The sequence below is a fragment of the Phoca vitulina genome, unplaced genomic scaffold (assembly GCF_004348235.1).
Source record: "Phoca vitulina isolate PV1807 unplaced genomic scaffold, GSC_HSeal_1.0 scaffold1, whole genome shotgun sequence".
NCBI lineage: Eukaryota > Metazoa > Chordata > Mammalia > Carnivora > Phocidae > Phoca > Phoca vitulina.
Genome location: NW_022589704.1, coordinates 4,383,544 through 4,527,722, shown reverse-complemented (window position 1 = coordinate 4,527,722; position 144,179 = coordinate 4,383,544).

Sequence of the window (144,179 nt, the reverse complement as noted above, 5' to 3'; positions counted from 1 at the left end):
CTCCTCTACTGGGATTAAAAGACCTTCTGTGCATGACCTGTGGGCGCTAGCTACCACGTGTGAACAGAGGGACCCCAATATCACTCCATGAATAAGGCCAGTTCTGTGCTGCTAGTGGAACGATGCTTAGCCCCGTCACTGGCTTGGCGTCGCCCCAGCGTAAGAGAAGCTGGATGGGAGGCTGTTCTGGCACGTTCCAGCTGGATAAGAAGCCTGCGCCAGCCCAGCCCTCTGTGCCTCTTATAAGATACCAGAAGCCTGCCTGCATTGGCCATAGGAGACCTAGTTCCAGAAACTTCTGAGGGTGGAAGATTTCTGAGTCTAAGTCAGAGCCCTACCTGGAATGCTCATGGCATAAGGAGAAGGTCCTTTCGTTCTGCCATCACTTGGTCTCTTCCCTGGGGATGCACCTGGCCAGCCTGGCCATCCTCCAGGGGCCCCGTGTGAGAGAACCTGGCCTCCACCTGCAGCGTCCCCCCTACGTCCAGAGTGCAGAAGAAGCCAGCCTCCTGTTAGCGCACCTCTTCCCGGCCTTGCTCATGCTCTGAGCTTATCCCAGACCGAGATCCTAGGCTTGGAATTCCCTGCATGTGGACGTCTGGCATCTTCCTCCTCCTTCTTGCTCCATGCAAGTCCCAGGACAGGGGCCGTTTGCTGTGGCTTCCTGACCACGTTCCCCTGCCGGCTTCCTCAGCCCCCCGCCCACTCAGCTGCTCAGTTAGAGTCTCAAAACCTGTGACCTCTCTGTCCCTCCCGCCCTGCCTCCCCTCCCAAATGCATCTAGCATGCTTCTGCCCCTCTACTTTTCTCCACGTGCTGGGGATCCTGGCGAGAAGCTGTGCTACCCGCTCCCAAGCTGACCCACGATGTCCTGTCTCCACGCAACAGCCAGGGTAATGCGTTATAAAAAATCCTATCCCCTCCCTCTTTAAAGCCCTGTAAAATGTTAACATTGCATTCAGAATAAAATAGAATAAATCCTAACTCCTCATCATGGTCAGTTCTGGCCCCATCTGGTCTCCCCCCTCTCATCGGAACACTGTTGGGTCCCTCTTCCCATACTTTCTGAGTTTCTTTTCATCACTACTCATGGCAAGCTCTTTCCTGCCCCAGGACCTTTGCACATGTGGCAGGTGCTCTGCCTGACTCTCCACTCCCCACTGCATGAGCAGGGCTCCCTCCTTCTCATCCCTCACCTCTGGGCTTCCGTGTCACCCCTCAGCTGTTGCTGATCAAACTATCCACTGGGTTTCCCTGCCTCTTCGGTGTTCTACCACGTTACTCCCACCTGTGTACACAGCAAGTAGCAGATTTAGTCACAGCCTCTGAGGAGGGCAACCCTCCCTACTCAGCACCGCTGTGTCCCCTGGGGCCTGTCAGCAGGTGGGCGTGGGTGGGTCCTTGCAGACACTGGACTTTGCCACTGTTACCCTTCTCACCACAAAGCCCGTTCCCACGCCTCACCCCGAGCCTCTCTCAGTCCCAGTCCTCCTTCTATAATCGTCCAGAACTGCATGCCAAGTGTTCGCCCAGCTCAGGCGGAAACATACCGGGCCCGTGGAAGCCAGGCATCCACTTCCACGCCTGGCTTCCTGAGTGTGTGTGCGTTGCACGTGTGTGCGTGTGCATCACTCTGCCACTAGCTCCCCGAGCGATGTCCACGTTGAAACGACCTATGGCGAGCCAGAGCTTCTTGCATTGGACCCACAAAGCAGGCCCCGGGGCCAGAATGCTGGCGCCGTAGGGAAGGCTGACTCGTTGGTAGCGGTGGCCATGGGCTGAGATGGGAGTCTGCGTTCGTCCGGTGAGCTCCCCCCGGCCCCAGGCCCCGGGCCCCGGGCCCACAGCAGCTCCTGCTCCAAGCGGGCCTTTTCTTAACCTGCAATGGAAGCTTCCTCACTCCCTCCAGGCACAGCTGTGATATCGTTTCCAGACAGAAAGTGGAGAAGGGGACGTCTCTGGGGTCACGCAGGCCCTTCTGGGTGTGTGGGGTTTTGCCCGCACTTGGACAGGGGCCCTGGCAGCTGGGGGGCCCTCATCAGGAACTGATGTCACCGGCTGCTGGCTGGAGCTGGACGTCGGGGTGGAGGGCGAATGGTGCAGAGCCCAGGCCAGAGCCAGGGCCCTCTCCACAGCGGTGGGTCACAGCGGGTCTCACCCGGACGTGCGTGGAGAAGGAAGGGAGGAAGGCCGGCTTCAGATGTAGGGCCTCCGGGCTGAAGGCAGAGAGCACAGAGGACTCAGATGGAAGACTCTGCAACGGAGGGCTGGGTGTCAAGGGTCAGGGGACGTGTCGGGATCACGGGTGTGGGCATCACATCTTCTGCAGCCACTCCTCTAGGGGTCCGGAGAGCTGACCCTCTGGTGACAAGGACGCCTCCTGGTGGGGTCACCCACATACCTGGGAGCTTGTCCCAGAATAGGACGCCCTCCCTTTGGGGCTTTACGTTGCATGTGGAATAAATAAGAAATGGGGTGCGGAGTGGTTTTGTTTCTCATTGCCGCTATGCTGGGGAACCATGGGTGTATCTGAGACTCCGGGGCCCTCCCTCCTGCCCAGGGGCCGGTATCGGGCCTGAACCTCTGTCTGCTGCCTCCCGCCCTCTCCTTATCTAGCCTGCTGTCCAGGACACAGGCCCAGGGGCCGTGGGTGTGTTCCCGTCCCTGGAGGGCCGTGCTTTGCCTTTGCACGGGCTCCCGGAAAGCCATCATCCGTTGAGGTGAAGCCGCTGGTGGTTCCTTCCCCAGAATGATCAATATGCCTCTCATTTGTTCTGAGAATTTGGGTTTTCACTCTTCGGGTTTTTTTTTTTTTTTGAGAGAGCCGCCACTGCAATGCGGCTCGTTATGGAGACTGCTGCAGAGGATGTGCTCGCTCTGGCTTCCAGCTCCTTCATCTGTAAAAAGAATCCCAAGGCCCCCACCTATCTCCACAGAGAGTTCCTGAATGCCGTGGGAATAGGATGATGTTTGGGGAATCATCCCGGTTTCCAGGGCAATGTTTGGGCTGGGAGGGGCCGTGAAGTGTGACCGGGGTAGGGTGCTGTAGGGAGGACCTGGAGGCGATCCAGTTTCTCAGGCGGGCCTCAGCTGTGACGTCATCAGGAGGAAGCAGCTGCACCTGATAAAGGGTCTTATTGCTTTTCTTCTGATGCCACAAGGTACCTCTCCGTCCCGAGGCTCGTAGGCTTGGGCACAGCTCCCTCCCCTCTGGCCAGGCTCCAGGGGATCTAGGAGACCTGGGGTGGACACCAGCCTGGAGACGGGGCCCTGCACTGCCCACGGAACTGTGGGTGCTAAGGACATGCCTCTAGGGGGCTCCCGGGCGGGGTCTGTGGGGGGAAGCAGGTCATGTTCCCAACTGAGGGAGCCCAGGAATGCTGATGTGGGGTTGAGCATGTTGAAGTGGTTTGAATCCAAATGAAGGCATATCCAAAGTATGACAGGCATTCTTCTTATAGAAACACACACGGGGGAAGCCAAGTAGCTCTGGGACCACCCGGCAGACGACGGACAATAGACAATAGACGCTCCGCTCACTTCCCAGATCACTACTCCAACCCTGGGAACTGGGGAGCTGTTGAGAATATTCTGCTTGAAAGTGAGTTATTCTTCATAAGCAGCAAGCAACCACGTGGCCCTTTATAACCCACCCGTCGGGGCCCCGGCTACCAGTGGCCGTGCGCTCGCCCACCCTGGCTGGGCACCTGCAGGCTCCTCTCAGGGGCCGCTTCCACTCCCGCCGGGTCAGACGGTCCCCATTTCCCTTGCTCTTCTGCACTTAGTTCAGAATCTGAGATCTTGCTGGGGCACCCGCTGCTTTGGCCAAAACTTGCAAGGTAACCTTTTTATGCCTGAACTCTAAGCAATTCCTAGGGGCTAAAGCGGGGCTTAGGGAAGTCTTGGAATCAGGGCATTTGGGGCAGGGACAGCTCTGGCACTGAGGAGCTCGAGCAGGTCCTGCCCCTCGTGTGGGGAACGGTTCCCCCACGGCTCGACCATCAGGCTGCAGTAGGGTCATTTCCCAGGCGGCTCTCAGGGGCAGAATGACCACAGCCTCTGAGGTCCCTGCTGCGGTGGGGGCACTGGCCATCATCCCTGGAAGCGGAGACACCCTCTGCCTCTCTGAAATGTGGCTCCAACTAAAGCAAGACGTTTCCCCGAGGTCAGGTGCGTGTAGGGGGTGCTTGCAGACAGCCTGACCATACATTCATTCCCTGGAGGTGGGGCCAAATTACAATTTGGAAGGTAGTTACCGAGTGGTTAATTATGTGAGTCTTGTGTGTGTTTTTTTTAAACTAACATTTATGGATGGTTGCTCCATGTTCAAAAATATCACATATATGTAATATTTATATACATAAAATGAGACTTAGATAAAGTAGCAGGTCCAGGGCTGTGGAACTCACAAACGCCGGGGACACTGTGTTGAGCACAGGGCGAGTCTGAGCCCAGAGCCCTTGTCCATGACAATCCTGCTGTATTTAGGTCACTGGGTTGAGAGTTCCCAACAATCCATGCCCATGGTGGGTCCTGGGACTTGTCTTGTTCCTGAGAGGGACATGCTCTCCCTCGGCCATAACCCTCACTTTCCCTGGTGGCTCTCTGTCCCGCGTCCTGTGTCTCTGTGCTTTCTGTCCTCAGATGGAAGGACAGTGGGCTTTGCGGGCAAGGGAGCAGGGCCCCTCTCCCACAAAAAGAGTTCTGCACAACACTTAGGGGTGTCCTTTTATGTATAAATCGTACAGTCTAGCTCTTAGGAGACCATTTGTTTTTCTTTTCTTTTCCAAATTTTGGTGAAATGTTCAGCCTCCTTCATTGGCTGTGTGGTTGGAAAAGGTGGTCCTTACGTTTTCCTTCAAACTTTTGAGTCCACTCAGCTATGAACTGCTGTAAGATAGATCCTATAGGATTTTCGGGTAGAATAAGATTAATACCGCACTGAACTGTGGAGAATCTCAACTTTATATTTTTAGCTTTAGATTGCATTAAGGAAGCGTAGAGATTTCCTTTGGTCAGACTGCAAGCGTGCCGCCCATACATTCCTTTCTGCAGAGTCTCCCCCAGGAGAAGGAGCCGTGGGGCCGAAGCGCTCGCTGCTACCAGACGCAGTTAGCAGGGGATGGACTTCTCCGCTCTTAAGGCCTGGGTTTTGGAATGCCTCGCTCTGACATTTCTGCATTCCACACAGGAAGAGGGAACCCTGCAGAACCTGTCAGTCATGATGGTGATTGAAAAGGAAGAATGTTTTCTCTTATCTCGGATTTGAGCCAAGACACGGGAATCCAGCCGTGCCGACCGCCTCCACACGCGGCCTCTTGTGGGACTGGCCCTCCCCTCCGACCGCATACCCCCAAGCCCGTGCATTCACGTGCGCAGTTAGAGTCCCAGAATGTCAGCAGGAAGGGACCTCAAACACTCCTCGCCAGATAGCCTCCGTTTCCAGAAAAGACAACGTGGCCCAGGAGGGACGGGAGGGGCATTGGCAGGCAGTGGACCCCTACGCTGGGTCGAGCTCTCCCTCCTTCTCATAACCAGTGGAATTATTATTTGCATTCTGCAGATAAACAAACAAACAAATACTGGTGAGCTGGAGTGACTTGCCCAAGTTGAAAGGTGGTTATTTTTGGCCTTGGATTCAAAAGCAGCTGTCAAGTGCACGCACGGTCCATGCGTGTGTGCGTTCATTCATTCACTTGTGTGTATACGTGAGGATATGCGGACAGTGAGGCTGGGGGCATTTCTTCTCCATGAAGACACGGACAGAGAGCTGTCCTCTTCTGCACCCCTCCGTATGAGGTTTCCTGCAGCTCGAAACTTCATCTATTTTTCCCTTCTTGCTCAACACCCTCTCTCCTGGGGGGGAAAGGTCATGTTCTCTGACGAATCGGCTCTCAGCACAGCACAAGATGATTTCTAAATCCCTATCTTCCTGCATGTGTGTCTGATACTCTACTAACTCCTGGGGTGTCCAGTAGGTGCCCCCCCAACTCCCAGGATGCCGAAGCTGAACTTGCTGGCTTCCCTCCACACTATCAGAAGCATTTGGTGCCGAGCATCAAGCATGCTCCTTCCTCTTTACCTTCCAGCTCTGCTCCGGGCTTACAGGCCAGATGGTGGCACAGTGCACCCGCCTCCCTCACCTGGGGTCAGGATTCACCCCATGTCCTTCAGCCTCTACAGTTAAGCCCCCTGATTCTCGATCAGAAACATCCCTGGCCAGCAGCTACCGCAGCCCATCTGCCCTCTGAGGGGAAGAGGACCTAGCCAGCCCGGACACCTGAGGTACGTCCCAGCCAGGCGAGGCCTCATGGCCAGGAGGATCATTCTCCCTTCTCTCATCCTGGCCTTGCAAAAAACGGAGTTGTTCTCTTTTATTGCATTTGCACGTAGGGGAGTTCTGAGGACTTGGATTGGGGCCTCCTTCCCTGGAGTCCACCCTTCCGGGCCTCTGGGGAGGCCCCTGTTCTAATCAGATGGCCAAGAACGTGGTGTGTGACATGTCTACAGCAACCTTCCCGAGGTGGCCAGGGGGTGAGGTGACCCACTTGGTCAGAGAGAAAAGGTGGGCAACTGTCACTGTGACCGAGCCTCTGGCCCTACCCATGGAGATGGGCCCCTCCAGGTGCCTATAACCCCCTCCCTGGGCACCCTTGTCACCCTGCAGGCCGGGGAGGGGCTAGCAGCATGGGAGGCATGGCATAAAATCTCTTGCAGGTGTCAAAGTCCCTGCTGGGCAGGAAGGAGGCTGAGGAGAGGAACTTGCTAGAAGGAAGGCAGCATCCCTCACATGGACCGGGCTGTCCCACAGGGGCTCAGAGCAGGGCTCTGCGGTGGCTAGTTAGCTCTCACTTGTGGGCAGGCAGCCTCCGACATACTTGGCCATGTGCTCCGGACACCCAACAGTCTATAGTCTGGAGTGGCCAGTGGCTCAGGGCCTCCAGGGCTCACCCCTTCGTTGGCCCCAGTGTGGACTTTCCTGCCCACAAGTGTCGTGCTCCAGGTCCCTCTAGCGAGGTGTTTTTAGGTGGAGAAACTTGGTCCTCCTGACTCGGGGTTCTTGGCTGAGGCAAGGAAAGAGGAAGGGAAGTGTCTGAACGTCAAAATTGTCCTAGCAGAGTTTTTCTTGGGAGGCTCCAAGGAAATCCAGCTCCCTGGCATGGAAGCCCCGTGCAGCGCTCAGAGTCTAGGGGCTCAGAAGACCCAGAACTGCAGGGTCTGTGGAAAGGCCCCGGGAAGCAGGATTCAGTAGACACAGAGAGAAAGCTCGCCTTGTTCTGTCTGCTCTGACCAGCAGGATCTCATCTGCTGCTTCCTCTCTGCGTCCTTCCTCTTTGAGTCTGTGCACCGTCCTGTTGTTCCTTAGCAGAGGACAGAGTGGACTTGAACCTGGATCCCACACGCCGTGGCAATGAGATCTTGTGCAGTTTAGTTCTGTTTTGTTCATCTGTACAAAGACATGGCCAGTGTGAGAAACGCAGGAGATGAAGATGCAGATGGAAGTTGCAGGGCACTGGGGGGGAGGGGGTGCCCAATGCACCAATGCATGGTGGTCCCCGCTCTTGCAGCCCTCTCTTTGCTCCCCTCCCTTGCGCTTCATGGCTATATGCCTCTTCTCATCCTCTAAACCAGGGATCTTCAAACTATGGCTCGTGCGCCAAATCTAACCCTGGCCTGTTTTTGTTAATAAAGTTTTATTGGACCACAAACATTTGCTTATACATTGTCTGTGGCTGTTTTGCCCCTACAGTGACAGTGCTGAGTGTTTGTGACAGAGGTATACGGCGTTCAAGGCCTAAAATAAGTACTATATGACTCTTTACAGAAACAAATTTACTGATCCCTGCTCTAAACTCGTAACATTTGGGATACCTCCAAATTTGCCTTCCTGGCCTTTTTACATTCTTTCTCTATCCTCTCCCTTGGTGGTCTCTTTAATATGATAACATTATTTTTCACCCTGTTAATTTGCTTCCAGATCTAAACTTCAGCCTTTCTCTCAAAGTCCAGACATACAAGGACTCATTGACTAAATTCAACATGTCTAAACTGAAACTCCTTATCATTTCCCCCAAATCTGCTTCTCTTCTAGATACCCTATTTTAGTTAATAGCAGTTCCAATCCACAGAGCTCAAACCCTGTGGTCAGTGGCCTTTGCTGAGTCTCTCATACTTTTTGTGTTTTATCTCTCTAATCTGGTAAAGTGCTTGTCACCTGAGGAGAGGAGAAATGTCCTCTTTACAGGGTTGGGAAGCAGGTACAGAATGGTTTAGTGCTTGTAAAACACTCAACACAAGGCCGACACAGAGAAAAGGCTCCTAATCCGTCTGGATGGATGGATGGATGGTGGCTGGGTGGGAGGGAGGGTAGGTAGATGAGTGGATGGATGGGACAGGCTCCAGCAGCTACATGAAGTTAAATATGGGTTAAATATGATGTCATGAGAACTCTGCTTCAGGAAACCAATTTATGGCAACAGTGTACAAAATGGCATGGACGGAGGAGGGCTTGGAAGAGCATGTCCTCATCCCAGGTTACTAATGGTCTAGGCACTACCCAGGATGGCAAAAGTGGGTGAGAATGAGCCAGGAAGATGCTGCTGGAGGACTGGACAGTGACCAGGGCTACTCAGGCAGAGGCGGGAGACAGAGCTGGGAGAATGTGAGGGACTCAGTAGAGGTGACCTCAGGGTTTGAGCTCTGGGGACTGGAGCGACTGTTAACCAAAATAGGGTAATCCAGAAGAGAAGAAGATTTGGAGAAAATGGTAAGGAGTTTGAGTTCAGACATGCTGAATTTAGTAAATATGTTCTTGTAAAGGTATCATATGTTCTAGAAAGTGATTTAAGGCGGCTTATCAAAATACATGCTAAGCAAAGGAAGTTAGGAATCCAGGGCTATGGGAACAGGATGAAGCTTGGAAGTTTGCTCAAAGTGAGCCAAGGAGACTGAAGAGGGGACTGAAGAGGAGAGCCATCCACCTCCCAGGGCTTGTGGGAGGGGGCCCGAACGGGCTCATGTTTGCCAAACACTCAACCCTGGGTGGGCACAGAGAAAGGCTCCATGAATGCTCACGATTCCTGTTATCTTGATTTTATTCATTTATTTATTTTTATGCTTTACCAGCCTGATAGAGTGTAAGATCCCTGAGGGTAGGAGCTGTGAGCTGTGTCATACTGCAATCTCCCTTCCCCTTCTCCCTACCCCCCCACCCCCAGCTCCTAATACACAAGCACTTTGGAGTAGTAGTCATCCAGTTAGGCTGAATGACTGAATGAGTGACCTGGACCCCCTTACGTTGGCTCCTACCTACACATCTGATCCTTCTGGTGTGTGAGCGCAGTTCCTGCCATGATGGGACCGCGGCAACAGTTCAGCCCCGGAGCAGGTCCAACCCCGTGTGCATGTGCAAGGCAGGCACGGGCTGCTGGAAACAGGACTGAATGGGCACTCTGGGGGCAGAGGAAAGGGTCTGTAAAGTTTGTTGAATGTTTTATTTAGTGTGAAATTATTTCTCACTTTATTTATTTGAGTTTTTTTCCTTAGCAGTAAGCATCCAGAACCATGCTTAATTTAATAATGTATTTGTTTATTACATGCTGTGATTTGCAATCATAAAATCTCCTAGAATTGTACTGAAAGTTGGCAGAGGTAAACACACCATATGTAATCCCTTCAAAACTGGGAATTTGGGACGTCAAGTAATGGATTGTTACGTTAAATTTTATTATCATTACTTTTGTTTTCCCCTTGGGCATTTTATAATTGAAAATTAGTATAATTTTTTATTTAAAAAAGATTTTTCAGGTCCTTAAAAATACACCCACTTCTATTTTTAGGTTACTTGAAAATTTGATTTTTGCGAAGTGAGTACCTACAATAATTCCTTCCACTTTTCCAAAATTTGGGGAGCAACTTTTGCTCAGGAGTCAGGGGAGATCTATTCAACCAGGTCTTCATTTGTGTGCCTAGACGGAGAGATTTATCTGCCACCATAGGAATGAGGCCTGCGTATTATTACTTGCTCTGTAACGTCCAATTTGGTCTTGATCTTTGGGCCATTGTTAATTTTATGGTTTACACAATTCCAAGTGTCAGACAACTGCGAAGTGTTTGCTCAGGAAAGAAAACCAGAACAGGACACCTCTGCTGCTAGCCGCCCTCTCTAACACGCAAGTCTAGGGAGACTCCAAGCAAATATTTGCATAGCAAATTGCATATTCTAAGGTTAGGTACTCAAGTGCAATTCTCTTTCCAAGGGCCCCAGAGACTCAGGCATCCTGCTACCTGCCTGGGAAGGTAGAGGTGGGTGATGGGTCCTCTTCGATTGTCCTTGAGTGCTCTGGACACACAAAGCAAACACACAAACGTGTCCTGCCTGCTGTGGGAAGCACGTGGATCTGTGTTCCTCATGGGACAATTTGGAGACACTCCCTAGGCTTCCTTGTATAGGATTGGTGGTGGGCAGCTCAGGGAGCAGTGCAGTGGAGACTTGATTTTGGACTGGGAATTATGGGGAAGAGGACGAACATTTGGTGAGTACCACTATGTACATCACTGAATTTAACTTCTCATTTAATTTCCACAGAAGTCTGTTAAGGGCTAGAGTTTCCCATTATGTGGCATAAAGGTGGGCACCCTGCCCAAGGTCACATGACTGGTAAGGAGCAGAGCTGTGAGCTGTATTCAGGAGTGTGTGGGTTCCAAGTCCCTGTGTTTTGCACAGTATCATGGTCTGGCTGTGACTTCCCCTGGTCATCAGATGAGTCCCTCACTCCAGGGGCAGGCTGCCTGGCCCTGCAGCTTGAGGATGGTTCCCATCGTGCCTAGTTCTCATCTCTCTCATAAGGGCAGGGGGCGGGATCCCACAGACACATGATCTGGACACTCATTCTTCACCAGAAAACAGAGGGGGTCATTGCAGCAAGCTGGCTACTCTGGGCTGACCCAGGGATGGATTTGGGAGCTCTACAGGAGTTCTAAAGACAAATCAAGGGTGGCCATTGATCTAGGCGGTCCTCGTACAACTCTCCTTGGGGTAACTCCTGCTGAGAGTGAAGTGAGTGATTTGGTCAGGGGTAGAAAAAGATATGGGGGTGCATTGCATAAAACTTTCATGCTTTTGATAAGACCATGAATCTGTGCTGAGGCCTCATGATCTGTGTTATAAGGCAGGTGCGGCCAGCAAGCAGGGCCACGGCCCACAGAATTTTATGGATCTATGAGGGAAAGGCATCCTTTAACGCCACAGAGTTAAGAACCACATGTGTTTTTCAGGCCTCCAGTTCCTCTGGTGGCCAGAATGGAACTCATGGGTATTTGGGGTTCGGGAGGCACAGAGGAGCATGGGGACCTGGAGGGGAGTGCAGCGTGCAGAGGAGGAGAGGACATGCAAGGACAGAGTGGGCATGCAGCCACGAAGGCCTGGGGCACTCCCCGGGGGCTCTTACACTGCTGGGCTGATGCAGTGAGTCTGGGGGGTTGTCCAAGGTAGAGCATCAGTAAAGTGCTTCAAGGCCAGGGGCATCCAGGCTCCCGCAGCTCAGCATCCAGGAAGACACAACCACACAACCAACCACACAACCACACAACCACCCGGCCACTGAGACTGTGTTCTCTTGCATAATAGCAAGGGGTTTGGATGTTCTTTGGGTCTATTTTAAGAACCTAGTCCTCTTTCTTTGGAACTCTGAAGAATCCACATTGTTACATGATGTTTCTTTAGGATATCAGTCTTCAGAGGGTAGATAATGGAATATAGTTTGAATTATCTGTTTTTTTTGGCTTTTTGGCTAATATCAGATGTGTATTTCTTACTTGAAGCTGAAAGGAGCATGGCTTTATATGGACATTTTTAACTGACATTTCACTGAACACCTTCAGGTGTCAAAATGAGCAGAATTAACCTTTCTGTCCTGTTCACACATTATAATTACTACCACATTCCAATATTTATATACACTGCTGGGTTGCCATTTCTAGAAGGTCTTAATCAAATGGTTGAAAAAATACATTCTGCCTCAGGTCTGTCAACTGGCCAGTATTTTCCTATTACGCACAGTAATGACACGTACCATTATTAAAGCAAACCTGACCTTTTAAAGGAAGGCCCAATCAAATGTCATATTCAGTATTCCAAAATGGCCTTGTAAAAACGCATGAAAGCAATCTTGGGAGAAGCCATTTTCCAAGAAAAGCCAAGTCAGGATCCTGTGAAACCTTGCTGGGTTTTAGTTTTCTCTATCAGATTACATCTTGGGTTTCCAAGGGGATTACAGATTACAAACCAGAAGGAAGGCCTTTTTTGAGTTGGAAGAAAAGCAAATAAAATATTCAAGATGTTTATATTTCCAACACCTCAAGTGTATATACACATACACACACACACACATCCCCACATGCCACTAAGAACATAAACTTTTTAACAAGTGCCTGCAGTCCTATCATTTTCTGTGCACGAGTCTTTAGCATAAAAATCAGATTGCATCTGGAACAGCTCAACAGTGGAGAGGGGCTAAAGGCCCCAAAATCTCTCTGCTTGCCTGAAACCTGTCCCAGCTCCTTGAAAGTGACCATGACCTCTTTCCGTGCCTGGCTACCCCACCTACTTAGGAGACCTCTCTGGCTCTCGCTCACTTACCTGCCCCAGGAATGCATTTCCCTCCTGGTGTTTATGCCACATGGATGCAGGTGAGTCTGTAGGAAAATGGAGCAAGCAGACATTTTCCAAAGTGATGACCTCTGCAATCCTCAAAAGACAACAGCACCCATGAACATTGCATCGCTCTTTCCGTTTCGCAGGGTAAGCTCAGGTGCCCCATTGTACTTCTCAGTCTTCGTTGAACTCTGAACTCTCAAGAATACTTGAGACTGGTTGTCCTCTGAGTTGGATGTTAAGGAAAATGTGACTTCCATGATTAAGACCAGGGCAGATGAGGATGAAGGACTTACCTATTTCATAAAAATACTTACCTATGGATTTGAGAGTTGCCTCCCATCCACCCACTGGCCACCATCTTCCTCTGGGATTCCGGGCCACATTGCACTGCTGCCCACATGTCTCCTGAAAATGGTCTCCTTTTGTAGGGCTGACCCTCCCTCCTGCCCTCCCACCCCTATGCTTATTCTGTTCTGCTAATGTCCTTGCTATTTGAACCTATTTTGACTGGTTCTCCAGTCAAAACTGACCTTACCCAGATGAGGATTGCTATCCTACACCCCCTTCCCTCCCTGCCCTAACCACCCTGTCCTGGTAGAATACCCCACTCCCCCAGGGGACCTTCTACTTTGAGTCAAAAGAATATAGATGACTTGAATGCACTTAAATGTTACCCACCCATCTTCCCAAATGAAACTGTGAACATCTTGAGGGCATTTAACTTTTTTTAATATTTTGTATCTTGCCTAGCATGTGATTGTAATACTTGCTTGATCGTTATTTGTTGAATAAATAAAGGAATGCATCAAGTATGCATGAATGTATGAGTCCTGTTCCCAACTCTTAAAAACATAGGTCAATTTCCATTTTATCTGTTGTGGATGGAATAACGCTCATCCCATAGATTCTTCTGATAATGGAATGAAATACCAGGGACACAGACTTGCATTAGGCACTCAGGAAACAGCAGCTCCCTTTCCGGGCTGCTTTCAGCACCTTGGTGTCTTTATATACAGCATTTTACTATTGGCTAGGTAAGAGTCTGTATCTTACCCCCAGGAGAGGGAATATGTCCTATGTGTGTTGGCATCTCCTTTCTCCCCAGAGGGAGTTCCAAGCGTAATTTCAGCTGCTTGAGGAAGCAGGTGTTTTTTTCTGAGCCAGCTCCACTCATTTCCTCAGGGGCAGTGAGGGCGGGGGTAAGGCTCTCCCCTTGTCACTCCCGAGACTCACCTTCCATGGTCCTGCATCATGGCCTTACCCAGGGCCTGGACCACGAGAGGACCCCCACCCAATCTGCCTGGAGGCTGAGCTTCGTCCACAGGTCTGACCCTCCCATCCCATGGGCTGAGCTGTGGCCATGACCGTGGCCAGAACCTACAGTGTTGATGTCCAGTAGGTCATTATCATCCCCCAGAAACTGGCTGCTGAGAGCACGAGTCCCCACAGGGGAGGAAAAGCACACAAAAAACCCTGATGCACACAAAATACGGACCTGCCAGACTCAGCATCTAAGCCATCGTGTGCTTGGAGGCAGGTTGGGATGGGATGGGGACTGGCAAGGTGCAGACCAGCAGGCCAGGAGGAGCAGGTCTGTCCTAGGCCATGATAAGAAACACAGTTTACATCTAGCACACACACACACACACACACCCCTGAAGCAAGCATCTTATGAAAAGCACATAAGATGTATTCTGATAGGGGCGCCTGGGTGGCTCAGTCGGTTAAGCGGCTGCCTTCGGCTCAGGTCATGGTCCCAGGGTCCTGGGATCGAGCCCCGCATCGGGCTCCCTGCTCAGCAGGGAGCCTGCTTCTCCCTCTCGCTCCGCCTGCCTCTCTGCCTACTTGTTCTCTCTCTCTCTATCTCTCTGTCAAATAAATAAATAAAATCTTTAAAAAAAAAAAAAAAAAAGATGTATTCTGATATTCTGTTATTTTTATTCCACTCCAGGCAAGTCTAGTCTATGTCAATTTTTTAAATGCTGGCCATGGCTCTCTACATTGATTTCACATCAATTTACATTAGTGGCTTGAGACCCTCCGTTGGTGAAACAATGTCTTAGGCAATTACCTGGAAGACCAGAGGGGGGTTTTCAGCCCAGGTTTATGGGCATGAGGTGAGGGTATGCAGGTGTTTAGACTTCATGCAGTTGTGGCCACAAGCAGGACCAGGACTAAGGTGAGGCAAGAAAGCCGTCTAATTTAAAGGCACAAAATTTAAGGAAGTGCTCAGTCTCCAGACCTGCAAATCTGAGGGTAGGTCCTTACATTTTGTACCCTACGCACCAAGCTTATTGCAACCAGCCCAGCCTTGGCCCCTACATATAATCATTCTGTTTTACGGATGAGAACCGTGTCACTGAGGGGCCAAGCCGTGGCCTCGGCCGTGGTGGCAGAGGCAGGATTCGAGCCCGGATCTGGCTGACTTCCCAGGCCTTGTGAGCTTCCTGCCCAGCCCTGTGGGGGTCCTTGGGTGCAGCTACACTGACAGCAATGGAACAGTCTACCTGCGGGGACACTCAGCTTACGTGAAGCAGCAACCACATCCGGAACCAGGCAGTGGGGCCAAGTGAAGATGAATGGGTCAAGTTTCTGCAGACAGGGTTGGGCATCTTGGTTTGGCAGTTTCTTAAAACACACATCGTATTCCACAGCCTTGGGGCTGGACTGGCTTAGCCCTCCGTGCTTATCGATGAGTCATTTCCCACCCACCACGACCTGGAGTGTGGTTGACAGAGGAGAGAATCACAGGGACAGCTGAAGCAAATGCCCGGCAGGAGGCTCCCGAATGAGCAGGCCTGTGGCCCCAGGCTCAGCTGTCACACAATTTAGCGTGTCCTAGGTTAGAGGCCACAGGTGGTGTGGGAAGAGCACTGAGCCCGCCGTCGGCGTCTCTCGGGCAGGCGCCCCTGCTCCCCTGAGGTCTCCTCGCCGTCCACTCATCCTCTTACTCATCCCTCCTCCTTTCATCCTGCTTCCCTTCCTGCACGCTGCCCTTCCCACCAGCCGGGAAGCTGTGGCTCTTCTCAAGTCAAGGTGGAGCCTGACTGCCCGGCATAGGCGGTTGGGGCCGGTTGGGGCCAGTTGTGGCTAAAATAGCCTGAGCTTGCATCTGACCTGTGGGCTGCCAGCCCCTTGCGAGCTCAGGCAGGAATCATGATTTAATGACGACCTCCAGACACTGCTCTCTGCATCTGGTCCAGCAGCCCCCCGGGCAAGGACTGGGAGCTGTGATGTGTACTGAACACCTTCTAAAACCCCCAGCCTCGCCGGGTGTCACAGGGAACGCAGGCTTGCAACAAATATTTGATGAAGGACTGAAGACCCCGCATAAGGACAAATCCAGTCAAGAGAATCCAGGCGGTAATTGAGGAAGTTGGTACTGAGTCCCGCAAAGGAGTGGAGGCTTCAGGTCAAGGGGAGAGGGTCTGTTTGCCTCTGCCTAGTGGCCGAAAGTTTCAGTGGGGATGGAACCTAGATCCAACTCCTGGTTATTTTACTGTAACTTGCTGACCTTTAGTTTCCTCATCTGTAAAATGGGACCAATATAGCCCTGACCTCCTTGGTGGGTTTTGAGGGTTTAGTGAGGTGGTGAGTGTAAGAGCCAACCATAACGACGAATATCAGCTGGTAGTTTTGCAGCTTGGGCTTAGCTGTGTCCTTGGCAGAAGGCAGCCGCTCTCTCCCACACCCCTTTACAGGTAGCTAGGAACAGAGCAGTTCAAGGCTCCCTGTTGGCAGCCTGCCCTTCCCTGCAGGGTGGCTCTCGGAGAACAGGCTGTGGGTTGGGGACCGATGCCCTCACCTGTGCCTGGCAGCCCCGTGTGAAATCCGCCAGTGGCTGTGGCTGGACCTTTCACAACCTGAAGTCGAATTTTGTTTTCTCTGACACCAGAATTTTTAACACTTTCAAGTCTAAAGTAGTCTTCAAAGACTGGGAAGATATGCGCCTCCATATGATTTCTGTCCAGGGAACCATAAATGAAAGTCAGACAAACTCTCTTTTGATCACCAATGTCATACTTGCTTTGAAAATTTGGAGAATACAGAAAAGTGAATACATATATATATACATACACACACACACACACACACACACACACACCAGCCACAGTGTCGCTAACCAGAGGGGAGACATTGTTAATATTTTGTTTTACTGCAATCTGTCTTCTTGAATATGTTTTCTTTATGTAAATGAGGTCCCTATATAGGTAATTTTAAATCTTTTTTGGTTATTGTTTTTTTTTTTTTTTTTTAAAGATTTTTTATTTATTTATTTGAGAGAGACAGAATGAGAGAGAGCAAGCACATGAGAGGGGGGAGGGTCAGAGGGAGAAGCAGACTCCCTGCCGAGCAGGGAGCCCGATGCGGGACTCGATCCAGGGACTCCAGGATCATGACCTGAGCCGAAGGCAGTCGCTTAACCAACTGAGCCACCCAGGCGCCCTTTTTTGGTTATTGTTGTCTAACATTATAATATAAACATTTCTTGGTCTTAAAGACACTTGGTAAACTGAAGTCTGCATTGCACAGCGTTGACTGTATGCGTCATGATCTATTCACCCTGCCCCGTAATGTTGGACACAGATTGTTCCAGAATTTTCTTTGTGATAAGTAGTGGTGTGATAGGCATTAGGAATGTATTTTATATCAAATTCTCCCTACACGTTCCCTGGAAAACATTTTACTTAGGTCTGATGCTGCTCATAAGGGAGATATGGGATGTTTACATTCTTCCCAGAGGAAATACGTGTTCACATGTCGGCCTTTGTCATCTGAGGGTGTGGGTGCCTTCCTGGGCTCTCCAGTGCCTGCAGTAGGTTTTCCATGCAGAGGGGAAATGTCGATGTTCTAAATCATGGGAAGTAGCACACTTATAACAACAACAATGACCAGGCACTGCAGGTCACCGCCTTCATCCTCACCATGGCCCCGTAAGGTGAGTGTGGTGATGGCTTTTACAGATGAGCAAATGGAAGGTCAGAGATGCTCAATAACTCACCCTGAGCCTTGGAGCTGGTGAGTGGAAGGTAAACTTGGAAAGAGCCATGCACACACTCCCTGGGGAAATCACATCCTAAGGAAAGAAAACAAAGCCAGTTGCATTGACCCAACAGCCTTGCCTGGGGAGGGGAGCTGAGTAGATAAAAGTGAGGATGTAACCATTTTTCATTTGTGAAGCCTGGTAATCAAGAATGCAAATTTTCCTAGCTTTCATGCATATACTTATTCTTCTGGTCAAGAACTCATTTAGCTATTAATCTGATGACAGATATTAATTGAGCCTCTACCAGGTGCCAGGCTGGGAATGTAGTGGTGAGCAAAGCAGGCTGTCCCTGGTGACTCGTGGGGAGGCAGATGCTGGATCATCTCACACACATGTGCACACGCACCCACACTTTAACTACAACTGTGATAACTGCCCTAAAAGACACAAGTTTTTCTGAGGAGTCAGGGAAGAGTTCCCTGGGCAAGGAATATTTACTGAGACCTAGGGAAGAACAAGAATTAGCCAGGCAAGAAGGAAGAGGCCACAGCAGCAGCAGCAGGAGCGTGCACCAGCCCCGAGTCAGAAGAGCAGGGTCAGCAGACTATGTCAGCTGGCGGACCAAATCTGGCCCACCACCTGTTTTGTCAATAAAGCTTTATTGGAATGCAGCCACACCCATATGCTTACGCATTGTCTGTGGCTGTTTGTGTGCTACAACAGAGACCTTGTGGGCGACTGATCCTAAAATATTTACTATCTGGCCCTTTATAGAAAAGGTCTGACAATCCCACCTCTGGAGAAATGGGACAGCGTCTGTGGGGCATGGTGAGTGAAGGGCCGCTAGCCCAGCAACAGAGGAAGGGTGATCCAATAGGCCTTACGGGAGGCCATAGGCAGGAGTCTGATCCTTACCTGAGCAACAAGAGGGAGACATTGAAGGTTTTGAGCAGACCAGTGAGAGGATTAGATTTGTCATTTTGAAAGATTACACTTTTCACCTAATGGTCCCTAATGCTCAGCTTTTAGGCTTCCTTTCCTTGGTTTATAAATAATAAGTGGTCACTTAATAAATATTTGCTAAATACAAGAACAAATAATTGCAAAAGGTTTCAGTGGTAATCAGATTTAATAGGAATACAATAATTTAGTGAGATCTTTCATTATTTTATATGTGTATTTCATGCTATTTTCTTTTTTAGAAAGCACTCATCCTGTAAATAAATCTTAAGTCTTTTTATTAACGCTATTCACAATGCTGTCCTTCTTTGTGGTGATTCTGTATTTCAATATTTTAGCTCAAAGCAAATTAAGTCTATGGAGGGAAGAGAGCTATAATGACAGTTACAGCCCATACTTATGTTTTTTATTTTGACATGCCAGGTTTCTTTTGGCAAGAAGGCCGGTTACCTAGCTGAATTGGGTGTGAGTCAGAAAGGTAGATCTTTAGGAGGAAGTTTGGTCTAATGGGTCCACCTATCTAGTGGGAGTAAGGTAATATTTATAGGTCAGAACAAAAGTGTTAGTTACTTTCTTGAACCAGGTTGTCCTGCTAGATGTTTATGAACATCTCAGTCTGACCATCTGGGCAACCTGAAAATTAACTATTCTTGCCAGAGTGAGCCCCAGGGGCCAAGGAGCTGCTCCCTACATGTGCACATGCACACAAACACACACGCACACGTGCACGCATGTTCTGACACACCAGATTGTATTGGGCAACGTGATAGTTAATTTTATGGGTCAACTTGACTGGGCCACCGGGTGCCCAGACATTTGGTCAAACATTATTCTTGAAGTGTCTGTGAGTATTCCTGGATGAGACTGACATTTGAATAGGAGGCTGAGGAAAGCAGATTGCCCTCCACGGTGTGGATGGGCCTCAGCCAATCTGTTGAAGACCTGAAAGAAACGAATAGGCTAAGTCAGAGGTCACTCCTACTTCCTGACTGCCTTGAAACAAACATCAGTCTTTTCCTGATTTTCAACTCAAAGTGAAAACTCAGCTCCTCTTAGGTCTCCAGGCTGCTGGCTTTTGAACTGGAATTACCCAGCGGCCCTCCTGGGTCTCTGGCTTGTCCACTGAAGATCTTGGGACTTTTTAGCCTCTGTAATCATGTGAGCCAATTCCTTATAATAATCTCTTTATACTATGTCTCTCTGTGTGTACGTGTGTGCACATATGCAAATATATGTATCTACATGTGTATGTGTGTGTGTGTCTGTGTGTGTGTATATGTATTCGGTTCCATTTCTCTGGAGAATCCTGGCTAATAAGTATTTTCTCCATTGCCACCTTCCTCAGCTTACCCTTTGCATTATTGTTTTCTTAATGTTTTCCTTTAAATTGACTTACTTATTTTTGTAGTAGGTTATAAAGGGAACTTGGTATCTGTACTTGAAACTGAAAAGCATGATCCCCATGAACAGAAGCCTAAGAATGTTGTGCCCTGTGGGTTGTCACTGTGGTCAGTGTAGGCTCAGCCTCGGAGGCCTGCTCTCTTTCTCTGCTAAGTAGGGAGATTAGCATGTGCTGGGTGTTAAAGACAGACTAGCAACAAAGAGAGATGCAACATCAGTAAAGTTCTCACCATGTGATTTACAATCTCATGCCTTATGCTTGTCCCCCATGGGCAGGAGCAGTGGCTGATCCCGGCCGCTGTGAGCTGACCTATAGCCTCGGCTTCCCTCAAAGGTGGAGGTCAGGAGAAGGTCGGGCAGTGGTTCTCTCTCTCTCTCTTTTTTTTTTAAGATTTATTTATTTATTTGAGAAAGAGAAAGAGAGAGCAAGGGGAAGGGAGAGGCAGCGGGAGCGGGAGAATCTCAAGCAAATTCCACACAGAGCTCAGAGCCCGACACAGGGCTCGATCTCATGACCCTGAGATCACGACCTGAGCCGAGATCAAGAGCCAGATGGTCAACCAACTGAGCCACCCAGGTGCCCTCAGACAGTGGTTCTTAAAACTCTTTTAATACAGATCACCAGAGGAGTTTATTAGAAATGCAGTTCCTGGGACTCCCATCGCCAGGGGTTCTGATTCGGGGGCAGGGTGGGAGCTGACCCAGTTCGCACGTGCCGGGGCGTTCTCGCGCGTGTGGTGGAGCCTGCTCTGAGAAATACAGCTGAGGCCTGACCCGTGAAGGGCCTGGGACAAGCACAGTCCCGGGTGAAGGGCCTCCAAGCAAACAGCTGTAAGTAGCTCCCAACCAACCAGCAGGAATGTTCTGGCTTCATTCTTGGAAGGATGGTTTGGAAAAGTAATCTGTATGCTATAAATGTGCACATAATTCCACCTATTTCTAAGAGTGATTTTTGGCTTGAGACACTTTATTGCTGAATTCCTGGAATGAGAAATTGTTAGATCTTTACTTAAAGCAAATAAGAATTAAGCAAAATACAGAATGCATTAAGAATTACCTGAAGGTAAGGGGGCGTATGCTCTCTGATTTCTGGGATACCAAATCAACTCAGGCAATGAGAAATTAGCAGTTCTCTTCTCCTCAGGGATCCCAACCAGTGGTTCATTTTCACTCCCTGTAATGGGCTTAATGGTGGCGCGAGAGGGTCTGTCCACGTCCTAATTCCTGGAACCTGCGAATATTACCATATATGGCAAAAGATGTGATTAAGTCAAGGATCCTGAGAGGAGGAGCTTGTCCTAGACTATCCAGATGGGCCCTTAGTCCCAACCACTGGTGTCATTAGGACAGTGAAGCAGAGGGAGACCACACAGACAGAAGAGGAGGGGGACCCAGGCACCCACAAGCCAACGGACACCTGGAACCACCAGAATCCGGAAGGGGCAAGGGAGGATTCTCTCCTGGGCTTCTCGGAGGAAGCACGACCCCGACGACACCTTGACTTTGGACTTCTGGCTTCCAGAACTATGAAGGAATAAATTTCCATTGTTTAAAGCCACCAAGTCTGTGGTAATTTATTGCAGTAGCCTCAGAAAACTAATACACAACCCAGAGAAGGATCTAGAAATGAGACTCAAGGGGCTGTTGATACGACTTTCTATAAACAAGGCAAAGCTCGTGGTTCCCTGGGAGGACAGCCAGACTGAATTACTTTGTTATCCATAGAATACACACACGCACACGCACGCACACACACACGCACACGGCTGTGTTACACAGATGTGGCTCTTCTATGCTCTTCCCTGGGCAGGTTTGGCTGACCTAGCAACCCTGCTCTCTGGCTTGGCCGTGGCCAGTCAGCCAAGCACCACTCTCCTCCACCCCGGAGGACGCACAAACCTGTGGGCAGCGTTCTTACCTGATGCTGAGAGGCACTGGGGACAGAAGATGGGCTCTCAGGGAAGGCGCAGAGCAGCCCAGCCCGATAGAAACACTTGTGCTTCTATTTAAGGTTTCTATATAAGGTTACACACGTAACCTTAAACTGTCTGGAATCTCTATTTAAAATATTTTTTAGAAGGTGAAATTCACATTAATAATATATTTTATTTAACTCAGTATATCCCAAATATTATCATTTCAACATGTACTCTGTATAAAAATTACCAGTGAAATATTTTACATTCTTTCTTTTTTTCTGTTTTTAAGTCTTTGAATTCAGCATACATTTTGCACATAGAGCGCACCTCGAGTTGCACCTGACACATTGCAAGTGCTCGCTAACCACACGATGAGAGGCTTCGTGCTGGACGGTACAAGGTTAGGGCTCCCGCGGCTGCAGAACAGTGGACCCCGGGGGCTGCTTTGATCACTGGATCCCTCAACTCCGGTATTTGATCCACGTGGCCCTGACAGCGATCCCTTGGAAGTATTTCCAAGTAAGCCAGCTTGCGTGGTTGTGGTTTGGGGCTGGGGCCATGCGAAAGCACTTGAAGGAAGATGCTCTTGAGAGCAAAGCAGACACTAGACTGACAATGACAGCCGTGGTCCACAGATCCGCCAATCTTTCTACCAGTTCTGAACGAATTCCTGGGCTCTCCGGGATTCGATGTGCTTGAACAAATTCCTGGGCTCTCCGGGATTCGATGTGCTTGAGGGCCCGAGTTCTTAGATCGTGAGAACTTCTAGAGCAAAATTCCCTCACGTGGCATCAGTTTGTGAACGTGCTGGATGCACCAGACTTGAAGTGTCTTTAGAGAGAGGAGGGGAGGAGAAATTGGTTTACCTCACTTTGAAAGGAAAGTTAATTGCTTTTTGGAAAGTTGTTTTTCAGCCAGATGAGGACCACACAGGGAAAAAAGAAGCATTGCCCTCCAACGGGAGCTGAGCCAAGAGGGACAATAGCCGTAGGCCTTTCTGAGTGTGATGGACATTGAGGGCAACCCAAGGCGGGACCATTGTTCATACTGACAGCTTAACAGCAGGCTTGAGGAAGAAGAGGCCGTGACGGCAGTGGGGAGGCATAAACACTTAATCCGTCACAGAAACTTCGAGGGAATCAGGCGCCATGGAGGCCAGACCCAACCCTTAATTATTGGGGAATTCGCCATCTGGGGCTGCATGTCTGCACCCGTCCGATGCCCGCGCGGGAGCCAGGGCGGTGCACGGAGGGTGTGGTGGCATCCGTGCCCGGGAGACGTGGGAAGTGTGATGGACACCCACCTGTCCATGGCGCTCGTCTCCTTTATTCAAATTAACTGGTGCCCAGAGCTGGAAAAGGAACTGATCTGGACTCAGACAAAGATGAATTGCAGCAGAAATGGAAGCTACAAGCCAGAAAATGAACACCATCAGGCCGCTGGGATTTTATTAGCTAATCACAGCTGTGATCTTGGACTTCTGGAAATGTTGCCGTGGTTGAATGGGCACCTTGTACCCATACGGACTTGTCGGGATACGTGCTTAGTGATGCGGCAGGGAGTAACACAGACTGTAATGGGCGTGTCACACCCTTCTCATTTTCTGGCATGTTCCTTTTGTTGCTCCAGTACCATCGCGTGTTTTGCTGTTGATGATGATGCTTCAAGTCATAAGATTAGATCTAAGTGGCAAGCCGCTGCCCAAGACCAGGGGCCAGAGTTATTAAATCGCTCAGGGATGGCCAAGCATCTCATACCAGCTATGAGGTGCTGGTGCTCTTTGGATGCCCGCAGTGAGTGCCCAGCCTGGGAAAGGAACCAGCGTGGTCATGACCCTGGGGTGCTCTGGTGGCCATCAGCACCTTTGCTTGTGCATGTTCTGGGGTCCTGGTATGTGACTTTTTTCCCTTGGCTACATCTTTAGCACCTTGACTCAGGGCATCCACTATAAGCTCTGATCATTTTATTCTCGACACCCCTGCAGTCTCAGAACCGATCCTAGCCCCTAGCCCCCCGGGGCCTTGACCCTGGCCTCCAAGCCTGCACTGTGCTACTCACATCCTCCTGGCCCCCTGTGTGACATCCGCCTGCAGGTGTCCTTACCTGATGGTCTCCAGCACACGGAGTGTCTTTCATGTCCTGCCTGAGGCTTCCCCAGCAGGCAGGCTTTGCCAGGATTGGCTGGTACTGTGGGATTCAGTGCCCCAGGCAGCGACTCTCAACCAGCAGGGGAAGGAGTCAGTGGATGAATCCTTTGCCTGAATCCCTGGAGGGACAATTCTTGAGACATTCCACACTCTTCTCAGAGGCTCCCACGCAGGATCCCCATGTTTCTTTTGGAGCGGACACCTTAGTAACACAGCTTATGCGGCTTATCTTCCCTGGCTTCACTCCAGCTCTGCCCACCGTGCCCATGATAGTCTTGCTGCTCAGGGGCACTTTTCTAGGGCCTCTGCTTTTTGGGGGATGGGGAGGATGGGGAGCACTCTGAGTCCCGGCTCCTACCAAGGGCTACCCCTCCTAGTGACTGCACATGCCCAGGGCACCGGGCACCGTGTGGAATGCTTTGGGATTGCTTCATTTGGTGGGGACTATTTTGATCCCCAATTTACAGATGAGGATGCTGAATCACAAGGTGAAAGAGCCTGCCCAGGCAAATTATACAGCTCGGGCTGGGATTTTAATCCAAGCGGTCGGGGTCTGGTTCTGTGACGCAAAATACTGCCTCCACAATTAATCAATTTTTAAAAATAAATGAATTTGCTTTGTGCTCTTTGAGCCTAGGAGTGTGCTTTGCTGAAAACTCTGAAACACAGAGTCTCAGCGACTCTGCAATCCAACTTCCGCCTGGAGTCAGTGAGAACAGAAAACAAGGAGACCGTGGTGGCTCTAAATTAATATGGAGGAAGGATCGGCCCGCTCGGTGCCCTTAGACTGGTAATTTTTTAGGATAATTAAAAATGGATTGAAACCCAGAGATCCCAGACTCCCTGCAGGATGTGTGCTTCCTCCGAAGGCAGCCTATTAAGGGCCCTCCTGGATTCTTTCTGTGCAATTTGATGATGCTGATAAAACCATTTATCATCCTGTGAGCTGCCCTGACTATCTTATTTGAGGATATGACTGGAGGCCCCAAATTTGGCTGATCCTGACATGCCTTCATTAGGGCATCCCAAATCTGGGCCCGGGCTTCTGCCCTGTGGGATGGGACTCCATGAGCACCTAACTTCCCCCCACCCTGCCTCCACCGTCCCCCAGATAAAGCATCAGAGCAATACAGAAAAAGGAGAAATCCTGTGTCTTCCTGGAAAACAAAAGGCCGCCATCAGCAGGCTGGAATGAGGATGAATTTCTGCAGGCTGGAGGCACTGAGATGTGTACAACTTCATGAAGCGGAATTCCTACCAGACGTCCCCTGGACCCTGGGACTACTGCCTTTACTTTCCAGGCTGTGTTGACAGGGTAGTGTTTCTCCAAGGGTAGCCTGAGGACCAGCATAATCACCTGATTATAATTGTGACGAATCTTGGGAGTATTGCATCGAATGCCAGACTCCTTGGGACAGGTGCGGGGGTGCCAGGCATCTGCATTTTCCTTAGGCTCCCAGGGATCCTCTGCACACACGGGACAGCCTAAGCAAAGTGGGTGCACGGATTTTCTGATCCCATGGTGATGGAAACCGTGGAGGATCGCGGCTGCAGGAGGCCAGGGCTGAGCATTTTGAGCTTCTCTATTTCCCCCAGCTAGCAGGGCGCTACGGTGACTTACAATGTTGCTGGGCTTCTCCTTGTGAGCTCATGTCTCCCCTGGTACTTCAGCCCCCAGGAATCAGCAGGGCCCGTGTAGCTGGGGTGCCCTGCGGCTGGCATTCACCGCCGGCAGCCTCTGTTGATTTTCAAGCCCCATACTGGTTTCCAAGCAGGCTGGGGCTGCGCGCGCCAGGTCGACGTCTGTGTCTGGTGCTGCTCAGCTGTGGAGCGGAGCTCGTACAAATATTCCCGGGAGGTAAAGGTTTCATTAAAACAGCTTTGCTTATTGGCATTAATAAGCAAAACTGCATGTGTTTCCAAAAGGAACTGTGCATTTTACCAGGCCCTCTTGTGCCCCAGTTCCCAACAAACCTGAACGTTTGAGCTTAATGTAGGAGGCGGATGTCTCACTTGATATAAAAGAGTCCCTCAGCGGGTCAGGGGCAGGTCAGAGTCAAGGCCATCAGGGCCCAATTTACAACCCACAAGGTAAAGGATGGGGAGCAGGAGGGGGAACCAGGGGCCAGGAATGTCCCTCAGGAAGTTGCAGGGCGCTGTGCAGTGGGGGAGGAATCCACCTGCTGCTCAGACCCCAGTGGAATGCTTTATCCCACCCCCCAAAAAGCTGTAATGCGCTGTGGCCTTCACCACGCACAGAGAGGAGGTTTATCCCCCAGAGATGATGCAACAGTCCTGTCCCTCGGTCACTAGCAGTTCCTAGATTATTCTCATTTTGGTAATTAAAAGATCTCAAGCAGTGTCCAGGCAAAACTCCCTTGATGAGCCTGCCCACCTGGGCGAGTGGCCTCCATGCGCCCCGTAGCGCTCACCCTATTGTGATTGCTGCCTCTCCCACACTGAACCATAGCAGATTTGCAGGCCCCTGCAGGGCACCCAATCGTAACAGATACCCCCAAAATAGTGGTGGGGTGAAGGAATGGGTGAGATTCAAGATTCTGCATCCCTGAGCAGCCAGTACCAGGCGGACTAGCAGCTGTGCAGCCCTGTCCGTGGGCCCGTGTCTGGCGCACCTGCAGGAGTTTGCGGCCAGGGCTGGTGACTCGCAGATTTGTCTTCCCAAAAGTCAGCAAGCTCTTTGGAAAGGGCTTATGCCCTGTTAATCTTAATACAGACAGCCCTTGGGCTAGTGGCCTGGGGTCTCTAAGCATTCGCTGAAAGAATGGATGGATATTGGATGCAAAGATGGATGGATGATAGAAGTGTACATAGAAATCAGATTCGGAAACATTCAGCCTGTTTGTTGGTGTTAGAACTCAAGGTCTGCTTTGGGCAGAAGGTTATGTATTTTTTATGATGTTTTATGTGAGTTTCTTTTGTATTAACCCTCATTTCAAATATAAAGATGGATAAGATTTTTCTTAACCATTGATTCATGCCTTCATTCAGCCTTCATTCATGCCTTCATTCATTTGTTGAGATATACGTCTAGCGCTTCTATTATTTAACTGAGGAACCTGAGCACTAACCATTAAGCAAGCTTGGTCCTGGTTTAACTTTGTGTTAGGCTTTCTCTACAGGATAAAATTCAGGATAAGAGTGACTCATGGTGTCTTAGAGATTTTCAATAAAGCCGTGCTTTTTGAAAGAAAGTGACTATCACCCTAATAGAATGAGGTAGATAATAGAACACGTTTCATTGTTTTAATTTTTAGAAAGCATAATGCACCTGTCTCTTTGTAGTTTATTTTTCCTATTTGTTTGTATCTATCTATCTACCTACCTACCTACCTATCTATCTATCTGTCTGTCTGTCTATCCATCCATCCATCTGTCCAGACTGTTGGTTCTCACATTTATAGACACATAAGTCTTATTCTTTCATATGCTGCATAAAATATTCAAACACATACATAATTGTTCTCTAAATATACAGTGATATTTAAATAAATAAAATGTATGTGTAAAGCATACCACATATGTACTTTGCATTTTTAAGAGTGAATACTGAACGTTATCAATGAACCAGTTCTGGCGACTTTAGATACACGTCTTCTGTTTGGGTGCTTTTACTCTGAGCTCACATTTAAGTTTTCAGGTGCATGGGAATGTGCTCTGGGCTCGCGTGAAGAGTCATCAGATGCCCCATCAGTTTGGGTCTGGTCCCAGAGCGGCAGAAAGCACCCCAGCCTGGCAGCCCCTCTGCTGTGACTCGTGATGATGTATGGCTGTGCCACGGTTTGTTATATCACGTCCGTTGATAACTCTGTATAATTAATTTGATGCCATCTGATGCAGCAGCAGGTTAGACATTTAAGAAATAAAAAGTTGTCCATGCCCCACAGAGCACATCTGTTTAATGGCATAATTCAAATTAATATCCAACAATTCTGTAAAAGCTCCTGGAGCCGTTCTGCATTTCTGCCTGGCGTCCTCCCAATTGCTGTGAATGAGGCTCCTGTCGAGCCCCTCAGCTTGGCAGTTCCTGAGTCTATTCACATGAAGCACATGTTTAAAACCTGTGTTTGTTTTTTAAAAATTTTAGAATGACAAAATGGTAAAAATAATACACAGAGTTCCTAAATGCTGTTCCCCACCTCCTCGATGTTAAGGCCTTACAAAATCATATTGCAGTTACCAAAATTAGGAACTTACTGTTGATACAACCCTATTAACTAATATGCAAAGCTTATTCAAATTTTACTAATTGTCACCTGAGATCCTTTCTCTGGTTCAGGATTTATTGCCGTGTTCCTTAGTCATTTCCAATCTGGGACATTTCTTTCAGTCTTCCTTTGTCTTTTATGACATTTTTTATGACGATATTATTTCTAAGAGTATTGGCTTATTCTTTTGTTTTTTGTTGAGGGTTCCTCAATTTGAGTTTTTCTGTTTCCTCATTGTAGGATTGAGGTTATGCACTTTTGGCGAGAATACCGCAAGAATGCTAATGGTCCTTCTCAATGAATCAGAGCAGAAGGCACACGGTGGTGATATGTCTCATTACCGCAGTGGTTAATCAGGATCATTTAGCTAAGGTGGTATCTGCCAGGTTTCTCCACCATCAGGTTATTGGAGTGTGTGCATTTAGTACGTATTTTGTGTGGGATAATTCAAGACTACTCAAAATCCTATTTCTCATTATCCTTTGGCCCACTAATATTCGTATCCATCAATGATTTGTGTGTGCAACAACTATTTCTGTGTTGTTGCAAAATGGCAATTTTCTGTTTTTATCTTCTATTCCTTCTGCATTCATTGATTCAAACTCTAGCATAAGGAAGAGCTGTTCTTCTCCCACTTACTTATTTATGCAATTATTTCTTTAAATCAGTATGAGATGACAGATATTGGTTTTATTCTGTGGGTTATTCCAGATTTGGCTATTGGCTATTGGAAGTGTCTTCAAGATGGCGGCCCTGTTTTCCTGTGTTTCTTTTTCAACGAAAGTCTATCATATTTTTTAGCACTTGTGTGAAGCATATTTTAAAATTCCAAGATCTGTGACTGGTGCTATTATAGGTTGAAAATAAATTAAGATGAGAGACAATACGGCATTTTGCTTAAGTTTAAACTAAGTTAGATAATGGTGTCTCCAAATAGAATGTCATTATACTTTCTTAGGTAATTACTTTTTCATAGCTGAGAGGATTTTCTGTTGTTGCCTCACTTTGAGTAAAATGGATTCTGGGCCAAAGGCTTTTATCCACATTACTTGTGTTCCCAGAATCCAGCGGAACATCTCACACGTGGTGGGCACTCAATACCATGTACTGAGGGAGAAGGAATGACTGAGGGACTTGGGTGTGGATGAGTGTGTAGGAGATGGAGCCCAGTGTGGGGGTGGCTCAGAGGGTGGCTTCTGGAGTCTGATTCTTGGGGCAGCTTCTCCCTCTGCAGTGTGCACACAAATCACCTGGCATCTTATCAAAAAGCAGATCCCGATTCATTGGGTCTGGATGGGGCCCAAGACTCTGCATTTCCAACAAACTCCCATAAAACATGGGTTCTATTTGTTGAGGACTGGACTTGGAGAGGCAAAGTGCTCAAATATGACCATGTCTACTCCCTGCTACATAGGCAACCTCATGTGGGTCATTTGACCTCTTTTGACCTTGGTTTCATCATAAAGTGGGAATAACCATGATAGCACCTCCCTCAGAAGACCATGGCAAGAATTAAGAATGATGGAGAACGTGCCTGGCATTATAGTAAAAGATGATCGATAATCATATATTGATACCTTCTCGTAGTGACAATAAACAATAGTTATTCCTGTTATTGCTTACTTCTCTAAACAGCAGCTCTCATCAGCCTTTTCCCCCTCTCCTGCCTTCAGATTTTCTCCTGTCCCTGGAATCCGGGGGCTCACCACTGAGTCCTGGAAGCAACTGATGGGCAGAGAACCGGTTTGAGCACGAGGATCCTCGGCCCTGCCAGGTGAGCACGCTTGGAGCCATCTATCCATATCATTGGGCAGAGGTGACAGGCTGCAGAGGCGAGGCAGAGCCTGGACTCACGGGGGGGGGGGGACATGGGGCAGAAGTCAGCACAGAAAGCAAACACACTGGTCATGTTTGCTTCCCCTCTTAGTGGCTTGAGGGACAGTCTGGAGATCCCGGACGTTGCAAATCAGCCCGATTCTCTCTGCTCCTTTCCTAGGCACTGGACACCTTGGCTGTGTGAGGGGGTGGTTCTCTCCGCTGGGGACTCCTCTCTGCTGGGGACTCAGCAGGGAAAGGGCAGTCACTTGACTGTCACTCTGCGTGGGCATTTGGACCCCTTTTCTTTTTCTAACAGAGCACAAGTTTGCTTACTCTGAAGACCAGAGAGCAAATGTGGTTGTGTGAAGACCTGCCCATACCTGGCTTTTCCGCAGATGCTTCACACATGGGGAGTGGATTAGGGTTGAGTGCGTCTGTCGTGGACACCTGGCCCTGGGTGGGATGATCTTCACCACACATTTCTGAGGGAGGAATTCTATCACCCACTCAGCAGAAGAGTGCGTTCCTGCTCTCAGAAGGCGAGGAGAGTGTCTGTGAGTGGCACCTCCCGTGAGTGGCAGAGTCAAGATACACCTGGTTTCATCGGGTCCCCGAAGCGAGCTCTTTCTGCCACACCAGTGGCCGTAGGAAGCGAGCCGGTCACACCGGTCCTTGTCCTGCGGATGCCAGGAGACAGCATGGTACAGACATGGGTCTGGCAGTTAGGGCCTAACCCCCCGGAGATGTTTCGTCCGCACGACCCACGGAAAACCCTGCCCTCAGGATGCCCACAAGCACTAACCTGAACGTGGGTGTTTTGGAGACTGGGAACCACCCCATCCGGGCTGCTTGGCACACGTTGCCTGCACACAAGTGGGGCTTAATTACAAACACTCGTGTGCTGCTGATGGGGAGCTAAGGCATTGTTCTCGGCTAGGAGGAGATGCGTGTCTGCATGGGAGCAGCCTCTCCCTCCCTCTGATTCAATCTGACATGACCAGAAGCAGGGTTTCACTCACATCCTGGCACAGGTGTTCACTGCCAGCTTGTCACTCCGCGTGTGCCCCCTTCCAAGGGCGAGAAAAACAGAGTGCCCGGAATGCTGGACCCAGACCCACGTGGAGAGGGAGGCATGGCCTGAATTAGCGTTGCCTCAACTAGAGGGGCCCAAAGGCCGCCAGGAGTGGTGTCTATAGGGGTACCCCCAAAGCTTCACACATAGAGTGTATAGCGGGGGAGAGACCAACGTGACTCCCATTTGGGTTCCAGAGGTTTAACAATGAGCAAAACTGACCTCATGGAGTTTATGTTTTAGAATGGGTCGGGCGATTATTAAGTAGAGATACAGTTTTGATGAAGAGAATAATCAGGGTGACATGAAGGAGAAGAAGGCTGGCACCCAGGATGGCAGCCCTCAGGATGTGCCATTTAGACTTGCCAGCATGATGAGAGGCAGCTGACCATGCAGGGGCGCGGGAGAGGAGTTCCCACAGAGACGGAGTTCAAAGGCAGAAGAGCGTGCACCAGCGTGGCGTATTTCCCGGGAGTCTAAAGTCCCACCTGCCGTCCATCCGATCTACTGACTGTCATGCAGGGGCGATGTGACACAGTGGAGAAGGTATGGGCCGTGGGTCACACGGATGGGCTTCACTTACTACGTCTATCACCAGCTTTTTGCGTGACCTTGGGCAAGCTAATTCTTAGAGTCTCATTGGTCTCATCTCTAAAATGGGAACAATATCCTCTTCCTTGCAGAGTGGGGAGGAATGTGAGACACATAATCGAGCCCCATGCCTCGTACATAAAATATGCCAAATACATGAAGTTTGTCCACAGAACTGCATGATACCCATGTATGCTCGTTGTATATGCATTCATAGGGACTAGGCGTGCGCGTGTGCCTGAGTCTTCTGCGTAGATATGCTCACACATCCTTGCAGCTGACTCTCTCTTGAACCACAGATTCAACTAGGATTTATGAAGGAAACAAGGCAAAGGAAACAAACATTCATTAAAATCTGATCATTTCTTGTTTTCTGCTTAATGCTGTTTTCCTGAGCCATCTGGGAACAATTTATTGAAAACCATAATTGTGCATTAAATATTGCGATTTGTTCCAGACTCCGTGTATGGAGCAAACCATGCAGAGATTGATTGTGTAGTCAGCATGTCAGGCGGCCCTGCAGCTTTTGTTACTGAGACATGTTTCATGGTCTCCACGGTCCCCTCCCGTCTTTCAGGATCCCATCAGAAAAATAAATGCTGGTTTCAATAAACACTGTGCTGGAGAAAACAAACAGCTCCAGTGAGGGCATCTCTGTGTTCTGTGACAATGAAGGCAGCTCGGGATGAGGTCTGCTGAGAAAGGCATTTCCCCCTGATTTGGGTTGAGGGTCGCGGGGACCCCCAAGAATGCTGCAGCTCCTTCCTGGGGAGGGAGAAGCATTGTCTATATGGCACGGGCATTTAGCCCCGAATTGCAACCTGCCATGAGGACGGGCCCTACCTAGGATGGCTCGGCTTCTGCAGCGCTGGTGACTGTCCCGCCTGCTCTGAGCAGCCCCCCAGCAGGGGTCCGCGGAAGAGAAGGTGGGATGGAGGCTGGCGGGGCTGTGGGAGTGTGGGTTTCTGGCCTGGGTGGAGGGACCGGATTGCTGTCGGCCACGTGGCCGGGGTTCAGCAGAAGAAAACTATTTTCTCAGCCCTGAACTAGGATTCAAGTATAAACAAAAATAAGTAGCCGCTGTTGAGAACCTGGATAAAAACGGGCCGGGGGGTGGGAAGTAGGTGAAACTCTGGGGAGATGCGAACACGCGAAGGAAACGAATAGGAGCTGTGAATTATATCGTGATTTAATGCAACTTGAGAGAGTTTCATAACCCCGTTTTCCACGCGGGGATGCCAGCGTCTTGAGGGTTTGAGGAACTTGCTCAGTTCCCACCGACAAGTCTCAGGGTGGGACTCAAGCCCGAGTGCCTGGTTCCGCGCTGGGGCATCTCAGACACTGCGGGGTGCACAGGGTCTCTGGGCCCCCTGCTCTCTCTTGCACCCCACCTGCCCTTCTGTGCTGCTGCCCCCTGTGTGAGGGGCTCCTGGCGATGTCACCAGAGCCTCCCTGAGGGCAGCTCAGCCCAGAGCCCTGGACACGGGCAGAGCGCGTGAGTGCGGAGCGGCCCGGACCAGAGCAAACGGAGCAACGAGCCCAGCGCCAGCAGCCCTTCCTGTGTTTCTGTCTTGCGTCACTTGGCCCAGGCAAGCCCTTCCCATGAAGCAGCTCTATCCCCCCAGAACGGCTGAGCATTTCCTTTCTTCTTTGTTTTCTTTCCTCCCCTCTCCCATCCCACCCCCACCCCCACCCTGTTTGTCGTGGGACCTACTCCCAGCGAGCGGGACCGCGGGAAGAGTAGGTGCAGAAGAACAGCCATGGGAATTGGCGCTTCTCCGGGTTCCTGTCCACCGCCTGCCACTGTTGTCAGCGTGACGTCCGGCCCACAAGCCCCAGGACAAGGCAAAGCAGCATTGCAGTGTCTGTGACCTTCCTATAGGGAGGACGGGAGCATCAGGGGACCGCGTGGGCAGCACGGTCGGCCCCGGCCTGTGCTTGGCAGGCGTTGGCGAGGGCAGTCAGAGGTGGCACCTGCTTCTCATTGTCAAGGTCCGAGAAGGCCTCAGCGATGAGGGAACACAGACCCTGGGGACAGAGGAAACCGGCCCAGAAAGGAGCTGCCAGCTGGCTGGGCGGGAGCGGACAGTGGGACGAGGAAGACGGGGTGGCAGCATTGTTCCTGCTGCACACGCTGGCCCAGGGCACCGACCATCCGGTGAGGGATCAGAGAGGGATCAGCCGTCTGGATGACCGAGGCAGGCCCAGGGCGATCACGGTCCCTGGGGCCCTGCCTGCCGGACGCGCCTCGGGGCTTGCGGGATTGCACGCGGGCCAGGTGGGCAGACGGATTTCTGCCCCACTGAACCTCAAACAGGTGGAAATACTGCTCCACGGCAGGACCTGGTCCGTCTCGGGCTCATGGAGCTGTGTGTTCCTAGAGGGATCTTCGGATTGCATATCAAAAAGTAAGAGTACGTGTCTCACTTTTGTTAAATACATATGTTTACCACGGATTTAACTATTTATATGGACACATATGGGCACAGAAGGCACTCCAGAATGTAATAAAAGTAATAAAGTAATAAACCACAAAGTTAAAAAATTATATTTGGTGGTAGTTTTTTTCCCTTTATGTTTCAAACATTTTCTGTAATCATCCCAAGAAGCAAATGCCACAGTTAAAACAAACTATCAGGAACAGGATACTACATTGAAAAATATTGTAAGTGTGCCGAGACAACTTTTTGAGGGTGTAGCGTGCTGGTGAACCCCGTGAGTTTCAGGCCTGCCCCCCTCCCCCTGCTGACTGTGTCCACCTGCGCATGACCTTTAAATTACCCCATGCCTCAGTTTCCCCAACTGGAAAGTGGAAATCATAATAGCGTCTCCCTGACAAGGTTGCTGTAACACTGAAGAAGTCAGTTTTGATACCGATGAAATGTATTGTTAATGCTTTCAATCTACTCACTGGCATATTTATAATTCATTACATTTTAAACATCACATTTTTCAACCACATACCCAGCACGTTTAAATAATTAGGTCCACACTAATGGAGAAGAAGAAGGAGAGGTGGTAAGAGGGTTCGTGACACTTCTGTTACTCACAAACAGAGCACGTGGCCCAGCTGTGACACAGACGAGAACCTCGAAGTCAGAAGCTGCTGCTGGACGGTGGAGCTGGCCAGGGAATGGACCCTGCCCATCTGGGGAGGGAAGCCGGTGGCACGGCAGGCCCGTGGGGGCTGCTGGGGTCATTCGAGGCTGCGAGCTTGGCTGGCTGGCCTGGCTCACATCCCCAGGCTGATGTCCCATGAAGTCACAGGGGCTGGAGGCTGAGCCCTGCCCTCCCAGGCTGACATTCCATCTCCTCCCCCATTTTTAGCCCAGCTAGATCCGTGGTGAGGCTCTGTGGGAGAGAGCAAGTCCCAGGGGTCATCAGGAGAAAGCTTTTCTGCAGCTTTGCTCAGGCTGATTGTGTGCTCCTTCCCAAGCCAAAGTATGGGCACCTAGGGATGGTTGATTTAGCAAATAAAAAAGAGGGTGCCCAGGTGAAATTGAATGTCAGATGCACAACAAATTCTTTCTTAGTCTAAGTACAGCACATGCGGTATGTGGGCTGTGTGTATCCTAAGATTATCAGTTGCTTCTCTGAAATTCAATTTTACCTGGGTGTCCTATATTTGAGCTGGCAGCCGTGGCATACCACAGGGCTATGGGGTTAGAAGGGGAAGGGAAAAAAATATCACTTAGAGAGATAATTGAAGGCAAGTGTCAGCAAATTATAGCCTGTGGGCCAAATCCAGCCCATTCCTTGTTTTTATTTATTTTTTATTTTTTTTAAGATTTTTATTTAGTTATTTGACAGAGAAAGACACAGTGAGAGAGGGAACACAAGTAGGGGGAGCCAGAGAGGGAGAAGCAGGCTTCCCGCTGAGCAGGGAGCTCAATGCGGGGCTCGATCCCAGGAGCCTGGGATCATGACCTGAGCTGAAGGCAGAAGCTTAACCACTGAGCCACCCAGGCGCCCCTCCTTGTTTTTATAAATAAAGTTTTATTGGGATGCAGCCACTCCCATTTGTTTACAAGTTGTCTATGGCCGCTTTCTCGCTGCAATGACAGCATTGATTAACTGCTTCCAGAAAGCCAAAAATATGTACCGTCTGCCTTCAACAGAAAATGTGTGCTGAACCCAGATTTAGGGCATCGGTGGGAGGAAGTGAGGACAGCCACAGAGAGCCAGGCCTGTTCCAGACACTGTGTCAGGCCTGCAATTATCCCACCCACTTCTCAACCTCATCCTTTCCAAAACAGAAGGACCAAGGCTCAGGTCAGTGTTCTAGGACTCAAGGTCTTTAGGACTCAAGACACAGGGCAATTTTAAAGGCAAAATCTCAGAGAACTAGCTTCTGGATGCGTCCAGCTGAGGACATCAGAAGGCCCTCCCTCTGCCTCTGGACAGCATGACCTCAGGTCTCTGGTCACCACGAGACCAGGCTTTATTCTTCGAAGCTCCTTTCTGGATTGCTTGTGACCTCCCATGGCAGCCTCAGCCCGAGAGTAAGGACATTCAGGACCAGTGTGACATATTTCACCTCTCTGTCTGTCCTGTGCATTGACCCTGAGAGAGAAGGAGAATATAAAGCAGGCATCCAGGACTCCCAGGCCAGGGGCCACGGGCAGGACAGCTGACGCCAGCAAGTGGGGTGGGTGCATTGGGCAGACTGGCTCACTGTCCAAGGCAATCATGTGGCCTGTGAGTGAGCAGGATTGTCTTCAGGGCCCAGATCCCAAGCATTTACCTCCTCCCCAAGGTGAGGGCCAAATAATGAACAGCCCCTGGAGTGAACGTTGTGGGGAAGAAAGCTTAAGTGTAAGACAGGGTCTTGGCAATCTGGCCTCTGAATCCAGTTCTGGAGAAATAGCCACCAGTTATAGTAGACAGACTGCCTCCAAGTGCCCACGTCCCGGGAGGTTCCTCGAGGTTGGCGTGCAAGAGCCAGATTACTGAGACAAAGGGCGTCAGATGCATCGCCTGCCCAGAGACCTGTGTTCATTTAGGGCACCACCCCCAGCAAGGTCTGGGTCTGTTTCTCTTCACCCTAAGGGTCATGAATATTATCGTTCCTCCTTCTCTGACTGAAAGGCAATGTAAATATGACCTGGGGGAAGCAAAGTGGATCTGCGCATCTCGTATCCCCAGGAGGCCTTCTGTAGCTGGTTCTTCCGCCAAGGCTCACTGTCCATCTGGTGGAGATGCTTTGGCCTCAAAGGGATGCATGGAGGTAAAGGGACAGATAGTTTAAAAAGGCAGAGAGAAGAGTAAGCAAATGACAACAAAAAGCAGGGGAGCCCATGAATGTAGATTCCCTGCCTTAAATACACGAAATCCCACCCACGACACCTTATTTGAGACAGAGTGACTAAAAATGGCCAGCCAGCTTCCTGTTTGTTACCTGTCCGTCCTTCCCTGCATGTCTGGTGTCCTAGCCAGAGGTCACCTGAGGGGATTTGTTAGCTCTGGGTGGCCACGGGCTGGTCCTACATGAGCCCAGAGACTCAGCCTCTGCCTCTTCTCTTCAGTTTAATGCTTCCACGTCTGCCATTTATAACCTGTGGAGGGAGGGATTCACTCACTCACTCTCTCGTTCCTTCATTTCCTTTGATCATGTATGTAGTTCCTTACGATGTCTGATGTCTCATACTGTTGGATTTAGTCCATTTCTCTAGGACTAAATGGCTTTTAAAACCTTTTCAGAATCCCAGTACGTTGAACAGATAAGAGCTAGGTGATAACATTCAGGCAGAACCAACTTATGATTTATGCATTTATGTATGTATGTCCATCTTTGGGAATCTCTGTAGCTTCCAGAACTCTTGAACTCCTGGCAATCTGTGAAGGCACAGCTGGAAATCCCCCCACCTCCTACATCTCTCCCCTGATCCCCTATCCTCACCCCCTCTTAACTACTCTCTCAGGGTGGTGGGAGCGTGTCCTGATTATTTCAGGAGAATATCTAGACCTAAGCCTGGGGATACAGCCCCTAGGGACATTTGGTTGGTTTTAACAAAATTCAGCTGAATTTCCCAGCATCCACAGGTATAAAATGTGGACTGTTGGGTTATCAATCCCCACCCTCACCTTCATTTTCATTGATGAAAGACTTGAATAAATAGGAGACTTTGCTGTCTAGCTGAATTACACTCGCTCCTCCTGGACCCTGGGACCTTCAGACTGGCGTCCACGGTAGTTCTCTGGGGGAGAGCCCAGCAGCGTGGGAGACTAGTACCAGGAGCCCCTATGGGCAAAGCTGGTAAACATCCCAGCTCCATAGATGTTTTATTCTTTCCTGAAACCAAGAATGGTGATAGGATCTTAGAGATGAAGGTCCTCTTTCTCACGAATCTCATGAGGGCTCACCCACCTTCCCCCTGAATGCTTGTTTATGTCAACAGCCCCAAATTGGGTTGTATTGAACCCATATCCACCTCCCTGTTACCACAGAGCCTAAATCTGTAGGTGTAGGAACTTAGCCCAAAGTCTGCCCCACCTGTCTGCCCATCAAGTATTTGAAGATGGCTCTCTTGTTCTCCTGAAGTCTCTTTTCCCCCACATTTTCACCTGCTCTTTCTATTGTTTCTCATGAATCATGGGTTTGGGGCCTTTCCTGGAGATGCCCTTTGTATACCCTCCAGCCTGCCAGTGTCCTTCTTAAGGTTTGGTGTTCTTAGCTATTCCTGGCTCTTAGAATTTGCACTTTCTGGGGTGGAACTGGGGTGACCATGCCCTTTGACCTGGACGCTGTGCTCACGTCATGATGGAATTTTTAACAAGTACAATGTAGACCTAACTCAGGAACTTTGCAGTCAACCCAAATCACAGAAAAATCTAAGACTTTTCACATACATGTTTCTTCAAGTCATATCTTTCTTATTATATACATGTTTAGATGTATTTCTGAACCTATAATTACTTTTAAATGATCACTATTAAATTTCTTCCTGTATATTTAGTCTTGCTCTAGTTATCATTTATTTATAGACCTTATCTTGGCCACAGCTGTAAGTTGAATTATGTCCCCCCAAAACATATCTTCAAGTCCTAACCTCTTGTTTCAGTGAATGTGACTTTATTCAGAAATAGAATCTTTGGAGATATAATTAAATTAAGATGAGGTGGCATTGGAATATTGTAGGCTTCAATCTAATCACTGGTACTCTTCAAGGAAGAAGAAAACTTGACACAGAGACATAGACACAGGGAAATGCTATACATTGATGGAGGCAGAGATTGATGTGATATAATTGCAAGCCAAGGATAATGGCAACCACCAGAAGCTAAGCAGAGGCAAGGAAAGATCCTCCTCACAGTCTTCAGAATTAGTGTGGCCCTTCCAACAGCTTTGATTTTGGATTTTTGGCCTCCAGAACTGTGAGACAACACACTTCTGTTTTAAGGCCCCCAGTTCCCAGCACACTGTTACGGCAGCCCCAGGAGACTCTACGGCATCCAGCTCCCTCCTGGCTTTGTGCCCTCTACCAACTTCACAAAATTCCATGTTTCTTCACACGGACTTCTCTGGGTTGATCAACATGGAAGCTCTTCTTGACAGGCTGGAGCCCACTGGAGCTGGTCTGACACTGCCACACTGGCAGTTAGCATGGGGACCAGCAGCTTGGCCTTCTGTCCTCCACTAAGAAGAGTGAAGCTCCTCATGTGTGTTGACAGTTACTCATTCATGCCTTCCAGGTAATGACATGTGAAGGCCACAGCGGCCAGGTGACGGACGCACGGAGTTCAATGTCACCTTCCAATGTTCCAACTCTGTGAGTGGCCCTGTAGAGATCCCAGGGGCGGGAAGATTACTCTGAGATGCGTTGTGGAAAGGACCAAAAACAAAACCACGTTTCTTGACACAACAGGTATTCGAAACACAACAACAAAAGACAATACATCAGTACGAATCATGCCATGTGAGGTTTACAAACTCAGTGAAGCAGTACCCTCCAAACGATGGAATGATAGATAGGTATTCTCCAGTCATATTCTGGAGGCAGAGTGGAGGGGTGGGCTGAGCTACACACACAGGGAGTACCCGTCCTCTGTCCTTTCACTTAGAAAGTGTCATGAACTTGAACTATGCGTAGTTTCTGTGCACTGGTGTGTAACATGGAGTGAAGGTGTGCTCTGTGGAAACGGTCCCCCCCAGATGTGCCTTAAAATGCAGTTTCCGTGAGTTTGGGAAATATCACGTATTATATTCTCCTCCTGGAGATTCATAATTCACACTGCGGCATTAAGAGCTACAAAAAATGCTGCAGTAAATAAACCTATTTAAACTGTGTTTAATCTGTGATTTATAAGCTTGTTTGCACACAGGGCTCTTTTGTTATTTAATACCTATTGCCGTCCTATAGAATTACCACTCTAACGGGTATTTCTTGGGAAATTCGGTGGCAGAATTTTCTCATGCATTAAGACCGTCTTCTTTGTTTCCAGAGTGCTCACTTTCTGGAGGGCAGCTAAGGTTGCAGGCGGCCTTGATCACTGTGGGACCATGTATGAGAGTGCCAGCCAACGTTCCTTTGTAATTTTGTTAGTACAAAGAGATTAATAGAACCAGAGATCAGTTATAAAACTATCATTAAAAAATTTATCAGCCTTAATGGTTTTTAAAGAAAGAAACATGAGTTTGAGTTGATATTAAAATCCCGGAAGTTTGAATTCCTTTCGCAAAATAATTCATTCAGCAATCTCTGCTGAATTTCTTCACGGTGGGCTACAGTGGAGTGCAGGATTCTGAGAGCGCCCACCTGCCCCACCGCCCTCTGCCACATGCTGACTTCGTGGGCAGATGGAGACGCTCACTACGCTTGTCTGTGGATACCTGTAACCTCTACTTCTCGTTCTTCCTGGATCTGCTCAGACCTCATCCTGGTATGGAGCTGTTGGTCATCGCCTGCTCAGAGGGAGACAGGTGCTGATTTTTCAGTATTGCTCGTTCTTCCTCCACTAGAGGGTGTGTATATGGCAGGGGGGGCTGGCGTGGTCTGGGTCTGATGGGGAGGCCCACCTTGCTGATTTATCAGGTACAGCTGTGTGTGTCTTTGTCTGTGCTCTCAGTGGGTCAGTCAAGGGAATGTCAGGGCTGCCCCAGGCTTGCATGCACAAAAGGGAGTTTCAAAAGCAGGAAGCCTTGAATTATGAACTGAGGTCCAAGGAAAGAAGAGAAAAGGAGGGGCTCCAGAAATAGGGGATGGTGAAACTGAGCAAAGTCTGGCAAGATCTTGAGATGGGAACCAATGCACAGTGGAAATCTGGTGGGCTGTCCCTCTCACCCAGCCACGCTGGAGACACAGGGAAGGCTGACGATGGTGGGAATGATGCCCACCTTAGAGTCTCAACCCACTTCTTCTTATATCCTGTGGGAGTCTCTCAACCTTAGTCATCCCTGGCCTATCACCCAAGACATAGCTACGTATCAGACAATAACCCGTGTTGGTGAGGATGTGGGGAAACCAGCGCCTCCACATACAGGTGGTGGGAAGTAAAATGGTGCAGCCAGTTTGAAAACAGTCTGGCGGTTCCTCAAATGAGTAAACTCAGAGTTACCGTACAAAACCACCAATTCCACTCTTGAGTATTTACCCAAAGGACATGAAAACAAATGTCCATACAGATATTTGTGCATTTGTTCTATAGCAAGATTACCCATACTGGTCAAAAGGTAGAAAAAAACAAACGTCCATTACGTGATAATGCATAAACAAAATGTGGTCTCTCTGTATAAGGGTATATTATTCATCCATGAAAAGGAATGAAGTGTTGACACCCGTTAAGCTCAGATGAGCCCTGAAAACATGTGAATTGAAGTAGTCAATGACAAAACCCCACATATTACATGAGTCCGTTTGTACGAAATGTCCAGAATAGGCAAATCTATCTAGAAAGAAAGTAAATTGGTGGTTGTTTAGGGCTGGGGGCAAAAGAGGATAGGGTATTGATAGCTGAAGGCTACACGATTTCTTTTTGAGGTGAAGGAATTGTTCTAAAATTAACTGTGGTGATGTTTGCACATACCTGTGTGACTATGCTAAAAAAAAACCCCACTGAATTGTACACTTTAAATGGGTGGATCGTATGGTATGTGACTCTCAGTAAAGCTGTTTTCCTAAACAAACAAAAACACACCTGTCCACAGAATGCCCTGGAAGGGCCAGAATACGTCAGGCGCAGGGGCTGCAAGAGGAGGACTTCAAGACACCAGCCCTTAATGGAATCTAAGTCTGAGCTGTAGGGCAAATATCTTACCACATACTTTAATCACATTCCTTGACTCTGAAATAATAAAAAATGTCTGCATGAAAGTAGGTGAGGGTGTTATTTTGAACTCCAGTGTGTTCTTTTGGCAGGATGTAATGGTCACTTGGGGAAGGGTTGGAAAACAAGTGAAATCGAATCCCAGCAAATGCACACAAAGCCCAGGGCTCGGAGTGGACCCTGGACTCTGGCATGAGCAACAGGACCCCTGGTGCAGGGCAGCTCCTGGGACATCCCCAAGTCAGGGCTCAGCTTCATCAGACGGGGATGCAGTGGGCACCTCTGCTTTCATGCCCCTGGCCTTGAGGGTTGAATGTGTGGTGACACGGAGTTTTCTGGGGGGACAGTTCTCCAGGCTGCTGAGCCTGCTACTGTAGAAAAGGATGAGGCTGGCAGGGATGACACCCAGGCAGGGCTTGACCATCAGCCCCTTGGGGAGCCAGGCTTTCCTTTCTGAGGGGTCAAGTAGAGATTCCTCTCTTCTGTAATAGACCCAACACTGCCACCCCCAACCTTCCTGACATGTAAACTTCTCCACCCTTGATGTCTCTACCACACATTTGCACCCTTCCCCACCATCTTTTCATGCCAAAGAACATGTTTTATCTCCTTCCAAGAAATGTAGACTCTTCAAGGGTATGGCTTTTACTTTTTTGGGGTTCCCCAGAGCATGCAGTATGGGATAGAGAGAAGAGCATGTGCTTGTAACTATCTATAATAAATATTTGCAGAGGATGCTAATGGCTTTTATTTGTCCTTTCAAACTACATTTTGTGTTTTTACTAATCTTTAATTAAAAAGAAATTCAGACATGGAATATATTTGAAGGCATGGCCAGTTCCCAAACTGTCTGTACTTGAAAATGTTACAATTCCTCTCTGCTTCCCCTGAACCAAATGTTAGCTCTTGTGTTTCTTGCCTGGTTGGATTTTATGTTTGTTTGTTTTTCTTTCCAGTTTTATGTCATCTTATATTCCACGTTATTGGTATAGCTAATGGAGTCATCGAATGCTGTTCTTTTGAGTACCAAAATGTCACCAGTAACTGACTGCCAGTAAAACATGCACTATGCATGGTTTCTCTGACTGGAAGGATATATTTTACTAAGTCATCACTAAGTAAGGTTCCTCAGGTCAACAGGTGAGAGAAGGAATGGTTGAATGGATGGGCAGATGGGTGGGTGGATATTAGATGGATGGATGAGTGGATGGATGAACAGATACATGGACAGGTGGGTGGGTGGATGGATAGATGAATGGATGGGTATGGGGGTGGATGGATGGGTAGGTGGGTGGGTGGATGAATGGGCGGGTGGATAGATGAATTGGTAGATGGATTGGTGGGCAGAGGGAAAGTCTTACAGCTACAGGGGATATTAGCTTACATGCCTCTTTCCAAGGGAAATCATGTTATCTAGTAACAATTGTGTGGACTGTGGAGTATGACTGTCTTGGTTTAAACCCCAGCTTTGCTACAGCTTTGCTATGGCTCTTTGGTAAAGGACTTACTGTCTCTGAGAATTCATTTATCTTATCTGTAAGTTCGGCATAATAGCAGCATTTACCTCCTGTCCTTCCCACAGGAACCTCAGGAGGTAATCTGCACAGTGTCTGATACATTAGCAAGTGCTCAAACGTGATAGCTGTTACTGTTTCTATAATTGTTATTTGCAGTTGAGTGAGGATTTGTCCAAGGAAGTTTGAGGGGATTACCTGAGTCTCACACAGTCAGTGAGATCATGAGAAACGAGGTCTCTCTGATTCTCAGGCAGTGCCTTTCCATTCTAAAATGGTGGCTTTCCGGGCAAGAATATTCAATGGCCAAGAACCAAGGAAAAAAACCAGAGCTCCATGTGGCTAGCCAAGATGATGATAAGGATGCACCCATATATCTAAGGCCTATAATAATTGTCTTCATTTGTTTAACAAATATTTATCAAGTGTTACCATGTTCTAAGCATTGTTCCAGGTGTTAGGAATTCAACAGTGCAGAAAAAATGAAAATAAAACCATACAAAATCCCTTTCTTCACGGAGCTTATGTCCCAGTGGGGTTGGGGATATAAAATAAACAAAATAAGCAAGTAAGATATGTAAAGTGTTGAATCATGCTAAAAGCTAAGGAGAAAAACAGAGGTAAGAAGGAAGTGTGTGTGTGTGTGTGTGTGTGTGTGTGTGTGTGTGATTTTAGACATGGCGGCCATAGAAGAGGAAGTGATGGAGCGAGCCATGGGAAGATCTCTAGGAAGAGCATTTCAGGGAGAAGGAAGAGCAAATTCAAGTGCCTAGAAAGTGGGGTTGAGAGCAGAAATCAGTGTGGCTGGAGAAAAGTGGGAGGAGAGCAGTAGGAAAGGGTGAGGGGCTGACAGAGGAGTTGATGATTTCTGGAAAAAGTTTGGCTTTTTCTTGGAGTGAGGTGGGGAGCCATTGGAGGGATTTAGGTTTTAGCAGGAGATTTGACCTCTATTATTGTTACTATGAATTTAATCTTTTGTTGTGTGTTAGCATTCTTTCCTCTCTCCCTTCCTTTTGAAATCCCTTTGAGGTAAGGGAGTATTTGGAAACCGAAGACCATAAAAGGGACTTGATCCAAGTCACCCTGGCCTGTAGGAAAGATGTCAAATCCATTCAGTTTGATTGTGACAAGAATCCGCCTAGTGCTGACTCCTGAGCCTGCCCACCCAGCCCCGCACCCCACCCCAGCCCAGGCTGCTAAGCAGAGGGAGGTGTTACCCGAGGCCCTACTTCCCTCCCCATCAGGCCTGGGAGCTCCCCCTGAGGCGCTGTTCAGTGATCACCTGGACAGGTGAGTGAGGGGACAGAGGGGTGGACACAGCTGGGAGGACGGTTGGGCTGGGGTGACCCCAGGTAGTCTAACTGTCCAGAGCTTTCACTCTTCTCCTACAGAACGGTAATTCCATTTGCAAAGCTGCCCGCCGCTCAGTACAGAACGTGTGCCCACCGGCACAACCTCCGACGGGGTGAAGCTGCTGGAAGCTGGCCCCCTCGAGGTACCCCTCAAGCCTCTTGCCACCGAGAGGGGGCTTCACCCTCCACGTGATTTTATAGTGCATTTCTCTTGCCTTGCAGCTGTGCAGACAGAGGGTTGGGCTCACCCGCACCAGCTAGTGTTCGAACAGCTCTGGGCCGTGTCGTGAGCAAGGACGCTGCACGGCTGGTGGCCTCGGCCCGGACTGCACACTTCATCCGCATAAAATGGCCAAGCAGTGGCTCCCCTATGTTGATATTGCCCCTCCTTTCCCTCTGCTTCAATGACTGATACATACTTTTGCTTTTCCCCTTTTCTGAGTCATCTTGTTTAATGAGTTTTGGAGGCAGCATTTGGTTGGATTTATTGTACAACCAAAAATATGTTCTCTGACCTCCTCCTACAAACACACTGGCTCTCTCAGAGGTGAGGGGAGCCTGAGCCGTGGAGGGCGGTTTATGGTCCCTCAATGCGTTGTTTTGTTTTTCGGCTAATAATATGTTTGCTTTTTTTCCTGCCCCGCCCCCGGCCCTGCCCTCCTAGGACCTTCAAACCTGGTTTTCTGGAATGTTCGTAGAGGTTGTATCAGAGACTGACTGCATTTTCCTCCTGAATTTTCTTGAAAAAGACTTTGTGATTACACACTTACCTCTGAGACATTCCATAATCTGCTGAGGATGCCATCATTGTGATGCCGTTTGCCAATAGCAGTATTTTAAGGGTAAGGCGTTTCGGTGTCTTACAGAAGAATATCAGTGTGTCTCCACAGACTGCTCTCATACTGCGGGCAAGGATCGGTCATTGCACCCAAGTAAGTGCTTTTGTCAGGAAGCCCCAAAAAAGCCCGCTCTTCCATCTGGATGTCTGCACCCCCCTGGGGTGCAAGGCACAACCAGCCTGGGGAGACACACAGGAGCAGCTGCTGGGGCGGAGCAGTCTGGGCCACTGACTTAGGACACTCTGGAAGCAAACGCGCACTCATGTTCTCCAGCATGAATTTAGCTCAAGGAATAAAAATGACCTTGGCGATGCTTTGGGGATCAGTGATGAAAAGGTGGACTGATAGGGCAGGAGGACCTGGGATTGGCAGAGCGGGCCTCTCTGGTGGGCAGAGGACAAATGTGCTCCAGGAAGAGGGGGTTCCTCCCCCTTATATGCCTCTTTCTCCCCACTGGGTACATGAATCTAAGTTACTGTTAATCTACTTTTTCTTTCTTTTTTCTTTTTTTTTTTTAGACAGAGAGTACATGTGCGAGCAGGGACAGGGAGGGGCAGACAGAGAGAAAGAATCTCAAGCAGACTCCCTGTTGAGCGCAGAGCCCAACTCGGGGCTCGATCTCACGACCCTGAGATCATGGCCTGAGCCGAAACCAAGAGTCTGATGCTCAACTGACTGAGTCACCCACGCGCCCCTGTTAATGACTACTTTTAAAAACACAGTATCTATTTTTAAAAACAGATGGTCTGTGATGGAGGGTCTCTATCTCCCAAAGTTAACAACACAGCAAAATAAATTAGAAAGAGGAAGAAGAAAACACGTGCAGGAGAATGGGTAATACTTGTGGAATGAGCAATAAATTTGGTTCTGAGCGTTTCAGAAGATAGAGGAAAAAATGGGCGACAATTACGTCATGGTCTCCATTATCAGAAAATAGGAAGTATTTCAGTACTTTGGGATTGACCAAATGCTTTCTGGCAGTTAATTATTAAAATAAAATCGTGGACTTCAAGTGTGGGAGAATGTTTGTAACCGTGTTTTTACAAGAAACTCCAGGGCTATTTTTTAATGACTATTTCATTTTTTAAATTATTATTCAGTTTTTTAAATTTTAATTCCAGTATAGTTAACATACAGTGTAATATTAGTTTCAGGCGTACAACATAGTGATTCAGCACTTGCATACATCACCTGGTGCTCATCACAACAGGTGCACTCCTTCAACCCCATCACCTGGTTCCCCCCTCCCCCCACCCCTCTCCCCTCTGGTAACCATCCGCATGTTCCCTATAGTTAAAAGTCTGTTTCTTGGTTTGCCTCACTTGCTCTCTCTTTTTTTTTCCTTTGCTCATTTGTTTTGTTTCTTAAATTCCACATATGAGTGAAATCATATGGTATTTGTCTTTCTCTGACTTATTTTGCTTAGCATTATACTCTCTAGTTCCATCCATGTCATTGCAAATAGCAAGATTTCATTCTTCTTTATGTTTGGATAATATTCCATTTTACGTTATGTATTACATATACCGTACCTTCTTTATTCATTCGTTAGTCGATGGACACTTGACTGCTCCCATAGCTTGGCTATTATAAATAATGTTGAAATAAATAACAGGGTGTGCATGTATACCTTTAAATTGGTGTTTAAATTGGTAAATACCCAGTAGTGCAGTTACTGGATCGTAGGGTAGTTCTATTTTTAACTTTCTGAGGACCCTCCATACTGTTTTCTACAGTGGCTGCACCAGCTTGCATTCCTACCAACAGTGCAAGAGGTTTCCTTTTTCTCCACGTCCTTACCAAGACTTGTTGTTTATGTGCTGTTGATTTTAGCCATTCTGACAGGTGTGAGGTGGTATCTCATTGTAGCTTTGTTTTGCATTTCCCTGATAATGAGGATGCTGAGCATCTTTTCATGTGTCTGTTGACCATCTGGATGTCTTCTTTGGAGAAATATTTGTTCATGTCTTCTGCCCATTTTTTAATTGGATTATTTGTTTTGTGGGTTCTTATGACTGTTTCTTACAGTAAACCTTGATAAAAGGACAAAGCATGGCCTTAAGGTATAACTGAGCAGTGAGGACTCTGGATGAAGTTAAACTCATGTCATTCAGGTATGTAGCCTGATATTCTGACACAAAGATTAAAGGTAAGAGGAGCAAGAGGAAGGAGGAGGCAGCCTACGTCTAAAAGGAGTCCTCAGTTCCCCCTGGTGGGGGCTTGTCTGTGCTCCAGAGAAGTGTCTGAGCTCTGCAATTAATTAATAATTAACTCCATGCAGCTGACAGAGAGGAAGCCCATGCACTTGGGAGTCCAGAGACTGGGGCAGCGGGACCAATTCTGCCTCTCAAGGTGGAGGAGGGGGAGGCTGCTGTCTTCAACGTGGGGAGGCCTTTGCAGAAAAAAATCTAAGATTTTCCTTAGGAAGTATCTTTGGAACTGGTCTAACTTTAAATCTGGTCTTTAATGAGAGCCCAAGTTTCACACTATAGAGTCTGCCAGATAGTTTAGGCCTGAAGTGTCTTCACAGAAAGTCTTACCGCTTGCTGTCACTGGAGAGGTCCAAGAAGACATTGAAGAACCCTCCTTTTATGTGGTTGGAGCAGCTAAGGACCCCAAGGAACTCACCAGGATGGCTGAGCTTTACATGTTGACTTGTTCAGGAACTTACTGAGCAACAACCCATTGAGTTTTGGAGAGTGTCTGCTAAGACAATGACTTCAGGTCTGGGGTAATTTGACTTGAGTCATTCTTCCTGGTTGTGGTTAAATCCTTCGAGGTCATTCTTGGTTCATGGCAGTAAAACTGTGTCATCAGCAGAAAGAAGGAGATTTATCTTCCTCTGTATTACGCTGGGGACACACATCCAGTTCTTTAGAAGCTATGTTAGACTAATAAGACACAAGTTCATGAGTGAGGATAAGAGGAGAAAACTGAACCTCAGCCTGGTCTCACACTGCTTGCAACACTGACCCTCTCTGTTGGGTCACCATTCCTGCTTTTTCTTATCTGTGTCATGGTTTTTAAAAAACAGAGTTTGCCAAAGCCCTCAGGACTGATGAATTCTATAATTGTTTTGTTGCACTTGTTAAACAATAAAATTTCAGCTGAGTAAACCTAAAGAACAAATTGGCTTTATTCAGTGACTTATGAATCAGGCAGCATCCCATCTTGCAGTAGAAGGGAACCCTGCCAAGCTGTAGGAAAGGAAAGGTTTTTAGAGGTAGAAAGGGGGAGGAAAAAGGAGATTATTAGCAAAGAATGCGTTGTTTCAGGCAAGGTCACCCTACTGAAGGGAGTGGAAGGGCTTGCAGGGTCGATTACCTCACTGGTGCTGACCAGGTAATTCCAGGTCTACGGGTTAAAGGTCACATTCCTGGCGAGGCTGGAACTGCAGTTAGATTAGGTATTAAGTCTTGGTTGCTGACTTAGCACAAGTGACTCCATTTTGGACCTATTGTCTCCTTTTTAACAATTCCTCTTTTTTGATCAGACTCTAAGCTTAACTGAGAGACGTGATCAAAATTTAAGGCATTAGCACCACTCTCAGCCATGCCCTATAGTTCTCATAGGTTCTGTCCATCCTCTGCATGGCAACCACAGGTTCTGAGATGTTTTGCTTTATCTTTGTGATCTTCACAGACCACAACTTCAGGGTCACAGTTTTTAAGTTGGCCATCCTCTTTTTTCTTTTTCTGATGTTCCAGTCCTCAGGGAGATCATTGCTTAGTGGTTAGTGGGGTGAACACATATTTAAACCTTTTGAGAGAATACAACACACAAGGAGATGACTATGATTATTATGAGGAGGATAATTCCCAATGTTTGGAGTACACTTCAGAGCCATGGTTCCCAAGACCTAAACCAATCAAAATCAAATAAGTCAAAGAAAGACCTTGCTGGTGGAGTCACTTTTTTTTTTTTAACCAAGTGTCTTGGAGCAGCTAAAGTGCTCTTATGTCACTGAGAGTCAACTTCCCCAGAAGTGTTAATCCAGGTACAGCAGGTGGTATTGGCCACAGACAGATACATCCTTGCTCAGCTAAAAGATAATTGAGGGCTATGCTATAGTTAAGAATAACTTTGGCTAGGGAGTCTAAGGATCTTTGTTGGGCAGCTATTGTCTTAGCAACAAATTTTGCAATATTTTCCAGACTTAAGAGACATATTTGATCACATTCTCATTTATATTTAGTCCTAACCAGAGGAGTATGGCCCTGCCAAAGGAAGTGAATCTGAGTCATGAATGACTCTTGGGGATTCCTTTTTAACTCGATAATGTAAATCCAGGGGAGTTGGCCAGCAAGGTGACTCAGATCATTTGTGCAAAGTTGGGGGCACAGGTAGAAAACCGAAGAACCAGCTATCCAGACATTCGTAGGCTCAAGGAGCAATGTAACCACCACGGATAGAGACAAATCCGATCAGGGCACTAGCCATCCCAGCTAAGGTACTGCCATTAATGTCATTACCAGAAGTCAAGCCAGGGGTCAGATAGGTTTGCAGCACATAGGGGGAGAAAATCCCCAAGCTTGAAATAAAGAGTCATTCTAAATACTTCATGGAGATGGGGGCTTCTGGTGAGATCTTTCAGTGAAAAGGAGCTCATCCAAACTAGGTAATCAGGAGAATGTGAGGAGCAGAATGCAGAATGCTACAGTTTGCATAGGTGTTTGTGTCTGATTGGGCACATTCAGTTATAAGTGGAGAATGGTAAAAACAAGTCCCAGGGCATTCTGGTTCTAAGAGTTGAACTTGGTAAGAAACTTCCAAGGGGCGTCAATCATGGTGCACAGTGACATTGGGCATGGAAGAGAAATTGGTCCCAGGGAAAACCAGGGGTCTCCAGCATCATGGACAGATCAGAATCTTTGATGACAAATCCAGCAGTCGGAGACTTACTCCCCTTAGGGCCTGGGAGATGTGTATGAGGGTGTTATCTCTCCAAGCCAGTGCCAGAGGAAAGGAGAGGAAGAGGACAAAACAAAGTTTCATGTTCAGTTCAAGTATGAGGTCTTGAACCGCTGTCTTTGGTAGAAGCCGTGGACCTAGATGTCAGCTATTTCTCTTCCTTGTCAATTTGCCTCAAGGCCTCCAGGGTCTGCCCTGGGCCAGGAGTCAGGGGAAGCCTTCTTTGGCCATGAGATGTGTACCCAGGCTTCTCTGGTTCTGCAGCTGTGTCAGTGGTCCAGAGAACTTGGTAAGGTCCCTTCTACGAGAGCTGCTTTCCTCCGATGATGTTTCCAGAATACCCACTCACCACGCTCACCACACTTCTGATTGTGACCCAAAGGATCCTTTGATTGGGATCTGGGAGGCTTCTTTAGCCTGTGGATGATAGGCTTTAGCATAAGACATTACAGACTTAGAGCAGCGGGTCATCCTAGTGTGAGACAACAGGGATCCACAGAAGGTTGTATAACAATGCCAGTGGTCTGCCTGTGACTATCTAGTGTGGAGTGAGTTTGTTTCCCAAAGGGGGTACTGTGAATATTTCTGCAAGGTCAGAGATGATGTGTTAGGCCAGGGAGTTCAGAGTCTGGTAGTTTCTGCAAGTTTAGAGATTTTAAGTTAAAGGATTCCATCAGTTCTCTTAACCTTGCCTGATGATGGAGGGTGAAGGGGACAGTGATAATTCAAAGAAGTTTGCAAGGTTTTTGTTAAGGCTTGTGTGATTTGCCCAGGTGAGTGGGTGCCTCAATGGCTGGAGATTGAGGAAGGCATACCATGTGTGGGGAATGCACTTTCTAACCATTTATTTGCTGCTGTGAGGACACCAGCCTCATGGCAGAGAAGGTTTCAACTCCTCCAGAAAACACTCCTACAATAACAAGAGCTACTGATAATCCACAGGAGGTGGCAACTGAATGAGGTACAGTTGCAGGGGCTCAAAGGGTCCAGAGGGAGGAGGACTGAGGCCTCTGGGGACAAAAATAGTTTTTACAGGATGATGGACCTGACAGGTCAGACATTGATGGTAAACTGTTTTTTTTTTTTTTTGCAATTTTATAGAAGTCTCCCCACCAATGTTTATTTATAGTCTGAGTTGTCTTCAATGCACCATGCTGGGTGAAGGAATGCAGAAACCAAAAAGCGGGGTTTGCCAGGGAACCAGAAAGAACCAAGCAGCTGTCTTGGATTTTCCCATAACCCCGACTGTTCCCTGAATTGGCAACCCTTGTGTGCCTATTGTGACTCCTCTGACTTGGGAGCAGATTGTTGACATGTTGCAAGGACAGCAGGACGGCAACAGTCTGGTGATGAGAGACCATTTTTGCAGAAGCAGAGTTGACTTCGTCCACTTGTGCCACAACCTTCAGAGTCTGTCACCGCTGCCTCTGCATGAACATCAGCTGGGGCGTTTCCCTGATGCTCAGGTTCAGTCTTTTTAGCGTGAGCCTCATTTTATGATATCAATTTCAGAAAGTAAAAGAATGGCAGTAATAATGGTTCTTTACTTGACATACATTTTTGATTGGGATCCCAGTGGACAGAGGAAATCCCTTTGTTTCCATAACATTGCCGAATTATGGACAGCCCCAAAGGCATACCAATAGTCAGCATAAATACTAACAATTCCTTCTTCTGATCACTGGCACCCTCTGGGAAGGGCACAGAGCTTGCTTGTTGGGTTGATTCAGCCTGTGGGAGACTTCCTCTCTCAAGCAGCTCATACTGGGTGGTAACAGCATAACCAGCTTGGAAATTCCCTTTCTTATTTTGTACAATAAAACCCCTCAACAAACCAAATGAGATCAGGATTAGTCAAAGGAGTGTCTGGTAACTCAGGCTCTGGTGTCACGAAACAGGAGGTCATTAGCTCATAATCATGGGGCTCGCCTTCATCAGGCAAGGGTAGTAATGGGCAAGATTTAGAACATTGCACCATATAGAGTGCAGATTATGTGGTGAGAGCAGAAGGATTTCCTAGGGGGTTAGTCTCCTGGTAGAGATGTGCTGAGTCAGTTCAGAATTAGGAAGCCTTTGAACTGTGTGAGGACTTTGTGAATAAAGTCATTTCCTGAGGTTAAATCCACCAAGGTGTCTACCACCTTTGCGGCTGTGACGTAGCCCTAAGGCAGTTGGGATAGGCGTGCACAACTGAGTCCAGTTGTGTGCTGTAATAGGCAATAGGCCTGTGTTCACTGCCACATTCTTGTGTGGACATCCCCAAGACAAGGTTCTCTCTTTCACGCACAAATAAGTTAAAGGGTTTGAAGAGTTAGGTAGCCCTAAGGCAGACTGCTCCTGCAGCACTCCCTGAGTCTTAAAAGGGCTGCTCCTGTTTGTCTGCCCATGGAAGGGGTTCTGGGACTGGAATTTTAGTCAGTTCATAGGGTGAGGAAGCTCATAGAGGAAAATCAGGAGCCCATAGTCTACAATAGCCAGCCAGGTCTAGAAATTCTTGAAGCTGCCACTTAGTCGTGGGCCTAGGACATTCTTGGATTAGCTTAATCCTTTCTGGGGACAGCTGGATTCCTTCAGCACTTAGATTATGACCTAGGTAATGAGCAGTGTCTAGAGATCATTGCAATTTCTCTTTAGAGACTTAATGTCCCCTTTTAGTTGAATGTTGCAGCAAGTACATGAAATCCTTCATGGACGTGTCTTCGGGAACTGAGCATAGCAGGAGGCTGTCCCCATACTGTAGAGGGTTGACTTCCCGGGGAACAGGAGGTACTTCACTCTCGGTGGGACACTCAGGAGAAATAAGAAGGGGCCTCATGGAACCCCCGAGGCATGACTGTCCAGGTATAGAGTTGATTGTTCCAAGTCAAGGCAAACAGATATTGGCTGTTAGGGTCTATGGGGAGGCTGAAAAAGGCTGAACAAAGGTCCACTATGGTGAACCATTCTGAGTCTAGTGGAACTGGTGACAGAAGGATGTCTGGGTTTGGGAAAACTGGGAAATGGGGAATAAGTCTCCTGTCAGTGGCTCTCAAGTCCTGGACAAATGGCCACGCCGCCCATTAGGTTTCCTGGCTGGCAAAATCGGTGTGTTGCAGAGGCTGATACAGGGAGTAGTCACCCTGGGCTTCTGCTGTCGGTGTGAGGGCTGGTGTGGCCTCAGGCTGTAATGGATATTGAAGCAATTTTGCAAGAGGGGTAATCATATCTACTGGAATCTTTATAGTCTCTGAACTTGCTATTCTACCAGTGTCAATATTAGAATCAGCCCACATAGTTTTGATTAAATCAGGGGATTTTTTTGTTGGAATCCTTTTCCTTCTATATCATGGACAGATTGTAAAGAACGTAAAAGGTCAGAGTCAGGTTGGCCAGGGAATTCTAAGGCGAGTTCTCCATTGCAAGCAAAGTGTATTAGCTCTTTTAGTTTAGAAAGGCAGTCTCTGTCCAATAGATTGAGGGGGGCTACATCACACAGCACAAGAGGATGCTGCTCAGTGCAAGGTCCCAGAGTCATTTGTACTGGTTGAGGCATAAACTCCCTCTGAACTTTACTGGATCCTTCCACTATGGAAAGCTTTTCTTCACTCCCAGAGATTTGTTGTCCTATGAGAGTGGGATTTAAAGTAGCTCCAGTATCTAGCAGAATTTGGCAAGTTTTCCCATTAACTTTAATTGTAGTTTCCCCTTGGCTGTGTAAGGGTATTTCTGATAGCAGTTTACCATAAGGTGCCTCAGAGCCCCATCAATTTTAGGAGGAGCCTATCTGGGGGCTCTCACTTAGGGACACTGAGGAATTGGCATAGGATCTTTGAGGGCAATCTTTTCTCCAGTGTCCCAGTTGATTATAAAGGGGCATTGGCCCCTGGGATAGACTTTTGATGATGGGCCCCTAAAGGGTGTGATGTGGGAGGTCCAGGTGTTACTTTGATCTATGGCCTGAACTGCTGTAGCTGTGTGGCCATTAATTTGGCAGGCCTCTGTTTATAATCTTGGTCCAGAGTCCTTTCAAAGTGTTCAGCTATGGTCACGAGTTCAGTCAGGCCTATGGCCTCCCATCCTCTTTTCTGTCTTTTTACTAACCTGCGAATCTTGGGAGATAATTCATTTACAAATAGGGCAGCTAGAGCTGGTGGGGTGGCCTCGTTTGTTGTATAGAATTCAGAATGCCCTAGGAAAAGCACTTCCAAAAGGGCTGTCTGTGTGCCATGGGTTCATCTTTCTCCGATTTGCATGTTGAATAATAAGCTATTCAATGTGGGCAGGGAAGGCTCCAGGAATGGCTTTTATTTTTTTAAGAATCTGTTGCTATATTGCTAGCTTTTTCTGGTCCCAAAGAGGACTATGTTGGAAAGTGAGGATCTTGACTATCATCCCTGGGATTAAGCCATTCTGCTTCCAGCATCCATTTTTGGGCTTCAGCAGGTCCTACTCAAGTGCACAAGTGGATGAAGATCTGGCAGCTCAGGGTCATAAGCCCTGATAAGGATTCTAAACCCTCTTCAAAAAATGGTTGGGGCTTCTCCCTGGTTTGGGAAATTCTTTAACTTTGGCCTTCAGTTCAGTTGTGACCAAGGAGTGAAAGTATATGAGGAGGATCACTTGCAACTTTGGGCAGTTTTATTTCAGGAGGTAACTCTTTAATCATCTAGAGTGGAAAGGCAGGTCAGATGGAGAGCTAGCAGGCCAGGAGGACTCAGATAAAGGAGGGCGGGGGCAGCAGCAGGGATCACATCAGTCCTGTCATCTTTTGTTTTAAGTTCCTCTTGTATCTTTCATGTTTCACTAGCCTTTTCCAGTGAATCTTTCAATGAAACTATTTTTGAATCTTAAAGACTTTTGGACACTTTTGTGTGCCAATTAAAGTAGGTATCACATCTTGTTCCTTTAATCAGGAACTTTTACTTTCAACTGCATTTCTTAAAAGACTGATCTTGTCGAATTGGAACATTCCCCAAAGAGTCATTGTAATTCTAGGTTGTTTTTAGTAAGATTTTGCCATTTTTGTAGATATTTATAACTTTGAGGACCATAGTTGTTAGACATAAAATAAGCAGGTGTGTCAGAAGGTGGTGCCTTAACTCTTTAGGGTTTAAGGATTCCATTGGCTAATCCTTTGAGTTTCTCAGAGCCAATCAAATACCTAAGAGAGATGTGCCCCTGGGTTGGAGATTGTGTAGTGTTTCATAGTGTGCCTCACTGCATGGAAATTTTGTTGAGGTTGTTGGGTGACCTAGTGTCAATCTAACCAGTTCTGTGACCAATTTATCCTATCACAGGAGTCTTCTTGAGGTGGAGAGTACTCTAACAGGTTGTGAGTGCTCAACCTGTACCCACCAATTTTTGCAGGTTTCTGGCTTTTGAGATCCCCATTGGAAATAGCCTTTATCTACACAAAATAAGAAAAACAAATATTTGCACCTTAACATACTAACAATAACCAAGAGATGTTACTGGGGACTGGCTGAGAGAAGATGGTACACACCACCAGCAATTCCCAGTGTGGCTCAAACCAGCAGACTCCAGTATACAGATTGGAACTGGGAAGGGATTCCAAACAACTGAACCAAGGGCTAGGGACGTGGGTTCCAGATGGAACATATGGCCAGCTCAAGCTGACCTTCTAAGCTCTGGACTGGAAAGTGATTAGATTATGAGATCAGTGTAAAGAGTGCATAACTCAACAGAGAGTAACTTACCCACAGTCCAGGGAAGTGGGGAGAAAGACAGTGAACTCAAAAAGGAGTTTGCCTGTGTTTCCTGTTGTCCTCGAATGCCATCAGAATTTCACTTCTGATCCTGCCTTTGCCACCAAATCTGTTAAACAACAAAAATCCAACTGAGAAAATTTAGGATCAAATTGGCTTTATTCAACAATTTATGAATCAGGCAGCATCCTATGTAGCCAAGCTGTAGAAAAGGAAAGGTCCTTAAAGGCAGAAAGGGGTCAGAAAAAGGAAATTATTAGAAAGGAATGCATTGTTTCAGGCAAGGTCACCCTCCTAAAGGGGGTGGAAGGGCCTGTGGGATGGATTACCTCACTAGCGCTAACCAGGTAATTCCAGGTTGATGGGTTAAAGGTTAAATGCCTGAAGAGACGGAAACTGCAATTAGGTTAGGTAATAAGTCTTGGTTTGCCCCCATGGGGCTTAGCACTAGTGACTCCATTTTGAGCATGTTGTCTCCTTTTTTAAAACACTCTACAACTTTGGTTTTTAATTAGCTTTTGATTAGTAAATTACAACCCCTTGACTTCCTCAGCTGTGTGAAAGAATATCATGCTACTGAATTGACTCCCAGGGCCGTCCCAAAGAACACCTACGGAAAATAATTGGAATGCGTTTCAAAAAGGCAAAAATGCTTCAGAAAAATCACCAATACATCCCATTCACAAATGTTTCTGTGTGTCAGCTACACTTCATTAGCTACAGATATTTCTTAAGCGCTTCATTTTGACCACAAGTATGAAGTTGCTGACCATCAACTGTTCTCTCAGAGAGAATTGCTGTGCACACATGCTTGAGTCAGCACATAGGCCCTCAGAACAGACCCCTTGGCCGGGAGACAAAAGAGAGCAGCCACATGCATTTATCAGGGCTTTAATGAGGCCTGCAGATTCTTATTTCTCTGCCAAAAATACTAGAACAAAACACAACATGGTCAAAGACGCAAAAGTGGGGGAAATCCCTTCATTCAGAAAAAAATAGTGTGATAGTTGAAAGAGGTACAGAGAGATGCAGTTTGCTGAGTTTTTCTGAGGTTATTTGCCTTAAATATATTCCTCTGGTGTTTGACCCAGATTCCTACTTGTCACTGAACTTTGGCTAATTGCCTTGAAGAATAAGAATGAATGGAGCATTCACACAAGCTGGGGGCTGGGGCAGCCACTTGATGCCATTGCCAAGGGTTCTTGTGTGCACAAGACCTCTCCCCTCCCCACCCTCAGGTACCCACACTTCTCAAGGAGGATGTTCCTTAGTGAGTGCCGAGCTTCTGGAATGGAATTTAGCCTCGAACCACAATTGTTATTTTTCCTCCAGCTAAAACCTTGTCTTCATCAAGCTGGGTGGTCTATTACAATGTAATATCTGTAAGAATGTGAGTGATTTACAGAATTCATAGACCTTATCACCAAAGGGGCAAACCAACATGTGCTTCAATTCAGGGCATAGATGTTTGTTGTTAAAAGATTATCCTTAAGTACCATTCTTAGGTGGCCAGATAACATCTTCAAAAGTTGTAGATAATTCAAGGAAATATATTAAAGCAGATTTCTGTTTCTATCAGCAACTTCTGACTTTCCCTCTTCTTGTCCCTAGGACTGCTTTATCAAACTTCCTGAGTTGTCCTCCCAAGGAGCTCTGGATAATAGATCCACATGCCTATGCTAACGTACCACTGTAGTCATTGATGGGAAGCGCTAACCCAGTGATTGCTGGCCATTGGGGATTGCCTAGATTAGCATTAGTAAATTTTCGGAGAGGTACATCTCTTCTTCTAGAATGGCAACGTGACTTAAAAAAACAAGCAAAGGGTTAGAATTTCTTGACATTTGGTGGGTGTCTAAGGTATCCTCGTGGGGTTAACTAAGAAGGAAGTGCCAAGTGCAGACTAACAAGAAAAGCTACTTGCAGAGAAAGTGATGTCAAAGAGACCCTGCAAAGGAGGGGCAAGGGTCCCTGAGGCTGTGGGATGGCATTCCTGCTCAGGATAAAATGTTACTGGGATGCTGAACAGTTGGAAGCTGACTGTTGGAAAGACAGAATCCAAGGTTACTTTATTTTAGATCTAAAAATGAAGTGCAAAGTTCACAAAATTTATATCAGGTGTTTGTGCCTTCTAATTTAATTATTTTTGGTAAGTCCTCCAAACCCACATCACTGGAAAGGATTGTGCACAGTGGGTGGCATCTCTGCATATCTTAAGACAAGGATATGTAGGTCCATAACCCCCTGCCCGCAGGCTCTCAATGGAAAAGCCGAAAGATTTATTTTTCTAACCGTGATCTGCATTGCTTCTTCGGTTTGCCCCAGTACGTATCTGTCTGATGAGTGAGCTGCACAAGATTTCAGGTAAGGAGGGCTGGAGCATGGTTCACAATGCATGAGTGGCCTGACTCACACACAGAGCTCTGAAATACAGGCAGGTCCCGGCTCGCACGGGCTCTGCCTTATACTTGATGATAGTTCTCACCATCAAGATTGAGTGCTGCGTGCTGGATCCTGCCAGCTCCCCAGGCCTGCGTGGGGGGTGGCCGTGCCTGGAGGATCTCTGGACCAGCATGTCTGCTCCTTTGCTGGAGCTGACTGATGTTTGGCGTTTGTTTGGAATATTGTTTCCATGATTCTTTTATTAAAATCAGCTGTGTGGGGCTCCCCTAAATTATTCTCTGTTCAACAAACCGAAGAATGTCAAATAGTGAAAGTATAATTTGAGTTATAAAATGGAGAGGCAGGTCCCAAGGTCATTTCTTGTGAAGACATAACGATGGGACCAGACAGAAACCTGTCTCTCTAAAGATACAATGGAAAAAGAAAATCAGGTTAGAAGACAGAGGAAGGGCTTCAACCAGAACTGATAGAGCAGTCCAGGAGGAGGGATGTGCTGGGGGAATGGGCCAGCATCCGTTTGAGGATTTGGAGTCGGAAGGAGGTCCTGGGTTTTCCAGATGAGGAAGAGTGAAGGGAAGGGATGGGGCCACCTTCCCTTACTGACAGAGCTGATTCTAGAATCCCTAGATCTGGATCTTAGTCTATAGATTCTTGCACCAAAACATGGGGTTTCCCAGTGAAGTAAAAATTGAGCTGAAACAGGGAAGACCCAACTATTTACACACATCTCCCCTATTCTGAGAAATGCACTGTCTCCATGTGGTCCAGTTGTCATTGCAGTAGATGACATCTCTGTCTGCTGAAAGGCTGAAGCAGCTGTTTCCCTCTGGGGTGGATGGTTGTCATTGCAAATCCAGCTTGACTGTTGTGTGTCTTCATCAGTGGTGCTCTAATTTTATCCGATATAGGATGTACTTGTGTGTGACCAGCTGAAACGTGGCACGCTAACTTTGTCACGCCAGGGCCTCGGTGCCTCCAGACCTTGGATGGAATGTGCTGGATACAACATCAAAAGTCCTAAATAATTGGCAAAGGGTCCAAAATTAGATTCAGATGCTCCTTGCTTGGAGTCCTCGAAACTTATTATTTCCATGGAATTCACAAAAGCAACTGGTGTCCCAAGGGAAACTCCAGGTTGCTATTGACCGCTCAGGGCCTTTTGCATTCACCTTGAAGTTGGGACCTTGTTACCTGCAGACACCCGTTGCCAGGCTGGTGACGCGCCAGCCCCAGGCTGCCCCGCGAACTCACCCTTTCCTCGGTACTGGCCTGTCTGTCAGAGCTCGAGCTGGGTTGTGCTTTTCTTGCTGCTGTTTACTGTGGTTTTTTTTGCCTTTTCAGGCTCATCTCTTCTTTGGGTGTCAACATTATTACAGTCCAATGCTAAAATTCCCTTTTAGTTTCTTCAAATCTAAAAAAAAAAAAAAAAAAAAAAAATATTCTATGTGTTCCAAAAATGAAAAATCACAGATTGTTTCTCTCTTACTGTTTTGCCCTCTTGAACTCAAGTCTGCTGACACGTTTCTAAGATCAAACCATGAAGCACCAACCACTGCACCGGGAGGTGAGGGTATTCGTTCCTCTTTATTTCTTTCTGTGAATGGGATTCGTGCTTTCCTGTTGCCTCATCTTGCCTGATTGGGGGACGCTCTGTGCTTTCCACAGGTAGGGTCAGAGTCCCGGACCTCACTGATTCTTCGGAGCACCTGGGTGCCAGCCAGGCCTGGCTTCACTACTTTCCTTCCCGAGGGAGGTGGCATGGCGGGGTCACACCATTGGGTACTGGTGGAGCTGGACATTAGGGCGCCTCGCACTTCTCATAACTTAGAGCACCCCGGGGCCTGCACGGGGGGGACGGTCACGAGGAATGAAGGAACGCTGGTGAATCACGCCTTCCTCCTCCTGGCAGGACCTCCAGGGAGAGCCCACCACATAGGCAGTGGGGCCGGATGGGGGCTGGGATGTGGGCTGGGCTGCAAAAGCACAGTTCCTGGATCCTCAGGCCACTCTACCTCAATGTAATCATTTCTCTGAAATTTAGAATGTAACTCATTTATGTGGAATTCTTTCCTTGTTTTTCCTGTTTTTAAAAAGTATTTGCCCACTGTGAATTGTGTAAGACTGTTGAATCATGGATCTGTACCTCTGAAGCAAATAATACATTATATGTTAAGAAAAAAAAAAAGAAGAAGACGAAGATAGCAGGAGGGGAAGAATGAAGGGGGGTAAATCAGAGGGGGAGATGAACCATGAGAGACGATGGACTCTGACAAAAACTGAGGGTTCTAGAGGGGAGGGGGGTGGGAGGATGGGTTAGCCTGGTGATGGGTATTGAGGAGGGCACGTTCTGCATGGAGCACTGGGGTTATGCACAAACAATGAATCATGGAACACTACATCTAAAACTAATGATGTAATGTATGGGGATTAACATAACATAATAATAATGAAAAAAAGTATTTGCCCAATTAGTTAATGGTCCGCACAAACCAGTCAAAGGGCACCATGGTATGGTAGGAAGCAATAAGAGGGTGGGATCTTTTTTTATTCTTCTAGTACATTTCTGCATTGACCCTGAGTGGGATTTACTTGGTCTAATACGTGGTCTCTTTATCTCTAAAAAGAAGAGGGTGGCTTGAGCGATTTTTAGGATCACTTTCTATTTAACAAACCAGTAGGTTGACATATAATTAAGTGTGGGTGCAGATGTGTGTGTCCAGGAGCCAAGTAAGTTGTGTGGAGGGCTGCTGGGGACAAGTGTCTGGGGGCGGCTGGGATTGGCCCTGGGCGACGGGAGGCCCCTCAGAGGGTCAGACAGGGGAGCGCGGGGAGCAAGTGAGGAGGGTCCTGAGAGCCCTGAGTGCTGGGAGAGGGAGGTGACAGAGGGAGTCTGAGCAGGGGGAATCTGGAAGGAATTTTCTACCCCGCAACATGTAAATAGAAATGTTGCTTTCCACACCCATGTTTTGTCATGACAAAGGCAAAAGACGGGATTTTCCTGTTTTTAAAAGAATATTCCTCTCAGAGCTTTTGATGTTATCCCTAAATAGTCTTTCATCTCTTCGGTTATGCCCCCAAGTGACCCTAAGTCCCCTTTGGCAAACAGAGCCACCGAGAAGTGGAGTTTGGGTCAAATTCCCCTGGCGAAAGGGGAGGACCCCGGCTTGGAAGGACTGGTGCTTGCTCGCCCCCTCCTTGGCCGCATGGTCTCTGCATGGAGGGACCCCTCCCTCTGCAGCTCGTCAGGGCTGACGCCTGTCCTGCTAACTGTCCCCAGGGAGTGGCTGGCGCATCAACACTCAATCCCTTGACCTCTGGACTGACCTTCTAGGGCAGGGCTCAGGGCTCACCGGCACTGTGGTCTGGGTCCTGCACACTTGCCCACAGCTTGGGTCTCATCCCGGCTCCCAGCACTGTGGTGAGAGGTGCAGGTCACCCGGCTGGGGACAGACCACCTCTCTCCTGTCGCTGCTTCAGTGGCCCGTGCTGATGGAGTTTGGGCAGGAATGTCCCCTTTACACTGTGCAGACGGGGTCACTAGCCTCCAGGGACGTCAGGGGAAAAGGCCTCAGATTCCCTCACTTTTTGGTTCCATCCAAGCAAGGGCTGCCTGGCTGGGATTAGAGGAATCATCCCTGCACTGGGGGGTTAGTCTCTAACACCTGAGATTTGCTTTTGGGTGTCTCCCCCCCAACTCTAGAGATGGAGCTTGGTGGGGTCAGGCCCCAGAAGGGCTGTCCTGAGAGCCAGCCACCCCTGCCACCAAATCTACCCCACTGTTTTCCTTTTTTCATTCAGGACGATGCAATGGTTTTAGCCCAGGGGGCCGTTCGAAGAAGCAAAACGTCATGATTAGGAAATGCCAGCATTAAATAATTTCTCTGGGCTTCATTTCCTCTCAGAATGGAATCTCAGCAGGGGCTCGCAGCCCCCAAGCCTTTCCCCTTACTCGGCTGTTTTAGATCCAGTTCCAGGACCTTCCTTGATCCTGGTGGTGAGCATCCCCGCCCCCAAGCCCTCTTTGGAGTCCTGGCCATTGAGCTGAGATATTTTAAAATCACAGAAGCTTAAGGCTGGAAAGCATTTTGACAGGTCCCCCCTGGCCAAAGTTAAATGCCTTTTCCCCTGTTTTGCTGAGGGGTTCCCCTCCAGCATGCTGGCTCTGGATGCAGCCCCTCGCTGGGCAGCCCCTTCAGCAACAGCCCTGGGGCTCTGCCCTGTAGCTGCTCACCTAAAGCTGGCCCGCCACCGGATCCTTGGGGCCTCGGGGGACCTCTGGGAAGGTAAATAGGACCAGGCTTCCGGAAATGTCAGTGGAAATAGAGCAGCGCCTTGCAATAAACAGGAGGTGAATGGCATCACACCTCCAGAAGGTAGAGTATATTCCAGCCTAACTATATTTCAAACAGCGCCTACAAAAGCATTTACTAGAATATTCTAGCTCTGACCTGGCTGGTGCTGGGGGCAGTGTGGCAGTGTTAGGCCTGGATGTTGCACTTCTTATACTGACTACATCGAGATCTGACTTTTTAGCCTGGGGTCCACAGAAGTCACCGATACTTTTCTGCACAACTCTCCTTTATTCGATAATTGCATTGATTGTTTTAATTTGTGGATATTTATGGATAGCACAGGTGGTTCAGTGGGGAACAGGCCGACGTGCTCCATGCCCACATGGATTTCACAGCCCTGCAGGGAGGCGAATGGTCCCAACCACAGGTTAGTGTTTGGGTACAATTGTGGGAAGTGGCTTGAGGGAAGGAAGGCATGCTTGGAAAGTCACAATGGGGCAGGAAAGGCTTTCTGAGAAAGGGATGTTCACATGGAGCCCTCCAGGGTTACTGCTGTCAGCCAGGAAGGAAAAGGGGTCCTAGGAGAGAGGAAAGCTGTGGAAGAGCCTGGCCTACAGGAGGAGCACAGGGGAGATGTGGTCCACCAGCAGGAGGGACCCGCCGTGCACAGCGGCTGGGAGCAGGTGCGTCTTTGCCCTGAAGCAGTGGGAACTCTCTCTAGGCTTTTAGCCTAGGCACACTCTTCATCGGATGGACCTTTCTCTAGGGTCACCTGGGATGCTGTGTAGACTGGAGTGGCCCCAAGTGGAAGGAAAGAGCCAACAGGAGGTTGAAGCCCTCATCCAGGTGAGCGAAGATGAGGCTTTAGTGGGAGGCTTCCGTGCTCATGGGAAATGTCCGGGTCAGAGACACTATGGGACACTTGTCAGTCTGCAGATGTGGCCTTGAGTGAGTAAGCTTTGGCTGAGATCTAGAGGGGAGCTTGCAAAGGGAGGAGAGAAAGGCCAGCCCAAGCTTCAAGTGGGGGCTCCAAGTTAGATGCTAATGGGGTCCATGCATAAGGATGCCAGGGCCCCCCTCCTTCTGTGTTCCTGTGTCCTGGCCCTGCTTTCTGTGATTCAAGAATCACCCCCCAGCTGTGTGAGGTAGCTCTGCCTCCACTCCCAATGTACATATAGAGAAACTGAGGCACAGGAGCATGAGGCCACCCAGCTCAGGCAGTCTGAGCTCTTCACCCTGCCCCTCTCCCATTTGGGCAAGCCCCCTTGGAGAGGCCGATGTTCACTACTCAGCTCAGCCAGTTGTTGCCATGGGATGGATATGGGTCAATAAGACCTTTTGAGTTTTTGAGGTCTGGATTTTTATGTAGTTTCCTCTTTTTAAATATCACCAATCATCACTACATCAAAAACTAATGATGTATTTTATGGTGACTAACATAACATAGTAAAATAAAATTTAAAAAAATATCACTAATCCCTTCACCATTTTCAAAAGCACGTTGGAGTCAAAGAAATCAGGAGAGGATACTTCGGTTTTAAGTCTTTAAGTTAAAGGTCAGAAGGGGAGGAGGGACTGTCACAGGATTTGGAGAAATAGGGGTGGCCCGAGGGCCACGGTGTCCTGGGCTGCATGGGCTGAAAGCAAGGGGTACTTCTGCCCAAGGAAACTGCAATTTATGGTTGATTTTTCTCCTTGCATGATTCTACCCTCATCCTGGCTGGACATCCTCCCTTCTGTGGGCAGTCCTGAATGTCCTTCCTTTTTCCTTTATGAGGTCCTCCATTCATTCTGCATTCCCAGGCAGGAGGCACAGAGGACTTCAGTGATCTGGGTCTGGGATTGACACCTCTGGCCTGCGAGCCAAGGCTGAGTGAAGTAAGAAACTGGGACCTGTGTCTCAGGTGGATCAGGTGACCCCAGGACCCACCAAGCAGGGGCCGAAGACCGACCACCCATAGGCACAAACGGGCTCAGAGAGAGTTTGGTTGGGGCCACCCAGGTGGAAGGAGTTTTCAGTGTTTAACACTCACTGGATTTCACATGCAAATTTGAATTTGGGGTCTTTCCTGACAGGTGATGCTGGGGAGCATGGAGATCTTCCCACATGGCTACATGGAGCTCTCTCTCCAGTTAATCACAGCCCCTACCCCAGCCCCATGGTCTTCCACTTGGCTTACTTTACCAACTTCCCTACCTGCCTACACTCTCTGGGCAGATGAGTTTGAGGCCCTCCCAGAAAACTCAGTAAATCAACCACAGACCTCAGGGCAGGAGGTACCAGTGGAAGGAGCAAATGAGTGAATGGATTAATGAATGACCAAGCAGATCCCCTGTGACAGTCTGCCCTGCCCCATCCAATAGCCCTAGAATCATGACCTCTGTATCACGGGCAGAATTGGGATGTGATTTCCGGCTCCTTACTCTGCGCCAGGACCCCACATTGATTCTTGGGTCTGTGTCAGGTACCACCCACACAAACTTGGGGAGAAGAAATTTCTGGCAAAAATTAGTCATCCAAAAAGCAGTGGGTATGTCTCCCTCGCTTTCCTCCAAAACCCTAATTCTGAATCTACTGCATAATAAGAGTAATAAGTGCACCGGGGGCTCCCTGCTTCGGGGTGTCCCCAGCTCCCCGCAGTGCTTAATTCACATTCAGTCATTTCCCTTCAGTCCCAGGCTTGGGGTTGGGCATGAGATCCATCCCACAGCAGTGTTTGTGCTCAGACTGAATGGGGTCTGTGCCTACACGGTCCGCAGGGAAGGACATCCCTGAGCCAGCCCTCGTCCAGGGAGCCTGATTTTCTCTCTCCCTGCTCACCCCTCATGACTTCCCTTAGCTGCCTCCTGCAGGCCCAGAGAGAGGGGTCCTGGTCCCCGGGTTCTGCATTCCACTCTTCCTTGGGGAGCCTCCAGCTAAGGCCGGGCCACCGATCAGACTTCAGAAGTATCCGTGCCGGCCCCTCTGTGCCACCTCCAAGCTGTGGGGTGGAGACCTGTTTATTTTGGGTTTGATGAGTAAATCATGTGGAACAGAATCAAAAGCTCTGCTGAAGTCAACACAGATGACATCTGTCACTTCCCCTAATCCCTCAGGCAGGGGAGAGGGGTTTGGATTAATTAGGCTCTTTAAAACATTTGCCAACAAATGACTCAATGCCCTCTTCTTTTAGTGCACTAGTGAGTGAAAATGCTGCTTTTTCGCCCTTGTTTTCACATTTGAAGGGTCAGGTTTTGAGGTCAAGTGTCCACTGTATCCTTTTCTCTTTGAAAATGCACAGGTAGTGTAACCACTACTATTGAGTATGCCCATGGTAGAAATCAAGCGTTCTTGTTTCTCATGAAACGTATCGGCCATGTATCCAATAAGGAGCATTGTCTGGCCTGAGCTTCCCCTGATTGACAAGGGAAGCATGTATTTCGGGTGAGAGTCTCTGGAAGCCAGGGATGAGTCCAGTGTAATTAAATGGTGCACTGTTCTCTGTTTATCCGCTGAAACATGGCTGTGCCTTGGAGGACACGCCGCATACTCTTGTCTTCAGAGGCACGTGTGCGACTCTTACCCTTACGCAGAGGACGGTTTGTCTCCCAGGTCTTGACTTTGGGAGAGACTCAGCACAGGGCAGATCCCGCACTTGCAAACCTGAGAGTGAGCGCACCCTAGCCTTCTTGCTGGTCCCATCTGGGCCTTGTCCCCCACCCAGGCCCTTTTCATTATCCCTTTGCTGTCCCTATGAAACAGTGTCCCCTCTACCCATTTGACCTGGGGGCCCTGGGTCCTTGTCTTATTTCATTTTCTTAGAACTGACTAATCCTCATCCAGTCTTCCCGACTGACTCTATGTGAAACCAACCTTCTGTATATTTCTGCCTTGTCTCCTCACTGGGGGGAAACTGAGGCAGGACAGAAAGAGCCTTGGGCTTGCATCCAAGAGATCTAGACTTGAGAACCAGCTCTCCACACACTACCTGTATGATCTGAGAGTCATCTGATGCTCCGAGCTTCTGTTTGCTCCAATTTAGAGTAAGCATAGTAGTATCTTTCTTATAGAGTTGTTGTCAGGATTAAGCTAATATAGAAAAAATGTGTGCAGCTCAATCGCTGCACATGGTGGTACTTAACAAATGTTAGGCAACAATCCATGTCCTGAAAGCTGTACAATTAAGCTATGGAAGGAAACATAAGGGCTTCCCTTCCGCAATAATAAGAAATTACTGTGTAAACCAAAACACTGTCATGGAATTGTAGAGGGTATCAAGCTAAGTGAAATAAGTCAGACCGAGAAAGACAAATACCATTTATAATTTCACTAATGTGTGGAATCTAAAAAACAAAGCAAACGCACAAACAAAGCCAGAAACAGACTCATAAATACAGGGAACACAGTGGTGGTTGCTGGGTGTGTGGGGGGGTGAAACAGGTGAAGGGAACAAAGAGGTACAAACTTCCAGTTATAAAGTAAGTCACAGGGATGGAAAGCTCAGCATAGGAAGTCCAGTTTATGATGTCCTAGTCATGCTGTATGGGGACAGGGGACCACACTTGTCCTGGGAGCACTGAGCAATATACAGACTTGCTCAAGCATTATGTTGTACACCTGAAACTAACCTAACACTGAATGTCAACTATTCTTCAATAATAACAGGTAAAAAAATTCTGGAAGGTCTAAGTCCCTGAAGGACGGTCCTTTTCTAGGTGATCAAAGGCCAGTTGCTGAGGTCAGGGACGGGCAAACGGAAGAGCAATCCTGCTTGAGAAAGACAATCTTTCTCAAGTGAAGAGGAAGTGGGAAAATTGCGTCAGCCTAGTGGGCTCCTGAGTCTGTAGGAAGTCTAACGTAAAGAAAACTCTCTCTGCCAAGCCATCTTCCATGTGGGAGTGACACCAAAGGACCCGGGGGTAACCCGGGGCTGAGGCTGCTGACTGACGTGATGGGCTGTTCCCCCAGCCTCTCAGCCTTGAGATGTCCCAGCCTGAGGTCTTCCCGTGGTGAGGTTATGCAGTTTTTAAGTCCCGGGTCTCTCTGGTGGGAGGGGTCTCAACTCTCCCTCAAACCTTTTGAAGGTAGAGGTGAACTAACCAAAGCTGCAACCAAATTTCCACCCAATTCAACTCCTGAATCTCTCTGATTTCTTCTTTTTCTGCCAGCCAGAGAGAAGACTCACGTGATTAGATTTAGGCTCTCCCAGATAATTCAGGATAATCTCCCTGTTTTAAGGTCAGCTGATTAGTAACCTTAACGACATCTGCAAAGTCCCTTTTTTGCCATGTTATTTGACATATTTATGAAGCAAAGGTCATGGGGCCCAAATTCTGTCTACTACACTTCCTGTTCCAGAACCAGTAATTAACGAACAAAATAAAATCCTCTTAAAATTACATACATCCTTCCAGTCTTAATTAGTCAAGTGAGGAGGATAAATAGGCACAATTTTCTTGATCCCTGTTCTCACGGTGCTTCCTTCCCCCCCCCCCCCCGACCACCGCCTAGCAAAGGTGGGAGAGGCCCTGAAGGACAAGGTCCTGGCTTGCATAGTCCAAGTAGAAGTAGAAGGCCTATGGCTATCTGACACTTATTTCCTTAGCTCTCGGTGATGCCGACAGCTACCAGCATTTATTACGTGTTTACTCTGTGCCAGGCATTGTGCGAAGTACTATAGGCACATCATTCCTTATTTCATCTTCCAACGACCCCATGAGAGTGGCATTATTAGAAGGAGGTTTAAAGGTCACCTGCTGTCACTGGAGTAGGTCTCTGCTGCACATCAGCCCTCATCCCAAGTGGTATATGAAGGTCACTTCCTTCCACATGTGGCTGATCTTGGCGCAAAGGGCAGCAAAATGTTCGCCTTCTCCCTGCACTTTGGAGATGCTCCGGTGCCCCTGGTGCCAGCTACTCTCTGCCCAGCTGACCCACTCGCGCACATTCTATGAGTCAGCACCCTCCTCTCACTGACTACGTGGGACCAGGGGCCAGTCCAGACCCCTGGTCAGTGGTTTCCAAAGCATTTTAGGTTTGGACAGGTTTAGAAACGTTTCCAACCAAGACCCAGAAGCTTTGGTTGGGGGTGAGGGGGTAGGAGGGAGAAGCTGATCCCCACCTAACCCCTCCCCCACCTCTTGCAGGAGCTTAGAGGGAACCCTTGGCCTGAAAGATGGTGCCCGAATAGAATGAAGAGATGACTCTAAGGGGCTGCTCTTCCCTTAAATCTTTCCCAAGGGCCCCTGGACCTGCTACAGGAAGGTCTAATTCTTGTTTTGATTATTAATTTGTAACACTAGACATTTTGCTTGAAAAGTGATATGAGGCAACTTACAATAACACATGTGGACTATGACAAGATAGAGGATAAATAGGGAAGTAGACGTGAGCGGGAAGTAAGGTGAGCACCCAGCGTTCTGGGCACTTTCAGAGATGAGCTCAGACTGGGCTCAGAAGTTATAAAAACACAGGGGTTCTAGGGTCAAATATGTTTGGGAAACTGCTTACTTTATCCCAGCTTTGGGGACTTAACATGCACTTCAGAACTTTAAGGGATCTGGGTTTCCTTATGGTAAAGAATCCAATTAAATTTCTTTCTATCACATACACACACACACACACACACACACTGCTTGTTTTTCTGCTATGGCAATAATGGGATGAACTGAATACGCTGTTTCAAACCTACTCTCTCAATATTGTAGCGTAAACATTTTTCAGAGCTGTTAAATAATTTTTTTCTCAAACACATTCCTTAATAGTTGCATTAATAATCCATATCATGATTATACAATAATTTATGTCCCCAAATCCTATTGTAATATGTTTAGGTTGGGTCTCATTTTTTTAACCTATAAATAGCCCTGGATGTATAGCTTTAGAGCTAAATCTTTGCAGAGATCTGTGATCATATCCTCAGGATCTATCCTTTCCATTGGCATTTCTGGGTCAAAAGGTATATGGATTTTAAGGTTCTTGATACATACTGCTATTGTTGAATCTTTACAATAATTTAATATTATTCTTTAATTTTTGGTTTTGAAATAATTTTAAAGAAACAAACAAACAAAAAACTTGCAAGAATAGCCCAAGGAATTTTTCCCCGGAATCATTTGAGAGTCTGTCATAGCCATGTGCCTCAACACCCACAAGTGCTTTACTGTGTGTTTTGTGCAAACAAGGTAAATCTTCCACATGACCCCAGCATAGCTGTTGAAGTAAGGAAATTAATGTCCATACAGTGCTATTCTGATTCCTAGACTTCTTTCAGCAGTTGTCCTAATAATGTCCTTTGTAGCAAAATGATTCAAACCAGGTCATATGGTGCTTTTAGTTGTCCTGTCTCTTTCAGTCTTCTTCATTCTGGAACAATTTCTTAATCTTTCCTTGACTTTTATGACCTTAATGCTTTTGAAGATTACAAGCTAGTTATCACATGACACCCTTCAATTTTGGTTTATCTGATGCTTCCCCACAATTAGAGTCAGATCATTCATATTTGTCAAGAACATCACGGACACAATGCTGTACTCTACTCATTGCCTCCCATCAGGTGCCAGATGATTCTGTTTTAATCCTATAACTGGTGACACTGACACTGATCATTGGTTAAGGTGGTGTCTATACAAACCATGAGAGACGATGGACTCTGAAAAACAAACTGAGGGTTCTAGAGGGGAGGGGGGTGGGAGGATGGGTTGGCCTGGTGATGGGTATTAAAGAGGGCACGTTCTGCATGGAGCACTGGGTGTTATGCACAAACAATGAATCATGGAACACTACATCTAAAACTAATGGTGTAATGTATGGTGATTAACATAACAATAAAAAAATTTAAAAAAAGGTGGTGTCTCTACTATAGGCATTCTCTACTGTGAGATTTCTTTCTTCATCTTTGTAATGAATAAATATTGTACAAGGAGATATGTGAATATCCTATTTCTTTTCACACTTTCAACCACTCATTTTAGCATCCATTGATTTTTTGGGGGAGGAACTATTACTATAGTACTTGCCAAAAGTGGTGATTTCCTAATTCCACTGTACCTTCTGTATTTATTAGTTGGCTTTCAACTCTAACGCCGAGCTTTCTCTTTTCCCTATTTCTTTGTGGAGTCCTGTTTCATTCCATGGATTATGGTGTATTGGCATCATTCCTTATTTTGATGCTCAGAATGTGCCATGTTTAACCAGTGGGAACCCATCTCCCTGGCACCTGTGTCCTTTTGTCCTGTCTTCACTATAGTTTTGGCACCTCTTACCTTCTGTTACAGTAAGATGTTTCTACTTGAAATCAGCCATTTCTCCCTGTGGCTTTAGTTCCTTTCACTGGAGAATGGCAATTAGACACCAACATCTGCATGTGAGGTGTGCTCATTGCTACTGTGGTGTTGCTGCTTTGTGTCTTCTCCAAGGATAGAGCTGGAATTTATATGTATATAAGTTCACAAGGATACTTTAAGTCCAATGCTACACTGTAGGAACCATCTTAACGTTGTTCCTATATTTGTAACTCTATCATCTTCTTATCATCAGTATATTTGCCTATTTTATTGCTCATATATAACCAATCTTTGTCCCTATGCCCAGCTGCCCCCATGTTCCATATGGACTATCTCCTCACCTGGCTCCACCTGTGATCCCAGGATGAGGATGCTGCCACCATGTTGGCCCCTTTTTCCTACACGTATTACCCTTCCTCACCCTGCTGGGGCTCTGACCTCAGGCTGGGACAGCTGTCACTCTCTTTCCTTGTCATGAGCTTTTACTTGACTGGGTCCCAACTAATGGCAATTATAATGAATTATTCAGGGAGCAAGGATGGAAAGAAGAGTGGGTTATGATTATTCTTACTGAGGATAATCTTGTCAATAAGGAAAGGGGGCAATGATCTTAATTGTTTTTGTACTGGTATTTAGAATATGCACTAATTATGAAATAGGAAAAAGTAACTAAATTTTGAAATATGATGAAGACACAAGTTAAGAGATGAAACTGTATGTGGGAGGCTGTGCACAGTAGGATTACAAGTTCAGTTCTGATAACCACACCTGAGAAAGGAGCCCAGAAAATAATTCTGACATCTTACTTATGAAAGGACTGGAAACAGTAAGTAAAGTGTCAGTAAACAAATACAGAACACTCAGCAATAAAAAGGAACAAAATATAATTAATACATTTCAATTATAACACATTAAAAATTGTGGTTTTACTCTGAGAAGGTGCAGGTGATTCAACATCAAACAATCTATTCCTATCATTCGTCAAGTTTAGAGACTAAGGAGAAAAGCCATGTGATGACCCTAGTTAATGGCAAAAAGGCTTTTGGTAAAGTCAAAAATAGAATTCTTTCTAAACTGTATAGTAAATTGTGAATAGACAAATACTCCTTAAGTAATAATATCTATCCAAAACCCATGGCCAGCACTAATGAGGATGCATATGGTATTTTGTCTCCAAAATCAGGAACACACCCACATGGCAGGTATTACAGAGGCTGCCCAATTTTGCATTGGAAAGTTGAGAAACTTTACTAAAAAGTGTGAAATAAATGAGATAAATATGGAAAGCAGGAGAACAGTTTATCTGTATGTCATAGCATCTAGTAGTGGTGCATTAACTCAATATGGTGACCACATACACAATATATCTATAAAATTTAACATCTCTACTGTACTTATAAAATATGAGAAAGAGCTCTATAGCAAGAAACAGCTATGATAACTTAGAAATCAGCTTCCAAATAACAAAGGCACGTTACAGGAAAACTAGAAATTTAACTGCAATGAGAACGATTACCATGGATAAGAAGAAAATAGTGGTTTCAACAGTGTCATCAATGTCCTTTAAAATTTTTCAGTCTAAATTTTTGTAGCTGTAGTTCTTTTTTGAGCATTAATCTTTTACTTGCTCAAAGCCCATGTATTTATGTGTTGGAGAATAGTCCTCATTATATCTTAAAATCAGGTTTGTCGTAGAATAATCTTGAGGTCAAAAAATCTACCTGTAGCCATGTAACTGCCACCACAACCAACGTGCAGAATATGTGCATCCAGCTAAAAGTGTCCCTATGCTCCTTGGCAGCCAATCCTTCTTCCCATTCCCAGCCTCTGGCAACCACTGATTTGATTTCTGTCCCTGCAGGGTTGCCTTTTCCAGAATACCATGTACATCGAATCATGCGGTATGTAACCTTTTCAGTTTGCTGCTCTTACTCAGCATCATGCTTTTGGGATTCACCCATGTTTTGTACATATCAGCAGGTCATTCCTTTGTACTGCTGAGTAGCATTCCATCGTGTGGATGTAACCATGGTTTACCTGTTGCTCGGCTCAGGGACATTTGGGTTATTTCCAGTTTTTGACCACCCTGTAAAGCTGTTACAACATTTGTGTAGGTTTTTATGGGAACATGTGTTTTCATTTCTCCTGGGTGACTATTGAGCAGTGGGATTGCTTGGTTATATGATAAGTCTGTGTTTAACTTTATTAAAAATAGCATTTGTTTTCTTATTCTTGGCTCCATGTTATTTTCCTTAGCTTGATTAGCTCTTCATGGTGATTTTATTTACCCTTGTTGTCTTTTCACATTGGCCTCCTGACATTGAATAAAACCATCTCTCTCCATAGTTTTCAACTCTGGTTACTCATCAGAATCACATCTACAATGTAAAAACTATATTATGGTTGCCAGAGACATTTAGTTGATCTGAAGAGGAAAGGATCTTTTATTTGTACTTGAAAATGTTTCATGTGTCATTCATATTTTATTGGTCAAGGTTGAGAACTTATGTCTGAAGTATATCATTTAAAATTGTGGGTGAAAAGAGAAATATTAAAGATGGTAGAATAAAAGGAAATGTAGGAAGGACAGACAGATGAGGTGCACCTCCGCTGTCCCTTCACCTTTTGCAAAGGAGAATAAGTATGTGCTGCATGTGGGAGTGGGCTTGGAGACAATGTCTAAGTACGTTGTTTAATGTTGTAATGGCGGCTGTGGGAATAACCCAAACCAGAAGCTCTTACAGAAGTTGTCTATAAAATGTGGGATGAGGAGGAGGGGGATACAGGAAGAGATTTTTACTCTTCATTTAATATCTTTCTGTACTGTGTGAAATACTTTCTACCATGTCGATGTGTTATTTTTATAATAATAATTTAAGATATGAGTTTAATTAAAGGATCAATTGCTAGTGTGAAGTGGGTGTTGGAAGGTGTATTGTCAGTATGTGGGGGGCACTATTTGTAGGAATAGGTTCCTACCAGAAGTGCCAGGGAGGAAGGGCATCCAGAATCCAGAGAGGCCAACTTTACTGAGGTGGGAAGTCTCCACTGAGGAGGGAGGATGGATGTGTGTGTGTTGTGGGGGGGGCTGTGCTTTGTGTGGAAGGACAGGGAAAGGCTCTGAGTACTCTGTGGGGTGCGGTCCTCTCAGCTCTTTTCATTCACTGATGGGGGGGGCATGGATTGATGACTTAAGGAGAAGAGGCTGATTGTGGGTGGGGGGCAGCAAATGTCATGGAGTCAGTGAGTGAAGAGCGACAGCCCTGGACCATAGGAATAAGGTTGACCAGATGGCTGAATTCTGGGACTTCCAGGTCCTTAGCCTAATTATTTCAGAAGATGATGCTGAAGACAGTGAGACCCTGGAAGATGAGTCTTAAAGACCACTCCCCTCCCATCACTGTGTGAACCATACTGAAGTCCCTTGGAGCCCCCAGAGACCTGTGGGAAAAGCAATTGTGATTTTCTTAAAATAAGGGTTCAGGTATAGGATTGGGAGAGTAAGCCTTATTTGTCCCCTAAAGATCTCCCCTACGGTCTGGTTCTCAACTGGGTGTTGCCAAGTATCCCTGGCACCCTGGCATTTTACCTCTGCTTGGTGTTCATGTTGACACCATGTCCCTGGTTCCCTGGCAGTTGTATAGCACCTTGCAAGAACTCAGGAGTGATGCCTCCCTGACTTGTGCTCCTGAGTGCCTCACTCACTGCACCCAGGCCCTGGCCCTGGTTGCTATTGTAAGAAATGGTAACAGGAAACCCTATGGAAATGGCTGGTCAATTTCTTCTCAGGCTTCTAAACGGAACTATGGTTTCAATTTGGGAACGAGTGAATAAAGCCTTATTCAACATGAGGAAATTTTATTTTTTCACCTGCAGAGCACTTTTTTCCTGGTTTTCTATATATTTTGGATTGTCTGCAGTAAGTAGAATACTTGAAAACGTTGAGAAAAGTCATGAAAATAGTATAACTATCTGGGTGTTTTTAAAGAAAATCCAGCAGAGGAGTTTGCCCCTTCCAGATGCAGTCATGTGCACACACATGTGGGACAGAAATGGCATTCCCAAGTTCTTGGACACATTTTTAAGATAAAAGCCTTACTTTCACGGGAAGTAGGTAGTATAAAATTACTGTGTTTACCACAGAGTAAGAGAAATGAAAAGCAGCACGTGAATGAATCCCATTTGCTGGATATATTATGACAGCTGATCTTTTGTGCATCAAAAAATCTAAAACTCCATCAATTTTTCTAAATTTGCTTTTACAAATCAGTGAAGCTTAAGAGTAATGTGTTTGTTTCTATATAAATTACATATGTGTAATTTTAAGAATTTCTGAGTTTTAGTTATTTTACAAAGAGTTTTTTTTTTTTTTTTGGTCTTACTCTGCCTATCAGTCCTGTTGGGAAAATGAAGATCTCATCACTTGCCGGGCGAGATGACAGTGCAGACAGTCTGCACAAATTACTAAACTAACCGCGGCCCCAGAGCTTCTCATGTAATTGGAAAACATGTGTGCATGTTGCACCCTTTTTAGGAAATACGTACTTAGCTACGTGACCATCGGTGCTTCTCCATCAATTCCAGATGTGGGATTGTATCATCCATGCTGTCATGTACTGTGAATAACATGGGTGGACTCTGCGCAGGGCACGCATATGGTTCCCACCTGCAGCGTTCACCGTGTCAGGAGCATGAGGAGAGCAGACAGCACTTTGATATGGTTCTGGGCGAGTTTTTTCCTTAACCGCATAAGCATCCCATTTGCCTTCTCTGACCTGAAGCAGCAGATTTAGGGCACAGCAGGCTGTTACCTGGACCTGCCTTTCCCAGTACCATTTCTTTTCTTTTCTTTTTTTTTTTTTCAAATTTATTTATTTATTTTTTAGAGAGAGAGAGAGAGCAGGCGCACGCAAGTGAGCAAATTGGGGGAGAGGCAGAGAGAGAGAGGGAATCTCATGCAGACTCCCTGCTGAGCTCAGAGTCCGACACAGGGCTCGATCCCAGGACCCCGAGGTCATGACCTGAGCTGAAATGGAGTCGGATGCTTAATGGACTGAGCCACCCCGGCACCCCTCCCAGTACGATTTCAGTCTCCCCGGGTGTCAGATGGTCAGTGGCATGTGGTGACTGTCCTGCCCAAATCGGGAGCGTGGCGTTCATGGTTGTGATGGAGCCGCCGAGGAACCGAGGCTACGACATGTCTACACATCCGAACGGCATGGTGGTGGTGGCTGGTGCAGGAGGTGGTTGGCATGGGTCAGATCGGCCCCCCTTCCCCACACAACCTTCCAAACTGTTCCAGACCCCGTGAGGTGTGCCTCTAGGTGCTCCCCACAGGTGCACTCCCAGCCAGGCTTTCGGCCTCCGCGTTCCTTCTCTGCTTCTCCAGTTCCCTCCACAACGAGGCTTCGAAGGGCACAAGAACATGCCTGTTCCCACTGCCAGGGTGGTGTTGCTTAGTGTCTCTGTTCCCGGAGTCACCTTGAGCAAATTCTGCATGGCATGGCCCACTGTTGCCCACCCCTTCCCACCCCGCCTGCCGCACCTTTGACCCCTTCCCACCCCGCCCCCCCGCCACGAAAGCTCCCAAGGCATGGAGGCTGGCTGCATCCTCTGCCCTTCCAATCCTGACGGAGGTCACCGGTAACAAGCAAGCTCATGCCCCGAGATGTCTCAAGGTGATGGGTTTATGTTTGCTCCTTATTCTCTCCTGCACTCTCTCTGAAGGCTTTCACGCATTCCTAAAATTGTCAGTCCCAGCTTTTTGTGTGTTGTTATTTTTAAAAGAAGAGATGAGAACTCAGGCTTCCTGGCCAACATGGCCTGGGATGAGTTCCCTGCACCGGGACTAGGATCTAGATACCAGGCCCTATGAGGGTCAGCCAAGGGCTGACCCGATGTGGGGACCCTTCTCTGTCTCTGCAGCCTCCCAAAGGCACCCTGAAAGGGCCTCCTGCTGGACAAGTGTGCTTGTGGGCCGCTCATCTGTACCTGCTGGCGTGTACTGGAAGCTGGAAGCTGAGAAAACCAGGTGGGAAAGACCCTCTCTCTACAGTTGTCTCTCCGGGACAGCACCCTCAGGTGTTGGGGAGCTGGCTGCAGGAAAACCAGCTTTATTGCCCGTGCAGTAACAGGCAATTGGTTGTATGTGCGGCTGCGGGCACTTAGAGGCCAAGGGGATGGCCCAGTTGGCACTAAATGTTTGCTCTTCCTGGCTTGGGAGGTGCAGACACTGTCGTCCGAGCCCTTTGCCACCGCTTTACTGCGCCGGCAAGTGCACAATTGCCGATTTTGTGAGTGTGACTGCAAATACCAGCGCTAGTCTCTGCTAGACCACTTTACATTTCCCGAGAAGCCTTTCTTCTCCTAGGACCGGTGTCACTGGGTCCCGCCAGGCCCAGCTTTGCGCTCCTAATCCCTCTTGTTTACAGTGAGTTGAATCTCTGTCGTACTTAGCGTTTAGCCGGACAAATCCCCCCTCTCTGGGTTCTGCCGTGTGACCACATCGGTTAGGTCCATGACAAGGGTTTTAAATGTGTCTATTTCTTGAAAGAAAGGACCGTTTTCAAAGCTTTCAACCTTTCCCCATAAACAAGCTAGAAAGGGCATGAGAGGCTGGAGAGATAGGGGACCACCCGGGTACAGGACCAACCACGTTTTCAAATGGAAAGTGAGTCAGTTTCTCTATGCTTTGTGCGCCTATGAAGAGACCCAGACGAGTTTTATGATAGTTTTGTCTTTAAAAAAGCAACAGAAATTAGATCCATACGACTCACAGATTAATATTTCGACTCCCCACTCTTGAGTACTCTGTCCCGGCTTGGGGACCCCTGGGTCTGTGAGTGTTTGAGGCCGCCTCGAGGGGCCAGGGGCCCCCCAGAGCGGGTAGTCCGCCAACACCATCGAGGAGCCTGGGGGGATGCCTGGCAGAAGACGAGGAACTCCTTTATTTTTATGTGTGTTGGTTCAAACACAAAGCTGTTTTTATATGGATGACTTGAGTCGAAATCAACCTATCAAGGCTTTTTAAAAATTGTAGTAAAATATATGCGACAATTTACCATTGTCACCATTTTCAGAGTACAGTTCAGTGGTGTTAAGCACATTCCAGTGTCTCCAGGACACGTTCATTATCCCCAGATGAAACTCTGCACCCATTGAACACTACCTACACCTCCCCTCGCCCCCCGCCCTGGCGCCCACCATTCCTTTCTCCATCCCATGAACCTGACCGTTTTGGGGACCTCCTATAAGTGGAGTCACACGGTATGTATCCTTTGCAACAGGCTTGTTTCACCCAACACGGTGTGTTCAAGGTTCACCCATGTAACAGGGGTCAGAATTCCCCATCTTTTTATTTATTTATTTTTTTTAATTTATTTTTTTAAGATTTTATTTATTTGACAGTGAGAGACACAGTGGGAGAGGGAACACAAGCAGGGGGAGTGGGAGAGGGAGAAGCAGGCTTCCCGCCGAGCAGGGAGCCCGATGCGGGGCTCGATCCCAGGACCCTGGGATCATGACCCGAGCTGAAGGCAGATGCTCAACGACTGAGCCGCCCAGGCGCTCCACCCCATCTTTTTAAAGGCTGGATAATATTCCACCGTACGTATGCACCACCTTCCACTTATCCATTCATCTCCTGCTGGACGTTTGGATCGTTTCCACCTTTGGCTGTTGTGGACAATGCTGCCATGAACATGATGGGTGCGCAAATATCTGTTGGAGTCCTTGCTTTCATTTCTTTGTGGTTTACACCCCGAAGTGGAATGGCCGGATCGTACGGCAATTCTATGCTGAAATGTTGGAGGGACTGTATTAATTGGCTGCTGCTGTGTCAGTTTACATTCCTGCCAACGGTACGTAAGTGTTCCAGTTTCTGCCTCCACTTGTTAGTTCTCTTCTGTGTGTGTGTGCTTTTTAAAAATAACAGCTATCCTAATGGGTATGAAGTGGTAGCTCATTGTGGTTTTGATGTCTCGTTCCCTAATTAGCGATGCTGAGCATCTTTTTACGTGCTTGTTGGCCTTTGTGTATTTTGTGCGTGCGTGCATGTTAGTCCTCTGCCCGTTTCTGAATTGGGGTGCTGTCTGTGGTGGATGATTGTGGGGGGTCTTTGTGTATTCTGGGTGTCCATCCCTTATCAGATAGGTGATTTGCAAATGTTTCCTCTGGTTCTGTTGGTTGCTTTTCGCTCTGTTCCTCGTGCCCTTCCAGGACAACTCCTCAAGTGTTAGTTGGCATATTCAGCGCCCCCCGCTGGTCTCTGCGTGGAACACAAGAAAGTTATGGGACAGGATGTAACCGATCAGTGACCTGGCTCCCTGGCCATGGTGGGGTGGGAGGCAGACAGATTTCAGGATAAGATACTAGGCCTCTCAGGACATAAAGGGAAGCTGGTAGACAAATCCTGACATTATTTTTAATAATCACATGTTTGTGGGCTGCCCCCCCTCACTAGGCTGGGAGGCAGGACCCACCCTTGGCATCTTGGAAGCCCAGCGCCCACCACTGGGTGCCTCTTCCAGCTCTGTCCAGGGAACGAGCCCGTGGAACACAGTGTCACGTCTGCGGGCCTGTCGGTCTGCGACCTTGAATCTGTGCCTGAGCTAGCCATTAACCCCACGCCCTGGCTGCAGCCGGCCCTCTGAGGCTAGTCAATTCTCACGCAGAAATTAGAAACCATGAAGGTCACAGGTTACAGATGAAAGAATCCCTATCTGCGGGGCAAACCTGAATCGTTTCATTAAGTAATGCCTTCCAGACATCTCCTGCCCTCCGTGGCTTCTTGCATTTTAGACCCCAACGCTTGAGGTTGACCCATGGGCCTGCCCCATCCCAGCCTCTGGCCTGAATCGTCTGTGGCAGTGGACACAGAGTTGAGCTCTGGAGTCAAGTCTGCTGTCCCTGCAGATTCTGAACCATCCGCTCTGCAGCCCAGCTCTGGGATTCGGGGCACCTTCTTTCCTCTTTGGCTGGTGATCCCCGGACATGCTCAGAGCTGGCTCCAGGCTCTGAGATGAGCATTGGGAATCCAGAACGCCCCTCTCCTTCTTTGCCTCCTCCAGGGCTGGGGTCTGCCAGCAATACAGAAATGCTAAGATTCCACACTTGCCTGTTAACACAGAAGTCTTTCCCTCCGTGCTGCACCGTGTTATGGAAGAACCGGGCTTATCCCTCCCATGAAGGTTTCCTTCACGTTGCGGTCATTCATGGGGTGTGATTGTCACCCCATTCCCTGGAGCACCCTAGGCTTTGGAGATGACTCGTGCCTGCCTTTAGAGCTAAATGACCAGAGTTAGGCCACCAGCCCCCAGGAAGGGAGGGAGCCCAGCCCGCCGCCAGAGTATGTCTTCCCGGTGGAAGCCGAAGTCCCAGCTCTGCACTCAGGCCGTGCGGGCCGTCCCCCACGATCTTGTCAGCCCTCCCATCTGGATGGGGCCCTGGGCCTTCTCCCTGCACCACCCAAGGGCTTTCTCTGCAAAACACTGCCCACCCCCCCAAGAGTATTCTCCCACCACTCCGTAGCGTGAGAAATGATTGTGGTTTTATAGTCATGTTTGGTCCCAGATGAGCAGGTGCAAGCTATGCTGCAAAGGGAAGAGGCAGGGGTGCAGTTTCCTGGGCTCAGAGGACCAGGCAGGGCCTCGAGCTATGGGGAGGGGCTCCTGAGGGCGTGGTCAGCAAATGCTGTGTTCAGGGGGGCGGGGGGGAGGGGCTGCCTTGGGGGTCATGAGAGAACAAAGTGGGGGTACTAGGGAGGAGTCTGAAATCTAGAATTTGTCTTGTGGGTAAAGAAAAATTCTTGCAGGAGTGACTTGGGGGTGGGTGCTTGAATCATGAAATGCTTAGGGGCAGGAAATCAGAAAGAGGTGGCTGCTGGGAGCCCAGAAGTCCAGCCTGAGGGCTTAGGCAGTCAGGTGAGCATTTGTGTCTGTGTGACTTGACGGTGTCCTTTCCAGGGGTCCAGGGCACCATGAGGGTGGGGGTCCTACTTGTCCTGGTGGCGCCCACACCCAGCCCATGATAAGGGCCTAGACCCAGGTTGGGGTGGGATGACAGGGCAGGGTGCGGGGAGCAGTAGGGGAAGAATCTTTGGGCTGGTGGAGGAACACGGATGGCAGGAGGTGAGCCCAGGCAGATGGGCTCTGACCCCCTGGTGCTCACTCTTAGGAGAACTGAAAGTGGACAGGGAGCTACCAGAAGCTTTAAGATGGAGATTCCCTCAGGGGACATTCAGGGGTCACCCATGTCTAAAGTGGATGAATGATTGCCGTCAGATGTCTACCCTGTGCTAACTGGGAAATTCTCATGGGGCACAAAGCACATTCACTTTGGGCAGTTTTGGCCTTTAAGTAGGGATGAGGGGAAGTGGTCCTCCCCTTACTAGTTTGTGCTCTGGACCCGGGACAAGGAGGAGCTGAAAAGTCAGAGAAAGAGAGATGCCCCTTGGTTGGAGGATACAAACCCTGTGCTCCTGGGCCTTTGACCCCCAGGTATGGCCTGGGCATGCTGAGGTGGATCGGGTGTGACAGGATGAGTCTGCACTGGGACAGGTCTGTGCAAAGAGGAAGAATGTGGGGAATGCTTGCTGCACCTGGTTTGGAAAGAATTCCTGTCCTTGTCCGTAAGTGCCCTGCCTGGGCTGGGGTGGCCGCGGGCCTATGAGTAGGGGAAGCGGGCGCTCTCTGCTCCCCGCGGCGGGACGGCTCCCTGCTCCCCAGGTCGACCCTAACATGTGTGCTTCTGAGAACAACGTGAACGGAGCCCATAAAGATAGAGCACATGGAGGAGAGAAACAAGGAGGAGGACCATGCATTGATTTTCCTCCCCAGCAGCCAAGGTTCTCGACAAAGCCAGGGGAGAATCTTTCTTCCGCTTTAGGTCAGTAGCTTTATGTGTCTCTCCATCAGCATCCATACATTCTTGGGCTTTGCTCTGGGGGAACCAAACATCTTCCTGAAGAAGGGTGGGGAGCCTCTGACCCTTTGGACCTTGTTGCATCAAAGGGGATTTGCCCCTAATTCGTGGGTCGGGCCACTCAGACATCACTCTGGTCCCGTCCCGGTGTTATCATCCCCGAGCTGTTACCATCACTGTGACTTCTTAGACAGTGAAATGTGCACATGTATTTCCCAGACTGGAGGTTCGGCAAGCACGCTGCCGAGACACAGAGGCTGGTATGGCCACAAATCCTTATCTTTTGTCTTTTTCTCAGCAAAATCCCAGGCATGGGTGCACAGGCCTAGTACCGTTTGGTCGGTTCTTGTGGAGCTCATGATCCCAGAGCTGCCCCCACATGCGGCTCTTTCAAGAGCGACTTGCTCTGGATGGCATTTCTGCTTAGATTTTGCCAGAATGGCCACCTCCCGTGCATCTTTAAGACTTCTTTCAGGTGGCTGTTCCTTCCTGGAGGCTCCATCCTGCGGCTGACATCGTCGATGTGTCTGCCCAGCACTGTCCCCTGCCTAATGACAATTTCTGCACAGCACCCTGTGGGCCTGGGCCACCTCCCAGGGCTGCTGTAACCAAGCACAGCAAAACATCAGAAGGTAGTCTTTACAGCTCTGCAGGCCGCAAGCCCAAAATCAAGGCCGAGGCAGGGCTGGGCTCCCTCTGAGGGCCCTGGGGGAGGAGCCTCCCTGCCCCGGCCATGCCCTGGTGGCTCCTGGCATCCGTGGGGGTGTGGCTGTGTCCCTCCAGCCTCTGTGTCATCTTCACTGAGGGTCCACCCTAGTCCAGGATGACCTCAGGTAATGAAGGTAACTTAATCACATCAGCAAAGGCTCTTATTCCAAATAAGGTCACATTCTGAGGCTCCAGGCGGTTCTATCTTTTGGGGACACAACTCAACCCACTGCGAGTCCTCTGTGGCTACTTCCCTTTTTACATCTCAACAAGCAGGGGGTTGGGGGTTTGAACACCTCTGAATGCTCTACCGGAGAAGGTGAACGAGGCCACTCGCAGCTCCTGCATGTTTATCTTACACGCTTTCCCCGCAGAAGAGGCACGGGATCCCTTAGATCCAAAGGAATGCTCCTGAGAAGTCCTCAGGCAGAGCCTGGGTTAGGTGCTGGGCCCTCGTGGATCAGCTGTGTCTGGGGGGCCGGCGCCCCCCCCCCCCCCAGGACCCATGCAGGCAGAAGGGGTGGGGGACAAGGGTGTCACTGGTTGAGGAGGTGACTGGGGACCCCTGGAGGTGGCCGGCGCAGTGAGGGGTTGGCCAGAGTCCCTCTTCTGGGCCCAGAGAAGCCTTCCTGGCTCTCCAAGGCCAGGTCTGACAGGGGTCAGAAGGGGCCAGCTGCCCCCAGGGGAGAAAGTCAGAGGTAGGTCGGCCACCCCAGCAACAGCCTTTAGAAGGCACTTAGGAGACCCTGGTGCTTTCTGGAGCAGCTTTGATGATTTGGGAGTGGCTGCAGAGAAACAGGGTCAGGGCTGCCTGCACTTGGACTGGGGCCCGTTGAGTCGGCTCAGTCTTGTCAGCGCGGTACAATGGCAGGGTGTTTCCACCGAGGGGCTGAGAGGCACATGGGCGGGCACTGGGTCCCTGGTGTGGACAGATAGCCATGACTTTGCTTTCACCTCCAAAGAATTCCTCCCTGCGGCCGCACGCCATCGCCCATCTCCTCCACTCCACTCACTAGCTTGTCCCCTGAACAGACTTCTCCTTGTCACCGCAGCCTGTGGTCACAACACTTTGTGGCCATCCAGGAGAGGCCAGCCTAGTCTGTTTTTTCTCCATCTGGCTCCACGAGGGCCTCTGCGGACCACTAGGCTGCCCTGGCAGAGCCAAGACCATCCTTCTCGAGACAGCTGTGGCTGATGACATCCCGCTGGATGGAACTGTCCCCAAATTTAGACATTTCCTTCCCTGTTTACATCAAAATCCATGGCCACTCTTCATAAATCTGGAGTTTGGTGGTGAGGGAGCAGGAAGAGTTTGTTCTAATTTATGTTGTTGCAACTTAAGACGTGATAGATCTATGTTCTGTTGTATCCAACATTATTCTTACTACAGATGAGATAGATGCCTATTGAAGCTCTTTGGAAAATACAGAAAAGTGTAAATAAGCAAATTAAAATCAGTTGTGAAATCACCATCACTTGCTGACATTTTGATGCATTTTCTGCACGTTCTTACGCTTTCTGTGGTGGTTCAGAGCAGCGTTTGTTGCCGTGGAGGCTGTGTAGGAATTGCCCGGAGGTCTCTTGAGAATTCAGCTTCTGATCCTGAAGGCGCAGGGGGAGGCCGGGATCGCACCTGTCTGAGATTCAGGCTGTGCCGATGCTGCTGGTCGGGGAGCCCCGCCCCTGCGGACCAGGGTTGGAGCTCAGGCGGCCGTCCACAAGCTGCCTTCCCCCTTCGACAGCACCAGGGAGCAGATCCACTGCCCTCTCTGAGCCTCAGTGTCCTTGTCTGTAAGAGGGGGATCGCACCCACCGCGTAGAGATTGGGTAAAGAGTAAACGAGACGAAGTATGCCAAGGTTCAGCTGTTGTCTGGCACGGAGCAAGTGCTCAATACATTGTAACTAAATTAAAAATAAACGAATTATCTCCCAGAACTCTGTAGTTTGTACATGCGGCTTAATATCCTGCTTGCTTTCACTCGACATCATTTGGTGAACATTGTTCCAATATTAAAAATTCTCTGGAAACATCATTTTTAATAACTGTGTTTTAATGACTCCCACTGTGTTGATGGACCATAATTTATTTGAGCATTTAAGATGTGGAAATAATTGTTTACTTGTGTATTGTTTTATAATCCAGTGAAATCCTATTAACATAGTAGCTATTTTATAGGAGAGGAGAGTTCTGGATTTTTTATAAAAAAAACAAAAACAAAAAATGTGTGTTTTGCTTTTCTCCCCTGGAAAACAAGGGTCATAAGGAATTTTGAGACAACAGTGGCAGCAATTTATAGACCTCGGGCAAGGATTTTTTTTGTTTTTAAGTTCTGAGGATTCTTTGCACCTATGGGCTCTTGACAACAATGATAGGAAAATAGTGATATTACCAGAAAAAAACCCCAAAACCCAAAACCAATCTTTATAGACCTAACTACAATAAATAAAATCAGGGATTTTCAGACAAAAAGGATATTTCATGTCTTTGCTTCTAGTGATGGAGAAAGTAACTATTAAGAAAAAAGTGAGTGAGCTTGGGAAAAATCTTGGGAACAATTTTAAAGAAGAATTTCAAATATTTTAGGCTCCTTTTGCACTTGGAGGTGTTTTTGTTGTTGTTGGTGGTGGTGGTGAGTTTTTTGTCACTTTCATAGCCAATAATCCATTTTCAAAGACATTTCATGGGACATTTCATCAACCCTGGAGAATGATGTCTATTTGGAATCCATCTCGAGCATTTTATGGAGCTACCCTCTTTTTTTTTTTTTTTAAAGATTATTTATTTATTTATGAGAGAGAGAGAGAGAGCACAAGCAAGAGCAGGGTGGAGGAACAGAGAGAGAGGGAGAAGCAGGCTCCCCACTGCCCAGGGAGCCCGATGTGAGGCTCCATCCCAGGACCCCAATATCATGACCTGAACCGAAGGCAGGTGCTTAACCAACTGAGCCGCCCAGGCGCCCCCTGGGTCTCCCCTCTTCATGGGCTCCCAGAAGCTGGCTTGGAGGGGAGTGTGCATGTGGTGTCTCTTGGAAGGGACACCGTCCAGCGGAAGTCCCAGGCAGGTCCACCTGCCAGAGCGGCTGCCGGGGAGACCGTATGGACCCTCACCTATGGTCGAATAGTTCTCGTACGACTCAGGAAACTTCCACTGTTGACAACTTTTGCTTGTTTATAGCTGAGGATAAACATTGATTGTCTTAGTATCTTTAATGAGGATTTTGAAACCTTGTGACTTTTGTGGACTATGAGCCGGGGAGTGGGGAGGTGGTTTGTGGCCTCCATTCATTTTCCCTCTGGACAGTGAGGGACCCTTGACAATCGTCTTTCTGCTGAGACTCATGCCTGGCAGATGTGAATTATTCATTCAGAAAAGCCCTGTGGGGAGTAGCAGTCATCCCACCAAATTCCATTATTCTCTGGCTGTTAGTGCTCTCCTCATACAGGAGCACAAATTACACTTGAGCATGAACATCCATCCTTTGCTGTTCACTCCATCATCCAACATCCACAGGAATTTGTCAAGTGCTCTGAATCCCAGACCTGCCTGTTAAACCCTAAATCTACCTCGGTAGAACCACTCTGCTGGGTTGCCTTCTAGGGGAATTTGTCAAGGTCTGAATCATGCTGCTGGTTGGTTTCCAACGTGTTTGGGGTCTACGCATGCTACCGTGCATGTCCATCCAGTTTCCTGCAAGGACTAAAGACATATTTGACTCTTTTTCCTCTCTTACTGACATTCAGGAGAAGCTTGGGTTTCCCACTCAGATGGTCCTAGAAATAAGTTGTTTTTCAGCTTCTTAACTCCGATAGACCCTGTGACATCTTCATCTACCTGTTGCTATTTATTTTTTATCAGTGATCATGTTTATCCTGGGCAGCGTTGCCAGGAAAAATATTATTTCATTGATTTTAACATCTGTTCACATGAAATCTGATCTTGGAATTCACTGGGTCCTGTTCTCTGACTGCTCTGAATCCCAGTGTTCATGTGCCCCCGGGACAGTCACACCCATGTCTACAACCAGCAGAAGTTGTTTTGCACCTTTGTGGTATGTGTGCGTTGCTTTGTTGTTTTCTGAACTGATGCGTGCTTGCCTCAACACATTTACGTGATGCCAAAATACAGACACAAAGGAAGGTTCTCTGTTCTTGATCTCTGCACCTCCCCTCTGCAGGACCCGCTATGGTGAGGTGTTCTGGAAGGGTTCCAGCTCTTCCCAGACATTGGCAGCTTGCCAGGATTGTGGAAACCTGACATCCCTGTTCTCTTAGAAGCAGAGCGTGTTTCTTTGGTGGACATAATAACAAACAAACCACAGTCGTGCTTTTCTACTTGGGAGGGGTGAACAGGCCAAGCCAGGGAAAGTTGGCTCAGGCACACGTCTACCCTGCTGCCGTTTGTCAGGCACCAGGGTCCCTCTCAGGGGCCCCCGGGCAGGTCCCTCTGCATGCGTGAGAGCACACCGCCCCCCCCAACAAAAGGGCCATTGGAGGGTGGGGCGAGTGGCAATGGTCATGTCACACAGGCCACCATGTGTCCTGGGCAAGGAGAGTGATTTATAGGCATTGTGACCTGGTCCTGTGACCTGGACAAGAATGGATCCTTGTTCCATTTCATTACTACTCAATGTCATGTGACCGACCATCCTCAAATCCCGGCTCCATGAGAAAGGACGGCACTTGTCCTCATGGCCGGCCCTGAGACATCCATGGAGCAAGTCCCAGGTGGGAAGGAGCCGGTCACAAACAGGTCACAAGCACGCAGGGGCATTTTGCTCTTGGGCTGTTGGCTGTTCCTGCGGTGACAGGAAGACCCATGCTTACCTCAGCCTGAGTCCGGAAACACGTGTTTTTCCATGGAGTGGGGATGCTCTTGACCTGCTGAAGGTGGTTTTATAAGAGGCTTGGCTCAAGAGCATCATTAAAAATTATCAATGTGAGCCATGTCATACCTAAAGAAAATGTTGATCTTTGCCTCCCTTCATGGAAGATGGTCTGTGGCCTTATACGCCATCTTCCTTTTCAGGAAGTGCTGTCATGCAAATGAACCCCAAAGCTGCTGTCCCCTGAAAACGCCTCTCCAAATCTACCCAGAGCTCTATGTATGGAAAGGACACTAAAAGGCAAAAGGAAGAGCTGAAACCTTACCAGACATTTTTTAAAATTTTAAAAAATTTTCATTGTGGTAAAATACATATAACAAAATTTACCATATTGACTATTTTTAAGTGTACATTTCAGTGGTGTTAAGTACATTCAGATGGCTGTACAGCCATCCCCACCATCCTTCTCCAGAACTTTCTCATCTTCCCAAACTGAGACTCTGGACCCACTTAGAGACTCCCCATGTCCCATCCCCCCAGCCTTGGTGACACCATTCTCCTTTTTGTGAATGTGACCCCCTACATACTTCATGTCAGTGGAATCATGAACCGCGAGTCATCCTCTGGCTGGCTTATTTCACTTAGCATAATGACTTTAAGACTCATCCCTGTTGAGGTATATGTCAGAATCTCTTTCTTTTTAAAGGCTGAATCATATTCCATTGTATGGAGGGACCACATTTTGCTCATCCATTCCCGTCAGTGGATACTCATGTTGCTTCCACTCTGGCTATTGTGAACAAGGCTGCTATGAACATGGGTGTGCAAATACCTCTCAGAGACCCTGCTTTTAATTCTTTGGGGTACACACCCAGAAGTGCAATTGCTTGGATCATATGATAGTTCTATGTTTAATTTTTTAAGGAAACTCCATATAGTTTTCTAAAGTGGCTCTGCAACATTTTACACTCCCACCAACAATGCACAAGGGTTCCGATTTCTCCATGTCTTTCGCAATATTTGCTTTCTATTTTCTGATAGTAGCCATCCAAATGGGTGTAAGGTGATATCTCGCTTTCATCTTAATTTGTATTTCTCTAATGATTAGTGATATTCAGCATCTTTTCATGTGCTTATTGGTCATTTATGTATCTTCTTTGGAGAAATGTCTACTCAAGTCTTTTGCCCGTTTATAATTAGGTTGCTTGTTTTTTGTCATTGTTGTTGTTGAGCTGTAGGAATTCTTTATATATTCTGTATACTAACCCTTATCGGATGTACAATTTGCAAATATTGTCTCCCATTTTAAAAGTTGCCTTTTCACTGTGTTGATGGTATCCTTCGATCACAGAAGTTTTTAAAATTTTGATGTAGTCCAATTTATCTGTTTTTTTTCCTTGGGTTGCCTATCATACAATTTTATAGGAAAACTTCTTTTGGTGAAAACATTGAAGGGCCAGACAGAAATGAGAAAGCACCTCATGACAACAGATTTCCTGTGACTTCTGGAGGTTGCCAAGGTAACTGAGAAATCGCTGTGTGGTGTATGAGCAGAAGCCCATGTCTGTCTGACTCTCCAAGGGATGAGCAGCCTTCAGCTAACACTCCCTCCGTACCACAAAATCCACAGGGCTCAGCAACCGTAACAGCCCTGAGCTCAGCTATGGAGACTTAAAGGAGCAAATGCTCTCTCATTTCAGAACCACAGACTCCTGGCCACCAGAGAACACAGCCCTGCTTGTTATGTGTCATTTCCATACATCTGTGCACACACACACCACACACACATACACACACATACACACGTACCACACACATATACATACACACCCCCACACCCTGCAAACACCACAAACCACATATATATACCACACACACTACACACACATACATACACACATGGACAGCTGTAGATTATCTCCTAATTTTTCTTCTTCTGATGTAAACATGACCAGATATCTCTCGCTTTAATTATCATTAAATTTTTGAAAGTTATATGTTGTACGCTCTACATACTGTGTTTTCTATCAAAACAGAAATTCTGTCTAAGACTGGGGCTCTAACTCCCAAATGCACTTTAGTAAGCATTCTGAGACTTAACTGTTTTTCTGTTCGCACCGTAGGAAAAGGATCCTCCCCAAAACACTGGAAGCGTTGCTTCTGTCTGGGCCCCCCTCTCACCCTCTCTCCTGGTACTGCCTCAACTGCATGTCACCACTCAGACCTGAAGCTTCATCTTGGACATCTCTGGAGCCGCACCCTGAATTTGAGGCCGGGAACCTGGCCGGTCCCTAGACCCCTCAGCTCAGCACGTCAGAACGAGAGCAGCGTCCCTGCGCATCCTGGGTGCTCTCCTGCAGTCAGTCGTGTTTTTGTGGGTCCACAGTCACTTCTGGGGACCTGACTATTCTCCACTGTCCCCATCCACCATCCTAGAAGCTGTCATTTCTAGAAAGTCAGTGTCTTTCTAGAAAGTTCCCTGCTTCTCATCCCCTTTCATCAGCATTCGCACTGCCTTTCATCCAGGTCTGGTCTCTTCCCTAGCAGATGGACTGCTTGTTTCCCGCTTTTTCTGCCTCTTCTACTGTTACCACTGGCCACAGCTCCTTGAGGTCCCGCACACGGCCATCCCTTCCCAAGAAAGACACAACTCCTTCAGCCTGCAGTCTCTGCCCTCCTCCTCTGAAAGAAGGAGGCAATGAACCCTCTCATGCACCTGCAGGCTGGGATTAGATCTGCCAGGATGGAACATGAAGGAGTCAAGTCTGAATCAGATTGTGAAGCCCCCCTCCCCCACCCAGGGGCCAGCGCAGCATCCCGGCTCATCGCTCCACTGACTTCCCTTTGTGCCACACCACTCTTCAGCCAATGTTCCAGCAGATTGGAAAACAAATCTAAAGGCTGTGGGCAGGCGGGGGAAGTGGCCCCAGCTGGTCTCAGTGAGTTCAGGTGCAGAGAGTGTGGCAAAGGGAGGGGACACAGCAGGGTCCTAAGGTAACCAGCAAGTTCAGCGGCCAGAACCACAGCCGGAGAGCAGCCTGTGGGGTCACGGTCTCACTCTACCTTTGTCCTTTCAAATAACACTCCCCGAAACAGTGCACCGAGGAGTTACTCTCTGTAGAGCAGAGAGACCAGTTTTGTCTATTTTAGCAGAATAGGGCAGTAAGCCGAGCGGTCCTGGCTCATGGGTCTGAGAGGAAGAGATAGTTGCGGGCTTTCACCCCTTAACCCCATTTCTTACATTTGCTCTTTCCATTTGATCAGTTTGCACACGGACTGCATGAAAGCAAGTTGTAAGAAAGCTGAGCCATTCTCACGCTCACCAAGGACTGTTGCCTTTATTAGCTCTTGTGAGAAAGCAAACATGAAGTGCATGAGCTGCCGTCGAAATACTGAGTACAAGTAACTGTTTATGGGGCAATAGCATTTCTCTCACTTCCCATGTCTCTTACATTCCTTATTTCATCATTTTCCAGGAGCTCCAAATAAATCCTTTTCTTGGAATCCACAGAGCATTAGGATTCTGGGTACAAATATACTTTATTTGATAAGGAATGAGCTCATGCAGCTCTCCACAGCCACTGATCAGGAGTTGAAATCACTGCCAGTAAGAACAAATCCCAAAAGAAGCAGAAAAACTATGCAAATGCCCTTTGTCTCTGATGTAATTGATTTTTAAAGTAATGCAATTAAAAAAAATACCGGTTTTGCAGCGATCCATGCCTTAAGCCGCATCGTTGATACCCATGAATCTTTGGCCTTAGGTATTGTTGACAAATCTCTTGACCCTGTCATTCTGAGACCCACACTGCCAGGGCCAGAGTTTCCACTGAGAAGTCTGGCCAGTGGGACCCAGATCTTCCAGATAATGTCTACTTCATCCATTCATCCATCCACACGTTCACTCAACAAATATATCCTGGACTCTTATTACAGACAAAGCACCAAAAATGTATTTTTTTTTTTATAGGAACATGCGGTAATTAAGTCAAATGTCAAAACAAAGGCAACTGCTAGGCAAAAATCATTGGCACTCTTGCTCTGAAGAAACAGACCATATGCTTGGGAATTGCAGGGGACGGAGGTGGAGGGGTGACAATCGCTGTGCACCCCCTGCAGAGAATGGCAGAGACTAGCTCTCACTCGTGGGCATTAACAATCCAACTCTCAACCTGGGGATTGTAGAATCTGGTTCTTTACAACTTGGAGTCAAAGGGGTCTGAGTCCCATTCGGAGTCTGCAGCTGCTTGTCCATCATCAGCGGTGAGGGTTTCCTGAAGGAGAACAGATGAAAAATGGACGCGGCAGCTCACGTTTTAATTCAGTGTTCGTTGGTTGAGTTTGACAAACTGGAGCCAGGATTCCTACTCTGAAGGCATGCAGAGTCCAAGGTGGACAAACAGTAACCGTGGGTGACACATCACCTGGAGACCTGCTGCCGAGATATCCTCGAGCAATTGGGAAACCAGTGTGAGTCAGATGCATCTGATCTCCCTGCTGCCTTCCATGTGGTCTCCTTCGTGGAGCTGCCTGGGTCATTTTGTGCCTTTGTGGATAAGGAGGCCCTCCGGTGTGAGCACGCTGAGGTGCTGACTGCTCCCTGCTTTCTCTGCTGATAGCCACACACAGTGGGTACCCCGGGGCGGGGGGAGCTGTCTGGATAAAAGCCACCAATAACCCAAAGAATCTTCACATCGGATAGGGCTATAGGGAGTGTCTAGTCCCATACTTGAGGTCACACAGCCAATCAGGGGGGCAACAGCCCTTTAATCCAGCATCACAGCAGTTGGGGTGAGGAGCATGGACACCCCAGCAATGAGCACTTCCCCAGGGAAGCAAAAATTACAGAGGCCCCTTCTCCAATGCTCAGAATATTCCCTTGGTTCTTCTCTTTGGCTTGCCTCTCACTCCCCGGCCAATGGAGCAGTTCTGTTATCTCCATATGTAAAGCACACTCTGATCCAGCCACGCCTTCCCTAGTCCACCCATCCCATCTCTGTCTTTGCTGTTATAGCAGCTTCCTAATCTCCCTCTTAGGGGCCGCTCTGTCCCCTTTCAGTCATTATCCAACAGGGGGGTGGTGCAGTGCGGATTTCCACTGTAAAACAGATCATAGCACTTCTCCAAGCAGAATCTGGCTCAGGCATGAATTTCGCTCGGCTCTACGTGCCCTGGACCCACCCATCTCTCCCCCTTGCTCACTCTGCTTTCTCTTCTTGGAATACACCAAGATTATTTGTGCCTCTGGAATTTTGCACTTGCTGTTTCCTCTTTCTGGATGTTTTTCTGCTCCTCTCCCAGATGTTTATAAGGCTGACTGCTGCTTCTCATGAATCTTCCTCCAAGTGGCCTTCCCTGACCATCTAGCCTCAGATAGCCACCTCCAGCAGCCCCACAGTGGCTGAATCATATCACCTGGTATTACTGCCTTTGTAGCAATTATCACTGATGGATTTATTTTGTTCAGGTATTTGTTTGTTTGTTTGTTTTCCGCCCTTGTTTCTCTTATTCACTTCTATATCTATCCCCCACGGCTCTGTCTTCCCATTGCATGGTGTGTGTTCCACCAATTCTTGCAAAATGTATTAGCTAGCTATTGCTGCTACAACAAATGACCACAAACTTAGTGGCTTACAGGAACACAGATTTATTCCCTTATAGTTCTGGAAGCCAAGGGTCCTAACATCAAGGGTCAGCAAGGTTCCTTTTTTTTTTCTGGGGGCTATTATTCCTTGCCTTTTGCCTACACTCCACAGCTTGTGGCCTCTTCCTCACATCACTTCTACCTCTGCTTCTGTCCACACATCTCTGACCCTCACACTCCTGCCTCCGCCTGATAAGAACCTTGGTGGTTCTACTGAGCCCATCTAAATAATCTCTATCTCAAGGTCCTTCACTTAATCACACCTGCAAATCTCTTCTGCCAAGTAAGGTCACGCATTTGTAGGTTTCAGGAAATAAGATGTGGACATCTTTGGAGTCCATTATTCTGTCTACCACACTAAGAAAAGAATACGATGCATGCATGTGCTGGTTTTAAAATTTGTCCACAAATTGATATTCCTCCCTATAAGAGATGGTGCTAACTTCCTTTCTCTTTGATTGTCGGCTAGACTTAGCAACTTCTTTCTAACAAATAGGAGATGGTGGAAGTGGGTTTGTGACTTCTTGGAGATTAGGTCTAAACTGTGAGACTCAGTCATAAAAAGCATTATGACCTCTCCCTTATTCACTCTCTCAGATCACCAGCTCTGGGGGAGGACAGCTGCCATGTTGTAGGGGTTCTCAAATGGCTCTGTGGAGAGGTCCATGTGGTAAGGAGCTGAGGCCTCCTGCCAACAGCCATGTGACAGGGCCATCTTGGCAGTGGATCCTCAGCCCCAGTTGAGCCCTTAGGTGACTGTAGCCCCAGATAACACCTTGATTATAAGCTCATGAGGACCCTGAGCCAAAAGCACCCAGCTGATCCACTTCCAAATTCCTGACCCAATGAAACTGTAACATAATACATATCCTTATTGTTTTAAGCCATAAAGTTTGGGGAAATTTACTATACAGCAAGATACCTAAAACAATAAGCAATGTCAGAATCCCCCAAACAAAAGAAACACATTATTTTGTACTTTGATAGTCTTTGGAACTCTCTTATCTAGTCAGGACCCCACACCACTCTGAGGGACAAGATGAATAGAGTCTGGTTCTATGACCACACTCTCAGGATGATGGTCTCTTCAGGGTCATCTTCAGAGTCTCCCTGGAGCTTCAGCACAGCACACATAAGTCGGTTGAGACTCTGACTCAGGACAATCCAGGCAGGTACATTTCCAGTTTAGTTCCATTTGTCAATTCAGTTCTTTCTTCTTGGTGTGATCACTGTCATACCTTCTTCCAGATTCCCTTTCTCCTGTCTTCTTTGGTTGCTGTTACTCACAAGTATTATCTGATGTTTCCTGGCTACCAACCAACCTGTCTTCCCTTCTACTGTTTCTTTTACATCCTTGTTTTAACAACAGCCACACACCTTATCTAATGGTCCTCTGGATCCCACCAGTCTTTAAGATCCTCCTAGACGACATAGCTGACCACCCAAGAAGGCCACCTTGCCTGATTCCTGCCTGGGATCTTTCTGCTGTTTGTTAGATGTTTGCATCAGTCAGGATCAGATAAACTATGCTGCTGTAGCAAACAAGCCCGAAATATCAGTGGATTAAAGAGCGTTTCTGTTTGTCCCACTGTCCTCATTCATATACATGTTCATCACTGCTTGGCTGGGGACACAGGCTTATCTAGATCTCATGGATTCAGGCTGAGGGAGGTTCTGTCTCTATGTTCTCATGATTCGCAAGGCAGGAAAAAGGGAATATATTGAAATAACACATTTGCTCTTAAATCTTCTCCTTGGACATGATATGTGCCCTTCTGGTCACATTTCATTTGCCAGAGTAAGTCACATGGCCACAGCTAACTTCAGAAAAGGTGGAGAAGTGCAATCTTAATATGAGCCTGGAAAATCAAGAACTGGGGATTTTTGGTGAATGTCGGGGATGTCTGCCACAATGCTTTGGTCCTTGGCCTGCCTGAGCTGTTTCTAAGCTCTCTAGCTCTGCAGACAATCAGATACGATTCTTTTAGTTGCAACGGACAGAACTATAACTCAAGTTGGCCTAAGAAGAAATGAGGTTATTGCCTTATATGGCTGAAAGTCCCAGTGGTTGCTAAATCAACCTTTAGGGGAAACCACTTCCAGATACTCGGACAACGTTGACAGAAGTTGGTCTCCATCCCCTTGGTTCTGTTTTCATCTGCCCTGGTTTTATTCTCAGGCAGAGTCTCCCAAAGGTGGAAGCTCCAGGCTTGAAGCAGGCAGAGACACTCCCAGCAATCTCTGTGAAGCCCAGGGCCGGGGCTCAAGTCGGTTGGCTGGTTTGAATCATGTGCGGCACATCTCAAATTAATTAACTGGCTTAGCAGGTGTGACATCTCATTGGCCAGGCTTATTTTATGGCCTTTGTCCAAGCGCCAAGTGTGCATCAGCTTTGTATGAACTACCTGGCCTAAGGGTAGGGTAGGGTGATTCCAGAAAAGAAGTCAGTGCCCTACAACCTAAAGAGGGGGACACTGGCATGGGGCAGATGGAAATATCAGACGTCCTCCACAGATATTGCTCATGCTTTTATTTCTCAGGCCACAAAGAACTCACGTGACTCTCACCTCTCCCACCAGCCCTTATTGCTGTGGCCTCCCTTCTACAAGGAGCCAGCTGTGATTTGCTCTGGGTTGCCCTTGGTGGCAGTCGCAGAAGCAAAGTGGTCCCAACTCATCGTGTCCTGGACAGCGGGGGGATGCCAAGAACCCTGATGGTGGTCTTTCCTTATTTAGGCCCAGACATTGTACCTTCTCAGGCCATCAGCAACCAGATTCAAATATAAGCCCTGAGTCTTCTAGAACACCAAGTTCAAGAAGATTTTTTAGAAGTCACTATTGTGAAAAACTCATGTCCCCTCTCTTCCAGAATTGTAGATGGACATAGGGTTCTACTTTGAGCCAAAGGTGTCCAGATAATCAGGGTGGAGAGGTAATGCTGGCCCGGTTTTAGCCAGCTACACCTATGTGGTGGTTATTTCTGTAAAGCTCATGGGCCCTGTGAAAAGTCTGACATAACATTTTCTGTAAAAAGAGGAAGATGAAGTATCTCCTCCAACCACAGACCTATGAGTTGGATCTGTGGCAAGAATTTAGAAATGACTTTCAAATACATGGTTTATAAGCCTCTGGAGAGGGAAGGTGATCATTTGAAGTCAGTGGGAGTTCAGTGAGGGCCAATCATGCAAGATTAGTTTCATTTCCTTGTTTTGACAAGGAAATTGGACTCACAGAGCTAAGGCCTTCTGTAGACATAATATATCTGGATCGAAACAGCACTTTTGGAAGTTTCTCATGACATCCTTTGGATGTATAAGCTGGGGGATCACACTGGATTGGTAAGGGATTAATGGCTATACCAAAATGGGGCTCCAATTAGTGGGCAGCCTTCAGCTTTCCACAGGGCTTTGCAATTTATCCTCTGTCGTGAAATATCTCTGTCTATAATTTAGATGACTTTGATGGCACACTAGGTGTTATTATTAACAATATTAATATTTCTTATTAATGAAAACAGTGACAGTGGTAACAGAACTTCCACTAACAGTTACTGAGTGCTCACTGTGGTTCAGGCACAGTGCCCGAGGCATCACAAGGATTCTATTATTAATGCCCCAGAATCCAGTAAGGTAGCAACTATGACTTTCCCATCTTACCGAGGAAGCAAAGGCCGGCACTGGGAGGGAAATAATTTGGGAAAAGACAATTTAGCCTGTCTGACCCTAAGCAGTTTAGAGCCCAGTGCCCAAGATAGGATGGGGTGGAGGAAGGGGTGGGGAGGATGGTTGACTTTGTTTCATTTCCAAGGGGGTCTCATCCAAGCGAGGGGGCTCAGCAGCTGGATTCTCACTACAGAAACCCTGCTCTCAGCAACCTTCCCTTGGGAGCCATGATCTTGATCCTGGGGAAAGCCTGCCTGGTTTTAGGAAGACCTCCAACCACTGGCTAAGGGGGAAGTGGCAAACCAGGACAGGGGAGGGGGGCTTGGCAAGTGATGAGCAGGTGTCAGGGCCTGTCCCAAAGGGCGAGCCTCAGGGCAGCAAGGGCATTGGTGCAGGCTGAGCATTCATGGGGGCAGCAGGAGAGAGCCCCAAACGGAGATTGGGCACCTGGGACCCCCATCACTGGAGGATACTGGAGGATGCTGGGTTTGGGCAGTCAGAGTAGTTCCTGACCCCAAGCCCTGATGGCAGGGTATGTCGCCATTTTTGTGTTTCAGTGTTTGATGTACAGGGTTGTCTTTAAGAAAGAGGAAACAATTACACGTACTAAATTAGGTAAATGAGTATTCGTTTGTATTTGAAAAGAAATCACAACAAATTGCACATCTTGGAAAGCTGACATGAAATTCGGAAGTTACAAAATCAGAAAAATGATCTTATTTTATGTCATGTAGAATTACAGCTAATATTCGTACCAACTGCCCAACCACTCTCTATAGTACTTTTCCCTTCCATTTGGCTCCAAATCCTTTGATTGGGTCTGTATTCAACAATAATTTTGGATTATTACTTTCTGTAGAAAGACGAGACAATCAGCTTAGATCTTCCCTTGGCAGGGTCAGTCAAAATAGTTTTGTGTTTTTGATGGTCTAGAAATGTTTCCTTTGGTTTCACGACCCATCATTGGTCACAGGTAATGTTGGGAGGCAAACACTGAAGACTCAGGTGAACTTTTAGGATTGTCGTCACATTTGGAAAAGTGGCTGTCACAATTCTTCCCTGTATGATTTCAGGGTGTTTCTATGTCTGTAGTAGGGGACTGTCCCTCAGGACGCTCTGTGTCTGTGACACTGGTAGCCAGTTGGTCAAAGTTAATGTGTGAGCAGTCTGGATGGGCAGCCGCAGGGCATTAGGAGGAGTCCCAGAAGCTATTCCTCCACCAGGATGGTGAGCAATAACATAACTGTCCACAGAAATGGACACAAACCACAGAAAGATAGCCCGTGAACACAAATCATTTTCCCAACTCAACATCCCCCTAAATGGATTCTCCAGATGCCCCTGGCCTCTCCAACACCAGCAGCAATCCGGAGGAGAGGAAGGAGTGGAAAGAATGGTGGGTTTCCCCTGTGGTGCAAATACATCACTCTTCAAATTGTACAATACGAATGCCCATGGGAACACATTGCTAGGCCCCCAGGGCCCTGAAATGGACATTCCATCTTCATCACATCAATCCATCTTGCTGATGGGCCGGGGGAGCTGGTTGGCGCAGTGCTCAGGCAGGTTGCGCATCCAAGTGGCTGCACAGGGCTGGCGGAACCTGGGGCAGGTTGCAGGCAGGCATGTGGTGGACAGGACCCTGAGTGGGCAGGATGGGCTTAGTTCACAGCTAGGTTCTCTGCCACCACCTAATGCACAAGATGTCATGCAAAACCCATTTGCTTGCCTCTGCTTGTCACACAGTACAAATAGAATCTAGTCCTCGATTGGTTAAGCTCTTTGAAACTTGGAAACCATTATTCATAGTATAATGATCTGTAGAGCAGCCAGAAAAGGATCAATATGAGATTTGGACACTGTTTTGTTCCCGTAGACCCAAGAGGGCTTGGTCCAGCTCTGGGTGACCATGAAAGTCTTGGAGTCCCATTCATATGATAGTGACAGCTTTTCAAGAAGGCTCACTCTGAAGGAAATAGAGAGGAACAAAGGGTGGAAGGACATTGCTTATTTTTATTTTCTTACTCTGCTGCAGGGTCGAGCATGTTTGCCTGCTCTGAGCGAAGAGCGTGGGGAGAGAGGGAGCTTGAAGATGCAGGAGCGCCTGGAATACGAGAGGGAGCAGAGCCCCAGGCACAAGCCTTCTTGCTCAGAGGATGTCAGGCTGCCTTGTTTTGTTCTAATGCTGACGTTCAGAAGAACAAGATCTGTTGTCGGAACAATGCCTTATTTCTCAGGTTTACACATAGGAATGTATGTTTCACAGTGTAGCTGCAACCCCAATGAAAGATATTTTAACTCTGAGCCCGTTATTCATCGGTTTGATTGGTTGATTGATTGATTGATTGATATACCTAGCTCTTTCCACAAATGATTTTAGGCGCTTTTCACAACATGGATGTGTGAACCAGGAAAAAATAATACGTTAGGACCGGGGGCACCACGCTTGGGAGAGGAGCTCAAGATGGCAGAAGTGTGGGAGCTGAAGAGGCAGAGTGTAGGAAGACAGACAACCGACACAGGACCCGTGCTATTCCCCACACCAAAGCTGACACACAAATTTGGCTCTCAAGGTCCTGATGGCCAGAGCAAAAACAGAAACATGAATCTGTTACCAGATTTCAGTGTTCACAAAGAGAAAACATATGAGTCCCTCCCTCAGGGAAGCAAATTTCTCCTGGTGTGTGTGTGTGTGTGAGTGCATGCATGTATGTGCATATGTGTGTGATGTGTGCATGTGCATGCATGCACGGGTCTGTGCATGTGTGACGTGCATGTGTGCAAGAGTGTGCATGCACGGGTCTGTGCATGTGTGACATGTGTGTGCATGGGTGTGCAAGTGCATGTGTGCGTGAGTGTGCATGCACGGGTCTGTGCATGTGTGACCTGTGCGTGCATGGGTGTGCAAGTGCATGTGTGCATGAGTGTGCATGCACGGGTATGTGCATGTGTGACCTATGTGTGCATGGGCGTGCAAGTGCATGTGTGCATGAGTGTGCATGCACGGGTCTGTGCATGTGTGACGTGTGCGTGCATGGGTGTGCAAGTACATGTGTGCGTGAGTATGCATGCACGGGTCTGTGCATGTGTGACGTGTGCGTGCATGGGCGTGCAAGTGCATGTGTGCAAGAGTGTGCATGCACGGGTCTGTGCATGTGTGACGTGTGCATGCATGTGTATGTGTGCATGCATGGGTGTGCGTGTGCATGTGAGATGTGTGTGTGTGTGTGATGTGGGCATGCACAGGTATGTGCGTATGTGTGACACCATCTTTCCCATGGGCTTTGTGAGTGATGTGGCGCACAATGTCCTCAGTCACTCAAGGCTCTTTCTTGGGTCATCACTACACGCATATGCAGAGTTTAGCAGCAAGGTGCCACTCTGACAGAGCAGGCAGCCAGGGAATACAGACTGTACTTCATGAGGAAAATTCTAGAACCTGTGGAGGACTGCATGGACTCCGTGTCTCTCAGACATTTCTCAGTGGAAGCTTGGGTAAGAGTTGCTCTGGGGATGGATGGTTGCCTTTGAAAAGTGCACTGAACTCCTTTGTGTTATTGGGCTGAGGTCAGACCCAATTACCTCAGAGAGCTTATTAGATGGTCACATTGCACATAAGTTTTCGGAACTGAGGACCCAAACCTAAATTACCCCCTACAAGTAAACTGAGGGGGATTAGGAACACATTAGGAACCAGTGGGTTTCCCAAAGTTTATCCCATACAGAACATTGGAGAAATTACTTTAGCTGGAAATTTTTTGAGGTAGACTCCTCATCATGACCAAGGGAAAAAAAATCTCAGTAATATGCTCATAGAACATCAGTTTTGATTCCATATGATTTCTCAATGAAACCAGCAAGAAGAAATTATTACAAATTGTAGCCTTAAAGAGCCCCATGTGATGACATTTTTTATAGAACATCTGCTGGAATGAGGATTTTAGTTTGAGACAAGTTGATATCACACTATAATCTCTGGCAATAATTAACTAGCAGGACTGGTTTCATGACTGAGATTACTCCCAGCTCTTGCCCTGAGTTTCCTGGGCAGGGGGGTGGGCAACCAGCCCTGCTAAAAAACCATTCCAATGGTAAAGGGGGGTGGGCACAACAGTCTTGTTTTATGCCATTGGAATTACAGTTTGATTTGCAGAGAGACTCGATGCAAACAGTGGTGTTTAGATGCAGCTTCCACATGAACATGAACCCCGAAATTCACACTGCTTACCCTGCAGCCTGGCTGGGGCCTCAGTCAGAGCCTGGGGCAGGTCGATGGGAGTGATAAGCATTGTTTCATTGATTAAGAATTCTTCGGGGGCGCCTGGGCGGCTCAGTCAGTTAAACGTCTGTCTTCAGCTCTGGTCATGATCTCAGGGTCCTGGGATCGAACCCCGCATCGGGCTCCCTGCTCAATGGGGAGTCTGCTTTTCCTTCGCCCTCTGCCCCACCCCCTGCTCATGCTCTCTCTCTCTCTCTCTCAAATAAATAAATAAATAAAATCTTCAAAAAAAAAAAGAATTCTTCAAAAGGGGTTAAGGAGTATAGCCAGGCTCAGAACTGTGGGAACCTTGCTGAAAATCGTGCCATCTTGACCATCCGTCTTGATGTGAGCTTCGTCCTGGTGTCTTTTAGCTGAACGAGCTTGTAGCCCATCTGTGCTCAAAGAGCTCAATACCTTATGTAGCTTTCAACCCAGAGCAATTTTTAGTAGTTACATGCCTCATTCCTTCTTCTTCTCCCTTTCATATTGCCTTGAAAAACAATGAACAATCTCGTTCTTTTCAGAGAGGATAATTACCCATGATTTTGGAAGAAAGCAGGTTTTGTGCCATATTTAGCAGCTCACATGACTGCCTTGTGTAGGGCAGCTGCGTGTGCTACCAGGATTATGTGCGAGTTGGATTTGCATATCTAGCTGAGGGGACCCACTGTGATGCTGGCAGCTCACTTCGAAGAGTGTTCTTACCTGCTAAAGAGTTTGAGTCCTATCCAACCCCCCTCAGCTACCTGAGGTTGGACCTTGGCAAAGAAGTCACAGTGTGCCACCCCCAGCAGGCCTGTCCTTGGAGCCTGGGCTGAGGTCACTAACGTGGGGAGCACAGAGCTCGCTCTCTCTGCGCGCACCATCTCTCGTGCATGCCATGACTCTAGTGCTAGGTTACGAGCCAGTGACCCCTGGAAAGGATATGTCAGAGTCTTAACCCCAGGACCTCAGGATGTGACCTTATTTGGAAATTGGGTCTTTACATCGATTTCAAATGAGGTCATTAGGCTGGGCCCTGATCCAGTATGACTGGTGTCCCCATAAGAAGGGGACATTTGGACACAGAGGCAGGACTGTGTGAAGAGCCACAGGGAGAAAGCCATGTGGAGATTGTGGTGAGGCTGCCACAAGCCGGGAACATCTGGGGCCACCAGAAGCAGGAAGGATCTTTTCCTCCAGATTCCACAGGCAGCAAAGCCCTGCCGACTCCTTAATTTTGGGCCCCCCGCCCCCTGAACTGTGCGATGATAAATTTCTGTCATTCTGAGTCACACAGTTTGTGATATTTTGTTTTGGCAGCCATAGGAAACGGATACATTAAGCAATAATATTATCTTCATTTTGCGGAGGAAGAAACGGAGCGTAAGGACTTTCTCTAAGTGCACGTAGCCGGTGTTATGGAATGGGTTCAAGGATGACGTTATCGTTAGAATTTCTTGGTGCCTCCCGTCCCCGGACGGGGATGTTGCCTACTGATGACAGCTTCTAAGGGTACCAGCGGCCTTGCTTCAGGAGGGTGGAGGTGTAAACATTACAGTCCACATACCTTGCATTGCTGCACAAAATCTACTTTCTTCATGCTTCAGCATCTATTCTGTGCGCAGACTCGGACACTAGGAGCAGGCAGAATGGGCATGACTATAAATGATGAAAGCCCTTCCCGGAGATTTTGGCCCCCGATTTCAGCCAATATACAGAAAAAAAAAAAAAAAAAAGGATGCACTGAACATCCACCTTTGGATGATGTGGCAGGAGCCAGCAGGGGTGTCACTTAGAGATGAGAGGTAGAGTCCCCTTGCAGAACCAAGGGAATAATTCAGCCCAATGGGCTCAGGAATCAGAAGGTGGCATCTCGACAATCAGCTTCGAGTAAAAGATTGCAAGAGCACAGTAACTTGTCAGCATCTTTCCTGATTACAGCCCAGAAAAGTCTGAGTTCAGGTGCTCAGGGAAACGGATTCCAGGCAGTGGGCAGGACTCCTCGGAGGGGATCAGCGTTATATGAAACAGCGGAGCATACTCCTGCACTATTGTATTTCCGGCAGCTTCTTGATCACGGCAACCATCTGCATAATGCAGGCCCTCTTAATCCATATTTCAGTAATTGTAACCATAGATCACAGAAATTCATTCACATGGCACACAAGATAAGAGATGAAGAAACTGCGTTATGCATGCAAATCAAAACCGCTTGTATTCCTGAATATAATGATGAAAAAAAAAAGTGAGCTTCCAGATGTGCCAGAGAGAGATTTTCAAGACGTACAGTCACTCCGTAACACATTCTGATGAATTTTTCAGAGATGAAATATGCCTTTGATTAGGGAAGGTTTTTTTCCCTTTTTGATAAGTCCTGTGTGCATTGGGGTACTCATTTAGTCACGATGTCCTATGCAAAATGAAAGGATAAAACCTTCACTTTGATTTATGATCATGGTTATTAATTTCTGATGCAGCTTTTTGGTTTGGATTATTTGGGGGTGGAGGGATTTGGCAACATATATGAGAAGCCTGGGAGATTTACTGGCATAAACATCACAGCAGAGGTCTACCCGTAAATAACAGAACTTCTAAAAGAAGTATTAAATCCCACATTATTAGTAGGTACAGGAAGAAACTTTAAAATGTGAAAAATAAGTTGATATAGACTAAGCTTTCTGCACAGGTTACTTCTGAAGGGAACCTACGCACAGGGACTGGACATACTTTTCTTGTCTGTTTCTCGTAAGAACTGTGATTCCAAACCATTCAGTGGGATGGGGGGGGGGGGTCTCCCGGAACCTGGTGCAATCAGCAAACTAAGACCATACCTGTGGCTCATTTTGCTAGTGACCGGGGGTCACAGGATCTAACTTTGATAGGTTATGTTCCATGCCCTCATGCAAAAATGCACAGTAATGAGCTGGCTGTACCAAAATTCCAACTTTGGGTACATGCTGAATTCATATAATCTTGAGTCTGGATGGATCAGTGATGTCTTGTTCTCAACTTGGGCAAACGGCCTCGGGGGCTGGAGGTGAGGTTGTCAAGCCGGCCTGGCAGAGCCAGAGCCTGGGGAAGGAGGGGCGCTGGGAACCTGGTGTACCACGGGGAAGGACCCGCTGCCCCTCACAAGGCCTGCTCTTCTCAGGGTGATCTGGGTGCTGTCCGTGGCCATGGGAGGTGCTGGCCTGGCTCCAAGGAAGTTCCGTGATGGCTTGGAGAGCAGGTCTGGTCTCCAGGGGTGGGTTTGGCTGGCTGTAAATGGGGATCCAGGCAGGATCCAGAACCTTGAGTGAGGCCCAGGTGGACTTGGGGTGGACGTCAAGAAGCAAGCCGTCAGGCAGGGGGCAGAAAGCCACAGGTATGGTCTTAGTTTGCTGATTGCACCAGGTTCCGGGAGACCCCCCATCATAGTTCTTACGAGAAACAAACAAAAAAAGTATGTCCAGTCCCTGTGCATAGGTTCCCTTCGTGAGTAACCTGTGCAGAAAGCTTAGTCTGTATTAACTTATTTTTCACATTAGTTAGGCAGGTGGTGCCGTGGGTCCGGGGTGGGGGAGGTAAGGGAAGAAGCCCTCTGCCTGTCTCAGCATTTGAGATTTTCCTCCAAACACCAAGAGTTGAAGGACCTGGAGAACAAGAGGTACGGAGGCCAGTGTCCCCTCTCCCTCGGGCGTTTCTGGAAAAGCAGTAGCGCTTCCAGAGAAATGGCCCTCACTGCGGTGGAATTGTGCTGGGCCCCAGGAGCCTCTCGGTTGGCCTCTGCTCAGCCTCCTGAGGGCGCCGAGGTCCGTCCCCCTCTCTCCCCCCCGCCTCGCTCTTGGGCACTGACAGGATGAAAACTTTTGCCCCCCTGCTCAGCCAGATGGGAAAAGCATGCCTGCCTGGGATCACTTATCTGATATTTTCCAGAAAAGCAGCACATTGGATTGTCTTTTATCAGCTATGAACCAGAACAGGGCCGGGGGGAAGAGGGCATGAGGTGTAGAAGCCAGAGGAGCTCCTGAAAACCTGCCCAGGGTGCATCTCAGGAGGGAGGTCTGAGAATGCAGAGCTGCTTTGAATAGCTGAGAAAATGTGCAGAAAGACCTCAGGAGAAAGCAAAACCGGGAGGACTCCTCGTTTTACCTGCTGACTTCTTCTAAGGTTGTGGCAGGGAGGGAGGGGCCCATTTCTGTCTGCCTGCCTTTTTTTTTTTTTTTTAAGATTTTATTTATTTATTTGAGAGAGAGATAGCAAGAGAGGGAACACGAGCAGGGGGAGTGGGAGAGGGAGAAGCAGGCCTCCCGCGGAGCAGGGAGCCCGATGCGGGGCTCGATCCCAGGACCCTGGGATCATGACCTGAGCCGAAGGCAGGGGCTTAACGACTGAGCCATCCAGGCGCCCCTGTCAGCCTGCTTTTAAATTGCCACCCCGAAGCTGCGGCCACCCCGACTCTTGGCGGGTCGTCTGAGCGGGGAAGCTCGGGGTTGCTGCTCTCCCTGCAAAGCCGGCCGGCTCAGGCCGCTGCAAGTATTTCTGTCAAGCAGAGGAACAGACCTATTTCCTCTGAAATGCTAGTTAGGATTCGATCTTCAAGTGGGAAAGAAAAATCTAGGAGCGAGGAAATACACTTTTAACCATCTCAAGCAATTAATCATAAAATTACCCTTTATTCCCTCCCAAGTCCTACCGAAGTCTATTAAGTGTAATGAAACAACTGGTTCATGTTACAACTAAAATTTAAGCAAACCAGATCTTTGAAACGATTTTTTTTTTCCACTTGAGCAGACGAGTCATAGCAATCATCGTTCAGTCCAAATTGTTAGGCTGGAGCCGAACTTGGAAGCCCCGAGGCTGGTGCCTTTCAGTCGCCCCACACTGACGCGGGAGATAACACATATATTTAGAGGATTCTTCTGGGGGGTGGGTGTGTGTGTGTGTTTTGTTTTTTGTTTTTTTGTTTTTTTTTTTAAGTGTGAGGCATATTCAGTTTGGAATTCTTTGCAGTAATTAAGATTTGGGGAAGGGTGAATTTTAGAAATAGGAGCCCTGCAAATAAGTTTTATTGGAAATAGGGGGAAAGGGCTTGCAGATAAGCGTGTGATGAAACAGAATTACGAGTTCCTCCAGGGGAGGCCACTCCTTCGAAAGCTGCTAATGCATAATTGTAAAGCCCTGGGGAGAGCCTTCTGGATTGTTCCTTAACCGCAAGCACACACAAGCCGGACAAGCCGTGTGTGCAGAAAGGTCGGGGGTGGGGCGGCCAGGGAATGGTCTCTAGACCAGCAGAGCTTCGAGGGCGGTGGCCCCAGCTCTGGCCTCATGTCCTCCTCCGCACGGTGCTTCCAGCCACCTGCCAACGGGCTGACGCTAGATTCTAGGGAGATTTCCGTTGTCTTAATCCCGACACCCGGGCTTCTCATCTCCATGTTCACAGGTAAGGAAGGGCACAAAGAGCAGCTTTCGGGTGGTCTGCCTTTCCCCTTTTCCTCGGATTCCATCCTGCCAGCGTCGTGAGGTGCTGAGTGCATCTCTGTGACAGAACCATCCACCCCATCTGTGCTTGGACAGACTCCCAGCATCTCTCTGAGCCTGGCCAGGCTTTACTGTCCCCCTGCTTTGTCTCCACGAACGCAAAGCCCTCCTGGTCCTCACCGTGGGATTGCCTCCCCCGAGGCCGGGGTCCTCAGGAAGCGGGCTTTGACGGAAGGTCCCTTGTCAGCACTTGTCAGAGGCGCGTGTGCGGAGCATCCGAGGCAGATTCAACTTGGCACGCAGGTGCTTTGTTCCTAAGGATGGTTTGGGTATACGGAGTTGGGGAAATTGTGCCAAAACCACAAAATGAATCGGCTCTCTCTGATGAAATACCTGATTTTCTTTCTCAGCACATGCCAGGCGGTGAGGGAAACAGCGGTGGCTTTTGAGACATCTGAGCTGACGACGGTGTGGCATCAGGCTGCGTGTCAAGGACACTTGGAGATGCCCTCTCCAAGAATAGCTACCTGGCTCTTTCCTTTTTCTATGATAGAAACACGACCTTCAAGTTATGACGGACCCCGCTGCATCTCAGGAACGTAAGGGACTATAATTAGAGTGTGCTGTCCGCACCGAGATGCGCATAAAGGAGGTAGAGCCAGAGATGAGTCAGAGGGGCAGGGAGGTGGGTGTGGCACACGTGGGACTTGGGGGAGGGGAGGGGCCCGGTGCCCGCAGAGCCCTGAGGCAAAGGCCTGTCCTTTGGGTGGAGTGAGTGTCGAGGTGTGTGGACAAATCCCGAGATGGAGCCCTGTGGGAGCTCCGGTGTTCCAGATTGCCCACATCTGTCATCTGGGCTGGGGCAGGTCCTGGGGCTGGTGCTGGGGCCAGAGGTGGACACAGCCCAGGGACGAGCACAGCAAGAAAGCAGGGTCTGGCGTCCCCTCAGACGCCACAACCAACCTCTGGATCTGAGCCTGAGCGCTCGGTCAGGTCACAGGGCAGGAGGCCAGGGGTAGGGGCTGCGAGACCAGGTCGGAGAGACGTGGGCAAAGGAAGTAGCAGCCTTGGGCTCGAGGGGTGGAGACGTCTTCCGGGGTGAGAGCGTTTAATTCCACTTTATTTTGCATTTCTGACTCCCTTGTTCTGTCTTTTTGTAGAAAAGGACACACTGAGAGATTGTCAAGTGCTTTGATAAAAAAAATATAACTCCGTCCCATTCCTACTTTCTAGTCTACCGATTCTCTTCTTTTATTACTATTCTTTAGAGAAGTTGCTGCGATACAACGTCTTCTTTGCGGGCTGACAGCGTGCTGAGCCGCCCTCACACCCAGTCCTTGTGCACAGACATCCACTCCATCGTGCTCTCAATGCTCCCGTTCCCATGGGACAGGACAAAACGGAGATGTGGACTCCTACGCACAGAGAGATCGTGATTTCAAAAATCACACATCTAACACAAGTGGCAGGAAATGTGGAAGAAAGCCGACAGTTAGCCTTAGGTGCCAGACCTTTTAGGGAATTTCCTTTCCTTTTTTTTTTTTTCTTTTTGTTTGTTTATTGAAAATTTCCACAGATGACTTTGCTCTGCTTTTATAGTGACAACCGAATCAATATTAAAACCAAGCCAAACCAACCGAGGGATCATGAGCAGCACGAGGAGGTCAGGCCGTGGTCCTCCCTGGGCAGGTGGGTAAGTCAGAAGGAATTCCAGTTGCTGGAGGCTGGTAAGCACCAGGTTGTCCCTGTTCAGTCTCCTTGGAAGAACGGGTACCCCAACCCCATGAGGGTGTGTCCTTGCTTGAAAGTCTCCACTGTTGAGTGTTGCCTCTGACCCCTTCCCTTTCACACAGAGGCCAGGAAAAAGTGGTCAGACCAAAGGAACCTTCCTTCTGTGAGCAGCTGTTTTGTCCCATTCTCGCCTTATAAAACCATAGAAACTCATGAAGTCACGGAGTATGAGATCATCCGTTTCAACCACTTCATGTTACAAATGAAGCTTCAGAGGGATATGAAGCAGCGTCCTTCAGATTACGAGAAGGTTTGCACTGGGAAAACGCATTTACTTTTGTTTACAGTTGGCTTCTCCGCATCCATCACTTCTACACTCATTCATTTTGCCATTTTTGTGGGAGAGACGGTGAAATATCTCATCAGAAAATAGGACGTATCCACTCATGTACAGTCATTAGGAATTAAACTGCAAATGCCATTCCCCAAATTAATTTGGTTTAGATTTAAATAGGGAAAGTGCCTGCCTGGGGCTTCATTTTTCACTGCAGAAGAGATCTCGCTCATTCCCTCTGCAGCCTAGGAGGCCTGGGGAGGGGTGGGGGGGCGAGGGCCAGGGAAGGGCCGCTGGCGGGACGCCAGGGTCGGGGTGCCCCAGCACGGGCCTGGGGATCCGATGGAGCACAAGCTGGGGTGAAGACGCCTTGTTAGGATTTGGGGCATTGGAGCTGAGCATGAATACGAACAGAGGAAGGGGGGCCTTTGGCAGGGGTGCATGGGGTGAAGGGACTGGGTCAGCAGAGCGCGGGGTGCAGGAACCAGTACTGGGGAAACACTTCAGGGACCCCTGCCTTCAGCTGTGCGCAGGTTTGTGTGATGGCTTTGCAGTGTGCTTACAACTCATCAAAATGAAGTTTAAACAAACCTTAGTACTTTTCTCCATTTGCCTCCGTGACCCAGCATCTTTGTTTCTTCTCCCCTCTTGTCTCATCCCTCTCCCGTCCTCTGGCCTTTCTCCTTCTCTCATCTCTTGGGCTCTCCAGGGACTCCTTCTCCCACAGGGTCAAGCCCAGCCCCTGGGATGCCCGGGCTCTGAGGCCTCTTCTCTGTCCAGCCTCTGGCCCCAACCCTGACGTGTCACCTCAGTCAGCGTGTCCCGAACCTGCTGATGAAGTAAGCAACAGAACACGTACCATTGTCAGAGATAGGGAGTTGGAAAGGGGGTGCAGGCCGAGGAGGACGTGGAAGAGGGGAGCCGGTCAGAGTCCCACAGTAAACAGATGCACTTAGTGGTAAGATGAGTCCCGGAGGGGTTCGTTTGCAAGAGGGAGCCGGGAATAACCAGAGCTAGTAGCCGCTGACCTGGTACCTTCACTGGTCCGAGGGGAGGAGGGACAGAGAGTAACCAGAACCTGGAGGGAGCACAGGTGTGGAGCCTCTGAAAGGTGCACCCCGGAGCTGGTTAGATGCCCACTCTGACTGGAAGGGCGAGAGCCAGTGTCCACACATCTCTCCAGGACCTCTCAGAGTGGAAGGTGCTTTGAGCAATCAGGGTGAAGACTCAGGTGTCTGGAGAGGGGTAGGGACCCTTGGTTGAGGGACGGGGATGGTTTGTGGGTGGCGACCTCCCTGGGGAGGAGGAGGGAGCCAAGCGGATAATGCCCAATCCCTCCCCCACTCCCTTCCTCTCTCCGATCTCCAGCTGCTCCTCATTGGCCGAACCCAACCAGAGCTCATGCGTGGGAGTCCAGCTGATGTGCATCCCAGGGCCCAGAGCGGGTGACAAAGCATGGAGGCAGGAACCACAAGGCAAGAGAACAGTTGGGCCCAGTCACAAAGCTCGAGATGGTCACCTCAGTGCAGCTGGTGTTTTCTTCTGTGAAAACCTGCGCTCCGTCCCAGCTCTGCTCCTGCTCCAGGGGCCAGCCTATTTGTGCCACCGCACCTTCCCTGGGCATTTTGTTTCCAGCTTCACCAAGGCCAGCACAGACCGCTCCCAGAGACCCTGCCCAGATCTGCAAGCCCAGACCTGGGAGCTGAAACGTCGGATTCGGAAGCTGAAGAGTTCCCACCTGCTGCAGAATCCTCCCAGAGCTCCGCCTCCAAGGGCACTAGGCTCCCGGGAGAAAGTTTCTATCCTTTTGTTCACACCCACTTGCTGTGGCCTTGCCGTGTGTGGGCGGCATCTCTGCATTCACCGGTAGAAATGCTGACCTTGAGAATGGGCCAGAGAATTCCCTGACAGACACAAAAGAGGCTGTCCCAGACCAGCACTCCTTACTGGTTGTTTACTGTGCACAAAGCACCAAGGGCCTAAGGGACGCCTGGGGGGCTCAGTCGGTTAAGTGTCTGCCTTCGGCTCAGGTCATGATCCCAGGGTCCTGGGATTGAGCCCCACATCGGGCTCCCTGCTCAGCGGGAAGCCTGCTTCTCCCTCTGCCTCTCCCCTGCTCGTGCTCCCTCTCTCTCTCATACTCTCTGTCTCTCTCTCAAAGAAATAAATAAAATCTTAAAAAAAAAAAAAACACAAAGGGCCTATGACCTTCTAAGCAACCCTCCACACCTCCCCTCACCAAAAAAATTATGGTAATTTGGATAAAAGATATGTGGACTCTGAGACATGAAAGGAAAACTGAAAAACCAAGATTAATAAATTAATAATTTAATAAACTAATAAAATTCGTACCCTTTCAATTTTTTAAAATCCTATTTTCTGTCCTCTAAATATATGCCAGTTGGTGGTCTCAAGTCCCATTCCCCCTCCTGAAATTGCCTTTCTTTTTTTTTTTTTTTTTAAAGATTTTATTTATTTAATACAGAGAGAGACAGCGAGAGAGGGAACACAAGCAGGGGGAGTGGGAGAGGGAGAAGCAGGCTTCCTGCTGAGCAGGGAGCCCGATGCGGGGCTCGATCCCAGGACCCTGAGATCATGACCTGAGCCGAAGGCAGATGCTTAACAACGGAGCCACCCAGGCGCCCCCTGAAATTGCCTTTCTTATAGGTTCAGCCAAATTTGACTCCCTTTGTTTTCTTTAGATTCCTTAGAATTCAGTAAGTCTGTGTCTAAGGGTTCGACAACATGTTGTAAGCTGGCTGGTTGTCTGGGAAGCTGTGCTGGAGACGGAGTTAGGGATGAAGAGTTTGTTGGGGGTAATGGCTGTGACAGCTAAGGGGAGAGGGCAGGACTGAGCCGGTGGGGGGGGGGGGGGGGGGACATCAGGCCGTGGTGCAGACTAGACAGTCCCTGCTCCCCACCCAAGAGGGAGTGCTGGAGGAAAATGCCCAAGAGAGGAGCTCTGCGTTGGGTGGGAAAACCAAGCCCTTGCATGGCCTTGCTGGGTCATTGGCTGGGGCCACCTAAAGAGGACCGTGACCTTGTCTTAAAGCTGAGGTGGACCCTGAAGGAGCACACAGCTGGAGGTGTCAGACAAATGTGCCCCCCACCCCCAGCCTGGCAGCGAGCCCCTTCTCCAAGTTTCACCCTCGTGGCACTTCTGCACGTCAGCAAGCACTTCCTTTGGACCTTGATGAAATCCTGTTTTGTTGGCTGCCGTGTTGATTGATGAAAAGCAGACGTTCACAGAAGGAGGAATCACATTCAGGAAGTTAAGACGCCCACATCTGGAACCAAACTCTGGCCAGGGGATCTCCTGACCCTACTTCCCACTTTTATTCTTGCTGAAGCTTCCTTGTGAGGAACTTTTCCATGCTGAACTTTCTGGAAAAAGCTGCAGATCTCTTTCTACTCGGGGACCAGATAAAGCCCGCGGGTTCTTCAAGAGAGGGTCTCATTTCCAGAAAGCAGTGGCCTCTGCAGGCAGGAGATGGTAGCGCACCACGGGGTGGGGTGCGGGGGGCTGGTGTTGTCCTCCAAGAGGCTGATGACAAGAACCCAGGCCTGCCAGGCGCACATATGTAGTTTAGATGGGTCCAGGCCAGGGTGACTGTCACAGAATGATTGGTATCCAGAACTATGCTCCCTGGGATTGGTGTTTATTCCATAATTTTCAACTCAGTGGATGGTCTTTAGTTCCCATAGTTGTGGAGAACTTTTCTGATTATGAATTATTATGAAGTGGTATTTTCAAAACTTCAGTCTAAAAATAATGGATTTGGAATGGTTCAGAGCAAGCTTCTAAATATTTCAACACTGCCTTGCATCTTTGTTTCAACTTTTGCCTACTCAGGCTGAAATTGCTTAAGATTTATGAATCTGGTAAAAGAATGCGCTGGTGTTAAAGTCTCTATAGAAAAAAAATAACTAAAAATAGCATTAATTTGCACAATTTGGTAATTATACCATGAAGCATTGCGGAAGACTACAATGATCTCATCAAGGCAATCAAAGGATTTCATGACTGGAAGGGCATCGATTTTCCACAGTGATTTCAGAAACACATGTCCTGATATGTCAAATCCCCTCTCTTTCCAGAACGGTCTCAACTGTTTAGGCTGGTGACCCATGGCCCATTGTGAAACTTACAACTTACGAGAAACTTAAAGCATATGAAGCAGGAAGGAAAACACAAGGTCTGCTTTCCCTAGTTTCTTAACCACCGCATGTGGGTTGTGTAGTTAAGAAAAAGGCTTTGTTTTGCTTTCTGACAAATGACCCCATTTTATCACATTTTATCTCCTTTCAGTGCAGGGATTCTATGACTTGACCCTCCCAAGCTTGTCTTTGAATCTCAGTCCCGCTCAAAGACTGAGAGGCTGGGTGGGAGGCCATGGCTCATCGCCGTAGCTGGTGTTATATTCTAACAGGCAGGGTGGGCGTCCATGAGGGTCAGCGCAGCGCTGGTCCCCAGAAGGGCCACTGAGGTGTCGCTGCGGGTCTTCGGGGGCTCAGGCAGGAAAGCTGGAGTAAGAGGAACTTTTTCAGAGTTGGTGTTGGCCAAGGGCAAGCAAAAAAGCATATTCCTCTTTCCAGCATAAAAGGCAGTATATCAAATGAAAGTTATTTGTGTCAGAATCATTTCATTGAAGATTAACTGTGTAGTTCTATGCTCCTTTGGTCAGTGAAGAAGTGAGTATTTATGACATGTTGTATTACACAACCCCGGGCTTATGTTCTTCATTTATTATTGAGTGTGTATGAGTGTGTGAGTGTGTGTGTGTGAGTGTGTGAGTGTGTGCGTGTGAGTGTGTGAGTGTGTGTGTGTGTGTGTCTTCTTTTTTACCTAGACCCATTGCCATCACTGGCTCTAAATTTTCCATGCTATAGGAAGGAATTGGCAGGAGCTAAAGTGTCTAGTTTCCTGTGGTTGTGGTAACAAATGACCACAAACAGGTCACAAAGAGGGTGATATAAAATAAAATAAGTTTATTCTCTCACAGTTCTGGAAGCTGGAAGTCAGAAATCAAGGTGTTGAAAAGCCATGTCCCCTCTGAAGGCTCAGGGAAGCCTCCCTTGCTGTGTCTCCCGGCCTCGGGCCGTTGCTGGTGCTCCCTGGTGCTCCCTGATGATCCCTGATGATCCCTGGTGATCCCTGGCGCTCCTCGGCTCACAGATGCCTCCCCACTGCCATGCCTGCCTCCATGTCCCTCAGCCACCTTCTCTGTGAGCGTCGCTCCTCTGTGGCTCTGTCCAAATTTTCCCTTCTCATCAGGACACCAGTCCCTAGGGCCCACCCTGATCCAAGATAACTTCATCTTAACTTGATTGTATCTGCAGAGACTCTATTTCCAAATAAGGTCACATTCACAGGTACCCAGAGGTTAGGACCTAAATAGACCTTTCTGGGGGATCCAGTTCAAACCACAGCAAAAGGATAATCATACAATTAAAAGGCGACAGACTGGGAGCCTCCGTAACAGCTTCGGTTTTAGCTCATGGTCCTCCCTGATTCACTGAGGGGGCTCCTTTTCTCTCATGTGGGGTCATGAGCCACGCTCAGACTTGGTGGGAGACAGGTGTCCTGACTGATGAGCAATATCCAAATGTGCTATGGACATAGGAGGGGGGATGGAAGCGCGTACACAGCTGACCTGCCAACCTGGTGAATTATTTCTTGGCTGAAATATTCGCTCCTGGCTGTTACATACCCGTATTCATGAAGCGAACCAATACCTCAATCCCCATATTCAAAACCAAGCTCTTCACTTAAATCTGATTTCACCCCAGCTCCCAACGAAGATTTGTCATGCTATACAAATGAGCACTCACTTAGTGTCCCTGGGATGTGTAGAGCCACATTCTGGTCACCCACCATTTAGATACATCCACAGAAAGTGCATTTTTCAAAACAAGATGTGGGCTTTCTGAAATTACATCATAAATCCTTGACTGGGATGCTAAGAAATTTAAAAGTTTCATGGAAGGGAAAACAGAATTGTGTTTCTTTTACTCTTATATATTACCTTATGTTCCATGGTTACTAAGAAATCCTAACAAAAGAGGACATGTTATGTCATTTATCCCCGAATTTTGTGAGTCTTATTCATAGATTTCACCTCCAATCATGCAAATAAAAGATGAAACTTACAGAATATCAGGCTCATTGTATTTGTCTGCTCAGCCTGTTGTCACGAGGTGCCACCGACTCTGGGGATTACACAACAGAAGTGTGTTTGTGGCACTTCTGGGGGCTGGAAGTGCGAGCTGAAGCCGGCAGGATGGATTTCTTCAGCTGCCTCTCCCCGTGGCGGTCTTCTTGCTGTGCGCTCACGGCTCTGTGCTCTGTGTGCGTGCGTCCCCAGTGTCTCTTCCTCCTTAGAAAGGACCAGTCCCACTGCATCAGGACCCCAGCCTTGTGTCTTCATTTAACCTTACTTATCTCTGAAGGTCCTATCTCCACATAGCCGCACATTCTGAGGTCGTGAGCGCTAGGGCTTCAACATGGGGTTTTGAGGCGGACACAATTCAGCCCATTACAGCTTCAAGGGACCTTACAGACACATTTTTCTAGAAGAATGTGCATTCTGCGATTAGACGAGCTAAGCAAGTCTGTGGTAGCAGATTAAGAATTTCTGTCTCAGGGGCTTAAAATAGCGAGGGTTCTTTCTCCTCATGTCATCTGGTCAGGGAGGGTCCGACGGGGTCTCCAGAAACTGTGTCTGCACCTTCTGGAACGTGAGTCCCTGTGTGGCCGTGGCAAGGACAGCATGTAGAGAAGTCACTCTCACCTGCCCCTGGGAGTGACGCATGGCCTTTCTGGCCACTTGGTCCCAGGGGCTGGGAAACCAGCACTGAGCGCAGACCCTTGAGCTACGACTTGATAGAGCAGGCGAGTTGAAACCTTTGCTCTAGGTCATGACAAACCCATGTCATATTTTGCTCTCTACGTTCTGTCTGTGGTGGGAGGGATCAAAAATGAACGGAACATAAACACAAAAATATTTTTGTGTTAAAAACTCCCAAAGTGTTGTCACAGTGTGTTTTGTTCCCTAATGTGTTTTCCCAACAACACTGGATGAAAGGCTCCCTTGTTAGGTACCCAGGATATGACAAGATGCAATTCCAGATTTCAAGGAACTTTCAGTCTAGAGTCAAGAAAGCCAGTAGTGTGAGAAGAACTATGGCGATGAACGTAGAAGGGACGCTAAGCAGAGGGAAGCTGCTGATGGATTTCCGGGAAGACATTTGGGTAGATGCCTAATACTTGTGGGCAGACAAGGGAGTGTGCTCTCAGCAAAGACAATAGGTGTGTGTGTGTGTGTGAGCTGTGTGTGTGTCTACTGTCTCGTCTCCCAATTCCAGTGTGGAATGGGGGCCTCCCATGCTACCAAAAAGTTCTCTGACACCAGCTGGGTGTCCTATAATTCAACTCAATCTGACACTATTTACTCAGAGACAGCATCAGATCCCAGAGGACAGGGCTCAGTCCCACAAACTGCCATCTGCGTCAGATACCAATTTCAAGTCAGGTCACCTGGGCTCTCACCAGTCACCTGTGCTTCTGACTTACTAGCTACAGATCAGAAGTTCCTACAACCCTCTCCTTGGGTTCGGTTAATTTGCTAGAGCAGCTCACAGGGGTCAAGAAGCTTGTTTATTCACTAGATTGTCAGTTTATTATAAAGAATATTAAAGGATACAGATCAACAGCCAGATGAAGAGATATACAGGGTGAGGCCCCGAACAAAGGACCTTGTGTCTCTGTGGAGTTTGGGGCCCAGCTCAGTGGTCTGGGGAAGCATACTGGTTCACCAACCTGGAAGCTCTCCCCATCTTGACCCTCTGGGATTTTATGGAGGCCTTATCACACAGGCCTGATTGAGTAAATCATTGGCCATTGGTCATTAATCGAACCTGCAGATCCTCACCCCTCCAGGGAAATCAGGGGGTGGGATGGAAAGTTCCAGCTCTCTATCCCTGGTTAGTTCTCCTGACAACCATTCCCCCCTATAGTCAGGGAATTTCCAAGAGTCACCTCATTAAAATAAATTCATTCTAGTGGAAAGGGGCTTGTCATGAATAATGAGACACCCATTCACCTTATGGCTCTGAAAGGATTTCAGGAACTGGGGACCCGAGACCAAATGTTATAACAATATATGCTCCCATTGCTCTCGTGGCTCAGGAAATTCCAAGGATTTGGGGGGTTGTGAGGCAGGAACCTGCAGGAAGACCAAGATATGTATTTATTATAAATCACAACAAGACAGTGTGTGTGGGAGTGAGGGTGAGTGTGTCTGCAAGTACCGGTGTGGGCCCGCTGTGCCAAGCCCCGAGGCACTGGACCCCTCCTTCTGCCCCTGCACGTCCACCCGCACCTGAGCGGCCATCCTGGGCTCCTGGGCTCCTGGGCCGTCTACAAAGGTGCAGGTGAGGTGGCAGGAAACCAGGGGGCGGGGTGGGGGGATCAGGATTCCGGACACGACTTCCGTAGAGTTACAACTGCTTGATTATTCTACTCTCTCTCTACCCCCCAGCTCCCTCTCTCTCCATCCAACTGGCTTGAAAACACTGTATTGAGGTAAATTGAAACAGAATTGTGGAATTGTTTTTTGGGTTCCTTCTGGAGTTGAGCTAGATGTAGTAGTTGTTGGTTTCATCTTCTTAAATTGAAAGAGCATCTGAGAAAATAGAATCGTTATATGAATCTGTCTTACCTCTTAGCGGCTACACAGAGAATAAACCCACTGTTGCTCCTTTGTTCCTTCTAGCTCTGAAAACTGAATTCCAGGTTTCAGAATAGCTAATATAATTATGTATGTAATGAGGTAAACACATACAAACACACAAAACACCAGCTGGCCCCAGGATTCCTCTTAAGGAGCTGCTTTCCTTGAAGGGTTACACGAGGATTATACGAATAGAGAACGTGGAACAATGGCCGTATGGCTAGTCTGTATTTGGTGTGGGCTGTTATTTGGGAAGTTTGCCCCGCGTGGCCAGAAGAGGAGGGGGGATGTGAGCAAGAGGGAGAGAACGAGTGAGCGGGGAAAGGCAGGCCTGGAAGGGAGGCAGCAGGACATCATGGGCTTGGGGTCACCGAGTGACGTTCTAGAAGACCAGTGTAAGCAGTTCATCTGGACTTCGGTGTGTTGAAATCATTAAATTCTGTCCTCTGTTCCTCATTTTCCACCCAACGGATGTGACTGTCGGTAAAAACCATGCTATGCCTCCAGATACTTTGGGTGAAAGGTTTTCTTGATTTGTGTTGCCTATTCGTTGAGGTAGGAATGGGTGTATGTATTCATAAGGGAAGAGCTGATTTCAGCTGTACAGTTTTGAGGAGTTTGAACTTCCACAGGTTGTCCATTATTCCTGGATCTCAAAGCATCACATTTTGGTTACATTTGTATCCCCCGCATGAGTATGTTGCCTTGCGGACTTAGTAAATTCTCAAAACAGAGACAATGCACAATATATTTGAGACTTACCCAGAAGTCCTGAGGACTGTGGGGACGGCCCTCAGGAACGAGCAGGAGAAGAGGACTGGGATTGTGTGCTGCTGTCGGATGGGGGCCCCCCCAGGCTCTGATTCCCCCCAGTTTTACTTCCCCCATCAAAGGCTGGCACTTCACATTAAGGTAAAACCCAGAAAAAAATAATAACAACTTTGAAATTAACCGGAGGCATCTTAGCTGACCACCACATTGCAGACTGCAATTGCAGGGCATTTCTTGTCAACCATATACAAAGTATTTTTATATTTTAAACACGCCAATTGAAGAACAAAGGGAAAAGCAGTTTTCTTATGATACACTATTTTACTTATGATCAGGTTGCATGCATTCTCTCTCTCTCTTTTTTTTACTTTTGAAAACAATTAATCTTACTATAAAAATAATACAGGTTCATTGCAAGGGGGGGGAATCAAAACATGGAGGTAAGCAAAGAGAAGACAGTAACACGTCTCTTTAAAGGCCTGTCCCTCATGGTATCTATTGCTTTTGTGTTTGTGAAGACATTTCCAGATAGTTTTCTAGTCTTGCTTGTATTTCTTTACAACTGTTAGATTTCAATAGACATGCTGTTTGGTAATGGGCTGTAGTCACTGGGCAGTCACAGCTGGTAGAAAATCACCCGTGGTGGTTCGAGGAGTCCGTCACGAGGATGGACCACAATCAGCCATTGAATGCAGAGCTCTGACGTTCAGGTTGCGGTTACTGTTGTTCTATGTTGTTGCCAACCTGATTAAAATGATCTTGATAAGCAATACATTGATCTTGATAACTAATAACAAACACATCCTTAATCATATTCTTTAACAAGGAATGCCAAGGAACAAAAGGGCAAAAGACATGCACACTTTAAAACTCTGGATATTTATTGCTAAATTGTCTGTCATAAAAGATGTACCAATTTATATTTTTGTATTGGGGTGGGGGAGGGGCGGGGATCTTTCCACTGTGTAAATTCACACAGTTCCTTGCTTACCGGGAAGTTTACTTTTTTTTCATGTCTTCATTATCCCTTTGTGCTTATTTTATAAGAATTTCCTCCTCAAGAGCTAAACAATTTTTCAGTTAGTGTGTTCATATTTCTAACTTTCTAAAAATTCTGCATTTATTGTTCATACTCTATCCTAAAGAGGTTCTGACATGGCTTATTTTTTTTAAAGATTGAAAAAATAAAAGTTAACTTCAAAAATAAAAATAAGACCTGGGCGCCTGGGTGGCTCAGTCAGTTAAGCGTCCAACTCTTGGTTTTGGCTCAGGTCATGACCTTAGGGTTGTGAGATCGAGCTCCTGTCAGGCTCCATGCTCAGGACAGAGTCTACTTGAGATTCTCTCTCTCTCCCTCTTCCTCTGCCTCTCCCCGCACTTGTGTGCTCGCTCGCTCTCTCTCTCTCTCTCAAATAAATGACTAAATAAAATCTTTAGAGAAAAATAAAAATAAGACCAAACATAACATAAAAGGAGAGAGAAACAAAAAAGCAAACATATATAATATACCCAATACATTGACTATAATGGAGTGTTTAGACCTGACCTTCCTGAGGGACAAAGCAGATAGGGATGAGCAACATTTTCCTCGGAAAAGAGTGCATTTCTTCAAAACAGACCAAGTGAATTATTCTATTAAAATTTAAAAAGATTTATCACAAGAACGTATTAAGAGGTTTTCAAGATCATTGCCGAAAATGCCTTCAGACAAGGGTATTAGACCCCTCATAGTTATAGTCAATTCCGTAGTTGTACATGTGAAAACAGTTACAAAAAGCATTGAGCCCATTACTTCCAGGAATTGGGGATCTGGAGACCATTTAAATACAACAAACAAAATAAAGGGGATTGGCAACAATAAAGTCACCAACTTCTAATCTTCTCATACAAAGATGATCAATAAGATAAAAAATTAAATAGTCATCACTTACCATAATAGCAATTTCAATACTGAAAACATTTGATCACTCCTCCCCCATAAATTCGATTTGGAAACTGTTATTAGCATAAAGGAGAGACAGTTCCCAAACCAGCACATACAGATACTCTAGTCCCTAGTGTCTTCATTCAGCTATACATTCACAGCATCCTTTCTGTGGACTGCTACCAACGCACGCACCAGTGTTTGGGATACACTCTGACTCAGGAAGCCGAGGCTAAGAAAACAGGAATGTGTTCCCTGAGATTACCCAGCTAATGAATGGCAAAGCCGGAGTGAAATTCCAGACCCCTAACTTCGGGCCCTCAAAGCAGGAATCCCCAGATTGAGAGGGGAGATGCAAAGAATCAAAAGTATGAACTTTGATACGTAATTGCTGAAGAGGTGAGGAGGATGGGTTCCGTAGTCTGGGGTGGAGACCATGGAATGGCACCCAGGACGTGGGGAGCCTTGCATGTGTGGGTGCAGTCCCAGGCAGCAGTAACTGATGGGTCGGGTCGTGGGAGGTGCCAGGAGCCTGTGCAGAAACTGGAGTTGGAGGGACAGCTGAAGAGCAGAACCGTGCAGGCCCAGGGAAGCTCCGAGGGTCTGCTCTGTTCCTCTCTGCAGTGACCCCTGAGCCCCGCAGCTTCCTGATGCCAAGGAGAGGGGAGTGTGGTCCTCACCTGTGTGCGGGCTGCTCCAGGAGCCCCCGAGAGAGACGACCCTGTGGTCTCCCACTCAGCAGTGCTTCGGCATGAGAGAGGGACACTCAGCCCCCCAGGTGGAGATGCTGCCCCCCAGAAAGGGACTGCCAACCCTGGGGTGGGGCTTGCTAACAGGGCCAGGATCACCCTCCCTCCTGCTCCCAGGATGGGGAGCAGCTGCCTGGGGGCGACACTTCCCTCTCCCCTGAAGCCTTGTCCCTTCTATTTGTTTTGAAAATCCATCCTACCACCTGCAGCACCAGGGTTACCCATCCTGCCCACTTCACCTGGAGATTTGGGGACTGGAGTTCACCGTAGCGGGTCAAGGGAGCCCTGAGCACTGGGAGGCACCCCTTCAGGGAACGGGAAATGCCACCCATGCTTTTGCCTTGAACCTGAGGTCCCGAAGTCAACCGCTTAGTTGGCCATTCTACCCCTTTATAACACTTTCCCTGGAAAGGATGTGTCTGCTTAGATATTCACTCAGGGTTTCAGGGAGGAGAAGAGACTTAACCCTTGGGGGGCGGCATCGCTGGTGGGGGTCACACTTGGATGCTGGCTGCAGGTGGACAGGCCTGGCTGGGTGACGGCACAGGCTTCGCGCGCGCGGGGCTGTGGAGGGTTGGGGAGGGTACCAGGATCACGGCACGGGCAGCCCACAAAGCTGCTGCCCAAAAGGAGAAACAGGGAAAATATGCTTTAGCCATTTAGAAAGAAATTATTAAAAAACAAAACAAAATAATGCACTTTTAGAATTCTCCCATCTGTTTGGTTTATTCATTCGAAATGACTGTGGCTTCATTCTTCAGAGGGGAAGCAGATGAAGAGAGGGCAATGCAGGCCTTGGGCCGGGGTCTCCCCAGTCCCGTGCAAGGGGGCTCAGCAGATAAAACCCCCGCAGGAACAGCTCATGGTGGCGACTGAGGCAGAGAGCCTGGGGCCTGGGAAAGACCCGTTATAGCATTTTAATACAGGAATGTTCCTGTTTCAAGTGCCGATACTAAATATAGCCCCAAATAAAAGTCCATGTCTAACAACACACAATGTAAGAATGATTTTTTTTCAAGCATAAAAGGACCTTGGAGGATGGTTACTTTCCTCATTAATTTTTCAGAAGACGCGGCTGGGCAGGGAAGCTCCCCAAGAGAATGTGAGTAAAGGCAGAATTTTTGGCATAGGAAGGGCTTTAAATGAGTGCCAACTCCCCTTGCCCTATTTCAAATCCTCTTCCAGGTCAGGGTTGAGCCAGGAGGACCTGGCTACTTGTCAGCATTCAGGAAGAGGTGGAATGATTTGCACTGAGCTTACGTGCGTGTAAGTGCTGCTTTCTCAGCCAGCAAGTTGGATTCGCTCTCCTGGAGCGCCCACCGGGATCGGCATCCAGCCGATGTGCTCCATGAGAACTTTTCCTAAAAGTAGAGTTTAAATTAGCCTACGCTCATCTGAATTATCTCTCTCCCGAAATGGTTACTACTAAATTAATAAAGATGTTTTTAACCTACTCACCCCACTTCTCAGAGCTGATCAATAATTAGCAGTCAGTGATTTGGGTCAGGAGGTGTTGTGAGTAAAGCACTTCACAGCCTCACTGTTTCCACGAGCCTTAGGCTGGAAACAACCTGGATGTCCAAGCTGGGACTCCCCTGGCTTATGTGGTATCCAGGAAGAAATGGGAAAAAGGTGTGCCCTCTGGGCAGCCAGTGCCCAGGCTCATGGCCTGCCAAGCACCCCTTCCTCCAAGAAGACACAGCCCCAGCCAGGATGCCTGGCTTGGCAAGTCCTGTGTAAGCTGACTTCCTCTCTCATGGGCCCCTCTACTGGGGACTCTTGTGCAGTGAACAACCTAACAGCCACACCTGGAAATGCTGTCCAACCACAGAGACACAAGTATTGGGGTAAATTCACTGGGTGGAATATTATACAGCTATGAAAAATCAGGTTGCAGGTGAATGTTTATTGAGAAAAGCAATGCTTTTAAGGTAACGCTGCAAAATAAAGCAGCAGACCACAGGGTAAAATGTAATTACAAACACTGGCACCTTGAAGAAAGACAGAGAAGGCATAAGCCAAAATTTTAACCATCCTCATCCCTAGGACACGAACTTTTTCTTAGCAATCTCATATTTTAAAGCTTCTGTGTGTATAAGTTTTGTAATTAAAACAAACGCCAGTCCGTTCTCATTGTTCACGGTAGCTATGTTCTGTAAAGCGCCACAAACACCGAATTCATGGATACGGAGCCAAAGCTCCCAGAGGAGACACAGGGCTGGGCTCCTGTGAGCCTCCGTCACGGCATTGGTAACAACTGATCAATACGTAACCTTGTTTTATGTGCGTTTCTGGATAAAGACACTTCAATTTATATTTCTTTTTTTTTAAGATTTTATTTATTTATTTATTTGAGAGAGAGAATGAGAGAGAGCGAGCATGAAGGGGGGAGGGTCAGAGGGAGAAGCAGACTCCCTGCTGAGCAGGGAGCCCGATGTGGGACTCGATCCCGGGACTCCAGGATCATGACCTGAGCCGAAGGCAGTCGCTTAACCCAACTGAGCCACCCAGGTGCCCCTTTAATTTATATTTCTTATCCATAATTGATTACATGCAGTATTTCTTTATAATAAAACACTGGCCGAGAGGGTTTAATGTCTTCAGGACCATGGGTAATAGGACCATAAATTTCTCTGGCTTGCCGCCTCACACAATGCTCCTGCTACTACATTTTCTCAACTCGATCAGCATCTCACGAATCCGCAAGTCTAGCTGCTCTTCCATCTTTTCTATAGCTTCCTCGGGCACCGACAGTGGACGTTCCCTCGGCACTTTCTGCAGCAGTTCATGTGCAGATGAGTGAGGTCCTCTGCACGTGCTGAACTGTTCACTTTGAGCCCTGGACTCACAGCCAACGACTCCGCAACACACGCTGCTCACCGAACACACGCATCTTGTCCCGAACATATCACAGCTTCCTGGGGCCTGGGAACACAGATAGCACTTCTGGGCTACACTCGGGGGCCATTTTCAACAGTGAAATCACCAACAAGAGCACGAAAAAGCAAAAGACACGGCACTAAATGGACCGCGAGGGGGACACGTGCCCACAGCACGAGAGCTGGGACCTGGGGAGGAGCATCCCTGGTTCCTCCTCAACTGGGAACGGGGGCTCTGTGCATGTCCAGAAATGACCGCAAAACACCGCGGGTATTGATTTTGGAGTTACAAAGAAATTTTAGCGAGAAAGTGAATTTGCAAAGATGAAATCAGCAGATAAAGAGGTTCAGCAGTAATTAAAAACGAACAGCGCATGTTTTCAGTGCATCCGTATCAAGCAAAGTCATTCTGATGACATTTCAGGTCTTCTAGATAAATCACGCGCATCCAAATTCACTACATTACCGTTTTTTGAACGTAGGGCTAGCATGCCGTCCATGAGGGAATCATAATCCATAAAAGTTAATGACATTTAATATGTTTTATGTTAGAGAGCAGTAATTTCCAATCAAAATCATTATGTCTAGGTTTTATTTTTCTGCGTGGAATTTTATGCATAAAGCAATGAATCGAAGCAAGATGTGCTGAAATCCATGTGCAGCCCTGGTGACAGAGGGGGCCTTTGGCAAGAAGGCCAGGGTTACTCTGGGGAGTTCCGCACTTGGGGGGGGGGGATCGTATTTCACTTCCCTTGGCTTGAGCCCCACCCAGCACCTGGGAAAATAGACCCCCTCCACCCCACCAGGCAGCCCTGCCTGCCAGCACAGCTTCAGAAAGAGATTTAATTTAATTAACAGAAAACAGCATCAATAAACATTAGCTCAGCAAGGCTCTCATGGCGGCTCCAGGACCGCAAGCTCAAGCTATTTTAGAACACACCCTCTGTCCTGGCAGAGCTCCCCGACTTGGTGCCTCTCTTGCATGGCCCTCTGGAAACCTCCACCATCCCCTGAGAGGCAGACACCGTGGATGCCTCCAGCCTGCCCTCTGTTCTGTCACATGCTGGAGTCACCACCTCCTTGCAAGGCAGAGCACTGCTCCCTGTGGCACCATCCCAGGCAGGCGCGGGGCTGGGGTACGGGGAAGGGCGGGGGGACAGGTCAGCGAGCACAGCCTTCTCCTCTTCAGCCTTCCTCCCCCAGGGTGCTTGCATTGTCCGCATTTAGGAGGGGCTGACAAAATGGGGAGTCTTCAGCAACACCCCAGGTATAGAGAGGAAGGTATCAACATTTGTGAGCAGAATGGTTCTTGCAGATCCTGCATCACTATAATAAGATTGATGGCCACTGTAGCTTAGGGGGGTGGTGGTGATGAGAGAAAGGAGAGGTTTCACTAGGTTATCTGCTCCAGCGGGGACAACAGGGACCTGGCAGGGAGTCTGCCTGGGACCAGCTGAGGGAAGCGCAGGAACACTGTTCCTTATAAAAAGGTCGAGATAGAGTCTGGCCTGCTCAAGTGACCAAGACGCTGCGACCAAGCAAGAAAAGGTAAGAAGATGCTCTGAGAACAAAAGGGCATCGTGTTTGTGTGAGGCTCATTGTTGGCAAATAGGATTCTGTGCGGGGAAGCTGGGAGTGAGTCTTCCAGCCTCATTATTGCTTTTTAATAGTGATTGCAGTGTTATTCCCTTTAACAGTTGACATTGGCACACACGAACGATTGTAATATATAAGAAAAAACATTATAAGAAAAGCCACAAAAGAGATTTAGCAACTGCATTTCTGTGCCTATTTAAACAGCTTTAATGTGTGATTCCTTTGGCTCTCGTAGACACCAAAGTGTTTCGAAGGCAATATTCGGGGTTGCCAGTAGGAAAATGGGTTCCAGGAATAACAAGGCAAATGAATGTGACACATCGATGCACGTTGGAAATGGAGCTTGGCAAGTTCATGGGTGAGAGGAGGTGGGCAGATGATCACCCTTCACTTTTCCTGGGAGCCAAGAAGATCCAAGTCTTCCTAAGCCACGCTAAGTAGGTTGCCCACGTGGTGGGACATTGCCAGGAGGACCAGCACGCCAGAGCCACTTCCCGATGAAAATGGCTGAGAGTTGGTTGGTGTAAAGGGGGCCTACCTGTTCTAGAAGGAGGTTCTATTCAATTCGAGAGCAGGGTTAACATGTCTACCTGCATGTCCCTCTCCTTTTAACTCAAAACTTTACCAAGACACCGAAACAACTTCCTGGTGACTGACTCACTAAGAAAGGGACTAAATATATATGTGTATACACATGTGTAATATATGTGTTGTGTACACTATATATACATATGCATGTACATACGCTTAGCCCTGTTCTCTCAGGCTGGGCTTTACATGGTTGCTCACTGTCTGTTGTCTGCTTCCACCTTCAGGATATAATTGCTATTTCTAGAAGAGACCTTGTATACTGTGTTCACTAATGAAGCTCCAGGGCACATGCTATAAACTGGATGTTCGCGTCCCTCCAAAATTCACTCCTGGAAATCTGGTATTTGAAGTTGGGGCCTTCAGGAGGTGATTTGGTCAGGAGGTCAAAGCCCTCAAGAATGGGGCCAGCTCCCCTTATAAAGGAGGCCCCGGAGAGCTGCCTTGCCCTTCCCTCCATGTGAGGACACAGGGAGAAGGCAGCTTGCTGTGAACCACGTGGCAGAACCTCACCAGACACCCGATCAGCTGGTGCCTTGATCTCAGACTTCCAGCCTCCAAAATGGTAAGAAATAAATTTCTATTGTCTATAAGCCACTGGCTGACGTTACTTTTGTTCCAGCAGCCCAAACAGACCAAGACAACATAGAACAATGCCTGGTGCACAGCAGATGACTGGTAATATTTGTTGAATAAATGAATGGACAGAGGAATGACAGTTCTGCAGTTGACGTGGGTCCCACCAGGACTATGATTACAAATGGGGGCACTTCATGGAACACATTCCTCATCTTCCCTGCTCCTTGGACCCCTGCCAATGCAGGGAGAGTCTCCTGTCCCTGTAACGTTTGGGGACCTTCCCAGGATGGCCCCCAGACCTCCGCCAGGTCTGGATGGCTGCCTAACATGAACCTTCTCTGGGTCATGCTGCTGTCTCTTGGGTATGCCCGAGCCCACCGGAGCTCGCTGGATTCTCCTGATGGTTGCAGTTCCCGCTAGGGCTGGCCTTCCCGGGCAAGCACTGCAAGCTCTCCTGGGCCTGGCACTTCGGGCTCCAGAGTGTCACCTGGACACTTCTGTTGATCCCACCTTCTCTTCCTGGAGCAGCCCACCTTTCCCAAGGCACTGGACAATGGTGTTTTCAACAAAGTGCAGGAGACACCCCTTCTAATGTGTTGTGTGAAGCAGTGCAAGGGTTGGGTGGCCCTTTCAGCTTTTGTCCCTCTCCTTGCCTCTCCATGGGTCTCCAACATGAGTCCCTGGGGCTCAGGCCGTAAGCTTCGGTGATACTGTAGTGGTGGGCTCAGGCCGCCATGTCAAAACACCGCAGACGGGGGCGCTTAAACAACAGGCTTCTATTTCTCACGGTCCTGGAGGCTGGAAGTCTGAGGTCAAGATGCTACCTATTCTGTTCCTGGTGAGAGCTCCTTCCTGGCTTAGAGATAGATCCCTGCCTTCTCCCTGAGTCCTCGTGTGGAGGAGAGAGTGCTCTGGTGTCTCCTCCTCTTCTTATTAGGGCCCTGGTCCTAGTGAATTAGGCCCCCACCCTCATTGTTTTCATTTTTCATCTGCCATGTCTGACAAAGCCTAGTTGATAATGGCCTCTGCTACCCTCAGGCCTCCCCATGAGTGACTTTCCAGCATTTTCCACGGTGGAAACAACCAAGCAGCCTCTTCAGGACAGGCTCCCCAGCTTCATTTCCTCAATGGGCAGAAAGGCCTCCTAGGTCCCTGAAGACCGCTGTTGTCTCCACTGTGCTGCCAGGGACGACGTGTGAGTGGGGACTTCTTCATCACATGGGAAGGGCTACAGAGGGTCGGGGCCACAGGTCACACAGCAGCCCCTGCCTGTTTGATCTGTGATCACAGAGCTTGGTAATGGGAACTCCTGAGGAGCCCCGAGCAAGACCCAAACGCTTTGTCCAGGCAGGAACCAAGTGTGGTAGTTCGGGTCCTGGTAGATGGGAGAGCAAAGTGCCCTGGTGACAGCTGAGCTCATCTCCTGATGGCAGCCTCCAGGTCATGCCTGGGGGTCACTAGCAGGACAGAGAAGTTTGCTTCCCAGATGCCCCTGAAAGGGCAACCATGCATCTTGGGAGGCTCCAGGCAGCGGCTCTCAGCTTTTAGTGGCCCCCTGCATCACTGGAGATGCGTTAAAGAGGGCAACAACTCTAATCCAGGAAAGCCTCTGGCTCCGAGGTGGCCCTGACTTGGGAAGGGGGGCAGAGGTGACAGACAGGGTCTCAGTGCCTCCCCAGGGGCGTGCACATGTGGGCGCAGTATTTAGTGGCATTGCTTTGACTGTGGGTGGAAAGCAGCTCTGGGGCATCCGTAGGTGATGGCTGGGTCTTCCGGCTCCAGGTCCTCCTCTGCCACTTCCCTCTCCTGCTGGCTCTTTCCATTCAATCAGCTGATAAGAGAGTGTCTGATCATAACATTTACAAGAAGGAAGTGGCAGTGGGAGGAAGAGGGACACCACAAGTCAAATAAGTTGATACCCTTGACATCAATAAGGCAAGAAATGACTTTCAGTGAAAGTTGGCTCCCCCAAGAATGCCGGATTCCAGATGGAAGCAGAGGCAGAACCCAAACCTAGTGCCTCCATCAGCCCAGAACCTAAAGCTCTTCCTGCCCTCTCCACTCTGGAGGGCAGTGTCCGCTCACCCTCAGGGGAATGAAGGCTTGGGCAGCAGCAGGCAGGACCCATGCACGGCGGGCGTCTGAGCGTCTGAGCCGTGTCCCCGCACCTGCCGGTGCTCAGGTGACGTCATGCTTCTCCTGGGGCCCACATGCACAGAACTCATCAGGGTCAATGCCCAAAAGAAGACTTTTGGGAAAGGTGTGACCTAATTTAAATAACACATTAAGCTTAGAAATCATTGTAAGTAGATACTGAGAGACAAACTGAAGAATTTTAGGCCTAGGAAATAATCCCGTCTTGGAAAAAATCTTTTTAAAGGAATTAAACAGCTGCATCTGGACCAGAATCTAGTCTTTTCTCATCCAAACAGCTCTATCTACCATACAGGGCCATGAGGTTTAGATGCCGAGGGAGCGGGGACTCGGAGCCCTGCCCTAACTCTCTGTATGAAGATGTCTGTGGTTTAGGGGCAGGAAGTTGTGGTGTCAAAATTGGCTGAACATTGAGAATGAAACGGAGACAGAGTAATGAGCGAATGTGAGCCTTCAGTGCGGCGGCCCCATGGGGATGTCCAAGCAGCCACGGGCAGCAGAGGGGTCTGGGAGTTATCAGCACACACATGCACAGCGGGATGGCATGGGATTATTACCTGGGCTTGTACACAAGTAACTTAGGCCTGGGATTTCCCCCCATTCAGGCTAGAAGCATTCATCTGGTATTGTCCCAAGGAAGAAAAGGATTATGAACAGAGAAACCAGAGGATGAATTGACATCAAGCTAAAAAATAGAGGGAACGGTTTGGCTGTGTGGCCCAATTATTTGCCGATGATTGCAGTTGCCTTTTTCCCTCCTCCTCATAGACTCCTGGTAAGAGCCTCTAATGGTGATGTGGAAACGAGCTGGAGGAGAAGCAAGAGAGTCAAAGACTCATTTTAGGGGCCCTGGCTCCACCAGACCACTTCTGGCTAAGTTCCTGCACGAATGATCTAGTTTCAACCACATCAGTGGATCCCGGGCTGGAAGAATCTTGTGCCTCCCTTCTGAGGGATGCCAGATAGACAGCTGGCCTAGGAGAGAAGTCAGGTGTGCAACACGGCCCCAGAAAGGCAGCTGAGCTTGTGGGACCTCCCAGAGGCCCATGGACACCATGGGGATGAGGCTGGGTCTTCCTGTGGTCTGAAAGGGCATGGAGATTGCCTGAGAAAGAGCCAGCTGGTAAGCCTTGTTGTCTGGGATGAAGGATGAGGGCGCCTATCTACGAGCTGGATTGGCACATGGTTACAAGGTACACTGTAGGTGATGCCAGCACTGAAGGATGGTGATTGCCCAAAGCGAGCTGGAAGGCCATATTTCAGTGGGTGACAGCAGGTGATGCCTGATGAGCTGAAGGAGAAGGTGCCTCAGGAAGGAGGGGGGTCCCTATGCCTGTGTGTCCGGAGATGTCACCTGAGTCATAGTGCTCACTGGGTGTGGAAGTGCTCACTTCCCTGGTGACCATAGCAGGGTTTGGAGGAATAGCAGGGACCAGAGAGGCAGTGATGGGCTGAGGCATGAGGGAGCTGAGAAAGATGAGACAATATACAGACGACATTTGAAAGAACCTCTCAGTGGAATCACGTAGATGAAGAAAGAGTTCTCTTATTTTTCAATTACAAGATATTTGGATGCACTAGTTTAGGTAAATAAATCAGTAGGCAGGGAGAGACTAGAGATAAAAAGGAAAAGTGGATCACTGGCAAAGCCAGGAGGAGAAAGGCCCATGTGATAACCAGGCTTCAAGATGGCTCCAGGGAGTCTTACCTCTTGCTGTTCACACCCTGGTGTGGGTCTCTCCAACACTGCCCTGTGTACCCCCAGAGGATATTAGGAAACTGAGGGAATGTCACTCTTGAGGTTAGATTGTATAAATCATTGTGGTTTCGACCCCACACTCTCTTGGATCACACTCTGGGGGAAGCCAGCCACCATGATGGGAGACCTATGGAAAGGTCCATGTGCCAGGGACTCAGACTTCTTGTCAAAAGGCAGGGAGAAACTAAGACTTGGTACTAGGCCTGTGAGTAAGACATCTTGGAAATGGACCCTGCAGCTCCAGTCAAGCCTTGAGAGGACTTCAATCCCAGCTAACACCCTGACTCACAAGAGACCTTGATCCAGAACCCCTAACAGCTAAGCGCTTCCTGAATTCCTGAGCTATGTGAGATAAGACACTTTTACTGTAGTTTTATGTCACTAAGTTTCAGAGCACTCTGTTACAGTCACAGACACCCAGTGCAAAGAAAATGAAGGTAGGTATAATTCTAGGAGTAGAGATGCCAGGGAAACTGGCCTCCTTATGGTCCATGATCTCCACTACTTCTATGAAGGAGAAGGCAAGCCCGTGTGCTGGGTTTTGGATGATGGAGGTTGGGGTGGGGGGTTTGCAGGTGATAGAAGAGAGTCAATACAACCTTTAGGAAGAAGAAAGGAGTCTGGCTGGTCAGACCCTCTCTGTGCCCTACCATAGTTCAGGGCTGGTATTGATGAAGAGGATAATGACCTTTGGGGAACAGGCCCCTGGTTCCCAAGGGTAGGCCCTATTACCTGGTCAGTTCTGGGTGCAGGAGGCAAGCTGTTGGAATGGAAGACTTGGGGAAAGTGAGTGGCTGAGGCCGAAGGATAAGGGAGGGGAGGCATGTTGAAAGAGCGGCTACCTCATCGTTCAAGAGGTCTGACAGTGACAAAACCAGACAGAGAGACAGAATTAAGAAGTCTCTGTTCTGTTCTTTCCTCCTTTGTGTCCTCTCTCTTTTTTTTAAAGATTTATTTATTTATTTACTTATTTATTTATTTGAGAGAGAGAGAGAAAGAGAGAGAGAATGAGTGAGGGGAGGGGCAGAGGGAGAGAGAAACCCAGGCTCCCCACTGAGCGCGGAGCCTGATGCGGGGCTTGGTCTCACAACCCTGAGATCATGACCTGAGCAGAAACCAAGAGTTGGACGCTCAACCGACTGCGCCACCCAAGTGCCCCATGTGTCCTCTCTTCTTGCTTGTTTCTCTGTCTTTGTGTCTGCCTTCCTTCCTTCTCTGAAAGATAAGAGATGTTTAAATGTATTTATTGGCTTAAGGAGAGAGGCCAGTATACAGGAAAAGACTTAGATAAAACAAAACAAAACAAAAATGTGTGTCCTTCTGAACAAAGGGCAGATGTCATTAAAGCCTCCTTGTCTTCAAGAAGGGACCATTGAGTAATGACTGTCTACTGGAGTCCCTCCCCCTTCCTGTGCAAGAGCCTGGGTGTGCAGAAGTGAATACACATAGCATCTCAGCCCTAATCTTGGGTCTAGCAGGACAATGGCCAAAGGTCTATACAAACCCGTCTTTACAATCTGTGAGGAGAACCACAGAGATGAGCTGGGTGCAGAGCCAGGATCGGCACAGGAGCCCTGGCCAGGATGGAGCTGTGGGGTAGGCTCAGGGCAGGCCCCCTGAGGCGCCGCTCCCCCCCACCCCACCCAGGACTCAGATTTTCACTGTCAATAACCACAGGTTCCAGCTACCTCCTGCATGTCATAAAAAGAGACTTGTGTCTCTCCATTTTCTCCTCCCAGGGTGTACAGAAAATACCTTTTATTAGACTTCCGTAGAACAAAAGCATCAAGCACAATCCGTGTGTGCCCTGAGCATTCGTGGGCTTCTTTCAAATGCTGGCCAGTTCCTGGCTTTGTCTCAAGGGGTCTGTATCCACTGGTTTCTTAGATCAGAACAAAATCCTCCTCTCCCTCCAGAAGGCCCCTTCTCACCAAACACTCCCTTCCAGCGGAATTTGCCCCCAGCCAACAACAGATCAGGTTGGCAAGGAACTCCTTCCGTCAGCTCTGCAAACAAAGACTCTCCTGATTTAAAAGGAAGAGAAGCACCTTATTAAAGGTGAGACCCTGTTACTAAAAGTCTGTAAATGAGATCGAGTTCAGGCCTGTGATCTTTCAAATCGGGGCTCCAGGAAATGCAGATCCTGCGGGGATCCCTCTGCTTGCCTGGGAGAGCAAAAGAAGGCCTCAGAAAATCCTGGGGGATGTTGTGTGCACCTCAGGGGTTCAGCGCGGGCGTGCTGAGTATGGTCTTGAGTTTCACGATTGGTGGACGTTAACGGTATCATTTTGAATCCAGCATTTGTCACTGAGAAAAACCGCTTCTGCTCTATTTTGATGGGAGGCAGCTGAGCATGTCTACTCTGGGGAGGAACACTGCCTCCCCAGCCTCCTGTGCGCATCTTAGCCAGGATGACTCGAGACAAAAGCCAGGTTGTAATTATTAAAAGGATATATTTTTTTCATCTCTTTGTGTAAGCATCTCATTTCTTTCTTGAATATCACCCTCTCACGGGCTCTGTAAATTGGGCGCTCTGTTCTGGTTGCTGGAGACTTCGGACGTGTTTGTTTCCTGTGAAAGTCGATGAAGAGGAAACGTACCAGTTTGCATGCAATGATAAATCTAACCATTTCTTTGAAATACCATCCCGGGAGGTTGACAGGGAGCCTCGTGTGAAGATGCTCCCTCCGCTGGTATTATTCCTAAGTTTTCTTTCTTTTTTTCCTTCCCCTGATGGGAGGGATCTGCTTTTGAAGATCTCCTTCCTCTCCTGGTTACAATATACAAAAAAGCTGCTCTTTAAATGTGCTTGGTGAAAGAGAAAATAATTAGAAAACCAACTCTGCCTATAAGCACTTAGAAATATCTGGGCTCATTTTCCCCAAGGTGGAGGTGGCGATTCTCCCCAACAAAGTCAATACCCAGGATCGGGTGTTTGGATTAGACCCACTTGCCTGCAGAGAGGCTATCATTTGTTTGAGTAATTAAGTGTGTTTTCAAAGAGTCTGCAAATGTCAATGTTGACAGTCATAAGGAAATGAAGTTAGGCAGGTGGTGTCACTTGCCAGGTGGCCTTTGTTTATGCAGGACTTTTGTAACCTGATAACTAAGCCAGGCCACCCCAAGGCTTGGCTGTCCCCTGGCCCAGCCCCATGCCGTCCTGGCCACCTGGACCTTCCTCCCCAAACCACACCTGTCTAAATCTCGAGGGTTCTTCAAGACCCAGTTCCGATTTTACCCTCAACAATCAGATGTGGTTTACGCAGTGGCTGACACGATGGGTTACCCCTTTCTGAAACACCCCCTTTAATTCTCTGCAGTGCATTCTTTGCTTTTGTTCCTATCTTCATTGACATTTAAAATACTTTATATAAGTAACTTACTTGTTTGGAGGCCCTTCTTTAGGCACAATGTATCGATATTCATACATTTTGTTTTGTTTATTTCCTCCTGGATGGGCTTAACATTTATTTGGGTAGAGTTTAAGGTGGAGTCAACAATATATATCAGTCGACTGATATATATATATATCAGAGCCAGCTTTCCTGGTGCTTTTTGGTAAACGATCTATTTTGAATCTCTTCTGCGCCACCATCAGCTCTGTCTACTCGAATCAGATCTATAGATTTATAGGATTTTAATCACTTTGGCTCCAGTGGGCTCGACCCAGGTAGCCTTTGGCGCTACGTCTTTCCAGAGTCTGGAAAACTCCTAAATTCCAGTTCCCAAGCTTAGTTAATTTTGCAGTTTTGTGAGTGAGATTCTGGGTGCATTCCAAGGGGCTCTGGGGGGAGAGCAGGCGGGGCACTCTTGTTTTCCACCTGGAAACCTCCCTTCTGCGTCCTCCGGCTGGCTTTTCTCTCCTGCCCCCCAAGGCGTCCTCCCCTTCCTTGAAGCCCTGGTGGGCTGTGGTGCTCTGTGCTCCCATTCTTCATTTTATTTGGCGCTCCTGGCTTGGTTTCGCCCTGTCCCACATCTCTGGCAGGCACACCTCTACCTCCCTACACTTTATATCATGTCCTGTGGGCCCTTGAAGTCACTGTGTCACTCACGAGGCACCCCCACCCCATTATTTCTTCTATGGATTTTAGGCTCATATCCAGCCTTGTATTCAGGCAGGCACCTAAATCTGCCAATATAATTCCCAGATATAGCTCCATTCTAGCTTTTTCTTTGCAATCCCCTGCTGTGCCCTAGCTGGCCATCGGTTACTGTGGCTGGTTCCTGATGGGTCACCTCCCCTCATTTCTCACCTTACAGTCCCCCTTATACCTGTTGACAGTCACCTGACACGGCTAACAGCTTCAGCAGTGGGCATTTGTGACTTTCGACCCACTATTTGTGGGGCCCAGGTGTTATTCAAATGCCCACACAAACATACCCCATAAACCTACATATAAAACCAAAATGAGCTTCACCAAACAATTCCCCTTAGTGCATGTCATGTCCCCTGATATTTCTAGTTTATGAACCAGCCCTACCTCCTACAGTTTGTAAAACACTTACCTAAAATTAGACGCCCTGGTATGGCAAATGGGGATAGCCTAACCTGGTGCCAGGTGACCTGTCCTTGAGAACAGTTTCTTCCACGCATAGACTTACACTCCGGCTACCATGGAACACACCGCTTCTTCCAGAGACGCAATATACTTTCCAAAGTCTGTCTTCACCGTATACTGTATCTCCCATCCACCCTCCCCCATCAAATGTTCCTTCTGGAAACCCCTATTACCATCCCAGACCCAGCTCGAAGATCTCCATGCAGACTCTTCCCTACTTCCTTATCCTCTAGTGACCCCAAATACTTTCCCTATTAATCACTTCTAAAAATTAAAATAATTCATATTCTAATATTTTTCAAGGCATGACTCTTGGACATGGGCTGTTGTGGTATAATAAAGAATACATCTGGTCTTTGTCCCCATCCCTGGCACAGAGCTCCAAAGCCCCTGGAATTTCATAATAGAAGTGTCTGTTTAAGAACAAGCTTTGACCACACCCAAATTTATATTAATGAGGTGGGACCTTAGGTAGTGGGGCCCCAGGGGGGAGTTGGCCACGCTGGAAAGATCAAGTATGGAATTGAGGGTTGGAACTTTTGAGCCCCATACCCAGACCTCGGGGGAGGTAGTGGGGGGAGGGGGCTGGAGATTGAGTTCAGTCATATGGCCAATGGTTTAATCAATGGTGCCTAGGTAATAAAACACCCGATAAAAATTCTGAATACTGAGGTGTGAGGGAACTTCCTGGTTGGTTCTGGGAAGGTGGTGTGCTTGGATTCCAGGAAAGGACACGGCAGCTCCGTGCTATCCTCCCCAAGACTGCCCTGGCCATCTGTTCATCTGGTGTTCGTCTGTATCCTTTAAAATGAAACTGTCATTGTAGGTTTAGCACTTTCATGAGTTTTGTATGTCCTTCTAGTAAATCAACAATTGTGAAGTGAGAGGTGATGGGAACCCCAAATTTGTAGCCAAGTTGGATAGAAGTCCGGGGAGCTTCGGGATCCCATCCGCAGCTAGCATCTGAAGAAGGGCAATCTTGTGGGGAGCTTGCCCTTGACTTGTGAGGTCTGATGCTAACTCTGGGTAGTGAGTGTCAGAATTGAATGGAATTGTAGGACACCCAGCTGGTGTCAGAGAATGGATTTCAGAACTGCAGACCTATAGATTCCAGATCCTATAGACCAGGTCATCTGGGCCAGGGAGTCCCCATTTTTAAGGAGTACCTTAATGATATGTGTGTTAAAATTTGAGAGCCACTGACGCATGCATTAAAGCACATTTGTAAAATGTAAACGAGCAGAATGAGATGAAGCACAAACCATGTCTAATCCCAGCATGAAAACATCGTGGCATATCTCTTTTGACTTCCCATGTAAATCCTTTTTATTATGGTTTGATCATGCTGTAGATTCCGGTTTATGTTCTGCTTTTTCCATTTAACATTCAATCAGACATGTTTTTCTTGCTATGACATACTTTTTTAAAATAGAAGTGCAGTGATTGCTTTTGTCCTTAACCAATGTGTCTCTTTGGGGGACATTTATGATATTATCAGTTTGTCATTATTATGAATTACGTTGTGATGAAATTTTTTCTCTCTGAAGCTTTTACAGGACTTGTTTTCAATACCTCAGGATTCCCAGAAGTTAGATTACTTGGGCCGTCACCACAGATGGCTTTGGAGCTCTGGATCAGTATTGCCCACTGGCCACCGAAGGGACTATGTCTCCATACGTTCTCGGGCAGTGATGTTTATTTGTACAAGCTTTGTGAACCTGATAGGTCAAATGGTATGTAATTATTTTAATTATATTTATTCCATCCTTAAGACTGCAGGAAATTTTCCCAAGTGTTTGTTTACTAATTGTATTTCCTTTGGTGAATCCTGGTTCATGACCCCAACCTTATTCTTCCACTGGTGTTTTGTTGTGGAATTAACCCTCTGTCTTCATATTTGCTACAATTACGTGTTCTTTATCCCTTCACTCTGAAATCTTGGTGATAACTTTAATATATCGGCATTTAAAATTTTTCTCTAGTCATAATGCAATGTGTCTTTCCTTGGTAATTTCTTCTGTTGCTTTAAAAAGCTCATCCTTCTCCCAAGATTTGATGACTGATGGTTGTTGTCTTGTAGTTTTGTTACTTTTAACAAAATAAGTGACTGAATATGTCCTTCTAGAATCTCTCAAGGATGTATTTTGGTGTATGCTATGAAATAATCTCAATAAATTATTTTTCTTTTTTTTTTTTAAAGATTTATTTGAGAGAGAGTGAGAGCGAGAGAGAGCGAGCAGGTGTGGGGGAGGGGAAGAGGGAGAGGGAAAGAGAGAATCTCCAGCAGACTCCCTGCTGAGCACAGAGCCCAACGGGGGGCTCCATCCCAGGACCCCAAGATCATGACCTGAGCCAAAACCAAGAGTTGGACGCTTAACCCAACTGAGCCACCCAGGTGCCCCTAAATAAATTATTTGTCTAAATGTTATTGTTCTAAAATCACATAATAAAGGATCTTTCCCTTCTTCTCTGATGTTCTGGGACAGTTGCTTTTATAGTCCTGGCCATTTTGAAGGACAACTGTTTGTTTACATCATGACCCAAGGGTAGGACTTGGGCATGTTCAGCTCTGCAACCCCAGAACTAAGCATAGTACACAGGCTCCCCAGGAAAGTTTTTGAGTGAACACTAAAAAGTACATAAATCTAGAAGGGAGGCAGGGCTGTGCGGTAGCTGTCCCAAAGTGCAGAGCTTCCTCGGTCTTAAAGAGCCATCCTGATCTTAGGACTTCATGCCTTCATATAATTAATCATATTTATTCATTTATTTATATTTTGGCACAGGAGACTTTTTTCCCAGGAACATCTCAGTGCATTGGCATGACTTGTTTTTAAGCCGTTATTTTTATATTGCTTATGTGAAAGGGATAAATATTTTTAGAAGGTCTCTTTTGCCACAAATGGAAGAAAATGGTGAGGTCCTGGAGAATTCTTATGATTTCATTGCACTCATAGTATGTTGGTGAGAAAAACACACTTGCAAAAGTACCGGGGCCCCACACTGGATTACAGAGGAGCCTCTGGAGCTCAGGGAGCACAGCACTTCTTTTTCAATGTCTCACACCCTTTCTACCCTGCCCCCCAGCCCTGTCCCAGTCTCTTGCACTGACTCCCACTCTCCCTTTGACTCTGAGATTCCCAAGGCTTCCTAGAGAGGTGACGGGTGCAGGTTTCCCATTATCCATCTCCTCTAAGACTAGAACTACCATGAGATCCCCGTATCTGTCCCAAAGCTTGGCTAGCTGTTTCATGGGCAACCGCTCAAAGGTTGGCGTCCCCAGTGGACTGCAGGATTCGGGCCCTTTCTTCACCCTCTCCAGGAGCTGCTGCCCCCAGCGGTCTCCCCCTGCTCTGCCCCACGGTCACTGGCGGCTGACAACCCCCCACCCACTAGGGCAGAGCCTCCGCCCTCACTCTCAGGGTCTTCCAGAAGTGACTCTCCATTAAACATGCCGAGCTGTACTTCTTCTTCCTCTGATGCATTCTTAAAAACTGCTTCCTCACCTCCAGTTACACCTCCCGTGACTTTAGTCAAATCATGGCTTCCTGTTGGCTTACCTTGACTCCATCACCCCGTGAATTTTCAAAGGCTGGGTATTAAGGAGTCCTCCCCCCCTTCTCACCCCAGGAACCAAATCAGACTTCAGAAGGTGTGAAGCAAGTGTTAGTGTTGAAAAAAACGTGTTCTGTGCCAACTGTTTGGATAATGAAATAAATTGCAAATGGTTTGGGTAACACAGATTATAGGAACCAAGCCAGAGACTGCTCCCTGGTGGATGGAGAGCCACGGTGACTTGAACAGCCATGGGTAGGAGAGCTGATGCATGTCCCGGGGGTTTTGAGCCCTCCTGGGGAGGTGACACGCGATGTTTATGCTTATTGGAAGAACACAGGTTATAAAAGGCTGAGAAGCATTCACCCAAGCCAGTCTCCTGTCTTCATGCATCTGTTGGTTCCTGTATTCATTAGCGCCTCTGTTACTCCAGACACTGCTAGGGCTGGGGACACAGAGGTAAGTCGTGGAGGCACCATCGGGCCGGGATAGGCTGTGATCAGCTGCAGATCACATGCATGCTGGGTCTAGACATGCTGGTTGGGTGGCTATCCCAGGCAGGCAGGTCCAGAAGCTTCCTGGTGAAGGGCCACCCAAGCCAGCCCTGCCTTCAGGGGTGTCAGCAGGTGGAAGGGCAAGGGTAACGTATCTCAGGGAGTTCTGGAGAGCCTTCGGTGAGGGAGAGGAAGGGCACCAGTGGGAAAGAAAGGGCACATATTCAGGGAGGAGATGGCTGTGGGGAAACCACCTCCTACCAGCTCCGCCAAGGGGTCTTGAGTCCTGAAACCTCTAGTTGTGCTCTGGCCTGATGCGCCATGTCAAAGCACTTAAGAGAATGGCCTTCCCCTTCAGTCCCACCTGACCTAGAATCTTCTCAGTCACAGCAGCATGACTTGGGGCTGCTTACCCACCACTCTGAGCATCATTGTCTGCAATTGTGAAAATAGGGAAAAAAATTGCCAGTCTCGGAATGGGTCCCTGGCCCAGCACGTACTAGGCACTGAGGAGGTGAGGGTTACTAGTGCCATTATTATTATGAACTACTTTTTTTATTGTTTTATTGTCATTATTATTAGTGACTGTGGCTGTTACTGGTATTATTTCTACTTCTGTTTTTGGCATGTCTGCCAATAAATAGGCTCCAGAGATCCGGAGGAGGGCTGGGCCCTGGGGCAGAAGCCTCAGAAAGGAACTTCTAGTCTTCTGATTGTAGACTTGAATTTCATCTCTTCTGTTGGGAACTTGAGATGAAGTCAGAAGAGCAGGGAGCTATATTCTGTGCAAAAGGTCCTGGAATTTCAGAGCTGAAGGTAGCCAGCCAAGCATACACAGGGGACAGAGGCTATTGGAGAAGGTACGCCAAGTCTCCTTACCCGTGCGTGCATGGCCTATAATTGCATTTAGACTTTCATTCGTAATTTTATTGCCATGAATGGGCTGTGCATCAGCGGGCAGTATAATCCCGACTCTGGGCCACATGATCTCCACGAACCCTGCCAATCCCCAGCTATTGCCATATATACTGCAGGAATCTCTGGGAGGAAAATGCCTTCCCATTACTTCTCTCTCCATTGGCCAGCATGGTGGGTCCATGATCCAGGGGCTTGGCACATGCACCCTCCTGCCCAGCACTTTCTGGGCATCCCTCCAGACACAGAGCCCCACACCCAGGGGCCCTGTGCTTCTAGAGTGAGGCCCTGCAGCTTCTCCAGGGCCAGCACCCCAATAAGCACAGGCATTTCCCCACCGATGTCAAACTCATGGTCAGAACCAATCTTGCTGCCCCATTCTCATCTAAAAGGAATTTGGCCAAGGACAGTGTAGTGTGAATTAAGCTTCCCATAGCGGTCCACGAGGTAAAAAGTTCATAAACTCAGCTGCAACGTACATCCTGTTCAGCACTGTGGGAAATCGCTGGACTTAGGAGCAAGTTTCTAGCCCGGAATCTCTTTCAGGAAATTATGTCGCCCTTTCTGATCCTCTGGCTGTGAAGTGCTATGGGGATCCCACTGCACAGAAATCCTGTTGCCTTCTCGGAGCTGTACCTGAAGGGAAGAACACCAGCCCCGTCTAACTCGAAAAAACACATCCCTCCATAGAAAGGCCCTGGAAACAATTAAGAGATTTCAGAACTCAGTGGAATTCAAACATTAGGAGATGCCAGTATCCGGAGATTACTCGATGCCACCAGATTTCCTTTGGGGAGGAAGAAAGCTTGGTGTGGGGCAGGCGCTCCAATGTTCCATGATGATCATTTTATTTTATTTTTTTAAAAGATTTTATTTATTTATTTGACAGATAGAGACACAGCGAGATAGGGAACATAAGCAGGGGGAGTGGGAGAGGGAGAAGCAGGCTTCCCACCAAGCAGGGAGCCCGCTGTGGGGCTCGATCCCAGGACCCTGAGATCATGACCGGAGCCGAAGGCAGACGCTTAACGACTGAGCCACCCAGGCGCCCCCCATGATGATCATTTTAAAAGTTAAGACAGGCCAGATGCTCCTCTGTCTCTCTCTTTTTTCTTTGTAGGTCACCCAGTTGTGTTTTTTTGGGGGGTATTTTTGTTTGAGTCAGCAATTTTTCCTCTTGGGGTCAGCAGACCAACATTTCTGGCCAAGCATGAAACCTCTGACTTTGGCTGTGTATGTAGGTCAACTACACAACTGGTTTGAGTGTTGTACACATTTTTATTTTAACAAAAAGATTATTGAGCATTTTTGAGAAGCTTTCCTCCTTCCCTTTGAATCAAAGAGGGTAAGAGGGATGGGAGCAGCCTACCCCTCGTCTGGCTGGTGATAGGGCTTGGGCAGTCTGAGAAAGGAGGACACTGGTTCCTTCCTTTCTTCTTTCCTTCTTTCCTTCTTTCCTTCCTCCCTTCCTCCCTTCCTCCCTTCCTCCCGTCCTTCCTTCCTTCCTCCCTTCCTCCCTTCCTCCCTTCCTCCCGTCCTCCCGTCCTCTCTTCCTCCCTCCCTTCCTCCCTCCCTCCCTCCCTCCCGTCCTCCCGTCCTCCCTTCCTTCTTCCCTTCCTCCCTTCCTCCCTTCCTCCCGTCCTTCCTTCCTTCCTCCCTTCCTTCCTCCCTCCCTTCCTCCCTTCCTTCCTCCCTTCCTTCCAGTGGCATGCATTAACAGGGTAGCTGCTCTGTGTCAGACACTGTATTTGCCATGTTTGTCCCCTCCCCTCATTGTCTCTAGGAGCCACACTCATCTGCATTCGCTAGCCCTGAGCACCACACCACAGCACAAGGATGAGCAAATGCTTGTTGAATGAATGCACTGTCCTCATGACACCCACCTGGGGTCCTGCCCCAGCTTCTTCACATGTCCCGCCCTGGGGCAGGACGACTGACCTGGATACCTTCTGAAAGCTTGGATTCTGAAGCAGGCCCTCTTGCAGTGTGTTCCAGGGAGGACGGGGAGGGTACCTTTGGGTTGGTAGCACCCTCTGAACACCCCATCTACAGACCTCTCCAAAGCTCTTGCCAATAGGCTCAGTCTCAGACTTCAAGCTCTGCCCTAAGCAGCCCACAGTCCTGGGAGACTGAGCCCCACTCTTGTTCTGGTCCCCTTGGGCAGAATTCCCATAAAGATCCCATTTTATAATCCATTCCTCCCCTGCTTGCTGTCTGATCTGACCCCTCTGAGCACCAGGCCCTCATCTCCCCCAGATGCTGAAGCTCCCGGCTGTGCTTGCGCACCTGGATCATTTCCCTGAGGCTCTAGGGTTTTTCTGTTTCAGCTGGCTCCCTCCCTTCCCAGGCTCGGGTCTCTGCCTCCAGGCCCTCCCAAAGGCTCGACTCACATTCTCTCTGGTGAGGAGCATAGCTTCACTTTTCCCCGCTGTGCATGTATCTTGACGACTGAGGATGGCCAAGGGCCTTTTCCTGTCCCCTCCTGCATCGGTAAGTATCCTGCACATGGGAAGACACAGGACAAGTTTGCTGTCTTGAATTCTCCATGTGAACTAGCTTTCAATGAATTTATTACAAGCTAAAGAGAGGACGTTAGACAATAAGGATCCTTTTTCGTATACTTTTAGTTAATTTGGAGATTTTAAGTGGCTTTATTGAGGTACAATTGCCACGCAGCAACTGCACAAGTTGGAAGTGTACAATTCGATCAATGCTGACATTTTTACGATGCAACCATCACCACAATCCACGTGGAGAACATGCCCATCACCACCAAGGCTTCTTCTCAGTCCCTAGTCATCCCTCCCTTGCACCTGCGCCTGCCCCTCTCCCATCCCCAGGCAGCTATGAATCTCGTTTCTGTCAGTAAGAGGACTTTGCAGTTCCTAGAACTGTAGATAAATGCAACGCAGAGCATGTACTCATTTTTATCCTTCATGGTTCACTCCGCCTCGTTATTTTGGGACTCGTCTATGTTATTGTGTGTATCGACGTCTCTTTCCTCTGCGTGGCTGAGCAGCGTCCCATTGCCCGGATGCATTGCTCTCGTTTTTTATCCATTCACCTGTTGATGAACACTGGGTTGTTTCCACCTTTTGGCCACGTGAATAACCTGCTGTGGGCATTTGTGTCCACGTCTGCCATTGCATGGATATTGCTTTTTTTTCTTTCTTGGGTAAATGCCTAGGAGTGGAATGGCTGAATCCTATATTAGACGTGTGTTTAACTTTTAAAGAAACTATCAACTTCAGACAGGGACCATGGGAACAAGCCCCAAGTGGAAAGCACTGTGCGCCTGGGACGCTTTCCGTTGGTTGTTACGGTTAAACCACTTCTCTTAGGGAGCAGAGCCAGGATGTGCCCAGGACAGGGCCCCCTATTCTAGCTGGATTTAAAACAGAGAGCCCCGGCTCCAAAAAGCATGGAAGAGGGGCCGGAGTTGCCTGCCAATATCGACCAGTCAGGACAATCTGAGTCCAACCAATCAGAACAAGGTCGCCCCAACCAACCAAGACAAACAACCCCCCCCCCCCCCCCCCCCCGCCCTTGGTTAGCATATTGGACCGAGTGGGAAGCAGAGGGAGCTTTCTGTGCTTATGGAGGCCTCCTCTCTGTGCTCTCTGTGGGTGTTGTGCCTCCTTCAGCTGAGCTGAAGCCCCCATAAGGCCTTGCCTGTGCCTTGGACTTTGGGGTCCGGCCTTGTTTCTGTGGTTCTCGGGCCCAAGAACCCGACTGCGTAACAATAGTTTTGTTTCTGTTTTTGTTTTTTAAGATTTTATTTATTTATTTGACAGTGAGAGACACAGCGAGAGAGGGAACACAAGCAGGGGGAGTGGGAGAGGGAGAAGCAGGCTCCCCGCGGAGCAGGGAGACCGATGCAGGCCTGGATCCCAGGTCCCTGGGACCATGACCTGAGCGGAAGGCAGACGCTTAACAACTGAGCCACCAGGCGCCCACGACAGTGTTTTTCCAAGGGCGTTGAGCCTTGTCTGTTCCCACCAGCCCTGTAGGAAGGTTCCAGCCCCTCCGGTTTGCACATGGTTCTGGCTGTGTGCACGCTAGTGGCGTTTCAAAAAGCTG